This window comes from Hordeum vulgare, chromosome 2H (assembly GCF_904849725.1).
Source record: "Hordeum vulgare subsp. vulgare chromosome 2H, MorexV3_pseudomolecules_assembly, whole genome shotgun sequence".
In the NCBI taxonomy this organism is placed as follows: Eukaryota; Viridiplantae; Streptophyta; class Magnoliopsida; order Poales; family Poaceae; genus Hordeum; species Hordeum vulgare.
This window is the reverse complement of record NC_058519.1, coordinates 184,001,320-184,145,498: the sequence shown is the minus strand read 5'-3', so window position 1 is coordinate 184,145,498 and position 144,179 is coordinate 184,001,320. Positions and strand designations below refer to the sequence as shown.

Sequence of the window (144,179 nt, the reverse complement as noted above, 5' to 3'; positions counted from 1 at the left end):
CTCCCTCTCTCTCTCTCTCTCTCTCGCTCGCTCGCTCTCTCTCTCTCCCTCTCTCTCTATCCCTCTCTCTCTCTCCCTCTCTCTCTCTCAACAGGATCAGACCAGGATCTAGACGTTGGAGGGTCTAGACAGGATCAGGCCGAGGATGCCAACCAAACATGTTTTAAACCCAACTTAGATCATTGTTCTCTGAGTCAGACTATAAAACACGGGAGCTCGTATGCACCGCTCGCTAAGGCGAACAGCCGAGCAGACGCACAGGCACGAGTCCAACTGGGCCGGCCTATTAGTATAACACAGCTAAAATTCAGAGAAAGTGTGTGTTAGATAGGAGTTCCAGACGTTGGAGGGCCTAGACTAGGATCAGGCCCAGGATGCCAACCAAACAGGTTCTAAACCCAACATACATCGTTGTTCTTCGAGTCGGACCGTACAACATGGGAGCTCCTATGCGCCACTCGTAGCCGCGAAAAGCCGAGCACACGCGCAAGGACGACTCCAACTGGGCCGACCCATTAGTATAACACAACTAAAAATCTCTCTCTCTCTCTCTCTGTCTCTCTCTGTCGCTCTCTCTCTCTCTCCCTCTCTCTCTCCCTCTCTCTCTCCCTCTCTCTCTCTCCCTCTCTCTCTCTCTCGCTCGCTCTCTCTCTCCCTCTCTCTCTCCCTCTCTCTCTCCATCTCTCTCTCTCCCTCTCTCTCCCTCCCTCTCTCTCTCCGTCTCTCTCTCTCTCTCTCTCAGCAGAATCAGACCAGGATCTAGACGCTGGAGGGTCTAGACAGGATCAGGCCGAGGATGCCAACCAAACATGTTTTAAACCCAACTTAGACCGTTGTTCTCTGAGTCAGACTAAAAACACAAGGGAGCTCGTATGCATCGCTCGCTGCGGCGAACAGCCGAGCAGACGCACAGGCACGAGTCCAACTGGGCCGGCCCATTAGTATAACACAACTAAAATTCAGAAAAAGAGTGTGTTAGATAGGAGTTCCAGACGTTGGAGGGCCTAGACTAGGATCAGGTCCAGGATGCCAACCAAACAGGTTCTAAACCCAACTTACATCGTTGTTCTTCGAGTCGGACCGTAAAACATGGGAGCTCCTATACGCCACTTGTAGCGGCGAAAAGCCGAGCAGACGCGCACGGACGACTCCAACTGGGCCGACCCATTAGTATAACACAGCTAAATATCTCTCTCTCTCTCTCTCTCTCGCCCTCTCCCTCTCCCTCCCTCTCTCTCTCCCTCTCCCTCTCCCTCTCCTTCTCTCTCTCTCTCTCTCTCTCTCTCTCTCTCTCTCTCTCTCTCTCGCTCCCTCGCTCCCTCGCTCCCTCGCTCCCTCCCTCCCTCCTCTCTCTCTCTCTCTCTCTCTCTCTCTCTCTCTCTCTCTCTCTCTCTCTCTCTCTCTCTCCCCCCCCAGCAGGATCAGACCAGGATCTAGACGTTGGAGGGTCTAGACAGGATCAGGCCGAGGATGCCAACAAAACATGTTTTAAACCCAACTTAGATCGTTGTTCTCTGAGTCAGACTATAAACCACGGGAGCTCGTATGCACCGCTCGCTGTGTCGAACAGCCGAGCCGACGCACAGGCACGAGTCCAACTGGGCCGGCCCATTAGTAGAACACAGCTAAAATTCAGAAAAAGAGTGTGTTAGATAGGAGTTCCAGACGTTGGAGGGCCTAGACTAGGATCAGGCCCAGGATGCCAACCAAACAGATTCTAAACCCAACTTACATCGTTGTTCTTCGAGTCGGACCGTAAAACATGGGAGCTCCTATACGCCACTCGTAGCGGCGAAAAGCCGAGCAGACGCGCACGGACGACTCCAACTGGGCCGACCCATTAGTATAACACAGCTAAAAATCTCAACAAAGAGTGCTGGATGCGAGGATGGAACAAGGGACCTGTGTGTTGCCTTTGCTTGAGCCTTGCTAGTGCAATAGATAACCTTTCTTTGTTTACTATGGCTCGCGAGGCTAAACGTAATGTAGATCCGAACATTTTGTAAAATTTAAAACGCGACCATTATTCTGAACAAAATATTTTTTGAAATGATCAATTTTCAAATTTGAGAAGAAAATATAAAAATCTTGAACAATTATTGAATATGTGATCAATTTTTTGATAAACTGAACACATTTTTGAAAATCACGAACATTTTTGAATATGTGAACAATTTTTGTTAGAGGGATTTTTTTTCAAACTCTGAACAGAAATTTGGAAACAAAAATATTTGTGTAATCCATGAACCATTTTTAAAACATGAACGAATTTCGAATTAGTGAACAAAATTATAAAATTGTGAACAATTTTTGAATTGTGAACATAGTTTGAAACATGAACGAACATTTTTTGAATTGTGAACAAATTTTGAAACCGCAAACATTTTTCAAATTTTGGACAAATTTGGAAACACAAACGAATTTAAAATTAGTGAACAAAATAATAACATTGTGAACACTTCTGAGTTGTGAACAAACTTAGAAAGCGCGAATAATTTACAAATTGTAAAGAAATTTTCAAAAGATAAAACAGGTAACGTCCACACGCCCGCACGTCCGGTCTCCTACCCCACGGTACCGCATGCACGCGTGACAGTTAGCACGCCCCATCACCTCCGAACATGTCCGACCCCTCTTTCATGTTTGTTTAACTAAAGTTGCCATGGTTGCTGAACTCTAGTTGCCATGTCTGAACAACTATAGTTATCATGGTTGCTCAACTGCAGTTGCTATGTCTGAACAAACTACAGTTGCTATCTCAGGTCAAGTGCAGTTGTCATTTATGAACAACTGCAGCTGTTGCCATGTATGACCTACTGCAGTTGCCATCTCAGGTCAAGTGCAGCTGTTGTCATGTATAGCCTGGTCTATTATAGTTGCCATGATTTGAAAGCTTTAGGAATTACCACCGACTAACACTAGACAGTTGCCATATAACACTTGAAAAACAAGGCAAAAATAATATCTTTAAGGTCCTATATGCTTCTAAGTACACTAGGAAGTTGTCACGGAAACACTACAAAAAAGACATGGCAAAAAAAACATATCCGAGTAAGAGAGAGAGAGTTGTCATCCGCTTACAAGCATACTAGGCAGTTACCGTGTACGGCTTAAAAAACATGATAACTGAGAGTTTGGGGTGTGGGAGAGGAGACGGGGTGACGATCGTGTGGGCATGTGGACGTGAAACACACGTGTGGGCGAACTGATAAACGTCCACACACGAGCTCATCTGCGTGCATGACACAGGCGTGTGGGCGAACTTTTAAACGCCCACACACCAACCCGTCTACGTGCGTGAAACGAACGTGTGGGCAACCGGATGAAATGCCCACATAGGAGCCCAGTCTTACGTGACACAGAAAATCTGACAAAACTTATCAAGATTCGTGGAACCACAAACGTACGACAATCCATGCGTGTGGGCAGTTTGCGAACGCCCAAACGTGTGGGCATTATCTTTTCAGCTAAAAAATGACATTAGAAAAAGAGAAACAGAAATTTAGAACATTTTTATGAAAGCAAGATTTTTTTTTTGAATTTCAAGAATAACTTTTCAAACATAAACTTAGTTTTAAAAAATAACCTTAGAAAAAAAGAAATAGAAAAAAATAGAATCAGAAAAACGAAAAAAAGAGAAAAAACGGAATAAACGAGAAAAAAATCTCCTTAGGCCTTGCTCGGTTTTTTCAAAATTGAAGGGGTTTGAAAGGGATTGGGAGGGATTAAATCTCTTACAAGTCAAATTTCATCTCAATCTCCTCCATTCCTCTTCAATCCCCTCCTCGGTGGGATTAACCGAACAAGGCGTTAGAAGGTTCCACAACCGGGATCGAAGCACAATAGATGCGATGCCCGGCGCATCGCTTGATCCTACTCTCTGGGCGTTGCTCCGACAACTTGCCGCAGCGAGCGTCCAATAGGACCTCCCGTAAGACACCTCATCACAACTTTGGAAAGAAGTCCGAATCCGTATCCATTTTAGGTTGACGCCGCAATCGCCTATATATTTGGCTACAGAGCAGTCCCAGTTGCCCAACGCGATAGTGAGATCATCGGTTGACGCGATGAAGCACGCGAGGGATGAAGCATCAACGAGCAGAACGGCTAACAAACGGACGAGGAACCAACACGCCCCGGCGCCGCTGCCGCTGTTACCGGATGAGATCCTAACCGAGGTCTTCGCTCGCCTGCCAGCCAAGTCGGTCGGCCGCTTCCGCTGCTTGTCAAGATGCTGGAACACGACGCTCTCGTCGCGCTCCTTCGCGGACCTCCACCTGGAGAGAGCCAACAAGCATCAGTCCGGCCCACCGAGGCTGTTCTTCACGATGGCGCAGTACCATTTCTACTCGTGGCACCACGGCGGAGCGGTGGAGCAGCTGACCGGTGTCCTCCCTCTCCCGCGACTAGCGCCAGACTGCGCTGTCCAGGTGCTCACCAAGCCCTGCCATGGCCTCGTCCTCCTCCGACGCTGGCCTTTCCACGGGCACTACGTGTGCAACCCATCCACCGGCGCGCTCGTGCTTCTTCCCGACAGCGGTATACCGCACAACCTGATGGGGCATCGCGGAGGCACCGTGTCCTACGGCCTGGGTTACGTCTCAACTACCAAGGAACACAAGGTGGTACGGCTGTTCTACCGGACTCGACGAGATGTGTCCATCACGACTTGCGAGGTCTTGTCGCTTAACGCGTCCACGCACTGGCGGCCAGCCAACGGACGGCCCCCGTCGTGCACCTTGCGGGAAGAGTCCACCGCTGCCGTCTTCTTCAATGGATACCTGCACTTTGTTCAGCAGGAAGGTCGATGCACGATCATCACTTTCGACGTCCGCCATGAGGTTTTCAGCTCATTGTTGCCGCCGCTCGGCCTAGAGAATGCTCTGTTCCAGGTCGAGCTGACAGTACTGGATGGATGCTTGTGCCTTCACTATGGAGAAGATCCTCTCAAAGACGGCCATTACCTTATCTGGCGGCTCAAGTGCTACGATGGAGGCGGGCAATGGGAGCAGCTCTGTTGCATCCAACGACAAGCTTGGCCCGAGGCTCTGCTGCGGTCAAACTGTCTCTCTCCGCTTGAAATATACAGTGGGGATAACGGACACAAGAAGATTATGTTTGCTACAGCTGCGTCGACGGTGTTCATAGTGGACATTGAAGGTGGTGGTGGAAGAGAACCGGAGATTCTACTATCGGCGCCGCCGCCGTCGGTGAAGATGGATAAGGCCATCATGGATAGCTTCATTAAGCACAAACCCCCTTATACCGTTGGTCTATTGGAAGAGAGCCTCGTGTGCATCGGCCGCACCCACGAGGAAATTATCTTCTCGTCGCCGTCAACAAAGGCTTGGTCAGATATCCTCAAATGGTTGCCCACACGCTCTATTGTTGCATTCACGTGCGCGTGCAGAGATTGGCGCGCAATCATTGAAAGTAATCGATTCATGCGTTTGCATAACCTCCATGCTAACCTCGGCAAAAGCCCTAGGGTCATGCTTTTGGACGCCTTCTTTGGTGGGGGGTTGTACTCTCTCGAAGGTTGTGGAAGGGAGCTACCCAAACTGCATGCATACTTGTTTCACGGTAAACGGTCAAGAGCGGTTTGTTCCAAACCTTGTCACGGTCTTGTTGGAGGCAGCTGCATTAACATGATGGGCCATTCCTTGGATTTCATATGCAATCCTGCCACGGAGTACTACAAGTACTTGGATACATATGTCGGTGAAGAAGATGATTCTTTTCTAGCAGGCAGGTTCGGACTGGGATATGACTCAAAGACAAACAAGCATGTACATGTGCGTTTTGCCTACATGGAGAGGAACGTAAGCACTCGGGATTACCAGCTGCAATGCTACATCCAGTTCACAGATGCCGAAATATGGAGCGCAGTCGACACTCCACCAAGGCCGGTGGCTGACATGCAGCCCGCCTATGCCGACGGTAAGCTCTACTGGATGGTAGATCCTAATCTTGGAAAAGTTCCCTCAAGGTGTGAGATATTGGCCTTCGATGTCGGTACGAAGGAATTTGAGGTAATGCAAGGGCCATCTCAATGCAACCGCGACCAAATCACATCCATCGTCGAGCTCCAAGGACGCATTTGCATTCTATGTTCAGATAAGACCATGAACGCCATTGACATATGGAGCGCGGAAGACAACTTTTGGTCTGTGGGGTGCCGGATAGAGCTTGGGGACAACTCACCGGAGTTTTCCTCGGATGAGGCAACTTTATTGGATGTTGATCCCAAGGATTGTAAACTGCTTATCAGCACAAGCAAGGCGTTAGGGTATTACGACCATAGGACTGGTACATTGGAGACCATTCATTATCTTGAGGAGGGCGAACATGGTATGAGGTTCCTTCCAGTACTTTGCCACGAGAGCTTGATTTGTGACAATATTCGACATGTAGGGATAATAAAATTCTCTCTTAGTTCGTAAATATATATAGGTGATGTGTTCTGACACTGACACAATTTCTGATAGTCACTTTTCGTACATATGTGTTAGTAGGAAGTATGATTTATCATGACATTATTTAACACAGTTATAATTAAGATTCCAATAATGGTGTTTTGTAGTTTAAGATTTTAGTGAGAACATGGAATCAGTCAAACTATTTGTCGCTCATAATATGCCACAACTAGGGACTTGTAAGAAACTAACACTAGTGGGGACAGGGCCTATAGTCCTGGCCCGTAAGGGGCTTTAGTCCCGGTTCCCCAACCGGGACCAAAGGGGCGGGACTAAAGGCCTAACCTTTAGTCCCGGCCCTGTTCCAAGCCGGGACCAAAGGCGCTCCATGTGGGCACCTCAGAGCGCTCTCAGGGGCAGGCCCTTTAGTCCCGGGTCTTAACACAGACCGGGACTAAAGAGTTTCTGCAGATTTTGTTTATTTTAGGGTTTTAGGGTTTTAGGGTTTAGGTGTTCGGGAGATTAACGTGATGCCTTGTTTGGTGTTCGGGAATTAGTTTTCATATAATTCTAAATAGAAATAATTATGCATATATATATATATATATATATAAGATTAACTTATCTTACAAGCAAGCATATATATACAATTATATGGAGATCTGAATTATCGGGACTAGAGCCTGTCTATTCGATTACATTGACCAACATCAGTAATGACACCTAGCTACACTAAATCGTCCTTTGTCATCTATAGCTTCCGTCCTCAGAAAGGTCGCAAGCTCCTCTGCAACAGCAATCGCGCGTTGCTCTGGTAGGGACTTCTCCCTCATGGTCGTGTACTATATAAGAAGAGGAGATGAATATGAATATCAATCATGATAACAAAGAATGACGGGTAAAAATAGAGGTGTGAATGTTCATTGCTTACGTCGTATCTGTGATCCTTGTGCTCAGAGGTGAACGTGCGAATGGTCTCGCAAACATAGTATCCGCATAGATGCGTCCCCCGTGGCTGCTGGTCGCACTTTACGAGAATAGAATATATATAATCAAAATAATAATCTAGCATCATAAATGTATTGAAAATAGAAGTATATCATACTACTACTTACCTGAGCCGCTCTAAAGGTCAGCTTCTCAGGCTCGATACCGGGAGTCACGCACTTGAACCGCTTCCAAACCCTGCCCGACAAGGAAAATGATTTGCTAAGTTTTTCATTAATTGATATATCAGAAAATCATCGAAAGAGACCGACAGAGCGCAAGAATGATTGAAATTACCCTTGGAACATGTCCTGCATGCTTTGGAACTGTTCCAAGGGTCTCGATAATGGGTCGAAGGCATCAACTCTTCCCTTATCAATTTGAATGTCCAACAGAATCCAATGGAAGCTGCAATATATATATATATATATATATATATATATATATATATATATATATATATATATATATATGTCAGTAACTTATCAATTACACTTATAAGTGAATGGACAGAACAGAGTAAAGACCCTCACCTGAAGTTGTATGGAAACAGTATGTGGTCACAGAAATTTTGATCTGTTAGAAACCTTAGAAGGTTTGCCTCCGTCTCCTTGGGTTTATCAGTTAGCGTCGCTATATGTATTTTATCTGGGTCACTAAACCCAACATTTAGGATATTCCTATTTTTACAATCCAGAATCTTCATTCTGCATAATAGAGTACAAGTTATATGTAGACAATGAATTGAAATGACTAAACAAGTTATATGTAGACAACGAATTGAAAAACCTACACACAATAGCAACTCATAAGCGATTTGTCGAGGGCGTCGGCATTGTACATCTGGAAGAGTTCATCAAAGTTGATATGGATTTCTTCGGGGCGGCCGTAGTACTCCCGTGGGACACTCACCATGATCATCGTTCTCCCATTCTTTGATTCACTTAAGTACCATGTATGCAAGTAACGCATATTTGTTGGGAGATCATCTTTGCTGACCAAAGGCGCTCCCATGACAAACTGTGGCTTAGGGGCTACCACAGCCTTGGGTAACCTGTCGTCTTGGGAAGCCAGAACGTCTTCATCCGGGATACCCCATTCATCCGCCCACTTCTTTGCTAATTCCAAATCTTGCCCCTGCACCAGAGGGGGGACATTCTCGGGTAACACCCTGAGGGGTGGGATCGACTGTTTGGCCTGTTGTCCAAGCTGAGGAACGTCTCATCTTTTTTTCTTGTAGTTGAACTTGATTTTCTCCCACTTGCACTTGCACGTGATCTGCTCTTTTTCACTTCCTTCTGCAATCTGTGTGTAGAGTCATCAGGCTTATGGTGTAAGTCATACTGTGATGGAAGGTTCGTGAAGTATTTTGCATATGCTATTTGCTTCTCGGTGTATTCTGGGCGGGGCTCGGGTTCCTTCTTTTTCATCTACGCATCATGATGTTCCTTTGCTATCCTGGCGTTTTCCTCGGCGGTACGATCATAAGGTCTGATAGGAAGATTAGCATGAGGTACCTTTGGGAGGGGTGACAGTTTGCGCTTTGGGGAGCTCTGTCGCTTAGAAATCATCGACGGAGCGTTCTTGCTGGCACGCTTCTGCTTAGTATCCGGAGCGGGCGGCGGCGGAGACGGACGACCCAAGTCCGGCGGCGGTGATCGAGATGGACTCGTGTTGTGCTGGCCGTCGTCATGTGGAGGGCTTGGAGGTGATGGAGGTGTAGGTGACCTGCGACGACTCGGAGGCGGTGTTGTCCTTGGGGCCGAGCCTAGAAGCTTGTTGTAGTTCTTGTCCCATAGGATGACTCCACCCAGTACTTCTCCGAGTGTCCTCTCATCTTCGGGTCCAGCTATGTCGAGCTCCATATCATGAAACCCCACCATGATTTCATCCACCCCGACTTTAGCAAAGCCAGCTGGAATCTCACGTCCATGCGAGCGTGCATCAGGGCCAGAAGGTAAAGCTTGTCCGACGGCCACCTTTATGGATATGTTCTTGAATTTCTGATGGAGTCACCATGATGTTGACTCCTTGATTCCATCCACGGGGTAGCCGGGACCGCCCTCTATCATTCTTCGTGCATTGTCGGGCGGGGCCTTAGATTCAGCCACGCTGCTTTTCTGCTTAGATGGGGCACCGGTAATATCGAGTGCAGGATCTTCCTGGCGCGCTAGTCCTCTAAGCTCCTCAATCTGCTTCTGTTGCTCGCTAATCCTGGCAAGCAACTGGTTGAACTTGTCATTCTCCTCGTCCTGCTGTCGCTTCTTTGCTCTCGATCGGCTTCTGTAAGTGTCTTGGTCTGTGGCAAACCCAAGCCACCACGGGTAAGAAGGACCGAAGCCTCGCGTTCGTCCTCCATGTTCGTCATTGCCGAGGACCAGTGTGAGCAAATCTTTCTCTCTATCTGCAGTGAACTGTCTTTTTCCCTCCTTAATTTCTTTCACTATCTTTTTCCAATTCTCCCTGGGTATCCTAAGACCGTCACTGCAGATGAGGTCCCCTGTTTCTTCGTCGTACGAACCACCATGCGCAAGGAACCAATTTCTTGCTCTCAATTCCCACTCATCACTGAGTGGTTCAGGTATGATGCCTTTAGCTAGCAGATCTTGCTCTTTCTTATCCCACTTTGGGATGGCAGTCTCATAGCCCCCTGGCCCCAGCTTGTGGTGATATTTCTTCTTGTCGGCATTTTTCTTGTTCTTTTTTGATAATGCCTGGGCATCTTCTGACTCCTTGTACTCTTGAAATGCCTTCCATTGATTCGCCTGCTTGGCTAGATACCCCTTGAATACTGGCACTTTCTTTGTCTTCAGATAGTTTTTCCATAGCTTCTTCTTCCAGCTACGGAACAGTTCGGCCATCTTCTTTAGAGTCCACTGCTTGACTTTGGCCCTCAGTTTTTTGTGGCGTCTTCATTCTCAATTTCTGGCAGGTTGAAATGTGACATGAGAGCATTCCAAAGATTATCTTTGTACCTTTCGGCGACATAGTCACTATCGGCTGCCCCTTTGCGCTTGTTCCACTCTCGAACGCTGATCGGGACGTGATCCCTAACGAGAACTCCGCATTGCTTCTTGAATGTGTCAGCAACATTCTTAGGAAGCTTGGGTTCGCCCGTAGGCAATATCACCTCAAAGGTGTAATGCTTCCGTGCATCCAACTTTCTAGTCGGGCCTCGTTTCGTAGCTTTGCTCGATGTGGAGGCCTAAGAGGGAGAAACATTCGTCAAATGAATGTATATGTATACAATATAGAGCTATCTCCAATATTTTTCACATATTACAAGTGATTGTCGAACTTCATATGTATACCTCACCGGACTTTATTATTTCTCCACTGGCTTCTCCATCAGGGGAGCTATCACCTTCTCCGTCATTGGACTTATCTCCTGCCCCATCAGCTTCATCTTCGTGTCGGTCGACCTCCATTCCATATCCAGAGGGGCTTAGATATGACGACGGAGATTCAACTGGTTCAACGTCGGGGCCGTCTTTGATTATATCTTCGAGAAGTTCTTCCTCTTCGAGGTTCCTGATATGTGGATCCATAATTCTGCAAAAAACTGACATTTGATTAACTAATAAACTAACAAACTATATAAGAGGGGTTGGAAACTTCGAAGTGTCGTTTTATATAGGAGGACCTTTAGTCCCGGGTCTTGGCTAGAACCTAAACTCTAAAATATGTCTAACGGATTCTCTTAACCTTTAAGGATTTAACAAAATGGCGACATTCTAGATGTATAGAAAGTGATCCTATTTTTCCTGATCTCATCTACCCTTCTATATGTCACATTGTCTAGTGTCAAAGGACTTTGTTGAACTTTGTACCAAAAAAGAATTATTCTATCAGGAACTTCGTTCCAAAACAACTTTAGTCCCGGGTCGTGGCTCCACCCGGGACTCCTAGATTTCTGCATAGTATTCAAAGTAGGAGTACTTTTCCAATTTGAGCATTCAATAAGCAAAACCAAATCGTAAAATAAAGTAGTATTCAAATTAGCATGCATTCAATTATAAGCAAAACTACATCATCTCTTTTGTCCGTACATCATCGAATATTATCACTAATACTCCTCGAATACTATCATACATATAGCATCACTGATATAGCTAGAACCGTAGCGCCCGACGGGTATCGTCGCGGGCGGTGGACACCCAAAGAGAAGGAACCATCACAGGATCATAGCTCCAGTGAGATCCCTGAAGAACCTGCGAGGTATGCCCGAACCTGCCCTCCAATGCAACCATGTAGCGACGGACGTGCTCATCCTCCTCGCTGACACGGTGACGTACCACCTCTGCGGTGTCCGGAAGCCTCGGCACCGTCACTAGCCCACGCGACCGCCACCAAACAAGGATCGGGTCAACAACGGGCTGGCTCCTCACCAACCTACGCCCCCCGTAAGGTAGCACCTCCCAATACCAGCCGGGCGGAGCCCAGTCCCGGACATGGCCCCTCTGATCAAGCACGTGTCCTCGGCCGAGTCGACGACGAGGATGCAGGATATGCATCGTAAAATGAACTAAAAAAATAAACTAGTTCTATTAATATTCTTACTAAAAATAAACTAATTGTATATATAGTAAAATAAACTATTAACACTTAAGCATATACATGTCACGCCCAAGATGCGACCCTATCCTCAATTTGGCATGAAGGCCTTGTCAGGGATAGAAGCGCATCTCACCGTGTCGCAAGAATGGATATCGTTACAAGTACATGTACTGAAAAGAAGAGGTATATAATAGAATTGGCTTACACTCGCCACAAGCTACATCAGAGTCACAGCAGTACAATACATATTCATCAAGAGTAAGAGCAGGGTCCGACTACGGACGAAAACAAACGACAAAATAAGAACGACGTCCATCCTTGCTATCCCAGGCTGCCGGCCTGGAACCCATCCTAGATCGATGAAGTAGAAGAAGAAGAAGCAACTCCAAATGAACAATCAACGCGTTCGCATCGAGTAACCTTTACCTGTACCTGCAACTGGTGTTGTAGTAATCTGTGAGCCACAGGGGACTCAGCAATCTCATTTCCAAAGGTATCAAGACTAGCAAAGCTTAACGGGCGAGCCATGGTTAAGTGGTGAGGTTGCAGCAGCGACTAAGCACATATTTGGTGGCTAAACTTATGAGTACAAGAAATAAGAGGGGGAAGATCTACGCATAACGGACGTGAACTACGAATGATCAAATGAATGATCCTGAACACCTACCTACGTCAGGAATAACCCCACCGTGTCCTCGATCGGAGAAGAAACTCACGAAAGAGACAATCGCGGTTACGCACTTAGTTGGCATATTTTAATTAAGTTAACTTCAAGTTATCTAGAACCAGTGTTAAACAAAGCTTCCACGTTGCCACATAACCGCGGGCACGTCTTTCCGAAAAGATTTAACCCTACAGGGGTGCTCCAACTAGTCCATCACAAATTACCACAAGCCGCATAGAAATCCTCAATCACGAAGCTCGCGATCTCGTCGGATTCCCTAGTGGAAAACCTCAACTCTGAGATTACCCAAAGCATCACCGGAATCCCGATGCACAAGATATTTCGTCAAAGGTAAAACTAATCCAGCAAGGCCGCCCGACGTGTCGACGATCCCGATAGGAGTCACGTACCTCATTCTCAGGACACTAGGAGAACCAAACCTCGGGTTGCCCCGCGGTGGCCCCGTAGTCTGCCAATTTGGACCAACACTCATGAGGAGCACTGGCTCGGGGGTTGATTAAATTATCCTCGGGGTCCGGAAATTCCCTATGCAATTTTATTAGGTGTTTAGGCAAATGTAGTACCAAAGTTGGGCCTTGCCAGACCAGTCTTAATCTAGAACGAATTATCAAGGGGGTCCCCATAACAACCCGATCGTGTTAGGAGCGCTCGATTATGGAACATAACACCGGTAGCCGAAAACTAAGGGGGCAAAGGTGGAACAAAACACCAGGCTAGAAAGGCCGAGCCTTCCACCTTTTACCAAGTATATAGGTGCATTAAATTAAATAGCATTTAATATGGTGATATAACAAGGAACCCATGCTTTCACATGGAAGCATCTGCACCTGCAACTAGCAACGCTATCAACAGGGTTAAGCAAGCAGTAACATAGCCAATCAGTGGTTTGCTAGGTTGAACAGGTTGAAGGTTTTCATGGCATTGTTGAGAGGCTGATATATAACATGTGCTAGGCAACGAGACATAATCGATAGCAACGGTAAAACTAGCATGGCAATGATAGTAATGGTATCTGGGGAAATGATCATCTTGCCTGAGATCCCGCTTGGAAGAAGAATGCCTCCGTGAAGCAGACGAACCGACGTAGACGAACGTGTCCTCACAATCCGACACGCTGCGGAACTCTATCGAGACGAAGCAAACCGGAAACACAAATCAACACACGATATTCACCACACGATGCACAACACAAATGATGCATGAGCAGCTGAAAACATGCAAGTCACGGCATGACAATCCACACAATCAAACACTACACATTAAGTAAAGTTCAATATGCAACGAGTTGCATATTGACGAAGCTCCACGTTAATTATTTAGTTCACTCCGGTTATTTACACGGCAATATTAATGTTGTCAAACATGCAAGAGGTGAAGCGTAATTAAACTACTTATCTAGGCACTTTAAATGAGATCGGAAATGACATATAGCACCTCCGAGATGACCTCACAAGTTAATTTACAATTCTGTACAGATCTGAACTACTGCATTTAATTTGTTGTTAAACAGCAAAAACAAATAGGTTCACGTGATTCTACGCGTCATGTCAAGCAATCTACACATAAAGATCATCTCCAACGGATCTACGGATCAAAAGTTACAAGCACCGCAAGATATGATGGCATGAATGCAAAATATGTGCAACGGTGCCTACGAGCACTTCAACACATGCAACCAGCAAGAGAAAATGAAACTACACGAGATTCTAAGCAAGTTTCATATAGGACATGTTCAAAACGGAGCTACGGTTCAACAACTACGGGCAAAACAAGAAATCACTAAAAACTGCCAAAATCAGCCACATAGCACTTTCTACGCCCCACAACTACGGATACACAACTCCGATATGCTCAAGCAAGGCATGGCACGGAAGAGGGTAAGAAGCACTACTACAAGAAACTAACAACAACTAGCATGGCAGCAAGGATCACTAGGAAAAGAAGACACAAAATGGCATCTCACGCACTATTTCAGACTTAGTGAAAATTACACCTCATGAGGGTGCAGTTTTCGATCTGAAGGAATATTGACAGCAGCAAAACCTATAGCTACAAGACTCCAAAAGTCATGAAAATTTACAGCATGCTAGAGAAACACAAGGGGTACAACTAACTTCATTGGACCAACCTCAAAAGAGCTACAGATCAAAAGGCACAAGCAAGACAAGACAACAACAAAATAATAACAGATTCCAGACTTAGAAATATTTCAGCACCTCCATATCAGCACTATTTCTAGCAACTTGAGGGCAAGCAAAACACACCTAAACATGCATTTCTATTGCAACCAAAAATACCAGGGGTTAGTCTAAACGCCCAAGAACAATTCCCTAGTTGACAACTTAAGCAAACGGGGCACGGAATAAATCCTACGTAATAAAAAAGAGGGCAACATGGCAAAATATCTCGCGAACTAACTTCCTCAAAAGCTAAAACTAATTGCACAGAAAAATCCCTCTACCCCGAAAACATATAAAATATGTGGGGTTGCACAACAAAATAATACCACACGAAAAAGCGAGAAAATAACCTATACACGGGAAAATAAACTACCGGCAAACCCTACAAGCAAAAATACAAATGACCGCTCTAAAATACATGGAAAATTAGTTCCTAAAACATGGGCATTTCTATTACGGCATCCGAGCAATTCGGGCACGCACGAAAAATAACTACGACAATAAACCTATCAAGACAGCACACTAAACTAGACATAGACACGTTACACAACGTCAAATAAATATACAAATTGTGAAATCATGTTCTACTCGCAAAACTACGCCAAAACCATATAAAATATGCCTCGTTCCGACTTAGGGATAAAAAGTTACGGGCATTTTAATATCGTCATATTTCTGGAATTTATAATTAAATTCCGAAAATCTAAATAGCTAACGGGCCGTCACATGGGCGCAGAATACTATCCAGAGCACGGGGCAGGGAATAGAGTACAGGGGGCTCACCTTGGGGGGGGCTCTTGGGCCGGTCGGAGGCTGCAGCACACTGGGCCTCGTGGAGGAGGCAGACCGAGGCGGTCGTGGGCCGACTCGGGGGCGATGCGGGAGGCGGTCGAGGAGCGGTTGCCACCGCGGTGCTCGTCCCTCCTCGTCCAGATCCTGATCGGGACCGAGAGGAGGCGGCGGATGGCGCTGGAGCTCGCTGGCTGGCTCGATGCGCAGGGGAGAAGACCGGGACGGGCCGGCGGCTGGCCAGATCTGGCTCCTCCGGGAGGGGCGGCGCGGGAGCTGCCCGACCTGGACCCGACGGGGCAACGAGCGGGAGGAACGGGGCTCCCGGGAGGAGGACGGCCATGGCGGCGGGCTGGAGTTGCAGGCCACGGCGGCGGGGATGGCCGGTAGCGGCGGCTGCACGCCTGTGGGGGGGCACGGCTCCGGGGCGAGGCGGGGCTCCAGCCCGGCGGCGAGTGGGAGGACTCCGGCTCGGGCTGGCTCGGGCAGGAGGAGCAGCTCGGGAGGAGCGGGGCGGCCCGGATTTGGGCCCAGGCGGGCCTGGATCGGGCCTGGCGGGCCGGCGGCGCTGGTGGGACGAGAGGGCAGGTGGAGGCTGGCTAGGGTTTTGGGGGCACGGATTTTGAGGCAGGGAGAGAGGGTGGCTAAAAATGGTAGGGGGTTATCTATTTATAGAGAAAAGGGGGGCTAGGTTAACCGGAATTCCGTTCCGGATCCAACCGCAGGGTCGGATTCGACTTATACCAAACGCGGGATGGACGAGTGGCTGTGAAGAGTGGTTTACCGGAGACGAGAGGGAAAACGGGCGGCGCGGCAACGAGTTTTAAAACACCAACGAACGTCCGACGAATAACCGCACACGGTGCCGCTACGGTCGACCGTTCGGGTACCGGACGGTCTCCGATCGCGATGAAACTTGACACGCGACCTACCTATATTAAAATAAGACCGCACGTCAAATCTCAACCCAATCAGAGAAAGTTTTCAACACACTTTTAAAACAGGGTTTGACGACGCCGCGGTCGCGTGCATGTGGGAACGGGCTAAGAACGAACAACGACGAGAACCGGCAACTAACAACGGATGCAAGTTTCGAAAACTGGCGGCAATGGGATGTCGATGCAATGCTGATGATGCACATGATGCGATGATGATGCGACAAATGAAAATACCCACACGACGAAAACGGAAAGAAAGGGGAATCTTCTGGAACGTCGGTCTCGGGCTGTCACAACTCTCCTACACTATAAGAGGATCTTGCCCCGAGATCCAAGAATGAAAGGGGGAGAGGATGAGAAAGAACAAGAGGTAAAAACTTAGTCGCTTCTTTGAAAAACGAGTGAAAACAATGAACCTTGAAGGTTGCAAAGCGTTGAGGAATGATGTGAGCAAGAAGCAAGAATTCACGGAAAATTTCGGCAGCACTTCGGTAGGAAAATGGGACAAAAAATTCGATAAGATGAAAGAAATAGACAAAATTCATAACAAACAACTAAATAGAGCAAGGGAACACCATGATCTTGATAGAACAAGATGATAGACCCGAAAGAACAACACCACAATGCCTCCGGAACAATAGAATAGGAACTAACTCAAATGGAAGAAGAGAATGAAGAAAGAATGCCAACTATCATCACAATAGAATTGAAGAGCCTCCGGATAGAGAGTTGAGAGAGTAGTTGGAAAACCAACAACAAAAACAAGATACTAGTGGGCTTATGAAAATCATCTTAACAAATATGAGGTGATAACCAACCACTAAAAGAAACAAGGAATGATTGGGAGAAACAAGATATGAACAATTACTTAAACCAAGAGGATACATTGAGAACTTGGATTAATGACAAGCAACATGATAGCAACAATCCATAGGAAAAGCTTTAGGTGAAATCCAAACCAAGATAGCTCAATGAAGAAATCATGGGTTGCAAATATCTCATGACCATAGAATTGGTGGTTTTAATTATCTCATTCCTGAAAGGAAAACTCTTCGAGGCTCTTACATAACAAGAACGCTATAATACCAACTCAAAGGATAAAGGAAGAACAATTGCACATATAAATGCAAGAGAAAGGATACTTGAGGTTCTCCAACAAGAATCTTGAAGAACACTTCAGAATCGATTGAAACCTTGATGAACCACCATGAAGGACCTCCGTATACAAATGAATGATTGAACGATATGAAGGTAGAAAAGAATAAGATTATGACCTTGCCAAGATTTAGATGAAGCCTCACAAAGAGATACTTAAAGAACTTGGAACTCTGGAAAAGATAAGCACACGAGAAAAGAATTGAACCCATGAGCCACTCCGTAAGAAGAATTCAGATTACTATGAACAAGAATAAGAATTATATTATGCTTATCCTTCATCAAGTTTAATTGATGACAAGCAACAGATTAAGCATACAACTTATTCCTCTGAAAAGATTGAGGAGAGATATGAGCACAAACTAGAAGAATTGTTGCAAGAAACACCGGTGAGAATTGAAATGAACGAGGCAACAATGAATGAATGGAGATACAAGAGAATGAGGAGATCATGAGCCACCTGAGAGAAAACTTGAACAAGGCGCCGGGATAACCGGGAGACGAACGAAGAGGCAACAATTGAGAAGATTTAGAGAACGAAAGCTGAAAGCTGAGAACGACGAAGTCTTCTAAAAATGATGGCCTTCGGAGGAACGAGAAATAAAAACACCTCAGAAATGCACCGGATAGCAACAAAGGGATTACTCATGATTGGAACAATTAAGATGATGCCAGAAGGCTGAAACTATGAATCATGAAGAGAATGGACCAAGATTGAGAGAAACACACCTTCGAATTTGTAAGCTGAAAATGATGACAAGAACAACCCCAAGAATTAATGAGACACTCCGGAATAAAGAAGAATGAAATGTTGAGCCAATATGAGAATTAAATACGAATAGACCTTGGAGAAGGGATATGACTGATGAAATTCATACTTACGTCATAGTTGAAATAAATAGAGAACTCCGGGAAAATATTAAAGAGCCAAGTAAGATCCTGGGAAGAACCTGTGGGTTATGGGCCCACTCAAAGAAACCACCATTGAAACAATTGCTAGAACGAGAGATATTGCACCGGAATAAGAAAACTAGATGAGGTTAGCACCCCGAAATAATTAAAAGGATTGGAAATAAGAACCTCTGAGATAACTTCAGCACTCCGGATGGAATAGAGAGAAATGACAACAAGGAAGGCTCATGAGAATTCCAACATGGGAAAATTACAAGGATGAATAGGATATAATGAACACGGATAATTAAATTGAATTCACTGGTAAGGATGACACGAATGAACAAATGTGACACGAATCTCCTGATAATCTTCACAATGAATCACCGGATACGACACGGAATAAAACGTAGCTGAAGCAACAATGAAAAGAAAACTCTTGGATGAAAATTGAATCACTCATAAAAAAGGGCGGGAGGGCGGGGAAAACAAAGAGAATTTGGGACAGATGAGATGAACGTCGGAAAGAATTGAGAATGATCTGCAAAAACTGGAGACGATTGATTCACTGAAGAGAAGCACACCGATTGGAAAAGAGTTAACATGACAACTCCGGTAGACAAGAATTGACAAGAAAACTGATTAAGCAAAATGATTTGCATTCTCACATAAAAATATGAGAACACCTCTTAGAAAGATCTGAAATCACCAGTTGACGTCGAAGCAACTCGAATTACCACATTCAACAAAACAAAGGGTGAGGCTTATGAAACAAGCCAGAACAAACTCATGAGAAAGATTTCGTCCGATATTTTCGTGGACAGGAATCCACTAGATGTCGAACCCCAACCTAACATCATGTATTCGTTGGAAGATTGTCCTATAAGAAACTACTTGAATTCCCACCTAAGAATTCCTGAAATATCTGGTCATGCAATTTGGTACACGGATACAAGGAGTAATATCACACAACTCCTATACTAACCCGTCACCTGTATCACATCTGTCAACACACAACTAGAATCTCGGACCTTCATCTACAACAGACCCTCGTGATCACAACGATACAAGTATGGCAGTACTCCCGAACAATCTGCACCAGTACTGGGGACATCGGGGTTATCTCGCCACTACTAGTATTGAAGCAATTACGAACATCCTTTGTTCTGAGATACTAAGAAATCTGAATGCTAACGATGTGCTCGAGAATCCCGTGGAGCTCAACTCCCCTGAAACTTAAAGCATATAGGAGGCACCAAGACAGAATTCCGTCACATCGGCATCGTATAGATTCCAAAAATATCCGCGTGATCCTAATTTTTTTTTGAGTGGGAAGAGGAGTAGAGTAAATTATTACGTCAAGATTCCTCACCAGAGCATAGAAGAGGAGAAAAAAGAATCCTACTCTCTGATATATAACTAGACTCAAAGCAGTTTTTTACTAGACTCGACTCGGCCAAGTTCGATCAATCAAGGGGGCTCCTAGGTCGGTCCTTGCTCTGATACCAACTTGTCACGCCCAAGATGCGAACCTATCCTCAATTTCGCACGAAGGCCTCGTTAGGGATAGAAGCGCATCTCGCCGTGTCGCAAGAATGGATATCGTTACAAGTACATGTACTGAAAAGAAGAGGTATATAATAGAATTGGCTTACACTCGCCACAAGCTACATCAGCGTCACAACAGTACAATACATATTCATCAAGAGTAAGAGCAGGGTCCGACTACGGACGAAAACAAACGACAAAATAAGAACGACGTCCATCCTTGCTATCCCAGGCTGCCGGCCTGGAACCCATCCTAGATCGATGAAGTAGAAGAAGAAGAAGCAACTCCAAATGAACAATCAACGCGCTCGCATCGACTAACCTTTACCTGTACCTGCAACTGGTGTTGTAGTAATCTGTGAGCCACAGGGGACTCAGCAATCTCATTTCCAAAGGTATCAAGACTAGCAAAGCTTAATGGGCGAGGCATGGTTATGTGGTGAGGTTGCAGCAGCGGCTAAGCACATATTTGGTGGCTAAACTTACAAGTACAAGAAATAAGAGGGGGAAGATCTACGCATAACGGACGTGAACTACGAATGATCAAATGAATGATCCTGAACACCTACCTACGTTAGGCATAACCCCACCGTGTCCTCAATCGGAGAAGAAACTCACGAAAGAGACAGTCACGGTTACGCACTCAGTTGGCATATTTTAATTAAGTTAACTTCAAGTTATCTAGAACCAGTTTTAAACAAAGCTTCCACGTTGCCACATAACCGCGGGCACGGCTTTCCAAAAAGATTTAACCCTGCAGGGGTGCTCCAACTAGTCCATCACAAATTACCACAAGCCGCATAGAAATCCTCAATCACGAAGCTCGCGATCTCGTCGGATTCCCTAGTGGAAAACCTCAACTCTGAGATTACCCAAAGCATCACCGGAATCCCGATGCACAAGATATTTCGTCAAAGGTAAAACTAATCCAGCAAGGCCGCCCGACGTGTCGACGATCCCGATAGGAGTCGCGTACCTCGTTCTCAGGACACGACGGATGGGTCACACTAGGAGAACCAAACCTCGGGTTGCCCCGCGGTGGCCCCGTAGTCTGCCAATTTGGACCAACACTCATGAGGAGCACTGGCCCGGGGGTTGATTAAATTATCCTCGGGTCCGGAAAGTCCCTATGCAATTTTAATAGGTGTTTAGGCAAATGTAGTACCAAAGTTGGGCCTTGCGAGACCAGTCTTAATCTAAAACGAATTATCAAGGGGGTCCCCATAACAACCCCGATTGTGTTAGGAGCGCTCGATTATGGAACATAACACCGGTAGCCGAAAACTAAGGGGGCAAAGGTGGAACAAAACACCAGGCTAGAAAGGCCGAGCCTTCCACCTTTTACCAAGTATATAGGTGCATTAAATTAAATAGCATTTAATATGGTGATATAACAAGGAACCCAAGCTTTCACATGGAAGTATCTGCACCTGCAACTAGCAACGCTATCAACAGGGTTAAGCAAGCAGTAACATAGCCAATCAGTGGTTTGCTAGGTTGAACAGGTTGAAGGTTTTCATGGCATTGTTGAGAGGTTGATTGTCGGGACCCCGATCCTAAGCCATAGGAATCTAGCGTGTAACACATCGCATTCCTTTGCGGTCTCACGCACGGTTAACTCCACGGCTGCAACCTTACCTTAGCCGGGACCGTTTGCGTCTTTTGACTCACGTATGCAATAGTGTCGCTAGCATTCCAATGTCAAAGAACCTGGATCGACAAGTCTAGTCATAAACCAAAGTGGCAGTTCTGCACAAGGACAGGCATACATGACCCAACAAAGCAGGTGTCGGTCACCAGCGAGTGTAGACGAGTCGTAGCAAGCTACAAGGACTTCATTACATCGCGTGACATTTCCCCAAAGGGGACAGACACAACAGCTAAGAAGGACACATGCCGATCAACCAATGTGTTCGGAGCAGTAGCGAGCTACCAAGGCTCATTGGATCACAAAGGGGCATTTCCCTATAAGGAGTGCTACTAAAATTCACGACTAGGTAATCGAACCCCATACATGTCAAGTACGACACACGTACGCATGGCATACCAATATGTATAGATACATCGATGGCATCACAACATAACCATAAACATACAAGCTTTATTTAAGAGGCTCGGATGAGCCACACACATAATATTATATAGTAAGGGTCTCACGACCCATAATAGCAGTCATTCAGTTACAAGCCAGCGGAAGAGCTTAAAACTGTCTGAGTACAGACAGGTGCAACTAGAAGGCACATGGCCTGACTATACTACAGACCCAACCTAGGGCCAGATCATAGCAGGGACACCAGCTACTCGTCGTCATCGATGTCTATGAAGAACCCTCCATTAGTGTCATTAGCAACCTCTGCAACATTTATTAAGCAAACATGAGTACGAAGGTACTCAGCAAGACTTTAGGATAACTAACTAATCATGCAATGTATCAATAAGGTATGATGGGGTTTCATGCGAAAAGCCAGCATTTGACTCGTGGCTAGACAACTTGCATTTTTAAATAATTTTGACAACTTGATTTCTCGCACACGAGTGCACTAACACCACAACAATACTCCATCGTGGACTCATTCCGTCTCCATACAGAAATGTCGTCCACGACACTCACGCTTATCTTGACAATTTTATGAGTAGCCATTGAAGTTATCTATGAACAACATATGTCTCCAAGTAGTCCATATCCGCGGACGCGGCTATAAGAATAGATCATAACCCTCCAGGGGTGTACTTCATCACACACGCTCGCGCCACTTATCGCCATGTGCACGTCATGCACCTCGCCAACCTTCAAGCGGAAGCCCAGCGAGGGAGTCGGCCACGACCGTTAACCACATTAGTACCTAGTCCAGGTCTATCGCCTATCTGAGGGTAACCCGCACGGAAGTCCGACCGAGGTTTCCGCCACGGCCCCAAACGATGTGCGCAGGGTTCCCAAGCCCACCATCCGGGTTCCACTTGGTACACCGTGCCCCTACCTACCGCATCACAGCCCACCTCTCAGGTCAGCGCCATGCACGGCCTCCAGCATGACTATAAACACCAGAAACTACTTGCAACTCCTGGACCGAGTACTAAGCGATTAATAAGTCGAGCGGGGTCATATTTCAGGGCCCAGCATGTGGTAGTATCTCATCTTGGATTACATACACGGAACTCGGTTCCTAAGGACGGTTCCAATGAAACAACCCGCCATGTACTCCTACACAGCCTTTCACCGGTACCTTTACCAAATCAGGTTCAACACACAACCTTTGCTTACCGAACACATTCTCACAATTTTGTTCATCTCCAAGATGATAGACCATACACAACTCTAAGCATAGCATGCATAGCAGGATAAGACACATCATGGCTCAAGCAACTACCAGGTATGCTAGGTTGCAAGGTTCGGCTATTTACTGTGACAAGGATAGGTCATGCAAAGGAAGTGGGTTCCACGAACGTGGCAAAAGCATTTGAAGCATTTGATCCTAATGCAATAAGTAAGTGGAGGAGCAAGAACATGGGATTTATCGGGATGATCAAAATGGTTGCTTGCCTTGTTGCTGAGAGGAGTGACAATATCCGTCAGACGGATATTTGGTGGAATCCGGGGGAGCGGAGCCTACCGAAAGAATTGACAACAACCAATGTCAATCATATGCAATCAAGATGATGCATGAGCATGGCATGAGAATAAAAGATGGTAATTATTATGGCTAACATGTATTAGGTTTGAAGTTGATTTGAATCAAGTTCAAATACCACTTCAAACGAGGTATTCTCGGATACCATTTTAATTCATTCGACCTGATGCTCAGATCAACTTGATGTTAACATGCATGGGATGACATGTTAGGTTGTTGGTTTGCAATTATGAAAGTGTTTGATCATGTCATTTATAGTGAAATTTAAATATTTCCCAAATTTCATCTACAAAGTATTTATAAGAATTAACTTATTCATTAATCTACATGTTTGGGTTCTGTAAAAATTTCATACATGTTTAAAAATGACATATTCAGATTCCTTGAATTTTTCTGATACTTTTTCATATATAAATTATTTTCATTGGAGTTACAGATTAATTTCTATGAATTTTTGAAGTTTTAAACATTTCTGGAATTATTTTTATACTTGAAAACCCCTTTATTGCGTCAGACTAACATCAGCAGGTCAATTGACCTGATCAGGTCAAACCTGACAGGGGGGGACCCACTGGTCAGCGTCTCAGGGGCTAATCCCGGGCTGACCAGCCCCTAATTGGGTTTGACTTGGCCTTGGGCCCACTGTCAGTGAATGTTTAGGCTTTAAACTTCTGGGTTAGGTTGGCCGCGTCGGCCCCCACCGGAATATGGCCAGCGGCAACCACGGGCGCGGCGGAGGGCTCGCCGGAGAGAGCTAAAATGTGTTGTGGTGCTCGGAAAAGGATGCTGAGAGCAATGGAGTGATCTCGAGGCTCGACCTCATCCAGCGCTGGCCTCAGGGAGAGCTATAGGTGGCCGGAGTAAGCCGGCGACGAGCCGGGGCGGCTGCCGGAGTACGGGTTCGATGGTCCAGTGGCTAGGGGGCACGGATCCGAGGGGAAGGAGAGGGGGAAATGATCGCAGGCTCACGGGGGGTGCAGAGAAGGGCTTAGACGGCTCGGGGAAGGTTGTTACCGGCGTTTCACCGTCGATTTGCCGGCGACCGAAGGTAGAAGACGATGGCGTTGGGGACGTTGCAGAGCTCGGGGAGACTTCGGCCGTTGCAGAGAGAACCAGCTCGACGAGGCGAAGCTACTGGACTACTCGGAGGGGAGGTCCTGTGGCTAGAGGCGCGGCGGCTCGAGCTCGGGCTCTTGGCAATGGCGGCAGAAGGAGGGAGGAGAGATCCCGAGAGGAGGGGGAAACTGGAGCTGGGCAACGGATAGGGACGCGCTCGGGGTGGATATCCCCGTGATTGCCAGCGCGAGGCGGCGGCCAGGCAGGCGCACAGGTGCGTGGCCGCGCCGGAGTACGCGGCGGCCACCTCCTGCTGCCCACTGGCGGGGGAGGAAGACGACAGGAAGAGCTCGGCCGGGCCAGGTGAGTGTCAGGTAGTTTCTTTTCTCTTTTTTTCTATTTTGTTTCTGTTTTGCTATTTCATTGACTTACTATTTATTTCAGTTCCCAAATAGTTTGTAAAAACTATGTTGAACACCCCAGAATATTTGTTGGAATATTTCCAACCATTCCTAAAGTTTTCAACATTTTTGAAAGCTTAAAGTTTCTGATTTCAAATTTAAAACTTGAAACCAGTAGCTTTTGCATTTATTTAAAATGCCAAGAGTATAAAATAAATGGTTTCCTTTATTGCTTAGTTGTTTTCAAGAATTATCAGAAACATTGAACTTTTCTTGAGGCCATTTTAGGTTCATTGATTTTAACTAGCTTGGAATTTCCTTTAATTTGAAAACTGGCTAGGGTTTTAGAATTTTCCTTCACCACTAGCTTGCTTCTTGTTGAAAATTTCCTAGATGCAATGCAAAGAAAACATGAGCACAAAGCTAACTTGATTAAGGTGTCAGGGATGTGACACTGATATATAACATGTGGTAGGCAACGAGACATAACCGATAGCAACGGTAAAACTAGCATGGCAATGATACTAATGGTATCTGGGGAAATGATCATCTTGCCTGAGATCCCGCTTGGAAGAAGAATGCCTCCGTGAAGCAGACGAACCGACGTAGACGAACGGGTCCTAACAATCCGACACGCTGCGGAACTCTATCGAGACGAAGCAAACCGGAAACACAAATCAACACACGATATTCACCACACGATGCACAACACAAATGATGCATGAGCAGCTGAAAACATGCAAGTCACGGCATGACAATCCACACAATCAAACACTACACATTAAGTGAAGTTCAATATGCAACGAGTTGCATATTGATGAAGCTCCACGTTAATTATTTAGTTCACTCCGGTTATTTAAACGGCAATATTAATGTTGTCAAACATGCAAGAGGTGAAGCATAATTAAACTACTTATCTAGGCATTTTAAATGAGATCGGAAATGACATATAGCACCTCCGAGATGACCTCACAAGTTAATTTACAATTCTGTCCAGATCTGAACTACTGCATTTAATTTGTTATTAAACAGAGAAAACAAATAGGTTCACATGATTCTACACGTCATGTCAATCAATCTACACATAAAGATCATCTCCAACGGATCTACGGATCAAAAGTTACAAGCATCGCAGGATATGATGGCATGAATGCAAAACGTGTGCAACGGCGGCTATGAGCACTTCAACATATGCAACCAGCAAGAGAAAATGAAACTACACGAGATTCTAAGCAAGTTTCACATAGGACACGTTCGAAACGGAGCTACGGTTCAACAACTACGTGCAAAACAAGAAATCACTACAAACTGCCAAAATCAGCCACATAGCACTTTCTACGCCCCATAACTACGGATACACAACTCCGATATGCTCAAGCAAGGCATGGAACAGAAGAGGGCAAGAAGCACTACTACAAGCAACTAACAACAACTAGCATGGCAGCAAGGATCACTAGGAAAAGAAGACACAAAATGGCATCTCACGCACTATTTCAGACTTGGTGAAAATTACACCTCATGAGGGTGCAGTTTTCGATCTGAAGCAATATTGACAGCAGCAAAACCTATAGCTACAAGACTCCAAAAGGCATGAAAATTTACAGGATGCTAGAGAAACACAAGGGGTACAACTAAATCCATTGGACCAACCTCAACAGAGCTACAGATCAAAAGGCACAAGCGAGACAAGACAGCAACAAAATAATAACAGATTCCAGACTTAGAAATATTTCAGCACCTCCAAATCAGCACTATTTCTAGCAACTTGAGGGCAAGCAAAACACACCTAAACATGCATTTCTATTGCAACCAAAAATACCAGGGGCTAGTCTAAACACCCAAGAACAATTCCCTAGTTGACAACTTAAGCAAACGGGGCACAGAATAAATCCTACGTAATAAACAAGAGGGCAACATGGCAAAATATCTCGCGAACTAACTTCCTCAAAAGCTAAAACTAATTGCACATAAAAATACCGTGGATTTTTCTACCCTGAAAACATATAAAATATGTGGGGTTGCACAACAAAATAATACCACATGAAAAAGCGAGAAAATAACCTATACACGGGAAAATAAACTACCGGCAAACCCTACAAGCAAAAATACAAATGACCGCTCTAAAATACATGGAAAAATAGTTCCTAAAACATGGGCATTTCTATTACGGCATCCGAGCAATTCGGGCACGCACGAATAATAACTACGACAATAAACCTATCGAGACAGCTCACTAAACTAGACATACGACACATTACAGAATGTCAAATAAATATGCAAATTGTGAAATCGTGTTCTACTCGCAAAACTACCCCAAAAACCATAGGAAATACGCCTCGTTCGGACTTACGGATAAAAAGTTACGGGCATTTTAATATCGTCATATTTCTGGAATTTATAATTAAATTCCGAAAATCTAAATAGCTAACGGGTCGTCACATGGGCACAGAATACTATCCATCGCACGCGGCAGGGAATAGAGTACAGGGGGCTCACCTTGGGGGGGCCTCTTGGGCCGGCCGGAGGCTGCAGCACACTGGGCCTCGTGGAGGAGGCAGACCGAGGTGGTGGTGGGCCGACTCGGGGGCGATGCGGGAGGAGGCCGAGGAGCGGTTGCCACCGCGGTGCTCGTCCCTCCTCGTCCAGATCCCGATCGGGACCGAGAGGAGGCGGCGGTTGGCGCTGGAGCTCGCTGGCCGGCTCGATGCGCAGGGGAGAAGACCGGGACGGGCCGGCGGCTGGCCAGATCTTGCTCCTCCGGGAGGGGCGGCGCAGGAGCTTCCCGGCTTGGACCCGGCGGGGCAACGAGCGGGAGGAACGGGATTCCCGGGAGGAGGACGACCATGGCGGCGGGCTGGAGTTGCAGGCCACGGCGGCGGGGATGGTCGGTAGCGGCGGCTGCTGGCTGGTGGCGGGGCACGGCTCGGGGGCGAGGCGGGGCTCCATCCCGGCGGCGAGTGGGAGGACTCCGGCGAGGGCTGGCTCGGGCAGGAGGAGCAGCTCGGGAGGAGCGGGGCGGCTCGGATCTGGGCCCAGGCGGTCCTGGATGGGGCCTGGCGGGCCGGCGGCGCTGGGGGGACGAGAGAGAGCAGGTGGAGGCTGGATAGGGTTTCAGGGGCACGGATTTCGAGGCAGGGAGAGAGGGTGGCAAAAATGGTAGGGGGTTATCTATTTATAGAGAAAAGGGGGGCTAGGTTAACCGGAATTCCGTTCCGGATCCAACCGCGGGGTCGGATTCGACTTATACCGAACACGGGACGGACGAGTGGCTGTGAAGAGTGGTTTACCGGAGACAAGAGGGAAAACTGGCGGCGCGGCAACGAGTTTTAAAACACCAACGAACGTCCGACGAATAACCGCACACGGTGCCGCTACGGTCGACCGTTCGGGTACCAGACGGTCTCCGATCGCGACGAAACTTGACAGGCGGCCTACCTATATTAAAATAAGACCGCACGTCAAATCTCAACCCAATCAGAGGAAGTTTTCAACACACTTTTAAAACAGGGTTTGACGACGACGCGGTCGCGTGCATGTGGGAACGGGCTCAGAACGAACAACGACGAGAACCGGCAACTAACAACGGATGCAAGTTTCAGAAACTGGCGACAACGGGATGCCGATGCAATGCTGATGATGCACATGATGCGATGATGATGCGAAAAATGAAAATACCCACACGACGAAAACGGAAAGAAAGGGGAATCTTCTGGAACGTCGGTCTCGGGCTGTCACAATACAATAGCAAAATTAAGCAATAATCTAAGAAACACTAATTAAGCATCTATATACGTAGAAATGTCTACTTCTTCTTCCTCTTCTTCTTCTTCTTCTTCTTCTTCTTCTTCTTCTTTCTTATTTTCTTCTCCGCTTCTTCTTCAACTTCTCTTCTTCTACTTCTCTTCTTCTACTTCTCCTCTTCTTCTATTTTTCCTCTTAGTCTCCTCTCCTCCTCTTCTTATTCTCCTTTTTCTTCTTTACTTCTCCTCCTCTTCTTATTTTCCTTTTTCCTAATCTTATTTTCTTATTTTTGTTCATCTTTCTTCTTCTTGTAACCCCAACCTAATTCTAAATATTACTAACCCTAATAATCTAGCACAAACCTAATAACAATAGGAATTAAATGACAAAAAAAATCGTTTCTTCTTTTCTTCTCCTTTTTCTTCTTTTCTTCTCCTTTTTCTTCTTTTGTTCTCCTTTTTCTTCTTTTCTTCCCTTTTTCTTCTTTTCTTCTCCTTTTTCTTCTTTTCTTCTCCTTTTTCTTCTTTTCTTCTCCTTTTTCTTCTTTTCTTCCCTTTTTCTTCTTTTCTTCTCCTTTTTCTTATTTTCTTCTCCTTTTTCTTCTTTTCTTCTACCGGCCGGAGTGTTGGGGAGGAGGAGGCGGGGGGCTTACCGGCCGAAGTGGGAGGGGATGGCGTCGACGACGGCGAGGAGGACAGTAGGTGACGGCGAGGAGGACGGCGGCGGCGAGGAGGACGACGGCGACGGCGAGGAGGACGTCAGGCGGCGGCGAGGAGGACGGTGGGCAGCCTGGCGGCGTCGAGTTTGTCGGTACCGCGCCGGGCAGGAGAGTCCGAGGAAGAAGAACGAAATGGCAATTTGGGTTCGAAATTTCCAACTCCCGCTTATATAGTAGGAAATACAAATGACCGCTCTAAAATACATGGAAAATTAGTTCCTAAAACATGGGCATTTCTATTACGGCATCCGAGCAATTCGGGCACGCACGAAAAATAACTACGACAATAAACCTATCGAGACAGCACACTAAACTAGACATACGACACATTACACAATGTCAAATAAATATGCAAATTGTGAAATCGTGTTCTACTCGCAAAACTACCCCAAAAGCCATATAAAATACGCCTCGTTCGGACTTACGGATAAAAAGTTACGGGCATTTTAATATCGTCATATTTCTGGAATTTATAATTAAATTCCGAAAATCTAAATAGCTAACGGGTCGTCACATGGGCGCAGAATACTATCCATCGCACGCGGCAAGGAATAGAGTACAGGGGGCTCACCTTGGGGGGGCCTCTTGGGCCGGCCGGAGGCTGCAGCACACTGGGCCTCGTGGAGGAGGCAGACCGAGGTGGTGGTGGGCCAACTCGGGGGCGATGCGGGAGGCGGCCGAGGAGCGGTTGCCACCGCGGTGCTCGTCCCTCCTCGTCCAGATCCCGATCGGGACCGAGAGGAGGCGGCGGTTGGCGCTGGAGCTCGCTGGCCGGCTCGATGCGCAGGGGAGAAGACCGGGACGGGCCGGCGGCTGGCCAGATCTTGCTCCTCCGGGAGGGGCGGCGCAGGAGCTTCCCGGCTTGGACCCGGCGGGGCAACGAGCGGGAGGAACGGGATTCCCGGGAGGAGGACGACCATGGCGGCGGGCTGGAGTTGCAGGCCACGGCGGCGGGGATGGTCGGTAGCGGCGGCTGCTCGCTGGTGGCGGGGCACGGCTTGGGGGCGAGGCGGGACTCCAGCCCGGCGTCGAGTGGGAGGACTCCGGCGAGGGCTGGCTCGGGCAGGAGGAGCAGCTCGGGAGGAGCGGGGCAGCTCGGATCTGGGCCTAGGCGGTCCTGGATCGGGCCTGGCGGGGCGGCGGCGCTGGGGGGACGAGAGAGAGCAGGTGGAGGCTGGATAGGGTTTCGGGGGCACGGATTTCAAGGCAGGGAGAGAGGGTGGCTAAAAATGGTAGGGGTTATCTATTTATAGAGAAAAGGGGGGCTAGGTTAACCGGGATTCCGTTCCGGATCCAACCGCGGGGTCGGATTCGACTTATACCGAACACGGGACGGACGAGTGGTTGTGAAGAGTGGTTTACCGGAGACGAGAGGGAAAACGGGCGGCGCGGCAACGAGTTTTAAAACTCCAACGAACGTCCGACGAATAACCGCACACGGTGGCGCTACGGTCGACCGTTCGGGTACCAGACGGTCTCCGATCGCGACGAAACTTGACAGGCGGCCTACCTATATTAAAATAAGACCGCACGTCAAATCTCAACCCAATCAGAGAAAGTTTTCAACACACTTTTAAAACAGGGTTTGACGACGCCGCGGTCGCGTGCATGTGGGAACGGGCTCAGAACGAACAACGACGAGAACCGGCAACTAACAACGGATGCAAGTTTCGGAAACTGGCGGCAACGGGATGCCGATGCAATGCTGATGATGCACATGATGCGATGATGATGCGAAAAATGAAAATACCCACACGACGAAAACGGAAAGAAAGGGGAATCTTCTGGAACGTCGGTCTCGGGCTGTCACAATACAATAGCAAAATTAAGCAATAATCTAAGAAACACTAATTAAGCATCTATATACGTAGAAATGTCTTCTTCTTCTTCTTCTTCTTCTTCTTCTTCTTCTTATTCTTCTTCTTCTTCTTTCTTATTTTCTTCTCCGCTTCTTCTTCAACTTCTCTTCTTATACTTCTCCTCTTCTTCTATTTTTCCTCTTCTTCTCCTCTCCTCCTCTTCTTATTCTCCTTTTTCTTCTTTTCTTCTCCTCCTCTTCTTATTTTCCTTTTTCCTAATCTTATTTTCTTATTTGTGTTCATCTTTCTTCTTCTTGTAACCCCAACCTAATTCTAAATATTACTAACCCTAATAATCTAGCACAAACCTAATAACAATAGGAATTAAATGACAAATAAAATCGTTTCTTCTTTTCTTCTCCTTTTTCTTCTCTTCTTCTCCTTTTTCTTCTTTTGTTCTCCTGTTTCTTCTTTTCTTCCCTTTTTCTTCTTTTCTTCTCCTTTTTCTTCTTTTCTTCTCCTTTTTCTTCTTTTCTTCTCCTTTTTCTTCTTTTCTTCTCCTTGTTCTTCTTTTCTTCTACCGGCCGGAGTGTTGGGGAGGAGGGGGCGGGGGGCTTACCGGCCGAAGTGGGAGGGGATGGCGTCAACGACGGCGAGGAGGACGGTAGGCGACGGCGAGGAGGACGGCGGCGGCGAGGAGGACGACGGCGACGGCGAGGAGGACGTCAGGCGGCGGCGAGGAGGCCGGCGGGCAGCCTGGCGGCGTCGAGTTCGTCGGTGCCGCGCCGGGCAGGAGAGTCCGAGGAAGAAGAACGAAATGGCAATTTGGGTTCGAAATTTCCAACTCCCGCTTATATAGTAGGATCTTTGGTCCCGGTTCGGGGCTCGAACCGGGACTAAAGACACCCTTTAATCCCGGGTGGAGCCACGACCCGGTACTAAAGGCCCTTTTTCGGCAGACCAAAAGGCGGGAAGCACGGGCCTTTAGTCCCGGGTTGGGGCTCGAGCCGGGACTAAACACACCCTTTAGTCCCGGGTGGAGCCACGACCCGGGACTAAAGGCCCGTGCTCGGCAGGCAGCACGATACTAAAGCCCATCCGCTGGCTGCACGATAAGTTTAGTCCAACCTCGCCCAGCGAGGGGGACTAACACTAGTTTATAAGCCCCGTCGCAGCATCTCCATCGAGCTCCTATCTAAAGTAGGCTTACGGGCCTAAACTGACTGTAAATTTAAAAGTTGAAACTATATTTGAAATTATGGAGAAAATTAAACCTGAATTCAAAGTGAGGTCACTTTGAATTCAGATTTAAATTTCTCTATAAATGCTCATATAGTTTCAATTTTTTTCTATTTTCAAAATTAACTATTTTGTTATTTTCAATTAAAAACTATGTTTATTAAAATTCTTTTTTCATATTTGAGAATTTGACAAAACTATGATAACGAAAAGTGTTTGAAATTGAATAAATAATTCAAAACTATTTTCTATTTTCAAAATTAATTATTTTGACTATCCAAACTATTAACTATTTTGTTATTTTCAATTAAAAACTATGTTTATTAAAATTCTTTTTGCATATTTGAGAATTTGACAAAACTATGATAATGAAAAGTGTTTGAAATTGAATAAATAATTCAAAACTATTTCCTATTTTCAAAATTAATTATTTTGACTATCCAAACTATTAACTATTTTGTTATTTTCAATTAATAACTATGTTTATTAAAATTCTTTTTTCATATTTGAGAATTTGACAAAACTATGATAATGAAAAGTGTTTGAAATTGAATAAATAATTCAAAACTATTTTCTATTTTCAAAATTAATTATTTCGACTATCCAAACTATTAAATATTTTGTTTTTTTGAACTTATTTGAACTCCATACTTTTTGTGTGTTCAAAATGCACCATTCAAAGCCACATCACAAAATTTCAACAATTTCTGACTTCATTTGGTATATTTCGTGCATTTAGTTATTGTTTTTGAGCTAGTTGACCCTGAATTTGAAAAGCACTACAAATAAACTCTGAAAATGTTGAAAGTTGGCATGCTATCATAATTTCACCCACATAGCATTTGTTAAAAAGTTGAGAGGGCTACGACAAAAACTAGATGCACTTCTTGTACAAAACGGACAATATCTCTCGAAGTATCAGCGTTTCGAACGAGAACTCATCTCTTACAAAGGGATTTCATTTTTTTGAACTTATTTGAACTCCATACTTTTTGTGTGTTCAAAATGCACCATTCAAAGGCCCATCACAAAATTTCAACAATTTCTGACTTAATTTGGTATATTTCGTGCATTTACTTATTGTTTTTGAGCTAGTTGACCCTGAAATTGAAAAGCACTACAAATGAACTCTGAAAATGTTGAAAGTTGGCATGCTATCATAATTTCACCCACATAGCATGTGTTAAAATGTTGAGAGGGCTACGACAAAAACGGGATGCACTTCGTGCACGAAACGGACAATCTCTCTCGAAGTATGAGCGTTTCGAACGAGAACTCATCTCTTACAAAGGGATTTCATTTTTTTGAACTTATTTGAACTCCATACTTTTTGTGTGTTCAAAATGCACCATTCAAAGGCACATCACAAAACTTCAACAATTTCTGACTTCATTTGGTATTCTTCGTGCATTTACTTTTTTTTTTGAGCTAGTTGACCCTGAAATTGAAAAGCACTACAAATGAACTCTAAAAATGTTGAAAGTTGGCATGCTATCATTATTTCACCCACATAGCATGTGTTAAAAAGTTGAGAGGGCTACGACAAAAACTGGATGCACTTCGTTTACAAAACGGACAATCTCTCTCGAAGTATCAGCGTTTTGAACGAGAACTAATCTCTTACAAAAGGATTTCATTTTTTGAACTTATTTGAACTCCATACTTTTTGTTTGTTCAAAATGAACCATTCAAAGTCACATCACAAAACTTCAACAATTTCTGACTTCATTTGGTATTCTTCGTGCATTTACTTATTTTTTTTTGAGCTAGTTGACCCTGAAATTGAAAAGCACTACAAATGAACTCTGAAAATGTTGAAAGTTGGCATGCTATCATCATTTCACCCACATAGCATGTGTTAAAAAGTTGTGCGGGCTACGACAAAAACTGGATGCACTTCGTGTACGAAACGGAGAATCTCTCTCGAAGTATGAGCGTTTCGAACGAGAACTCATCTTTTACAAAGGGATTTCATTTTTTTGAACTTATTTGAACTCCATACTTTTTGTGTGTTCAAAATGCACCATTCAAAGGCACATCACAAAACTTCAACAATTTCTGACTTCATTTGGTATTCTTCGTACATTTACTTTTTTTTTGAGCTAGTTCACCCTGAAATTGAAAAGCACTACAAATGAACTCTGAAAATGTTGAAAGTTGGCATTCTATCATCATTTCACCCACATATCATGTGTTAAAAAGTTGAGAGGGCTACGACAAAAACTGGATGCACTTCGTGTACGAAACAGACAATCTCTCTCGAAGTATCAGGGTTTCGAACGAGAACTCATCTCTTACAAAGGGATTTCATTTTTTTGCACTTATTTGAACTCCATTCTTTTTGTGTGTTCAAAATGCACCATTCAAAGTCACATCACAAAATTTCAATAATTTCTGACTTCATTTGGTATTCTTCGTGCATTTACTTATTTTTGTTGAGCTAGTTGACCCTGCAATTGAAAAGCACAACAAATGAACTCTGAAAATGTTGAAAGTTGGCATGCTATCATCATTTCACCCACATAGCATGTGTTAAAAAGTTGAGAGGGCTACGACAAAAACTGGATGCACTTCGTGTACAAAACGGACAATCTCTCTCGAAGTATCAGCGTTTCGAACGAGAACTCATCTCTTACAAAGGGATTTCATTTTTTGAACTTATTTCAACTCCATACTTTTTGTTTGTTCAAAATGCACCATTAAAAGGCACATCAAAAAATTTCAACAATTTCTGACTTAATTTGGTATTCTTCGTGCATTTACTTATTTTTTTTGAGCTAGTTGACCCTGAAATTGAAAAGCACCACAAATGAACTCTGAAAATGTTGAAAGTTGGCATGGTATCATCATTTCGCCCACATAGCATGTGTTAAAAAGTTGAGAGGGCTACGAGAAAAACTGGATGCACTTCGTGTACAAAACGGACAATCTCTCTCGAAGTATCAGGGTTTCGAACGAGAACTCATCTCTTACAAAGGGATTTCATTTTTTTGAACTTATTTGAACTCCATAATTTTTGTGTGTTCAAAGTGCAACATTCAAAGGCACATCACAAAATTTCAACATTTTCTGACTTCATTTGGTATTCTTCGTGCATTTAGTTATTTTTTTGAGCTAGTTGACCCTGAAATTGAAAAGCACTACAAATGAACTCTCAAAATGTTGAAAGTTGGCATGCTATCATCATTTCACCCGAATAGCATGTGTTAAAAAGTTGAGAGGGCTACGACAAAAACTAGACGCACTTCTTGTACAAAACGGACAATATCTCTCGAAGTATCAGCGTTTCGAACGAGAACTCATCTCTTACAAAGGGATTTCATTTTTTTGAACTTATTTAAACTCCATACTTTTTGTGTGTTCAAAATGCACCATTCAAAGGCACATCACAAAATTTCAACAATTTCTGACTTAATTTGGTATATTTCGTGCATTTACTTATTGTTTTTGAGCTAGTTGACCCTGAAATTGAAAAGCACTACAAATGAACTCTGAAAATGTTGAAAGTTGGCATGCTATCAACATTTCACCCACATAGCATGTGTTAAAATGTTGAGAGGGCTACGACAAAAACTGGATGCACTTCGTGTACAAAACGGACAATCTCTCTCGAAGTATCAGCGTTTCGAACGATAACTCATCTCTTACAAAGGGATTTCATTTTTTTGAACTTATTTGAACTCCATACTTTTTGTGTGTTCAAAATGTACCATTCAAAGGCATATCACAAAATTTCAACAATTTCTGACTTCATTTGGTATTCTTCGTGCATTTACTTTTTTTTGAGCTAGTTGACCCTGAAATTGAAAAGCACCACAAATGAACTCTGAAAATGTTGAAAGTTGGCATGTTATCATCATTTCACCCACATAGAATGTGTTAAAAAGTTGAGAGGGCTACGACAAAAACTAGATGCACTTCTTGTACAAAACGGACAATCTCTCTCGAAGTATGAGCGTTTCGAACGAGAACTCATCTCTTACAAAGGGATTTCATTTTTTTGAACTTATTTGAACTCCATACTGTTTGTGTGTTCAAAATGCACCATTCAAAGGCACATCACAAAATTTCAACAATTTCTGACTTAATTTGGTATATTTCGTGCATTTACTTATTGTTTTTGAGCTAGTTGACCCTGAAATTGAAAAGCACTACAAATGAACTCTGAAAATGTTGAAAGTTGGCATGCTATCATCATTTCACCCACATAGCATGTGTTAAAAAGTTGAGAGGGCTACGACAAAAACTGGATGCACTTCGTGTACAAAACGGACAATCTCTCTCGAAGTATCAGCGTTTCGAACGATAACTCATCTCTTACAAAGGGATTTCATTTTTTTGAACTTATTTGAACTCCATACTTTTTGTGTGTTCAAAATGCACTATTCAAAGGCGCATCACAAAATTTCAACAATTTCTGACTTCATTTGGTATTCTTCGTGCATTTACTTATTGTTTTTGAGCTAGTTGACCCTGAAATTGAAAAGCACTACAAATGAACTCTGAAAATGTTGAAAGTTGGTATGCTATCATCATTTCACCCACATAGCATGTGTTAAAAAGTTGAGAGGGCTACGACAAAAACTGGATGCACTTCGTGTACAAAACGGACAATCTCTCTTGAAGTATCAGCGTTTCGAACGGGAACTCATCTCTTACAAAGGTTTATTAAAATTCTTTTTGCATATTTGAGAATTTGACAAAACTATGAAAATGAAAAGTGTTTGAAATTCAATAAATAATTCAAAACTAAAAGGTTTAGTACATTCCATACATGCATTACATAAAAGGTTTAATACATTATTACATTATTGCACCAATATTCCTATCTATTATTTCTGTTTTCTTCTCGGTCGTAGCCATGGAGAATCTCCATCATTCAGTAGGATGCTTGGGTCAGTTTTCACTTTGAAGGGCGGAATTTCATGAAACTTATTATAATCTCCTGACATGTCTGTCTTGTCATCTACTCCCACGATGTTTCTTTTCCCTGAAAGAACTATGTGGCGTTTTGGCTAATCGGACGATATCTTCTTTTGCTGATTTCTTTTTCTCGTTTTTGTAGACATGTCCTTCACATAGAAAACCTGAGCGACATCATTGGCTAGGACAAATGGTTCGTCCATGTACGCAAGATTGTTGAGATCCACTGTTGTCATGCCGTACTTTTGGTCTACAACTACCCCGCCTCGTGTCAACTTCACCCATTTGCACCGAAACAAAGGGATCTTAAAAGTAGGTCCATAGTTAAGTTCCCATATCTCCTCTATGTACCCGTAATATGTTTCCAAACAGTGCCCATTCTCGTCTGTTGCATCAAAGCAGACACCACTATTTTGGTTGGTGCTCTTTTTATCTTGGGCAACCGTGTAAAATGTATTCCCATTTATCTCATACCCTTGGAAAGTACATATAGTCGAAGATGGTGGCCTGGCCAAACAGTACAGCTGATCTCCAATGGTGTCGTCCTTCATGAGATGTGTCTGCAACCAACTGCCGAAAGTCTTCTCGTGTTCCCCTTTAATCCAAGAGTCAGCCTTCCCCGGGTTTTCGGAGCGTAGAATATTCTTGTGTCTCACGATATACGGAGCCACCACGGTAGAATTGTGTAGAACTGTGTAATGTGCTTGAGAGAAATAATGCCCGTCCATACATACTTTTGCTTTCCTTCCTAGTGTGCCTTTTCCTGTCAGCCTACCCTCATACCGAGATTCAGGAACACTAATCGGCTTAAGGTCAGGAAGAAAGTCCACATAAAACTCAATGACCTCCACTGTTCCATAGCCCTTGGAGATGCTTCCTTCTGGCCTAGCACAGTTACGAACATATTTCTTTAAGACTCCCATGAACCTCTCGAAGGGGAACATATTGTGTAGAAACACAGGACCGAGAATTCTAATCTCTTCGACTAGGTGAACTAGGAGGTGTGTCATTATATTGAAGAAGGATGGCGGGAACAACAACTCAAAGCTGACCAGACATTGGACCACATCAATCTGTAACCCTGATAGACTTTCTCGATCGATTACCTTCTGAGAAATTGCATTGAGGAATGCACATACCTTCACAATTGCCAGGCGAACATTTTCCGATAGAATTCCCCTCAATGCAACCGAAAGAAATTGCGTCATAAGCACGTGGCAGTCATGAGACTTTAGGTTTTGGAATTTTTTGTCTTTCATATTTACGATTCCCTTTATATTGGACGAGAAGCTAGTCGGGACCTTGATACTGAAAAGGACTTCAAAGAAGATTTCCTTCTCTTCCTTAGTAAGAGCGTAGCTGGCATGCCCTTGAAACTGCCCTGGATGCATGCCATGTCTTCCTTTATGACGTTCCTGGTCCTCCCGTGCTTCCGGTGTATCTTTTGACTTCCCATACAAGCCCGAGAAGCCTAGAATATTCACGCAGAGATTCTTCGTCAGGTGCATCACGTCGATTGCCGAGCGGACCTCATGGACTTCCCAGTAGGGTAGCTCCCAAAATATAGATTTCTTCTTCCACATGGGTACGCGCTTATCAGGGCCGTTAGGAACAGGTTGGCTGCCAGGACCCTTTTCCAAAGATTACTTTTAAATCTTTGACCATATCAAATACTTCAGCACCAGTACGGATGACAGGCTTCCCCCGGGGTTCTGCCTTGCCATTGAAATGCTTGCCTTTTTTCTTTAAGGGATGCTTGGGCGGAAGAAAACAACGATTGTACGGGTACACATTCTTCCTACATTTGTCCAGATATATACTTTATGTCTGATCCAAACAATGCGTGCATGCATTGTATCCCTTGTTTGACTGTCCTGAAATGTTACTAAGAGCAGGCCAATCATTGATGGTTACGAAAAGCAACGCTCGAAGGTCAAATTCCTCTTGTTTGTGCTCGTCCCACACACGTACACCTGGTTCGGCCCATAGCTGTAGAAGTTCATCAACTAATGGCCTTAGGTACACATCAATATCGTCGCCGGGTTGCTTTGGACCTTGGATAAGCACTGGCATCATAATGAACTTCCGCTTCATGCACAACCAAGGAGGAAGGTTGTAGATACATAGAGTAACAGGCCAGGTGTTGTGACTGCAACTCTGCTCCCGAAAAGGATTCATGCCATCTGTTATCAGACCTAACCATAAGTTCCTTGCGTCAGCTGCAAATCTCGGGAACTCTCTCTCGATTTTTCTCCACTGCCGACCATCAGCGGTGTGCCTCGACTTATCGTCTTTCATACGATCTTCCATGTGCCATCGCAACAACTTCGCATGATCTTTATTTCTGAACAGACATTTCAACCGTGGTATTATAGGAGCATACCACATCACCTTGGCAGGAACCCTCTTCCTGGGTGGCTCGCCCTCAATATCACCAGGGTCATCTTTCTGATCTTATACCGCAATGCAGTGCATACCGTGCATTTATCCATATTCTCGTACTTCTCACCGCGGTAGAGGATGCAGTCATTATGGCATGCATGTATCTTTTGCACGTCTAATCCTAGAGGGCAGACAAGCTTCTTTGCTTCGTACATGCTGGTGGGCAATTCGTTCTTTCTTGGAAGTATCTTCTTCATCAGTACCGGCAACTTTTCGAATGACGAGTCAGTCACACCGGTCTCTGCCTTCCACTTCAGCAATTCCAGTGTGCTACCCAGATTCTTCTGGCCATCTTCACAAGTTGGGTACAACAATTTGTTGTGGTCCTGTAACATCTGCTCGAACTGCAACCTCTCCTTTTCTGTGTCGCAACCTCGCCGTGCATCAGAAATGACCCGACCAAGATCATCAGCGGGCTCATCTGGTTCCCGTTCTTCATCTTGATCTTCTTCTTCATTGTCTTCCATTGCGGTATCAGCATACTCAGGGAACATAGATCGGTAGTTTTCATCATCGTTCTCTTCTTCTTCATCGTCGTCTTCCATCATAACCCCTCTTTCTGCGTGCTTGGTCCAAACATTATAGCCCGACATAAAACCGGACTGAAGCAGGTGGCTCTGAATGACTCTTGAGGAAGTGTAATCCTTCTTATTCCGACATTCAACACATGGCAAAACATATAGCCACCACCATGCTTGTTTGCATCAGCTGCATCTCGAAAAGAATGCACGCCTTCTGTGTAAGCGCTTGTGCGTCGATCATCGTACATCCATGGATGGCTCATCTGCGTTATACGACAGTATATCAAATACAATCACGATCCTAAAAATGAGTACCGCACGGTCTAAACGAGGAAATACAGTTGCTAACCTTTTAAAATAAGTAGAAATAAAGAGGAAGAGGTTTAAGCGTGGCTCGGGCATCTCATATCGTAGTTGTGTTCGGTGAACTCAAGCGGCATCGCTCTAACACACATTTCAACAAACACCTCTAGTGCATCAACAAAAATGGAGAGCTAGCACACACCCACACTCTTCCATCCAAGAAAAATGCAAGGAAGAGGGGAGAGGGGGGTGTGCTATATATAGGCAGAGGACTTCTCAAACCGGGACTAAAGGGCTACGCGGTGTGCAGCCCGCATGTGCGCCACCTTTAGTCCCGGTTTGAGACACAAACCGGGACTCAAGGCTCCATACGGGCCGGGACCAAAGCCTCGTGGGAGGCATTGCGATTTGGGGCGACGTGGCCGGGCCTTTAGTCCCGGCCCAGAGGGAGGCCGGGACTAAAGGGTCCAGGCCAAAGGCCCGTTTTCCACTAGTGTAAGGCTTCTCAAGCTAAGATACTTTCTTCCTTTAGATTGTTTTTCCTATGCGATATTGACCATTGGATATTATAGGCTAAGATCATTTCGAAAGTTGGATCGACCGTCAGATAAACTTTCATTTGCAAAGGTCAGATATTCGCGTGTTGAAGTGAGGTGGGATCGGGATTTCACCTCGCGACATATGGAGGGCAGATGCGTCATGCTGAAGAAGTCCCCTCGATCCACTCCATTCTGCCCCTCCCGCCATGAGAACGAACCCCGTGCTGCAACCATCTCCTTCACCAGCCGGCCGCCGCCTTGGCCATGCGCCCATGCCCTCCCGTTTTGCGTCCCCCGATGTCGTCACGGTGACCAGCGCATCCATGGTCAGTGATCTCTCACTTTACTAGGCCCATTTAGAGGAGAATACGAAGAGGCCAGAGGCAAGACCACGTATCTCTTTTCCTCTCTTCAAAGAAGCAAATCTCGATTTGGAGCACGGAATATTTGCAAGTAAATGCTTAAAGTTATCTGTTGTACTTTTATACCAATATAGTAACAACATGTGACATGAAAATCAAAAATGCATGGAGATAAAACATGGGATTCACCAGTACCAACCACATTAATGCTAGTTTCCAATCACAGATCGAGACAAGCTGTAAACATTGTTGATACTCCCTCCATCACAGTTTATAAGGCGTGCATGTGTAACTAAGTCGTTAATTTAATTTATATAAAATATATTGTTTAACATAAAAATTATATCATTAGAAAATAGAACATCTAAAGTTTCTAATGATAAATTTATTATAATATATGCCTCTTATTAAGTTGGTCAAATTGACGACCTAGATACACGTGCCGGACTTATAAACTGAAACGGAGGGAGTATAATGAAATTAAAAAATACACAATAATATATGATTACAATCTCTATCGACAGAAGGTTTGTTCTCTCTCAACAATGATGGTAAATCAACACTATGTTTTTTGGGGAAAAGGAGGTTAAACCCCCGGCCTCTGCATCAATCGATGCATGCAGCCATCTTTATTAATTATTTCATAAAGGTATAACAAGAGTATAAATCAATCCACCCAAAGCCACCACTCACTCCTACAAACTCGATAATGTGGAGTGCTATCACTCCATATATCTAAGATCGGTGTTGTCGCCAATCCATCCACATAATGCATCGGGAACGACAGCCGGTGCAGCACACTTAAAACGCACACCTCACGCACACGTTTTACAAGCCGTCATCATCATCGAACCACTGACCCATCTTTAGGAAAGAGATCCACATCATCCTTGTCAGTCCAAACATCCGTCGACGCCACCACGGCGCCCATCGGCGCCATCGCCCTGCACTCATCCGTCAAGATGCGAAGACTCTGGAAGATCTGTCGTGCGTAGCACCTGCCAACTAGGCATGACTCAGGTAGCACCTGTCGGCCAGGCATGATTTGACAGCTCCACCGAAATTCCGTGCAAAACGAAGCCGCTCCACCTCCTGCCTCAGTCTGCCAGCGCTGCTCCACAAACGATGCTCCCAAGAGAGAAACGGTACCGTAGTACTGCCATCGTCTGATCTGGAAGACCAGATCCTAGGGTTTCCCCCGAAGCCGTGCCCACCACCAGCAACCGTTTAGGACCCACACAGTGCCCACCACCACTCAGCCCTCAAGGCGACGCCTTCAGGAAGGTCACGACGTCAAGGACGCCGCCGCCGCCCACCCGAGTTAGGGTTTTCACCCGATAGGCAAGGAAGGGGAGCAGAGGAGCAGATGTATACCGACGACTTCAAAAAGAAAAACGGCGCCCTTCAGCGTCGTCGTCGGCGCGGCCGGCCTGGGCCAACCAAGGGGTTTCCCCCACTCCGAATCTCCTCCACCAACTTCAGCCGCAGGTAGGGCTCCGGCAACCACGGAGACACCACTAAGAATCCACAGGAGAGAGGCCCACATATCAGGATCGGAGGACAGTGGCCAGATCTGGCACCGCCGACCACCACAACAGCCACGCGACGGCTGACCACACGAGCTAGGGTTGTCCCACGGCCGGCCACACGAGGCATGCCGGCCACCAGGAGAGTTCCGCCGCTCACCACATGGCCCAGAGGTGTGCTCGGGACGACGCGTCGTTGCCCGCATCGCCACCTGCGCCCCCATGGGACGACCCCCCCACCGCGCGATGGGGAGCTGTCGGAGCGGGCCGTCCTCGCCCCTGCCTTTGGTAGACGGGCGTGGCCGGCACCGGCGGCGGCAGCGGCCGAGAGAGGGAGGAGATCGGCCGCCCGCTCGATCTAGGGTTGGGGCCTCCAAAGTCGCTCGCACGAGCGACCCGGGAGGCGGAGGAATGGTTCGCGACTTGTCACACCTGTACCAATCAACACTATGTAGGAATTTGAATCCAACAAAAGAGTTATTTCGTGGGAAGAAAAATGGTGACAAGCAATGACCTTCCAAGCTCCTTTTCGTGACTGCAGCTCTTGATATGCAACTTCACTCGTCATTGTTGGGTGGGCTAGGGTGACAAAAATGACTTATGTAGAAATCGAACCTTTCCCTCCATCGCATTCTTGGAAATTGGAAAATTAAGCGTTGATGGTAGGTACCGGCAGGGTGGGCTCCAATAGGTAGCTGGCATTTACCTCTTTGTGGTCTCCCTCCCTCTCTCGCTCTTCCCTCCCTCCCTCCCTCCCTCCTTCTCTCTGCTGCAATGTTGTTGAATTCTAAAATCTGGTATTCTATTATGTTTTAGACCTTTTCTGCTCTAATCCATGGAGCAAGTATATTGGCTTGGAGAAAGTTTGGCCATTTCCGTATGAAAGCATTAACATTTGTGTATTTGATGCTATATGGCTGTGTTGTATAGCTGCTATAGGCAGACATAGTCCTTCATTTCTTATGCAGTCGTTGGTACTGTGCATTAAAATTTACTTATATTAATCTGGTCTCCTTGTAGACCATCATACCGTTTCAGTGTGATGTTTATATTTTTAGTAAGAGAAGGTATTTTTTCACCCTTATGAGGTGTACCACGAGACCATTAAACTTTAGAAGATGTGATCCCTATAGTTTCATTCACACAGTACGTAAATTGTGTAAACCATATAGTATCGCTTTAGGTGGTTTATATTGTTGGTGGATCTCTTCTATAAATTTTGATTTGAACAAAAATAGTATCTTTGATAAACAAGTATGGGAAATCATGGCGATTTTGTTGAGCTTGGCGATTTTATTAAACATCTTATTATTTCGGGACCCTTTTTACTTAGGACCATTTTTCTTTAGGCACCACTTCATTGGCGATTTTGTTGAATTTGTTTGCTATTGTTTTTGGATTTACTATTCACCAGGTTATTGTCCACCAAACGGTCAAAGCCCGTTGACCGGACGTTAATGGCACAGAAGGGCATTTCTATAAGGGGACGTGACGAGAGAGGGTAAATTTGAGCAGGCTTTGAAACTAGGGGCAAATTTGAGTAGTAGGTTCGATTTATGGACACTGATGTAAAATACCCTTTTCTTTAATTTTCCCTCGGGGAGCTTGATGTGCTTACCTCTTTTGTATGACTATGCCATTTGTAGTTACATATTGAGTTTTTTCCTCTCTAGAAAAGATCTTGGTGATAGCTACATACGTTAGTATGATCTGAGTGTGCTCTTATTTATGCAGAACCTTGAGGCGACTTATTAGTATCAAGTGGTGCTTATGAAGTTGATTGACAAGGCACTGAAATGAAACCACTTATTAGCATGTTTGGTAGCTATGTATCCATAGTTCTCTCTCCGTTATTATGTTCCTGCTTTTATAACTCCCTCTCCAATATTCGTTCTTTTGGTATTGAACATCGCGCCGAGTGCGTGTAGCTTTGGTATTGAACTTGATGTGAAGTGGCTATCTTTTGTTGTTTTGTGAATGCACTAAACTAGATGCTGTTGGAAATATGCCCTAGAGGCAATGATAAAATAGTTATTATTATATTTCCTATTTCAAGATAATCCTTTATTATCCATGCTATGATTGTATTGAATGAAAACATAGATACATGTGTGGATACATAGACAAAACAATGTCCCTAGCAAGCCTCTAGTTGGCTAGCCAGTTGATCAAGGATAGTCAAGGTTTTCTGAATATATGCAAGTGTTGTCACTTGATAACTGGACCACATCATTAGGAGTATCATTTGATGGACTAGACCCAAACTATGAACGTAGCATGTGATCGTGTCATTTTGTTGCTATTGTTTTCTGCGTGTCAAGTATTTATTCCTATGACCATGAGATCATATAACTCACTGGCACTGAAGGAATACTTTGTGTGTATCAAACGTCGCAACGTAACTGGGTGACTATAAAGGTGCTCTACACGTATCTCCGAAGGTGTCCGTTGAGTTAGTATGGATCAAGACTGGGATTTGTCACTCCGTGTGATGGAGAGGTATCTTGGGGCCCACTCGGTAATACAACATCACAAACAAGCCTTGCAAGAAATGTGACTAAGTGTAAGTCACGTGATCTTGTATTACGGAACTAGTAAAGTGACTTGCTGGTAACGAGATTGAAATAGGTATGCGGATACCGACGATCGAATCTCGGGCAAGTAACATACCGAAGGACAAAGGGAATGACATATGGGATTATATGAATCCTTGGCACCGAGGTTCAACCGATAAAATCTTCGGAGAATATGTAGGATCGAATATGGGCATCCAGGTCCCGCTATTGGATATTGACCAAGGAGTGTCTCGGGTCATGTCTACATAGTTCTCGAACCCGCAGGGTCTGCACACTTAAGGTTCGATGATGTTTTAGTATAGTTGAGGTATATGTGTGGTTACCGAATGTTGTTCGGAGTCCCGTATGAGATCATGGACGTCACGAGGGTTTCAGGAATGGTCTGAAAACTAAGATTGATATATAGTATGGTCAATGACGTGATGTGATATATTGGATGTATGAGATGATCATGTTGTAATAGTTAATATCGACTTGCACGTCGATGCTACGACAACCGGCAGGAGCGATAGGGTTGTCTTTAAACTAAAGTTTGTGTTTGCAGATGCGTTTACTATATTGCTAGATCGTAGCTTTAGTAGTAATAGCATAGATAGCACGACAACCTCGATGGCAGCACGATGATGGAGATCATGGTGTGGCGCCGGTGACAAGAAGATCATGCCGGTGCTTTGGTGATGGAGATCAAGAAGCACAAGATGATGGCCAGATCATATCACTTATGAATTGCATGTGATGTTAATCCTTTTATGCACTTTATTTTGCTTAGAATGACGATAGCATTATAAGGTGATCTCTCACTAAAATTTAAAGATAAAATAGTGTTCTCCCCGACTGTGCACCGTTAGGACAGTTCGTCGTTTCGAGACACCACGTGATGATCTAGTGTAATAGACTCAACGTTCACATACAACGGGTGTAAAACAGTTGCACATGCGGAACACTCGGGTTAAACTAGATGAGCCTAGCATGTGCAGACATGGCCTCGGAACACATGATACCGAAAGGTCTAGCATGAATCGTATAGTTGATATGATTAGCGTAGAGATGCTTACCACTGAAACTATTCTCAACTCACGTGATGATTGGACTTGAGTTAGTGAATTTGGATCATGTACCACTCAAATGACTAGAGAGATGTACTTTTTGAGTGGGAGTTTATCAGTAATTGGATTAGTTAAACTCTAATTATCTTAAACATAGTCTAAGTCCACTTTGCAATATTTTTGTTGTAGATCAATGGCTCACGCAGTAGTCACCCTGAATTTTAATACGTTCCTAGAGAAAGCTAAGTTGAAAGATGATGGGAGCAACTTTGTAGTCTGGGCTCGTAATCTAAAGCTACTCCTGCAAGTTGGGAAGAAGGATTATGTCCTTAATGCTGCGTGATAATTCTCCATCGTATCTACTTTTTCGAACTCTTTTGCCCTTGTTTTGGACTATAATTTGCATGATTTGAATGGAACTAACCCGGACTGACGCTGTTTTCAGCAGAATTGCCATGGTGTTGTTTTTGCGCAGAAATAAAAGTTCTCGGAATGACCTGGAAACTTACGTGGCTTTTTTGTGGAATATATAAAAAGTACTGGCGCAATAATTACTTGAAGACATGGAGCCAGGAGCCCACAAGCCCAGGAGGCGCCCCCCTAGGGCACGCCTGCCAGGCTTGTGGGGCCCACGTAGCTCCGCAGCCTCCAATTCCAACTCTATAATGTCTCTCTCGCCCAGAAAAAATTAGGAGAGAACAGTTCATCGCGTTTCACGACATGGAGGCGCCGCCACCACCTGTTCTTCCTCAGGAGGGCAGATCTGGAGTCCGTTCTGGGCTCCGGAGAGGGGTAATCGATGTCGTCGTCATCACCAACCATCCTTCATCGCCAATTCCATGATGCTCTTCATCGTTCGTGAGTAATCTCATCGTAGGCTTGCTGGACGATGATGTGTTGGATGAAATCTATCATGTAATCGAGTTAGTTTTGATGGGGTTTGATCCCTAGTATCAACTATGTTCTAAGATTGATGTTGCTACTACTTTGCTATGCTTAATGCTTGTCACTAGGGCCTGAGTGCCATAATTTCAGATCTGAACCTATTATGTTTTCATCAATATATGTGTGTTCTTGATCCTATCTTGCAACTTGTAGTCACCTACTATTAGGGATGAAAACGGAGCAAAAACGGACGGAATTGAGTGCTCTCACATTTGTTTTCATATTGTTTTGCACAAGTGGAAACGAATACAGATACCCCGGAAATGAATACGGAAACAAATACTACCGGAAACAGACATGGAGCGAATACAAAACGGATACATAAATGGAAGTGGGCGTTGACCGGAACTTTAAAGCCCCTTGAATCATAGAGTAATACAGACAACAACAAGATTTAATGAATTGCTAACATGTCTACAAAATAATTTGATTATGTTAGCAACATATCCTAGTATTGTATTAGTACATGACAATTGTGTATAGGGTCTAGGTGAGTACATATATGGTAGTATAAGTTGGGCCTCAAATGATCCATTATGCTCATTGTGTCATTGTGTGTTATTTGATGGTTGGGCTACAAAGCAGCTGTAGGCCTATAGTAAAAATGGGAAATTCCATATTCACGAAAACGGAAAGTTCCATTTCCACATATTTTCCACCGAAAAACACTCTTTTGTTTTTGTTTCCGTTTTCACATTAAAAATTCCATTTCCATTTTCATTTTGCAAATTTCCATTTACGCTTTCATATTGCCTCCCCGTTTTCATTTTTCCTCCGGAAAAGCGGAAAGTTTCCACTCCATTTTCATCCCTACCTACTATGTGTTATGACCCGGCAACCCCGGAGTGACAATAGTCGGAACCACTCCCGGAGATGACCATAGTATGAGGAGTCCATGTATTCACTTTGTGCTAATGCTTTGTTCCGGTTCTCTATTAAAAGGACACCTTAATATCCCTTAATTTCCATTAGGACCCCGCTGCCATGGGAGGGATGGACAAAAGATGTCATGCAAGTTCTTTTCCATAAGCACATATTACTAAATACGTATTACATGCCTACATTACATTGACGAACTGGAGCTAGTTACATATCACCCTATGTTATAATTGTTACATGATGAATGTCATCCGACATAATTATCCATCACCGATCCAATGCCTACAAGATTTTCCTATACTGGTCCTTGCTAAGTTACTTTACCGCTACTGCTATCACACTTGCTACACAATTTACTACTGCTACTGTTACTGCTGCTACCGTTACTATCACACTACTTTGCTACTAAAACTTTGTTGCAGATACTAAGTCTTTCAGGTGTGGTTGAATTGACAACTAAACTGCTAATACCCGACAATATTCTTTGGCTCCCCTTGTGTTGAATCAATAAATTTGGGTTGAATACTCTACACTCGAAAACTGTTGCGATCCCCTATACTTGTGGGTTATCAAGACCTTTTTCTGGCGCCGTTGTCGGGGAGCATAGCTCTAATCCCTGAGTCACTATGGATTTATGTCTGTCTATCATTATGAGGAATCCGAGAGATCCAAATACTAAAGTGTTGCCCTCAACTACGAGGACAGGTAAGGAACTGCCATCTAGCTCTGCACTTGATTCACCTTCAGTTATGAGTAAATTTGCGACACCAGCACCTATTGGTAATTTTGATATGTCGGCTGTGCTTGATGATGCTACTTCTGCTATCGATGATGCTTATGATGATGCTTTGGTTGATAATGATATGCCACTAGGTGCATTTCTTGATGCACAAGTTGCTAGAGTTACTGCTGGATGTGATGATACTTCGGAAACTGATGAAATTATTGAAGTGGAACCTGCTGTCACACCTGTTAGACCTAGCTCTCCTAGATATGAATTTCCTCATATACCTAAGGGTTATGTTATGGAGGGAGAGGTAGCTAAAGACTTTCTTGCTTGTAGGGATAGCTATGATCTTGAGAATTTATTACGCAAGTGGAAAGAAAAATCTCTGAATGCTAGAATGAAATACGATCCTAAGTTTGCTACTTCACCCATCTTTGTTACTGAGAAGGATTATGAATTATCTATCGATCCTGAGTTAATCACTTTGGTTGAATCTGATCCTTTTCATGGTTATGAATCTGAAACGGTTGTAGCACATCTTACTAAACTGAATGATATAGCCACCCTATTCACGAATGAGGAAAAAACTTCTCCACTACTATATCCTTAAGTTGTTTCCTTTCTCACTAAAGGGTGATGCTAAAACTTGGTTTACTTCTCTTGCTCCTGGTTGTGTGTGTAGTCCCCAGGATATGATATACTACTTCTCTAAGAAATATTTTCCTGCCCATAAGAAACAAGCTGCCTTCCAGGATATATATAACTTTGTGCAAGTTGAAGAAGAGAGTCTCCCACAAGCTTGGGGGAGGCTTGTCCAGTTACTTAATGCTTTGCCTGATCACCCTCTTGAGAAAAATGAAACACTTGATATCTTTTATAATGGACTAAACGATGCTTCTAGGGACCACCTAGATAGTTGTGCTGGTTGTGTTTTCAGGGAAAGAACTGTGGAACAAGTTGAAATTATATTGAATAATATCTTGAGCAATGATAATGCTTGGACTATTCTCGAACCACCTCCGAAGACAACTCCGAAGAAAAGAGGTATTCTATTCCTCAGTCCTTAAGATATGCAAGAAGCCAAGAAATCTATGCAAGAGAAAGGTATTAAATCAGAAGATGTTAAGAATCTACCACCTATTGAAGAAATACATGGTTATTATAATCTGACACAGGTAGTAGAGGTAAATTCTCTTTGTAGATTCAATGAGAGTGATATTCCTTATGATAAACCTGCTAGCTTACGCTTAGATGAATTTGATAACTTCGTTGCCAAACAACAAAGTTTCAATGATTATGTTAGCAGACAATTGAGACAAAACGCTCGTATGATTAATCATATAAGTGCTTGTGTGGATAGAAATATCAATGATCTTAAGCTTGGGTAAACTTGCTTCTATGGTCACTACTCAAGTAGAACAAGTACTTAAGGCTCAGAATGACTTGCTTAATTAGTTGAATGACAATTCTGTTAGAGTTGTCACTAGAGGTGGTAGAATGACTCAGGAACCTTTGTATCCTGAGGGCCATCCTAAGAGAATTGAGCAATAATCTCAAGGAGTTAACACTGATGCACCTAGTCATACTGGCATTAGGAAGAAAAAGAAAGATGATAGGAACTTGCATGCTAGCAAACCTATTGCTGTTATACATGAGAATCCAAATGATGTCTCTGTTTCTGATGCCAAAACACAATCTGGTGATGAACATGAGCCTAGTGATAATATTGATAGTGGTATTCATGTTGATGCTCAACCTAGTAATGATAAGGATGTGGAGATTGAACCTGTTGTTGATCTTGATAACCCACAACCTAAGAACATGAGATATGCTAAGAATGATTTTATTGCTAGGAAGCATGGTAAAGAAACAGAACCATGGGTTCAGAAACCCACGCCCTTTCCTCCCAAACCATCCAAGAAAAAGGATGATGAGGATTTTGAGCGCTTTTGTTGAAATGATTTGACCTGTCATTTTGCAAATGCGTTTGACTGATATGCTTAAAATGTCTCCTTATGCTAAGTACATGAAAGATATTGTGACTAATAAAAGGAAGATACCTGAGGTTGAGATTTCCACCATGCTTGCGTACTACACTTTTAAGGGTGGGACTCCTAAGAAACTAGGTGATCCCGGAGTGCCCACTATACCTTGCTCCATTAAAGGAAATTATGTTAGAACTGCTTTACGTGATCTTGGTGCTGGTGTTAGTGTTATGCCTCTCTCTTTATATCGTAGACTTGAATTGGACAAGTTTACACCTACTGAAATTTCCTTGCAAATGGCCGACAAATCAACTGCTTTTCGTATCGGCATTTGCGAGGATGTGCCTGTTGTGGTTACAAACGTTACTATCTTAACAAACTTTGTTATTCTTGATATTCCCGAGGATGATGCCATGGCGGTCATCTTTGGAAGATCCTTTTTAAACACTACAGAGGCTGTGATTGATTGCAACAAAGGCAATGTCACTTTCCATGTTAATGGTAATGAGCACACGGTGCACTTTCCAAAGAAACAATATCGAGTTCATTGCATCAATGCTATTGGAAAAACTTCATCAATTCTTATTGGAGGCTTTGAATGCCCTATACCTACTGTCAAGATGAAGTATGATTTACTTGTTGGGGATATGCACATCCCCTATGACAGCCCGAGACCGACGCCCCAGAAGATTCCCCTTTTATTCCGTTTTCGTCATGTGGTTCGTTTGTCTGTCGCATTCATCATCGCATCATGCGCATCATCTGCATTGCATCTGTTGGAAATGTGCCCTAGAGGCAATAATAAAATGGGTATTATCATATTTCCTTGTTCATGATAATCGTCTATTGTTCATGCTATAATTGTATTAACAGGAAACAGTAATACATGTGTGAATAAATAGATCACAATGTGTCCCTAGCAAGCCTCTAGTTGGCTAGCTCGTTGGTCAATAGATGATCATGGTTTCCTGATCATGGGCATTAGATGTCATTGATAACGGGATCACATCATTGGGGGCATGATGTGATGGACAAGACCCAATCCTAAGCATAGCACTAGATCGTATTGTTCGTATGCTAAAGCTTTTCTAATGTCAAGTGTCTTTTCCTTCGACCGTGAGATTGTGCAACTCCCGGATACTGTAGGAGTGCTTTGGGTGTATCAAACGTCACAACGTAACTGGGTGACTATAAAGGTGCACTATGGGTATCTCTCAAAGTGTGTGTTGGGTTGGTACGAATCGAGATCGGGATTTGTCACTCCGTGTGACGGAGAGGTATCTCTCGGCCCACTCGGCAGAACATCATCATGAGCTCAATGTGACTAAGGAGTTAATCACACGATGAAGTGCTACGGAACGAGTAAAGAGACTTACCGGTAACGAGATTGAACAAGGTATAGGTATACCGACGATCGAATCTCGGGCAAGTTCTATACCAAGAGACAAAAGGAATCGTATACGGGATTGATTGAATCCTTGACATCGTGGTTCATCCGATGAGATCATCGTGGAGCAAGTGGGAGCCACCATGGGTATCCAGACCCTGCTGATGGTTATTGGCCGGAGAGGTGTCTCGGTCATGTCTGGCTGTCTTCCAAACCCGTAGGGTCTACACACTTAAGGTCCGATGACGCTAGGGTTATAGAGAATTGTTATACGAGGTTACCGAAAGTTGTTCGGAGTCCCGGATGAGATCCCTGACGTCACGAGGAGCTCCAAAATGGTCCGGAGGTAAAGATTGATATATAGGATGGATGGGTTTGGACATCGGAAGTGTTTCGGGCGTCACCGATAACGTACCGGGACCACCGGGACCACCGGAGGTGGCCCCGGGGGTCCACCAAAGGGGGGCAACGACCCCAAAAGGCTAGATGGGCCTAGTGCGGGAGGGAACCAGCCCCTAGGTGGGCTGGTGCGCCTCCCACACCTAGCCCAATGCGCAAGTGGTGGGGAGAGGGGGCAACCCTAGGCGCAGGTGGGCCTTAGGCCCACCAGGTGGTGCGCCACCCCCTCCCACCCTAGCCGCCGCACCCCTTTCCCATCTGGTGGCTGCCGCACCACCTAGGGGGAACCCTAGGGGTGGCGCACCCCCTCCCCCTCCTCCTATAAATAGAGAGGGGTTTTGGCCCTTTGGAGATAGACTTCTCCCTCTCCCTCGGCGCAGCCCTGCCCTTCTTTCTCCTCCTCTCTGCAGGTGCTTGACGAAGCCCTGCCGGGAGACCTCGTCTCTCCATCGACACCACGCCATCGTGCTGCTAGATTTCTTCCCCAACCTCTCCCTCCTCCTTGCTGGATCAAGGTGCGGGAGACGTCACCGGGCTGCACGTGTGTTGAAAGCGGAGGTGCCGTAGTTCGGCACTAGATCGGAATCACACCGCGATCTGAATCGCTGCGAGTACGACTCCATCAACCGTGTTCTAGCAATGCTTCCGCTTAGAGATCTTCAAAGGTACGAATATGCTCTTATCCCTCTCTCGTTGCTGGTCTCTCCATAGGAAGATCAGAATATCTGTCGGGACCCCGATCCTAAGCCATAGGAATCCAGCCTGTAACACATCGCATCCCTTTGCGGTCTCACGCACGGTTAACCCCAGGGCTGCAGCCTTACCTTAGCCGGGACCGTTTGCACCTTTTGACTCACGTATGCAATTGTGTCGCTAGTAGTCCAATGACAAAGAACCTGGATCGACATTTCTAGTCATAAACTAAAGTGGCAATTCCGCACAGGGACAGGCATATATGACCCAGCAAAGCAGGTGTCGGTCACCAGCGAATGTAGACGAGTCGTAGCCAGCTACAAGGACTCCATTACATCGCGTGACATTTCACCAAAGGGGACAGACATAGCAGCTAAGAAGGACACACGCCGGTCAACCAATGTGTCCGGAGCAATAGCGAGCTACCATGGCTCGTTGGATCACAAAGGGGCATTTCCCTGTAAGGAGTGCTACTAAAGTTTACGGCTAGGTAATCGAACCCCATACATATCAAGCATGACACACGTACGCATGGCATACCGATATGTATAGATACATGATGGCATCACAACATAACCATAAACATACAAGTTTTATTTAAAAGGCTCGAAAGAGCCACACACATAATATTACACGGTAAGGGTCTCACGACCCATCAAAGCAGTCATTCAGTTACAAGCCAGCGGAAGTGTTTAAAACTGTCTGAGTACAGACAGGAGAAACTAGAAGGCACATCGCCTTACTATACTACAGACCCAACCTAGGGCCAGATCGTAGCTGGGACACCAGCTACTCGTCGTCGCCGATGTCTATGAAGAACCCTCCATTAGGGTCATTAGCAACCTGTGCAACATTTATTAAGGAAACATGAGTACGGAGGTACTCAGCAATACTTTAGGATAACTATCTACTCATGCAATGTATCAATAAGGTATTGTGGGGTTTCATGCGGAAAGCCAGCATTTGACTTGTGGCTAGACATCTTGCATTTTTAAATAATTTTGACAACTTGATTCCTCGCACACGAGTCCACTAACAACACAACGATACTCCATCGTGGAATCATTCCGTCAACATACGGAAATTCCGTCCACGACACTCACGCTTATCTTGACAATTTTATGAGTAGCCATTGAAGTTATCTATGAACAACATATGTCTCCAAGTAGTCCATATCCGCGGACGTGGCTATCCGAATAGATCATAACCCTGCAGGGGTGTACTTCATCACACACGCTCTCGCCACTTATCGCCATGTGCACGTCATGCACCTCGGCAACCTTCAAGCGGAAGCCCAGCGAGGGAGTCGGCCACGACCGTTAACCACACTATTACCTGGTCCAGGTTTATCGCCTATCTGAGAGTAACCCATAGGGAAGTCCGGCCGAGGTTTCCGCCATGGCCTCAAACGATGTGCGCAGGGTTCCCAAGCCCACCATCCGGGTGCCACTTGGTACACCGTTCCACTACGTACCGCATCACAGCCCACCTCTCAGGTCAGCGCTATGCACGGCCTCCAGCATGACTATACACACCAGAAACTACTTGCAACTCCTGGACCGAGTACTAAGCGATTAATAAGTCGAGAGGGTCAATTAAGTATCCCAACGTGTGGTAATATCTAGCCTTGGATTACATACACGGAACTCAGTTCGTAAGGACGGTTCTAATGAAACAACCCGCCATGTACTCCTACACAGCCTTTCACCGGTACCTTTACCAAATCAGGTTCAACTCACAACCTTTACTTACTGAACACATTATCACAATTCTGTTCATCTCCAAGATGACAGACCATACACAACTCTAAGCATAGCATGCATAGCAGGATAAGGCACATCATGGCTCAAGCAACTACCAGGTATGCTAGGTTGCAAGGTTCAGCTATTTACTGTGACAAGGATAGGTTATGCAAAGGAAGTTGGTTCAAATAACGTGGCAAAAGCATTTGAAGAATTTGATCCTAATGCAATAAATAAGTGCAGGAGCGAGAACATGGGATTTATCGGAATGATCAACATGGTTGCTTGCCTTGTTGCTTAGAGGAGGGACGATATCCGTCAGACGGATATTCGGTGGAATCCGGGGGAGTGGAGCCTACCGAAAGGAATGACAACAATCAATAACAAACATATGCAACAAGATGATGCATGAGCATGGCATGAAGATGCAAAGTGGTATACTATTATATCTAACATTTATTAGGTTTGAAGTTGATTTGAATCAAATTCAAATATCACTTCAAATGAGGTATTCTCAAATACCATTTTAATTGATTCGACCTGATGCTCAGATCACTTGCTTTTAACATGCATGGTATGACATGTTAGGTTGCTGGTTTGTAATTTGGACAGTGTTTGATCATATCTTTCGAAGTGAAATTTAAATAATTTTCCAAATTCCATCTCGAAAGTATTTATGAAAGTTAACTTATTCATTAATCTACATGTTTGGGTTCAGTAACATTTTCAAACATGTTTGACAATGACATATTCAGATTCCTTGGATTTTCTGATACTTTTTCATATATAAATTATTTTCATTGGAGTTACGGACTAATTTCTATGATTTTTAGAAGTTTTGACATTTTTCTGGAATTCTTTTAAATCAGAAAACTCTTTACTGCATCAGCATGACATCAGCAGGTCCAGCTGGCCGTTGAAAGTCAAACCTGACCAGTGGGACCCACTGGTCAGTGACTCTGGTCAGTTTTAGATTAGAATTAATCTTAATTAGCTAATTAACCTCACTCGACCCACATGTCAGTGACTTATTAGATTATTTGATTTTATTTTTATTATTCCAGATTATCCAGAGGCTAGCCCCACACGTCAGTGGCTCAGGCCAGCTGAGATCCACCGGCGGCGAGGTCGTCCTGAGGCTACTGGTGGCCTCAGATGGACCAACCCTTCACCGGAGGGCTACCGGGGACGAGCTGCAGCGTCGGTCCTCATCGGGCTCCGATGGAACTAGGCCTAGAGGAGGGAATCGACGGGGAAAACTTAGGGGAAATCTGCGCAAGCTCACGGGGAGTGCAGAGGAGGGCTTAGACGGCTCGGGGAAGCACTGAGGGCAACGAATCGAGCAGAGCTCGTCGGCGGCCGAAGGTTTAATATGACGGTGCCGTGGGCGTTGCAGGGCTCGGGAGGCTTCGGCTTCTGCAGGGAGGACCAGCTCGTCGAGGCGGAGCTAATGGCACACTCGGGAGGAAGATCCTGTGGCTTGGGGCACGGGCAGCTCGAGCTCGAGGTCCTGTCATTGACGGTAGCGGGGATCTGAAGAACCGAGAGGAGAGGGGGGAGAAGGAGCACGGGAATGGATAGCTACGTGCTCGGGGAGGTTATCCCCGTGCTTGCCAGCGCGAAGCGGCAACCAGGCAGGCAGAGAGCTGCGTGGAGGCACGCAGCGTCGCGGCGGCCACCTCGTGCTCCTACTGGCAAGGAGGAAGACGTCAGCGCGTCTGGGCCTGGGCTGAGGTGAGCGATAGGTAATTCCTTCCTCTTTTTTTCTCTGTTTTGTTTCTGTTTTGCTAACTAATTGATTTACTATTCATTTCAGCTCCAAAATAGTTTGTAAAAACTATTTTGAACACACCAAAATATTTGTTGGAATATATCCAACCATTCCTGGAGTTTTCAACATTTTTGAAAACTTAAAGTTTTTGAACTCAAATTTTAAACATGAAACCAGTAGCTTTTTGCATTTATTTAAAATGCCAAAAGTGTTATGAAAATGGTTTTCTTCATTGCTTATTTACTTCCATGATTTATCAGAAAAGTTGAACTTTTCTTGAGGCCATTTTGAGTTCATTGATTTGAACAAGTTTATAATTCCTTTGAATTTGAGAAGTGGCTAGGGTTTTTGAGTGTTCCTTCACCACTTGCTTGTTCTTGTTGCAATTCTCTTGGATGCAATGCAAAGAAGATATGAGCACAATGCTAAACCTTGGTTAGGGTTCCAGGGATGTGACAATATCGTAGGAAATTTTTTGAATTTATGCTACGTTACCCAACAGTGGCATCCGAGCCAGGTTTGCTATGCGTAGATTCTATGCACGAGTAGAATACAAAAGTTGTGGGTGATGATTTGTCAATTTTCTTGCCGCTACTAGTCTTATTCTTTTCCGGCGGTATTGTGGGATGAAGCGGCCTGGACCGACTTTACACGTACGCTTGCGTGAGACTGGTTCCACCGACAGACATGCACACCGTGCATAAAGGTGGCTAGAGAGTGTCTGTCTCTCCTACTCTAGTCAGATTGGATTTGGTGAAAAGAGTCCTTATGAAGGGTAAATAACTTTGGCATATCATCGTTGTGGCTGTCACGTAGGTAAGAAGGCGTTCTTGCTAGAAACCCAAATCAGCCACGTAAAACTTGCAACAACAATTAGAGGACGTCTAACTTGTTTTTGCAGGGTTTGACATGTGATGTGATATGGCCAAATTTGTGATGTTGCATGTATGATGTATGAGATGATCATGTTATTGTAATAGGTTTCACGACTTGCATGTCGATGAGTATGAAAACCGGCAGGAGCCATAGGAGTTGTCTTAATTTATTGTATGAGATGCAACGCCATGTGCTTACTACTTTTACTTCATTGCTAACGGATAGCTATAGTAGTAGTGATAGTAGTAGTTGGCGTGACGACTTCATGGAGACACGATGATGGAGATCATGGTGTCACGCCGGTGATGATGATGATCATGCGATGCCTGAAGATGGAGATCGAAAGGGCAAAGATGATAATGGCCATATCATGTCACTATATGATTGCATTGTGATGTTTATCATGTTTTTCATCTTATTGCTTAGAACGACGGTAGCATAATAAGATGATCCCTCTTAAAATTTCGAGAACGTATTCCCCTAAGTGTGCACCATTGCGAAGGATCGTTGTCTCGAATCACCACGTGATGATCGGGTGTGATAGATTCTAACGTTCGCATACAACGGTTGTAAGCCAGATTTACACACGCGAAACACCTAGGTTGACTCGACGAGCTTAGCATGTGCAGACATGACCTCGAATACAAGAGACCAAAAGGTCGAACATGAGTCGTATGGTTGAATAGGATCAACATGAAGTTGCTCACCATGGTGACTAGTCCGTCTCACGTGATGACCGGACACGGGTTAGTCAACATGGATCATGTATCACTTAGATGACTAGTGGGATGTCGATTTAAGTGGGAGTTCCTACTTAATATGATTAGATGAACTTAATTGTCATGAACTTTGTCTAAAAGGTTTGTCTTTATAAATATTGTAGATGGCCAACGTCAACCTCAATTTCAACGCATTCCTAGAGAAAAACAAGCTGAAAGATGATGGTAGCAACTATGCGGACTAGGTTTGCAACTTGAAGCTCATCCTTGAAGCAGCTAAAAAGGCTTATGTCCTTGATGCGCCGCTAGGTGACCCTCCCGCTCCCACAGCAGCCGAGGACATTCTGAACGTCTGGCAAACGCGGAGTGATGACTACTCTCTGGTTAGGTGTGGCATGTTATACAGTTTAGAAACGGGGCTCCAAAGGCGTTTTGAGAACCACGGACCATATGAGATGTTCCAAGAGCTGAAGCTAGTTTTTCAAGCTCATGCCCGTGTCGAGATATATGATGTCTCCGACAAGTTCTTTAGCTGTAAGATGGAGGAGAACACTTCTGTCAGTGAGCACATACTCAAAATGTCTGGGTTACACGGTCGTCTGACTTCACTTGGAGTCGAACTTCCGGATGATGCTATAATTGACAAAATCCTCCAGTCTCTCCCACCAAGCTACAAACCTTTTGTGCTTAACTACAACATGCAAGGGATGGAGAAGACCATTCCCGAGTTGTACTCGATGCTCAAGTCTGCAGAAGTAGAAATCCAGAAAGAGCATCAAGTGTTGATGGTCAACAAGACCACTAGTTTCAAGAAGGGCAAGGGTAAGAAGAACTTCAAGAAAGACGGCAAAGCTGTTGCTGCGCCCGGTAAGCCAGATGCCGGGAAGAAGAAAAAGAATGAACCCAAGCCTGAGACTGAGTGCTTCTATTGCAAGGCAAAGGGTCACGGGAAGCGGAACTGCCCCAAATACTTAGCGGACAAGAAGGCCGGCAACGTTAAAGGTATATGTGATATACATGTTATTGATGTGTACCTTACCAGCGCTCGTAGTAGCTCCTGGGTATTTGATACCGGTGCTGTTGCTCACATTTGCAACTCAAAGCAGGAACTGCGGAATAAGCGGAGACTGGCCAAGGATGAGGTGACGATGCGCGTCGGGAATGGTTCAAAGGTCGATGTGATCGCCGTCGGCACGCTACCTCTACATCTACCGTCGGGATTAGTCTTAAACCTTAATAATTGTTATTTAATACCAGCTTTAAGCATGAACATTGTATCAGGGTCTTGCTTAATGCGAGACGGCTACTCATTTAAGTCAGAGAATAATGGTTGTTCTATTTATATGAGTGATATGTTTTATGGTCATGCTCCGCTGGTGAATGGTTTATTCTTGATGAATCTCGATCGTGATGTTACACATATTCATAGTGTGAGTACCAAAAGATGTAAAGTTGATAATGATAGTCCCACATACTTGTGGCACCGCCGCCTTGGTCATATCGGTGTTAAGCGCATGAAGAAGCTCCATACTGATGGACTATTAGAGTCTCTTGACTTTGAATCATTTGACACATGCGAACCGTGCCTCATGGGCAAGATGACTAAGACTCCATTCTCAGGAATAATGGAGAGAGAAACCGACTTATTGGAAATAATACATACTGATGTGTGTGGTCCAATGAACGTTGAAGCTCGCGGTGGCTATCATTATGTTCTCACTCTCACCGATGATTTGAGTAGGTATGGGTATATCTACTTGATGAAGCACAAATCTGAGACATTTGAAAGGTTCAAGGAATTTCAGAGTGAGGTCGAGAATCAACGTGATAGAAAATTGAAGTATCTACGACATGATCGTGGAGGAGAATATTTGAGTCACGAGTTTAGCACACACCTAAGGAAGTGTGGAATTGTTTCACAACTGACGCCGCCTGGCACACCACAACACAACGGAGTGTCTGAACGTCGTAATCGCACTTTATTAGATATGGTACGATCTATGATGTCTCTTACTGAGCTACCACTATCATTTTGGGGATACGCATTAGAAACTGCGGCATTCACATTAAATAGGGCACCGTCTAAATCCGTTGAGACGGCACCGTATGAACTATGGTTTGGCAAGAAACCTAAGTTGTCGTCTCTTAAAGTTTGGGGCTGCGATGCTTATGTGAAGAAACATCAACCAGAAAAGCTCGAACCCAAAGCGGAGAAATGCGTATTCATAGGATACCCTAAGGAAACTATTGGGTAGACCTTCTATCTTAGATCCGAAGGTAAAACCTTTGTTGCCAAGAACGGATCCTTTCTAGAGAAAGAGTTTCTCTCGAAAGAAGTAAGTGGGAGGAAGGTAGAACTTGATGAGGTAATTACACCCCCTCTCGAACAGGATAGTAGCGCGGCGCGGGAAGTTGTTCCTGTGGTGCCTACACCACTGAAGAGGATGTTAATGATGATGATCATGAAGCTTCGGATCAAGTTACTACTAAACCGCGAAGGTCCACAAGGACACGCTCCGCACCAGAGTGGTACGGCAACCCTGCGATGGAAATCATGTTGTTAGACAATGGTGAACCTTCAAACTATGAAGAAGAGATGGCGGGCCCGGATTCCAACAAATGGCTTGAAGCTATGAAATCCGAGATAGGATCCATGTAAGAGAACAAAGTATGGACTTTGGTGGACTTGCCCGATGACCGGCGAGCCATAGAAAATAAATGGATCTTCAAGAAGAAGACTGATGCAAACGGTAATGTAACCGTTTATAAAGCTCGACTTGTCGCAAAGGGTTATCGACAAATTCAAGGAGTTGACTACGAAGAGACTTTCTCTCCCGTAGCGAAGCTGAAATCAGTCTGAATCATGTTAGCGATTGCCGCCTTTTATGATTATGAAATTTGGAAAATGGACTTCAAAACAGCGTTCCTTAACGGGAACCTTAAGGAAGAGTTGTATATGATGCAACCAGAAGGTTTTGTCGACCCTAAGGGTGCTAACAAAGTGTGCAAGCTCCAGCGCTCCATCTATGGGCTGGTGCAAGCATCTCGGAGTTGGAACATTCGCTTTAATGAGGTGATTAAAGCGTTTAGGTTCATACAGGTTTAAGGAGAAGCCTGTCTGTACAAGAAAGTGAGTGGGAGCTCTGTAGCTTTCCTCATACTGTATGTGGATGACATATTATTGATGGGGAATAATATAGAGATGTTGGAGAGCATAAAGGCCTATTTGGACAAGAGTTTTTCAATGAAGGACCTTGGAGAAGCTGCATACATATTAGGCATCAAGATCTATAGAGATAGATCGAGACGCCTCATAGGTCTTTCGCAAAGCACATACCTTGACAAGATATTGAAGAAGTTCAATATGGAAAACTCAAAGAAAGGGTTCTTGCCAGTTTTGCGAGGTATGAGATTGAGTAAGACTCAGTCGCCGACCACGACAACAAATAGAGAGAAGATGAGTTTTGTCCCCTACGCTTCAGCCGTAGGCTCTCTTATGTATGCCATGCTGTGTACCAGACCTGATATAAAACTTGCCATAAGTTTGGTAGGGAGGTACCAAAGTGATCCCGGTATGGAAAACTGGACAGCGGTCAAGAATATCCTTAAGTACCTGAAAAGGACTAATGAAATGTTTCTCGTTTATGGAGGTGACGAAGAGCTCGTCGTAAATGGTTACGCCGATGCTAGCTTCGACATAGATCCGGATGACTCTAAGTCACTGACCGGATATTTATATGTTTTGAATGGTGGGGCAGTGAGCTGGTGCAGCAACAAGCAAGCAGTCGTGGCAACATCTACATGTGAAGCGGAGTACATAGCTGCTTCAGAAGCGGCTCATGAAGGAATTTGGTTGAAGGAGCTCATCACCGACCTTGGAGTGGTTCCAAGCGCGTCGGGTCCAATGACACTCTTCTGTGATAACACTGGGGCCATTGCCATAGCCAAGGAGCCCAGGTTTCACCGAAAGACGAAGCACATCAAACGCCGCTACAACACCATCCAGGACCATGTCCAGAGTGGAGTGATAGATATTTGTAAAGTACACACGGATCTGAATATTGCAGACCCGTTGACTAAACCTCTTCCACGAGCAAAACATGATCAACACCATAATACTATGGGTGTTCGATACATCACAATGTAACTAGATGATTGACTCTAGTGCAAGTGGGAGACTGTTGGAAATATGCCCTAGAGGCAATAATAAAATGGTTATTATCATATTTCCTTGTTCATGATAATTGTCTATTGTTCATGCTATAATTGTATTAGTAGGAAACAGTAATACATGTGTGAATAAATACATCACAATGTGTCCCTAGCAAGCCTCTAGTTGGCTAGCTCATTGGTCAATAGATGATGATGGTTTCCTGATCATGGGCATTAGATGTCATTGATAACGGGATCACATCATTGGGAGAATGATGTGATGAACAAGACCCAATCCTAAGCATAGCACTAGATCGTATTGTTCGTATGCCAAAGCTTTTCTAATGTCAAGTGTCTTTTCCTTCGATCGTGAGATTGTGCAACTCCCGGATACCGTTGGAGTGCTTTGCGTGTATCAAACGTCACAACGTAACTGGGTGACTATAAAGGTGCACTACGGGTATCTCTGAAAGTGTCTGTTGGGTTGGTACGAATCGAGATCGGGATTTGTCACTCCGTGTGACGGAGAGGTATCTCCGGGCCCACTCGGTAGAACATCATCATGAGCTCAATGTGACTAAGGAGTTAGTCACACGATGACGTGCTACGCAACGAGTAAAGAGACTTACCGGTAACGAGATTGAACAAGGAATAGGTATACCGACGATCGAATCTCGGGCAAGTTCTATACCGACAAACAAAAGGGAATCGTATACGGGATTGATTGAATCCTTGACATCGTGGTTCATCCGATGAGATCATCGTGGAGCATGTGGGAGCCACCATGGGTATCCAGACCCCGCTGATGGTTATTGGCCGGAGAGGTGTCTCGGTCAGGTGTGCCTGTCCTCCGAACCCGTAGGGTCTACACACTTAAGGTCCGATGACGCTAGGGTTATAGGGAATTGTTATACGAGGTTACCGAAAGTTGTTCGGAGTCCCGGATGAGATCCCGGACGTCACGAGGAGCTCCGGAATGGTCCGGAGGTAAAGATTGATATATAGGATGGATGGGTTTGGACACCGGAGGTGTTTCGGGCGTCACCGGTAACGTACCGGACCACCGGGACCACCGGAGGTGGCCCCGGGGGTCCACCGAAGGGGGCCAACGACCCCAAAAGGTAGATAGGCCTAGTGCGGGAGGGAACAAGCCCCTAGGTGGGATGGTGCGCCTCCCATACCCAGCCCAATGCACAAGTGGTGGGGAGAGGGGGCAACCCTAGGCGTAGGTGGGCCTTAGGCCCACCAGGTGGTGCGCCACCCCCTCCCACCCTAACCCCCGCTCCCCTTTCCCATCTGGTGGCTGCCGCACCACCTAGGGGGGAACCCTAGGGGTGGTGCACCCCCCTCCCCCCTCCTCCTATAAATAGAGAGGGGTTTTGGCCCTTGGGAGATAGACTTCTCCCTCTCCCACGGCGCAGCCCTACCCTTCTTTCTCCTCCTCTCTGCCGGTGCTTGGTGAAGCCCTGTTGGGAGACCTCGTCTCTCCATCGACACCACACCGTCGTGCTGCTGGAGTTCTTCCCCAACCTCTCCCTCCTCCTTGCTGGATCAAGGTGCGGGAGACGTCACCGGGCTGCACTTGTGTTGAACGCGGAGGTGCCGTAGTTCGGCACTCGATCGGAATCACACCGCGATCTGAATGGCTGCGAGTACGATTCCATCAACCCCGTTCTAGCAACGCTTCTGCTTAGCGATCTTCAAAGGTATGAAGATTCTCTTACCCCTCTCTCGTTGCTGGTCTCTCCATAGGAAGATCTGAATATCGTAGGAATTTTTTTTGAATTTATGCTACGTTACCCAACAGCATCGCCATCTCCGTTGCCGCCAGTTTTCAAACTTGCATCCGTTGTTAGTTGCCGGTTCTCGTTGTTGTTCGTTCTGAGTCCGTTCTCACAAGCACACGCCCGCAGCATCGTTCGAACCCTGTTTTAAAAGTGTGTTGAAAACTTTCTCTGATCGGGCTGAAACTAGGCATGCGGTCGTAATTAGTTATATCTAGGCCGCCTGTCGTATTTCGTCGCAAACAGAGTCCATCATGTACCCGGATGGTCGACCATAGCGGCACCATCTTCGGTTATTCGTCGGACGTCTGTCGGTGTTTGAAAATTCGTTGCCACGCCACCCATTCTCCCTATCGTCTCCGAATATCCACGCTACACGGCCATGTAACCGTTCCCGCGTTCGGAATCGTCCGAATCCGACCGCACGGTTGGATTCGGAACGAAATTTCACTAAACCTAGCCCCCCTTTGCCTATAAATAGGACCTCCCATGCTATTTTTAGGCAGCCCTCACTCTCTCCTCGAAATCCGTGCCTAACCTAACCCTAATCCCACTCTCTCTCTCCTCCCTCCCACCTCTGCGCAGCCGCCGGCCCACCCCAGCCCGCGCGAGGCCCTCCGGGCCCATCCGGCCGCCGCCGCCGCAACGCTCCAGCGCGCCTGCTCCCGAGGGAGACCCCCAGCTCCCGAGGCAGCAACCTCTCCCTGCCCGAGCAACCCTCGCCGGAGTTCCTCGCCGATCGCTGCCCCGCTTGCCGGAAGCTCCCCGGAGATCCCGAGCCGGTCGCCTCCCTGCTCCTCCTCGGTGTACCGCCGCAGCCAGCGCAGCTCCGGCCCCGTGCGCCTGCTCCCGCGACGAGCCCTGCCTCCCGCCGGCCGGATCCGGTCCGGGGAAGGGCTGCCTCGCCCCGCCTCGCCTGCTACCGGCGAGCTGTCGCCGCCGCCCCCCTTATAGCGCTCGGGAGCGAGCCGAGCTCAAGGAGGACGATGCTCCAGGCCAGCGCCACCAAATGCCTCACCCTTGGCCGGCTCCCCCGCCTCGGCCCAGCGCCAGGGCGCCCGAGGCCCAACGCCTCCCTCACCCGGAGCCCACCTCTAGCTTCGGCAGCCAGGGAGGCTGCCTTCCACACTGCCCTTCTAGCCCAAGAGGCCCCCCCGAGCTGAGATCTATCCCCCGCCCTAAGCACCGGTTAGTGTGATGCGCCCACTAGCTCGGCCCGATAGATTTATTAGAGTTTTCGAATTAGTGATTTCAGGAATTAGACGATTATTCTTTCGCCCGTAACTTTTATTCCGTTATTCGGATCGCGACATGTAGTATATGGTTTTCATGTAGTTTGTCGCGTAGAATGCGATTTCACAACTTGCATATTTGTTTGACGTAGATTAGCATGCCATATGCATAGGTTAACGTGCTATTTGTATAGGATATGTCCCGTATTTATTTTCCGCGCGAGTTCGAATTGCTCGGATGCCGTCGTATAAATTTCCATGTTTTAGCAACCTCTTTTCCATGTATTTTAGAGTAGTCGGTGGTACTTTTGCGTGTAGGGATTTTCCGCTAGATTATTTTCCGTGTTTGGATATTATCTCGCATTTACGTGTGGCATTATATTTGTTGCGCAACCCCACTTATTTTATATGTTTTCGGGGTAGAAAAATCCATTGGATTTTTCTGTGCAATTAGTTTTAGCATTAGAGCAAGTTAGTTCGCGCGATATTTTGCCGTGATGCCCTTTTGTTTACTTCGTAGGATTTATTTCGTGCTTCGTTTGATTAAGTTGTCAAGTAGGGAGTTGTTTTTTGATGTTTAGTCTAGCCCCTGGTATTTTTGGTTGCAATAGAAATGCATGTTTAGGTGTGGTTTGATTGCTCTCAAGGTGCTAGAAATAGTGCTGATTTGGAGGTGCTGAAATATTTCTAAGTCTGAAATCTGTTATATTTTGTTGTTGTCTTGTCTTGCTTGTATCTTGTTATCTGTCGCTCTTTTGAGGTTGGTCCAATGGAGTTAGTTGTAGCCCTTGTGTTTCTCTAGCATGCTGTGAATTTTCATGCCATTTGTAGTCCTGTAGCTATGAGTTTTCCTGCTGTCAATATGGCCTCAGATCGAAAACTGCACTTTCATGAGGTGTTATTTTACCTAGTGATCCATGATGCCATGTGTTTCTCTAGGTGCTGAAATATTTCTAAGTCTGAAATAGTGTGTGAGAAGCCATTCTGTGACTTCTTTCCCTAGTGATCCATGATGCCAAGCTAGTTGTTGATAGTTGTTTGTAGTAATGATTCTTGCCCTCTTTCGTGTCATGCCTTGCTTGAGTTTATCAGAGTTGTGTAGCCCGTAGTTGTGGGGCGTAGAAAATGCTATGTGGCTGGTTTTGGCAGATCATAGTGATTTCTTGTTTTGCTCGTAGTTTTTGATCCGTAGCTCCGATTTGATCGTGTCCTACATGAAACTTGCTTAGAATCTCGTGTAGATTCATTTTATCTTGCCGGTTGTATGTTTTGAAGTTCTCGTGACCGTCGTTGCACACATATTGCATTCATGCCATCATATCTAGCGGTGCTTGTATCTTTTGAACCGTAGCACCGTTGGAGAAGTTCTCTATGTGTAAATTGCTTGTCTCGACGCGTAGAATAATGTGAACCTATTTGTTTTGCTGTTTAACAACTAATTAAATGTCTTAGTTCAGATCTGGGCAGAATTGTAAATTAATATGTGAGGTCGTCTCAGAGGTGCTATATGTCATTTCCGACCTCATTGAAAATGCCTAGATAGGTAGATTAATTACGCTTCACCTCTTGCCATGTTTAGTCACATTCAATATTGTCGTGTACCTAATCTGGATAGAACTAAATAAATAAACGTGGAGTTTCGTCAATATGCAACTCGTTGCACATTGAACTTCACTTAATGTGTAGTGTTTATTTGTGTGAGTTGTCATGCCGTGACATGCATGTATTCAGCTGCTCATGCATCATTTGTGTTGTGCATCGTGTGGTGAATATTGTGTCTTGATGCTTGTTTCCAGTTTCCCCCGTCTTCATAGAGCTCCGCAAGCGTGTTGGATGTGAGGACCCGTTCGACTACGTCGGTTCGTCTGCTTCACGGAGACATTCTTCTTCCAAGCGGGAGCTCAGGCAAGATGACCATTTCCCCAGATACCATTACTATCATTGCCATGCTAGTTTTACCGTTTCTATCGATTATGTCTCGTTGCCTACCACCTGTTAAATATCAGCCTCTCAACAATGCCATGAAAACCTTCAACCACTTCAACCTAGCAAGCCACTGATTGGTTATGTTACTTCTTGCTTAAACCTGTGTTAGCGTCGCTAGTTGCAGGTGCAGTTGCTTCCATGTGATAACATGGTTTCCTTTTTATATCACCATATTAAATGCTATTTAATTTAATGCACCTATATACTTGGTAAAAGGTGGAAGGCTCGGCCTTTCTAGCCTGGTGTTTTGTTCCACCTTTGCCCCCTTAGTTTTCGGCTACCGGTGTTATGTTCCATAAATGAGCGATCCTAACACGATCGGGGTTGTTATGGGGACCCCCTTGATAATTCGTTTTAGATTAAAGCTGGTCTGGCAAGGCCCAACTTTGGTACTACATTTGCCTAATAACCTAATAATAATGCATAGGGACCCACCGGCACCCGCGGAGTAATTTAATCAACCCCCGGGACAGTGCTCCTCATGAGTGTTGGTCCCACCTAAGCGATGTCCGGCGCCCCTCTGGTCTCTCGGAGGTTTAGCCATCCCGACGTCTAGCTCATCCATCGTGTCCTGGGAACCAGATACGCGGCTCCTATCGGGATCGTCGACACGTCGGGCGGCCTTGCTGGAATAGTTTTACCTTTGATGAAATATCTTGTGCATCGGGGTTCCGGTGATGCTTTGGGTAATCTCAGAGTTGAGGTTTTCCACTAGGGAATCCGACGAGATCGCGAGCTTCGTGATTGAGGATTTCTATGCGGCTTGTGGTAATTTGTGATGGACTAGTTGGAGCACCCCTGTAGGGTTAAATCTTTTCGGAAAGCCGTGCCCGCGGTTATGTGGCAACGTGGAAGCTTTGTTTAACACCTCTTCTAGATAACTTGAAGTTAACTTAATTAAAATATGCCAATTGTATGCGTAACCGTGACTGTCTCTTTCGTGAGTTCCTTCTCTGATCGAGGACACGGTGGGGTTATGTCTAACGTAGGTAGGTGTTCAGGATCATTCATTTGATCATCAGTAGTTCATGTCCGTTATGCGTAGATCTCCCCCCTCTTATTTCTTGTACTGGTAAGTTAGCCACCAAATATATGCTTAGCCGTTGCTACAACCTCACCACTTAACCATACCTCACTCATTAAGCTTTGCTAGTCTTGATACCTTTGGAAATGAGATTGCTGAGTCCCCTGAGGCTCACAGATTACTACAACACCAGTTGCAGGTACAGATAAAGGTTACTTGACGCGAGCGCGTTGATTGTTCATTTGGAGTTGCTTCTTCTTCTTCTTATTCATCGGTCTAGGATGGGTTCCAGGCCGGCAGCCTGGGATAGCAAGGATGGACGTCGTTCTTCGTTTGTCGTTTGTTTTCGTCCGTAGTCGGACCCTGCTCTTTCTCTTGATGGTTATGTAATGTACTGATGTGACACTGATGTAGCTTGTGGCGAGTGTAAGCCAATTCTCTCTCTCTCTATATATATATATATATATCTTCTTTTCAGTACATGTACTTGTAACGATATCCATTATTGCGACACGATGAGATGCGCTTCTATCCCTGACGAGGCCTTCGTGCCAAATTGAGGATAGGGTCGCATCTTGGGCGTGACATCCCCGTTGAGGTAACTTAGTGATTATTCAAAAATTCTCCGGTTTTATGTGATTTGAAAAAAGTTTGTCAAGGAGACTTGATCAACCTCATTGACAGATTTCTTTTGATGACCATGAGATGGATGAATCTATAAGTCACAACCTTCTGTTCCCAACTTTTACTTTCTGTTGTTTAGAAGAAAAATAATAAATTTAGCTTTATTTTCCTGTTCTCTGCTTTTTTCCATTCCTTAGAAAAGTGACCCGAAAATAAAAGTTCTCCAAATGCCCTGAAATTCGAGTATGATTTTTTATGGAATATTTGAAAATTTCTGAGATAGAAAGCTAGTCAGGGGGATGCACCAGTGGGCCACAAGCCCAGGAGGCGCGGCCACCCCCCTAGCCGTGCTTGGCAGGCTTGTGGGCCCCACGTGCCCCCCTCCACCTATTCCGTTCCCATATCCTTAGTCTACCTCCAGAAAAAATCATTCCACAGCTCAAACCCGTTTTCTTGCTCTTTGTGCTGCATTTTTCGATCTCCTTGTGCAAAGCCCCATTCACCAAACTGTTTTGGGGAATTGTTCCTTGGTATGTGACTCCTCCATTGGTCCAATTAGTTTTTGTTCTAGTGCTTTATTCGTTGCATATTTTTGCTTCCTTGGTGACCCTGTTCTTGAGCTTTGCATGTTAATTTTAGTTGGTCCCAAGTAGTTTTGATGCATGATATGGCCTCTAGACACTTGTACGAGTAGTTGCTATGAGTTTTGTTGAGCCTTGTTCACTTTTCTTTTGAGTCACTAAAAATTTCAGAAAAAGAAGATGTTCTGGAAAAACTATCATGGTGGTTCCTCAAGCAAAAGGGGTCCCCATCTCGCGATTCGGGAGCCCGATCCTTATCAGCCGAGGAATGCACGGGTACAACCATGTGAATGGCCTTCCGATGAATTCATGATTGATGCAGGTTTCAAGGACGAGTTTCATACATTTTTTCACAATGTTGGGCTCGAAGAATTCATCTCCAATAAATGTGAACAATATACTACACTCACTGCGTCTTTTGTTTGTAGATTCAAATTTTTCAGTTGGCCGTGAGACATCCATACTGTTTGATCTTTATGATAAATCGTATACCATGGATTTAGAGGATTTTAATAGAAATTGCAAGATACCTGATTGGGGTAGTCCCAATGACCCTCCTAAATCTTCGGTTAGAGATTTTATTTCTAGTATAACTGTTGGAGAAACTGGAGATATTACGCAGGCTACCATGGGGAGCATTCATTTTCCTGCCTTACATTATTTTGCCCTCTTCATCGGTAGAAGCATTAATGGCAAGCTTGAGCATAGTCACCTCTGTGCACCTGACCTTAGTATTCTTAAGAGTGCAGTAACGAGTGATAGAAGTTTCAACATGGGAGCTATAATTGCGAGGAGGCTAAATAATAATGCTAACGAAGGGGATTTATTTGGTGGGATCTATGCCACTCGCATAGCAAATTTTCTTGGAATACCCATCCGCACAGGAGATCCCCCGCTCCATACAGCTTTCCTTGATCGCGCCGCTATGATACATTATCAGTTCCTTGAGAGGGATAATGAATCCCTCCTATACCGGTTAATATTTAACCGACAACGTGTTTTCCATATTACCATTCCTGCTCCTTCCTTCTTTGACTTTTAGGTAAAACCGAGATATTACATAACCAAAGGAGAGGCACAGGAGTATGAGAGGGAGGCGAAGGCTGCTCGCCTCCATGAGGCAGCTATTCAGGCGGTAGCTGCCGCGTTCCCGTACAACCCCCATTATGATTTTGGATATCGCCCAGATCAGCCATGGGAGTAGACCAACTTAGGCCAAAAGCCTAAGCTTGGCGGAGTACGTGTTTCTCACCGAATTTATATTCATGCTCACACATTCACTTTGATAGTCGGTGTTCACACTTTGCCATTGTATCATCCATGCTAGTTTATTTCTTTTTATCGCTTTCTTCTCGTGTGTTTGTTTAAAGTGAGAAAAACAAAAAAATAGCAGTAAGTTTACTTCCTCGCTTGTTTAGTGGTAATTAAAAATAAAACCCAAAAAGATTTCCCGTTCTTATTTTGCTTGTTGGGAGCTTTCCCGTGTAAATAGTTTTCTTTTTCTTTGGGTCAAGGTAGAAGACCATGATTAAAATGATTAGTGGCTCTCGTATACATTATTGTTTTTCCGTCAAAGAGCCATAATACTTTGTCTTCTCCTCTGAGTTCGCTTGCAGATTCCAGCTTAGTCCAATGCACGAACACTCTCATTATTATTCACATCATTCGGTCGTGCAAGTGAAAGGCAATAATGACGATATATGATGAAGTGACTGAGCCTGGAAAAGCTGGTATGAACTCGACCTATTTTGTCTTTGTAAATATGACTAGCTCATCATTCCTAATTCAGCATTGTTATGAGACAAACATGTTTGCAATGACAACTTAGAGATCGTAGTTTGTGATGCCATGCTTAATTAGCTAGGAGCTTATAATGGTTTGTCTTGGATGCCAACATGAATTTCAAGATGATTATGATGTAGTATGATAGGATGGTATCCTCCTTTGAATGATTCAAGTGGCTTGACTTGTCACATGTTCACGTATGTAGTTGAAACAAAATCAACATAGCCTCTATGATATTCATGTTTATGGTGATTTATATCCTACTGATGCTTGCACTCAACATTGGTTAATTTCAATGCATATTAATGACTGTTGTCGCTCTCTAGTTGGTCGCTTCCCAGTCTTTTGCTAGCCTTCACTTATACTAAGCGGGAATACTGCTTGTGCATCCACTTCCATAAACCCACAGTTGTTCCATATGCGTCCACCATACCTACCTATATGCGGTATCTACCTGCCGTTCCAAGTAAATTTGCATGTGCCACTCTCTAAACCTTCAAGTAATAGTCTATTTTGTATGCCCGAACCGCTCATGTGGTGACAAGGGGCGGTCAGTATCTTCCATGCTAGGCGTGTTATCCTCGATACCTGTTTATTCACTATCACTCACGAGAAAGGGGTCGGTAATCGGAATGCCCAGTTCCATGCTCAAATCGAAAATAAAATTGCAAACAAAACTCCCCTTGGATTGTTGTTGGTATGGACGGCACCCGAGGATTTGGCTAGTCGTGGAGTGTGATTGATCGGTGGTGGGGGAGTCAAAACTTTACTTTTCAGTTTGGGAACCGCCTATAATTTGTGTAGCATGGAAGATGGTGGAAACTCTTGGTCATCGCGTTGACAATTAAAGCATGCCACCCAAAATTATTTATCTCTGTTTTAAAAGCTTGAGCTCTGGCACCTCTGCAAATCAATGCTTCCCTCTGCGAAGGGCCTATCTACTTACATTTCTGTTGAGTCATCCTCTTCTTATTAAAAAGCACCAGTTAGAGAGCACCTCCATCATTTTTATGCTTTGCCATTAATTGATATTGAGTATGATTGTGACTGGATCTTCTTTGCCATGAGTTACAATGTTCAGTCAGCCGTTGGTCTTTGAAGGTGCTCTGCATTTATGTTTTGCAGTCTCAGAAAGGGCTAGCGAGATACCATCTGTTCATATTGTATTATGATTGTTTTGGTTGAAGTGTTGACGTTTGAAACTTATTATTATTGCTCGCTAGTTGATTATGCCGTTGAGATGAGTACACCATGAGACCGAAATGTTATTTCTTATGTGGTTAGCTTATGATCTTGCTGAAAAATACCAATATGAGTTAGACATAATTACAACAACAAGATCAAACAGAGTTCGTAAAAGTTTTTCTTTTGTCCCTTTCAGTCTGTCAACTGAATTGCTTGAGGACAAGCAGGGCTTTTAAGCTTGGGGGAGTTGATACGTCTCCATCGTATCTACTTTTCCAAACTCTTTTGCCCTTCTTTTGGACTCTAATTTACATGATTTGAATGGAACTAACCCGGACTGACGCTGTTTTCAGCAGAATTGCCATGGTGTTGTTTTTGCGCAGATATAAAAGTTCTCAGAATGACTTGGAAACTTACGAGGATTTTTTGTGGAATATATAAAAAATACCGGCGCAAGAAATACCTGAAGACACGGAGCCAGGAGCCCACAAGCCCAGGAGGCACGCCCCCCCTAGAGCGCGCCTCGCAGGCTTGTGGGGCACATGTAGCTCCGCAGCCTCCAATTCCAACTCTATAAAGTCTCTCTCGCCTAGAAAAAATTAGGACAGAAGAGTTCATCGTGTTTCACGACACGGAGCCGCCGCCACCACCTGTTCTTCCTCGGGAGGGCAGATCTGGAGTCCGTTCTGGGCTCCGAAGAGGGGAAATCGACGCTGTCGTCATCACCAACCATCCTTCATCGCCAATTCCATGATGCTCTTCATCGTTCGTGAGTAATCTCATTGTAGGTTTGCTGGACGGTGATGGGTTGGATGAGATCTATCATGTAATCGAGTTAGTTTTGATGGGGTTTGATCCCTAGTATCCACTATGTTCTAAGATTGATGTTGCTACTACTTTGCTATGCTTAATGCTTGTCACTAGGGCCCGAGTGCCATGATTTCAGAACTGAACCTATTATGTTTTCATCAATATATGTGTGTTCTTGATCCTATCTTGCATGTTGTAGTCACCTACTATGTGTTTTGACCCGGCAACCTCGGAGTGACAATAGCCGGAACCACTCCCGGAGATGACCATAGTATGAGGAGTTCATGTATTCACTTTGTGCTAATGTTTTGTTCCGGTTCTCTATTAAAAGGAGACCTTAATATCCCTTAGTTTCCATTAGGACCCCGCTGCCATGGGAGGGATGGACAAAAGATGTCATGCAAGTTCTTTTTCATAAGCATGTATGACTAAATACGGATTACATGCCTACATTACATTGACGAACTGGAGCTAGTTACATATCACCCTATGTTATAACTGTTACATGATGAATGTCATCCGACATAATTATCCATCACCGATCCAATGCCTGCGAGCTTTTCCTATACTTGTCCTTGCTAAGTTACTTACCGCTACTGTTGTCACACTTGCTATACAATTCACTACTGCTAATGTTACTTCTGCTACCGTTACTATCACACTACTTTGCTACTAAAACTTTGCTGCAGATACTAAGTCTTTCAGGTGTGGTTGAATTGACAACTCAACTCCTAATACTCGAGAATATTCTTTGGCTCCCCTTGTGAAGAATCAATAAATTTGGGTTGAATACTCTACCCTCAAAAACTGTTGCGATCCCCTATACTTGTGGGTTATCACTGTGGTAGGAGATGAACCACCCGCTACGCTAGCCAAGATGTGTTGAACGCTTGGTTAACACGTAAGGAGGACTACTCAGTAGTTCAATGTGCAGTCTTGTATGGCTTAGAGCCGGGACTTAAACGTCGCTTCGAGCGTCATGGAGCATATGAGATGTTCCAGGAGTTGAAGTTTATCTTTCAGAAGAATGCCCAGATCGTGAGGTATGAGACTTCCGATAAATTCTGTGCTTGCCAGATGGAGGAGAATTCTTCAGTCAGTGAACATGTGCTCAAAATGTCTGGGTACTCAAACCGTCTAGATGAGTTGGGGATTGAACCCCCGCAAGAGGCTATCACTGACAGAATTGTTCAATCACTGCCGCCTAGCTATAAGAGCTTTGTGTTGAACTATAACATTCAAGGGAAGAACAAGTCACCCGACGAGTTATTCGCGATGCTGAAAGTCGCAGAGTCAGAACTCCGGAAAGAGCATCAAGTGTTGATGGTCAATAAGACCACTGGTTTCAAGAGAAACGACAAAGGCAAGAAGTTTAACTCCAAGAAGAGCAGCAAGCCTGTTGCCAACTAACGAATAAACCAAGGTTGGACCAAAGCCTGAAACAGAGTGTTATTATTGCAAGGGACTGGGTCACTTGAAGCGCAACTGCCCCAAGTATTTGACTGATAAGAAGGCGGCCAAGGAAAAATCAGGTATATTTGATATACATGTTATTGATGTGTAGTTAACCAACTCTGGTAGTAGTGCCTGGGTATTCGATACCGGTTTTGTTGCTCATATTTGCAACTCGAAGCAGGAACTGCGGAATAAACGAAGGCTGTTGAAGGATGAAGTGACGATGCGCGTGGGAAATGGTTCCAAGGTTGATGCAATCGCCGTCGTCACAGTCTCACTTCAGTTACCATCAGGATTAGCTATGAACTTAACTAATTGTTATTTAGTGCCTGTGTTAAGCATGAACATTATATTTGGATCTTGTTTATTGCGAGATGGTTACTCGCTTACGTGAGAGAATAATGGTTGTTCAATTTCTATGAGTATTATCTTTTATGGTCATGCACCCAATGTGAGAGGATTGTTCATATTGAGTCTTGATAGCGATGATACACTTATACATAACATTGAGACCAAAAGATGTAGAGTTAACAATGATAGCGCCATGTTTTTGTGGCACTGCCACTTAGGTCATATTGGTATAAAGTGCATGAAGAAACTCCATTCCGATGGTCTTTTGGAGTCACTTGATTTCGAATCACTTGACATGTGTGAACCATGCCTTATGGGTAAGATGACTAAGACTCTATTCTCCGGAACAACGGAGCATGCTAGTGACTTGTTGGAAATCATACATACCGATGTGTGCGGTCCGATGAGTGTGGAGGCGCGTGGCGGATATTGTTATTTTCTCACCTTCACTAACGATTTGAGTAGGTATGGATATATCTACTTGATGAAGAACAATTCTAAAACATTTGAGAAGTTCAAGCAATTTCAGAGTGAAGTTGAAAATCATCATAACAAGAAGATCAAGTTCCTATGTTCTGATCGTGGGGGTGAATATCTGAGTTTTGAGTTTGGTGCTGACTTAAGACAATGTGGAATTGTTTCACAGTTGATACCGCCTGGAACACCACAACCTAATGGTGTGTCCGAACATCGTAATCGTACTTTGTTAGAAATGGTGCGATCTATGATGTCTCTTACCAATTTGCCATTATCGTTTTGGGGTTATGCATTAGAGACAGATGCATTCACTTTCAATAGGGCACCATCAAAATATGTTGAGACGACACCATACGCACTTTGGTATGGCAAAAGACCAAAATTGTCGTTTCTTAAAGTTTGGGGATGTGATGCTTATGTCAAAAAGCTTCAGCCTGAAAAGCTGGAACCCAAAGCGGAAAAGTGCGTCTTCATAGGTTACCCAAAGGAGACAGTTGGGTACACCTTCTATATCAAATCCGAGGGCAAAGTGTTTGTTGCTTAGAACGGAGCTTTTCTTGAGAAGGAGTTTCTCTCGAAGAATTGAGTGGGAGGAAGGTAGAACTTGATGAGGTTGTCGAACCTCTAAACCTCGAGATGGTGGCGCAGGGCAGGGGGAAACCTCTGTCGAAGCGACGCCGGTTGAGGAGGAAGTTAATGATGGTGATCATGAAACTTCGGATCAAGTTTCTATCAGACCTTGCAGGTCGACAAGATCACGTACTACTCCTGAGTGGTATGATAATCCTGTCTTATCAATCATGTTGTTAGACAACAATGAACCTGCAAATTATGAAGAAGCAATGGTGGGCCCTGATTCCAACAAATGGCTAGAGGCCGTGAAGTCCGAGATCGGATCTATGTATGAAAACAAAGTGTGGACTTTGAAAGTATTACCTGAAGGTCGCAAGGCTATTCAGAACAAATGGATCTTTAAGAAGAAGACGGACGTTGACGGTAATGTGACCGTTTATAAAGCTCGACTTGCGGCAAAGGGGTTTTCACAAGTTCAAGGAGTTGACTACTATGAGACATTCTCACAGATAGCGATGCTTAAGTCCGTCCAAATCATGTTAGCAAAATCTGCATTTTTCGATTATGAAATCTGGCAGATGGATGTTAAAACAGTGTTCCTTAACGGTTTCTGAAGGAAGAGTTGTATATGATGCAACCCGAAGGTTTTGTCGATCAAAAGAATGCTAACAAAGTATGCAAGCTCCAGCGATCCATTTATGGACTGGTGCAAGCATCTCGGGGTTGGAATAAGCGCTTTGATGAGGTGATCAAAGCATTTGGGTTTATACAAGTGGTTGGAGAATCTTGTATTTACAAGAAAGTGAGTGGGAGCTCTGTGGCGTTTCTAATATTATATGTGGATGACATATTGCTGATTGGAAACAACGTGGAGTTTTTGGAGAGCGTAAAGGATTACTTGAATAAAAGTTTCTCTATGAAGGACCTAGGAGAAGCTGCTTACATTCTAGGCATTAAGATCTATAGGGATGGATCGAGACGCCTGATAGGACTTTCACAAAGCACATACCTTGATATAGTTTTGAAGAAGTTCAAAATGGAACAGTCCAAGAAGGGGTTCTTGCGAGTGTTACAAGGTATAAAATTGAGTAAGATTGAGTGGCCAGCAACTGATGAAGATAGAGAGGAAATGAGTCCCGTCCCCTATGCTTCAGCCATAGGTTCTATCATGTATGCAATGTTGTGCACTAGACCAGACGTCAGCTTGGCCATAAGTATGGCAGGCAGGTTTGAAAGTAATCCAGGAGTGGATCACTGGACGACGGTCAGGAATATTCTGAACTACCTGAAAAGGACTAAGGAAATGTTTCTCGTTTATGGAGGTGACGAAGAGCTCGTCGTAAAGGGTTACGTCGACACAAGCTTTGACACTGATCCGGAAGACTCTAAGTCTCAAACCGGATACGTATTTATTCTTAATGGGGGTGTGGTAAGCTGGTGTAGTTCCAAGCAAAGCGTCATAACAGATTCTACATGTCAAGCGGAGTACATGGCTTCCTGAGAGGCAGCTAAAGAGGGTTTCTGGATGAAGCAGTTCATGACGAATCTTGGAGTTGTGCTGAGCGCACTAAATCCAATAACTCTGTTTTGTGACAACACTGGTGCCATTGCTTTAGCAAAGGAACCAAGGTTTCACAAAAAGACCAGGCATATCAAACGATGCTTCAACCTCATCCGTGACTACGTCGAAGGAGAGGACGTAAATATTTGCAAAGTGACCACGAATCTGAATGTAGCAGATCTGCTGACTAAACCTCTTCCACGGGCAAAACATGATCAACACCAGAACTGTATGGGTGTTAGATTTATTACAGTGTAAATCGCATGGCGATGTGAGGACTAGATTATTGACTCTAGTGCAAGTGGGAGACTGTTGGAAATATGCCCTAGAGGCAATGATAAAATAGTTATTATTATATTTCCTGTTTCAAGATAACCGTTTATTATCCATGATATAATTGTATTGAAAGAAAACATAGAGACATGTGTGGATACATAGACAAAACAATGTCCCTAGTAAGCCTCTAGTTTCCTAGCCAGTTGATCAAGGATAGTCAAGGTTTTCTCACTATATGAAAGTGTAGTCACTTGATAACTGGATCACATTATTAGGAGAATCATGTGATGAACTAGACCAAAACTATGAACGTAACATGTGATTGTGTCATTTTGTTGCTATTGTTTTCTGTGTGTCTCGTTATTTATTAATATGACCATGAGATCATATAACTCACTGGCACCGGAGCAATATCTTGTGTGTATCAAAGGTCACAATGTAACTGGGTGACTATAAAGGTGCTCTACAGGTATCTCCGAAGGTGTCCATTGAGTTAGTATGTATCAAGACTGGGATTTGTCACTCCGTGTGACGGAGAGGTATCTTGGGGCCCACTCGGTAATACAACATCACAAACAAGCCTTGCAAGCAATGCGACTAAGTGTAAGTCACGGGATCTTGCATTACGGAACGAGTAAAGAGACTTGCCGGTAACGAGATTGAAATAGGTATGCGGATACCGACGATCGAATCTCGGGCAACTAACATACAGAAGGACAAAGGGAATGACATACGTGATTATATGAATCCTTGGTACCGAGGTTGAACCGATAAGATCTTCGGAGAATATGTAGTATCCAATATGGGCATCCATGTCCCGCTACTGGATATTGACCGAGGAGTGTCTCGGGTCATGTCTACATAGTTCTCGAATCTGCACACTTAAGGTTCGATGATGTTTTACTATAGTTGAGTTATATGTGTGGTTACCAAATGTTGTTCGGAGTCCCGAATGAGATGACGGACGTCACGAGGGTTTCAAGAATGGTCTGGAAACAAAGATTGATATATAGGATGGTTTCATTTGGTCACCGAAAAGTTTCGAGCATTACCGGTAGTGTACCGGGAGTGACGAATAGGTTCCGGGTGTTCCCCGGGAGGTGCCCACCCACCCGGGAGTGAGCCTAGTAACCCCTAGGGTGGCGCACCAGCCCTTAGTGGGCTGGTGGAGCCAGCCCAAGTGGGTGATGGTGCCACAAGTAAAAAAACAAAGGAAAGGAAAAAAAGGAAAGAGGGAGGTGGGAAGGAAGAGGAGGACTCCTCCTTCCCAAACCGAATTGGAGAAGGAGTCCTCCTTTCCACTTTGTTCGGCGCACCCTTGGGGTTCTTGTTCCCCAAGGCTAGCCCCTCCCCACCTCCTATATATACTGGTGGTTTTAGGGTTTTTGAGACACAAGTTTGCAATGTGCAACTCAAACCTATTCTACATAGTTTTGCCTCTAGATCGGATTTCTGCGGAGCTCGGGCGGAGCCCTGCAGGAGTAGATCACCACCACCACCGGAGCAGCGTCACGCTGCCGGAGAACTCATCTACTTCTCCGTCTCTCTTGCCGGATCAAGAAGGTCGAGATCGTCATCGAGCTGTACGTGTGCTGAACGTGGAGGTGCCGTCCGTTCGGCGCTAGATCGGAACGGATCATGGGACGACGGTGATTTGAATCACGAAGCTGTACCACTACATCAACCGCTTTTCTTAACGCTTCCTTCTTAGCGATCTACAAGGGTACGTAGATCTAATCTCCTCTCGTAGATGGACATCACCATGATATGTCTTCGTGTGCGTAGGAATTTTTTTGTTTCCCATGCAACGTTCCCCAACAGATGCTATCTTATAATCTCATGTGATAACAAGCACCACTATGTCTTGCTCATGTCACAATTGAATGTTTTGTTATCATGTAAGAATGTGTATGTTAAATCCAGATTTCTACTAACGTATCATTCTCTTCTTGACCAAAATGTTTGGACCGGCACCCTCGCACCAAGGTACGATCCCGATCTAGTATAATAAGGAATCGCTACTGCTAACTAGTCGTGGCATCGTGGCCTAGTGTTTTTTGGGCGTCGTGGCCTAGTCGCGATGTCCATACAGACTTCTTTGATGTTTCCTAAATAGTACTCCTTTCGTTCCAAAATAAGTGTCTCAAACTTAGTACAACTTCATACTAGAACTAGTACAAAGTTAAGAAATATATTTCCCAAATGTTAATAAGTGCAGCTTCACTTTTTAGGTTTCACGAGCGCATGTGACCCAAACCAAAAAGAAACCCACACGCGACTAGTTCTTTCCTCCGGCACAATTAATTACTTTCCTTTCTTTTTTCAAAAAGCTATATCTTTTGAACCAAGTGTCAAAATTGAGATCCGTTTTCGCGGTTGGGTTTCTCGCGACGAATGCTTCAAAACTAGATCCCATACGAATATGTTTTGATAAGATTTTTTGGGCAACTTTTGTGTGCAACGGAGGCAACTCGAGTGCTATAGGGAAGCAACTCCTTTTTAGACAAGTAGACCTGCCTGTTAGATTTGTTTGTGTAAAAACGATAAAATCACACAAACATATGAGACGTCTTTATTGCTACATGCAATCAATTTCACTAGTCTATTTGTACCCGCGAAATTTTGCTAACATTATCCCAACTTGCCTTTCATGTTTGCTTAATTGCTTATCGTTGTTCATCACTTGCACACGGTTGAGCCTCAGTTGCCCACAAAGACTTTGAAATTGCCTAGTATGAATGTCTAGTTGTTTGCTATCGGTATTTAGTTGCCTACCATTGCTTCTCAGTTGCCTAACTTTGCAGATTAGTTACCTATAATATTATGAAGTTTCGTATAATTCTTTTTCATAATATTGTAGGCAACTAACTTACGAAGTTAGGCAATTGAGAAGCAATGGTAGGCAACTAATTACCAACGACATTCAATTAGGCATCAATAGTAGGCAATTTTATATTATCTGTAGGTAATTGAGGATCAGCCGTAGATAATTGATCATTAGAAATAGACAACTGAGCAACCACAATAAGCAAGTTGGGATAATGTTACAAAAATTCATAGGTACAGATAGTGCAGTGAAGTTGTTTGTATGTCATTGTTTTCTCAGACAGATACCATAGGGTGGCTAATCGTACGTGGTTGGGACCGAAAGGACTCCGCCGGGCTCTGGAAACGGGAATGAGAACGAGCGGTGTGGGACACACGAAGTACCCAGGTTCGGGGCCCTCTATGGGAGGTAACACCCCTAGTCCTGCTTGAGTTGGTTGATGATCCGGCTGGGGATACCATATGCTCCTTGAGTTGTATGCTGGACGAAGAAGGAGCTGGGAGCTCTCTTTTCGCCTCGTATGTGTGTGAGAGTGTGTGATCGGCCGACCCCTGCATGGGGGGGAGTGCAAGGCGGTTTTATAGGCCAACACCATGTCTTACAATAGGAATAGAAGGTACCAGGTGGGACCCGGTTGGCAGCCTCTGGAGCCGGCCAGGGGTCCCACCAGCCAGATAAGTCTTGTCGCAAGTGGGGGCCCGTAGGCTGTTGGGTTCCGCCTCTTGGGGAACGTAGTAATTTCAAAAAAATTACTACGTCATGCAAGGATCTATCTATGGAGAAACCAGCAACGAGCAAAGGAGTAGATTATCTTCATACCTTTGAAGATCGCTAAGCGGAAGCGTTGCTAGAACGCGGTTGATGGCGTCGTACTCGCAGTGATTCAGATCGCGGTGGATTCCGATATATGCACCGAACAACGGTGCCTTCGCGTTTAACACACGTGCAACCCGGTGACGTCTCTAATGCCTTGATCCAGCAAGGAGGAAGGAGAGGTTGAGGGAGAGCTCCGTCGGTGGAGCTGCGTGGTATTTCGACAGGGCTTCGTCAAGCACTACGGAGGACAAGGAGAAAGAGACATAGGGCTGCACCGAGGAGAGATCAAACTTGTGTCTCAAACAGGCCTAAAAACCCACATATATATAGGAGGAGAGGGAGGAGGGTGGCCACCCTTTAGGGTTTCCATCCCAAAGGGTGCGACAGCCCTAGATGGTGGAGAGGTGGCGCACCAACGTGGGCTTTGGGCCCAAGGCAGCCCCTCCACTTCTTGGGTTTGGCCCCTTAGCCCTGTGTTGTGCCTTGGGCTGATGGTGGTGGTGCACTAGATCACTTAGGGGCTGGTTCCCACGCACCTATTGACCCATGTAGCAATTTGGGGCTGGTGGCCCTTCCTGGTGGACCCCCGGAAGCCTTCCATTGGTCCCGGTACATTACCGGTGACGCTCGAAACATTTCCGGCGATCAAATCAGCACTTTCTATATATGAATCTTTACCTCGGACCATTCCGGAATTCCACGTGATGTTCGGGATCTCATCCGGGACTCCGAACAACCTTCAGTAACCACGTACACTATTCCCATATAACCCTAGCGTCATCTCACCCTGGGCGTTTGGGTACCCGAACCCGAATAGAACCGAATTACCCGAATTGTTGGATAATTCAGGTGTCGGGTAAGGGTTCGGTTCTCATTTCTTGACTATTCAATTTTCTGGTTAGGGTTCGGTTCTAGTGTGGAAAACCCGAAATACCCATACTACCCAAATTATTCATACTGTCCAAAAATTTCATGTTATTATTACACTAACTGGTTACCCATTCTAACTAAAATACCCATATTACCAAAAATACCCGTAATATTCGAGTTATTTATATCAAAAGTTAATGTATGCTCCGAATATTTTGGGTATTTTGGGTACCCAAATTACCCGAACCGGAATTTTGGGTAATTTGGGTTCGGGTATTTTTTGACACAAACAATTTTGGTTCCCATTTTCGAATACCCGAATTACCCATAAACCGAACTACCTGAACCGAAATAACCAACATACCCGAACACCCAGGCTGAGCGTCATCGAACCTTAAGTGTGTAGACCCTACGGATTCGGGAACCATGCAGACATGACCGAGACACCTCTCAGGTCAATAACCAACAGCGGGGTCTGGATATCCATGTTAGTTCCCACATGTTCCACGATGATCTCATCTGATGAACCACGATGTCGGGGATTCGATCAATCCCGTATGCAATTCCCTTTGTCTACCGATATGATACTTGCCCGAGATTCGATCGTCGGTATCCCTATACCTTGTTCAATCTCGTTACCGACAAGTCTCATTACTCGTTCCGTAACACATCATCCTATGGCTAAATCCTTAGTCACATTGAGCTCAGTATGATGGTGTATTACCAAGTGGGCCCAGAGATACCTTTCCGTCACACGGAGGTACAAATCCCAGTTTCGATTCGTACAACCCAACAGACACTTTCAGAGATACCTGTAGTGCACCTTTATAATCACCCAGTTATGTTGTGATGTTTGATAAACCCAAAGCACTCCTACGGTATCCAAGAGTTGCACAATCTCATGGTCTAAGGAAATGATACTTGACATTAGAAAAGCTTTAGCAGACGAACAACACGATTTAGTGCTATGCTTAGCATTGGGTCTTGTCCATCACATCATTCCCCAATGATGTGATCTCGTTATCAATGACATCCAATGTCCATGATCAGGAAACCTTGATCATCTACTGATCAACGAGCTAGCCAACTAGAGGCTCACTAGGGACACATTGTGATCTATATATTCACACATGTATTACGATTTCCAGTTAATACAATTATAGCATGAATAATAGACAATTATCATGAACAAGGAAATATAATAATAACCAATTTGTTATTGCCTCGAGGGCATGTTTCCAACACCGCCTAGCAGTAGGGACCGCCAGTCGGGCGCCACCACTGGTGCATGCTTGCTACGTAGTTGCGTGCGCCATGTTATGCACGTCGCCTTGCGTAGCCGGCTTCGGTCATCGTACGTCGGCAGCATTGTTACCCATGCCGGGGAAGGTAATGGAGTGGACTGAGGCGTGCTCGTCACTTTGCCGTTTCGGCTGGTCGCAGTTAGCGATGATTAGTGGCACGTCCCCTCCACTATAGACTTGCTTCAGTCTGGCCAGCGGTACCTGCAACATTGTAGCCGTACCTTTGGTTAGGATGCCCCTAACGTGGTTCGTTAGGGCAATGTGACTGGGGCTAACCCGCCGTCTAGCAAGGCGCACTTGAGCCGGACAAGCGTAACCGACCATGCATAGCCGGCCAAGGGCAGCCGGCTAGGCGCAGCCGTCCTACGAGGAGTCGGCGAGCCTGCATATGTTTTTCAAAGGGTGCTGGAAGAGTCCTTCTATTTAGCTTACCCCGGGGTTATCACCCTATGAGTAGTCCCCGAAGCAGGGGAGGCTCGCCGGCCTAGAGCGGCGGACCTTGCTGGCTTAATCTTCGATTCTTGCGTGGCGCGGGGTTGCAGCCGAACTCATTAGACGAGGTTGTCAATCCTTTCCAACGTAGATGTGGTCAATCCTTTCCAACGTAGCATGGCTGCGCTCATTAGACCAGGTGTAGTGTATCCCGTTGAGATATAACACTTTTAGATCTAGCCGATTCAGCTTGGAGCGGAAGCACGACATCATTCTTCTATTGATCGCAGTTTTCCTCTTGTCCTCCGAATTGGCGATTAGGTTAAAATCGCCAACCAACACCCATGGCCCCACATGCAGCTCCCTAATGTCCAGCAATTCGTGAGGGAACTCCACTTTGTTGGCGTCTAAGTGAGGTCCGTACACCCCCGAAATCCACCACTGCCCTGCCGAGCCCGAGGGCCTAACTGGCGTCGTCACCGTGTTATCTGTGTAATGCGGGTTGGAGAGCTTCACCGCCATAGGGTCCCAAGCGAATAAGATACCACCCCGGTGTCATTCGCCGGCAGATAATAAAAGTTTTCAAATTTATTTCCCAAGCACTGCACTACAATATCGGCGATCATACGCTCTAGTTTTGCTTCTTGGAGGCACACTACACTAGGATTAGCCGCCTTCTCTACTTGGTACACCACGTGCCACCGCCCCAACGCATTCAAGCCGCACACATTACACACCAAATTCTTGACCGGTTGTGACGTTGTGATGAGCCCACAGACAACCAGCCCAACACGTGCTTAGGATGCACCCGTCACCACTTGTTGCATCTCCACCAACCGCAACGCCGATGCCTCCCAACCAAACAGGGCCAGGATAGCTGCAATGTGCTCGTCCAAGAGCAGCGACTTGAATAACTGCATGTACATCCGCAGCGCGTCGTCCCCAATCATGCCCCATCATGTGCGAGACACAGTTTGCGGATTATGATTTGTTGCTGCTTGGTGTCCGAAGATGGTTGTCTTGACTTGACGATTCGCACACTCCTCCTGGGGGAGCCAACTGGCTGATACTTCCTCCTTGGGCGTCGCGCTTTGGAAGCCACCTGAATCGTCGTTAACGTCGGTAACAATGGGTCAACACCACTTCGGATTCCTTCACTAAAAGCAGCTGCCACCGCATAAGGAGAGGGGGTGGCACTTTGGTGGTTGTTCTTGCCTTGGACATGCCCACCCCTCACGTCTGCATGGTTCGCCGATAGCTGCATGGGGGGGCTGCCACTTGCGTATCCACATGCGGATTAGGAGAAGGGTTCTCCCCACCCATGCATGCCTCCTCCGAAAGGCTGATTTGTAGCTAGTCCACGCGGTCCATCTCACCCATCTCAGTCTCACGGAGTTCCGTGCCCGGCCCGACTAGTGAGCCTGGACACAACAACTCACTGCCCCCCGAGCTGTGTCGCTCATGTCCAGGACACATGCATGGGCCCGCAGTCTATCCAATCCTATCTAAGGGAAGACCTCCATCTCCCCAATAAGAACTAGGCCCTATGTCCTATCATCGGGGGCATCAACACGCCCCACCACGCTCTCGAAGCCACTCTGCGCTCACCACCGATTCAGACACACCCACTCTAGCGACCAGTCCAACCGCTCATCCCCGGGAGTGGTGATGGGGGCCCCATCGACCTGCAAGACGACAACGGTGCCAAGCATACCAAGTGCAACCCAACATCGCTTTCCGCAGGCGAAAGGCATCCCTCCTTCCGCGTCTCTGCCACATGTCATGCTGGTGTTAGGGAACGTAGCATGGGAAACAAAATTGTTTCCTATGCACACGCAACACCTATCCATGGTGATGATCACCTACGAGAGGGGAGAGTGAATATACATACCCTTGTAGATCGCTAAGAGGAAGCGTATATAACGCGGTTGATGTAGTGGAACGTCTTCGCGATTCAAATCGCAGCCCGTGTCGTGATCTCATCACGATCCGTCCCGCGATCTCATCACGATCCATCCCAATCTAGTGCCGAACGGACGACACCACCGTGTTCAGCACACGTACAGTTCGATGACGATCTCCGCCTTCTTGATCCATCAAGTGGGGCGGAGAGGTAGATGAGTTCTCCAGCATGGCGGCGTGGTGGTGGTGGTGAACTAATCCAGCAGGGCTTCGCCTAAGCACCGCCAAACTAGATTAGATGAGAAACAGATCTAGAGAGAAGTAGAGGGAGCACGTGGCAATTAGGGTCAGACCTCACCTCTAAAACCTCTAGTATATATAGGAGGAGGTGGGTAGAGGAGGCAGCCTTGGCCTCCACTCCAAGGAGGTTCGACCGAGCCAACAAGGGAGGAATCCACCTCCCACAAGGGAGGTGAGATCCTATTAGGACTCCTTCCTAATTTGGCCCTTTTTGCCTTTTTCCTTTACCCTTTTTGCATGGGCCCTTGAGAGAAACTTAGGCCAGCCTACCAGGGGCTGGTCCACCTCCTCTCATAGCGCGTGAGCTTCTTGGGTCGTCACACCCTTCCCGGTGCCACACGGCACCCTCCCGACACTCCCGGTACACTACCGATGAGCCCGAAACTTTTTCGGTGACCAAAACAGGACTTCCTATATATCAATCTTTACCTCCGGACCATTCTGGAGCTCCTCGTGACGTCCTGGATATTATCCAGGACCCCGAAAAACCTTCGGTCACCAACACCTATAACTCAACTATATCGAAATGTCATCGAACCTTAAGTGTGCAGACCCTCCGGGTTCGAGAACTATGCAGACATGACCTGAGACACTCCCCAATCAATAACCAATAGCGGGACCTGGATGTCCGTATTGACTCCTACATATTCTACGAAGATCTCTATCGGTTGAACCTCTATGTCAAGGATTCCGTTAATCCCGTATGTGTTCCCTTTGTCCTTTGGTATGTTACTTGCCCGAGATTCGATCGTCGGTATCTCCATACCTAGTTCAATCTCGTTACCAGCAAGTCTCTTTACTTGTTCTGTAATACAAGATCCCGTGACTAAATCTTTAGTCACATTTCTTGCAAGGCTTGTTTGTGATGTTGTATTACCGAGTTGGCCCTGAGATACCTCTCCGTCACACGGAGTGACAAATCCTAGTCATGATCCATGCCACCCCAACAGACACCTTCGGAGATACCTGTAGAGCACCATCATAGTCACCAGTAACATTGCGACATTTGATACGGAAAAGGTATTCCTCCGGTGTCCAGGAGTTGCATGATATCATGGTCATAGGAACAGATACATTGACATACAGAAAACAGTAGCAATAAACTGACATGATCATATGCTACGTTTATAGTTTGGGTCTTGTCAATCACATCATTCTCCTAATGATGTGATCCCATTATCAAGTGACAACACTTGTCTATGGTCAGGAAACCTTGATCATCTTTGATCAACGAGCTAGTCAACTAGAGGCTCACTAGGGACAGTGTGTTGTCTATGTATACACACATGTATTTGATATTCCAATCAATACAATTCTAGCATGGATAATTAACGATTATTATGAACCAGGAAATATAATAATAACCAATTTATTATTGCCTCTAGATCATATTTCCAACAGTCTCCCACTTGCACTAGAGTCAATACTCTAGTTCACATCACTATGTGATTGCAATGAATCTAACACCCATATAGTTCTGGGGTTCGATCATGTCTTGCTTGTGAGAGAGGTTTTTAGTCAACGGGTATGAACCTTTCGGATCGGTGTGTGCTTTTAAAATCTCTATGTCATCCTATAGATGGTGCTACCACACGCCATTTGGAACTATTCCAAATGACTGCTCCACTATATGAATTCGGTTTACTTCTTAAAGTCATCCGAATTAGTGTCAAAGCTTGCATCAACGTAACCCTTTATGACGTACTCTTTTATCACCTCCATAATCGAGGAATATTCCTTAGTCCACTAGTTACTAAGGATAACTTTGACCGCTGTTCAATGATTCAATCTTGGATCACTCTTTGTACCCCTTGACAGACTCATGGCAAGGCACACATCAGGTGTGGTACACAGCATGGAATTCTTTAGAGCCTACGGCTAAGCCATAGGGGACGACCTTTGTCCTTGCTCTTTCTTCTTCCCTGGTCGAGCTTTGAGTCTTACTCAAATTTACACCTTACAACACAGCCAAGAACTCCTTCTTTGCCGATCTATTTTGAACTCCTTCAAAACCTTGTCAAGGCATGCATTTCCTTGAAAGTTTTATTAAGCGTCTTAATATATCTCTATAGATATTGATGCTTAATGTTCAAGTAGCTTAATCCATGTTTTCCTGTGAAAAAACTCCTTTCAAACAACCCTTTCAAACATCCCTCCTTTCAACAATATGTCAACCACATATACTCATCCGAAATTCTATAGTGCTCCCACTCACTTACTTGGAAATACAAGTTTCTCATAAACTTTGTATAAACCCAAAAGCTTTGATCATCTCATCAAAGCGTATATTCCAACTCCGAGATGCTTGCACCAGTCCATAGAAGGATCCCTGGAGCTTGCATACTTGTTAGCATTCTCAGGATCGACAAAACCTTCTCGTTGTATCACATACAACCTTTCCTCAAGGAAATCATCGAAGAAACAATGTTTTGACATCCTATCTGCAATATTTCATAAATAATGTATCAACTGTTAACATAATTCCAACAGACTTTTAGCATCGCTACGAGTAAGAGAGTCTCATCATTGTCAACTCTTTGAACTTGTTGGAAACATCTCTACGACAAGTCGAGCCTTCTTAATGGTCTCTTTTCACCATCATCGTCTGTCTTCCTTTCAAAGATCCATCTGTACTTAACATTCTTACGACCATCAAGTAGTTCTTCCAAAGTCTACACTTTTTTTTCATACATGGATCATCTCTTGTATTTCATGGACTCCAGCCATTTGTGAGAGTCTAGGCCCACCATCATTTCTCCATAGCTCATAGGTTCATTGTTTTCGAACAACATGACCTCCAAGACAGGGTTTCCGTACCACTCTGGAGCAGTATGTGACCTTGCCGACCTACGAGGTTTGTAGTAACTTGATCCAAAGCTTCATGATCACTATCATCAGCTTCCACTTCAATTAGTGTAGGCACCATAATAACAACTTCCTGCGCCCTGCTACACACCGGTTGAAGTGATGGTTAAACAACCTCATTAAGTTACACCATCCTCCCACTCAATTCTTTCGAGAGAAATTATTTCTCGAGAAAGGACCCGTTTCCTAAAACAAACACTTTGCTTTTGGATCTGAGATAGGAGGTATACCCAACTATTTTGGGTATCCTATGAAGATGCATTTATCCGCTTTGGGTTCGAGCTTATTGGACTAAAATGTATTTACATAAGTGTCGCAGCCCCAAACTTTTAGGAAATGATAGCTTACGTTTCTCCAAGCCATAGTTCATACAGTGTCATCTCAATGGAATTATGTGGTGCCCTATTTAAAGGGAATGCAGTTGTCTCTAACGCCTAACCCAAAAACGATAGTGATAATTCGAAAAGATATATCATAATATGCACCATATCCAATAGGGCACGGCTATGATGTTCGGACACTCCATCCCACCATGGTGTTCCAGGTGGCATTAGTTGTGAAACAATTTCCACGTTGTCTTAATTGTGTACCAAGCTCGCAACTCAGATATTCATCTCTATGATCATATCGTAGAAATTTTATCCTCTTATCACGACGATCTTCACTCTGAAATAGCCCAAACTTTTCAATATTTCAGACTTGTGATTCATCAAGCAAATACTCCTGTATCTACTCAAATCGTCAGTGAAGTAAGAACATAACGATATCCACTGCGTGCCTCAACACTCACTGGACTGCACACATCAAAATGTATTACTTCCAAGAAGTTACTTTCTTGTTCCATCTCACTAAAAAACGAGGCCTTCAGTCATCTTGCCCATGTGTTATGATTTGCATGCCTCAAGTGATTCAAAATCAAGTGAGTTCAAATGATCCATCTGCATGGAGTTTCTTCATGCGTTTATACCAATAGGCATGGTTTGCATGTGTCAAAAAATTCAAAACGGATGTGTACAAAGATCCATCAGCATGGAGCTCCTTCATGCATTTTATACCAATATAACTCAAGCGGTAGTGCCACAAGTAAGTGGTACTATCATTACTACTTTGTATCTTTTTGGCATCAATATTATGAACATGTGTTTCACTACGATCGAGATTCAATAGACCATTGAAGGTATTTATTCAAGCAAATAGAATAACCATTATTCTCTTTAAATGAATAATTGTATTCCAATAAACATGATCTAATCATGTTCATGCTCAACGCAAACACAAAATAACAATTATTTAGGTTTAACACTAACTCTAATGATAGAGGGAGCGTGCGATGTTTGATCACATCAACCTTGGAAACACTTCCAACGCCTATCGTCACCTTGCCTAGAGCTAGTCTCTGTTTATTCGGTAGCTTTTATTTCGAGTTACTAACACTTAGAAACCGAACCGATATCTAATACCCTCGTGCTACTAGGAGTACTCGTAAAGTAAACATCAATATCATGTATATCGAATATACTTCTGTCAACTTTGCCAGCCTTGTCATCTACCAGGTATCTAGGGTAGTTTCTCTTCAGTCACTATTCCCCTCATTACAGAAGCACTTAGTCTCGGGTTTGGGTTCTACCTTGGGTCTCTTCGCTAGAGCAGCAACTGGTTTGCCGTTTCATGAAGTATCCCTTCTTGCCCCTGTCCTTCTTGAAACTAGTGGTTTACTAACCATCAACAATTGATGCTCCTTTTTGATTTCTACTTTCGCGGTGTCAAACATCACAAATAGCTCAACGATCATCATATCTATCCCAGAAATGTTATAGTTCATCACGAAGTTCTAGTAGCTTGGTGCAGTGACTTTGGAGAACCATTGATACGTCTCAAATGTATCTATAATTTTTGATGGTTTCAGGCTGTTATCTTGTCATCTTTAGATCTTTTGTTTACCTTTTATATCTTTTTTGGGACTAACTTATTAAATCAGTGCCAAGCGCCAGTTCCTGTTTTTTCTGTGTTTTTGACTCTTTTCAGATCTGATTTTGGAACGGAGTCCAAACGGAATAAAATCCCCAAAATAAATTTTTCCAGAATGGAAGAAGATCGGGAGGCTTGAGGGCCAAGGCAGTGGGCCCACAGGGCGCCCACAAGCCCTGTTGGCGCGGCCAGGGGGAGGCCGCGGCAACCAAGCTTGTGGCCCCCCTGGCGCTCCCCTGCCCTAGGTCTTTGGTCTATAAATTCCCTAAAAATCCAGAAAAAATCAGGGCATCCACGAAAACGCTTTTCCGTCGCCGCAAGCTTCCGTTTCCGCGAGATCTCATCTGGAGACCCTTCTGGGTGCCTTGCCGGAGGGGACTTTGGAGTTAGAGGGTTTCTACATCAACATCATCGCCTCTCCAATGACTCGTGAGTAGTTCACTTCAGACCTACGGGTCCGTAGTTAGTAGCTAGATGGCTTCTTCTCTCTCTTGGATCTTCAATACAAAGTTCTCCATGATCTTCATGGAGATCTATCCAATCTAATCCTCTTTGGCGGTGTGTTTGTCGAGATCCGATGAATTGTGGATTTGTGATCAGATTATCTATGAATTATACTTGAGTCTTTGCTGATTTCTTAAATGCATGATTTGATATCTTTGTAAGTCTCTCCGAGTCTTGGGTTTTGTTTGGCCAACTAGATCTATGATTCTTGCAATGGGAGAAGTGCTTGGTTTTGGGTTCACACCGTGTGGCGACCTTTCCGAGTGACAGAAGGGGCAGCAAGGCACGCATCGTGTTGTTGCCATCAAGGGTAACAAGATGGTCTTTTATCGTAGATATGAGATTGTCCATCTACATCATGTCATCTTGCTTAAGGCGTTACTCTATTCTTTTGGACTTAATACACTAGATGCATGATGGATAGCGGTCGACGTGTGGAGTAATAGTAGTAGATGCAGAAAGTATCGGTCTACTTGTTTCGGACGTGATGCCTATAGATATAATCATTGCCTTAGAGAATGTCATGACTCTGCGCGGTTCTATCAATTGCTCGACAGTAATTCGTTCACCCATCGTCTACTTGCTTTCATGAGAGAAGCCACTAGTGAACACTACGGCCCCCGGGTCTATTCACAACTATCGTTTCAACTTTCACTTTTACTTTGCTTGTTTACTTTGTTGCTTTCAGTTCTCACTTTGCAAACAATCTATAAGGGATTGACAACCCCTTCATAGCGTTGGGTGCAAGCTCTTTGTGTTTGTGCAGGTACTTGTGACTTGACGAGATCTTCCATTGGTTCGATACCTTGGTTCTCAGAGCTGAGGGATATACTTACCGCCGCTGTGCTACATCACCCTTTCCTATTCAAGGGAACACCAACGCAAGGCTCCAAGGCCGCGGGGAAATCCTTTGCATATTTGCCAAGGAAGTCCCTAAAGGCATTGGTGTCGCAGCAGGATTCCTGGCGCCGTACCAGGGAAGGTTTGTTGTCGTAGTAGCAGAAGGATTTCTGGCGCCGTTGCCGGGGAAGATCAAGTCAAGAATAGTCTCTCGCCAACGTGCTGATTTCTGGCGAGGGGAGGAGATCTATCCAAGTAGGTGTCACAAACTCATATCTTGCATTTACCTTTTTTGTCAGTTGCCTCTCGTTTTCCTCTCCCCCACTTCACATTTGCCGTTTTCATTTGCGTTTCTCCTTTGCCGTTTTCATTTGCCTTTTTGCCGTTTTCTTTTTCCCTTTGCCGGTTTTCTTGCTTGCTTGTGTGCTTGTTTGTTTGTTGAAGTCATCATGGCTGAAAACACCAAACTTTGTGACTTCTCGAGTACCAATAATAATGATTTTGTTAGTACTCCGATTGCTCCCGCCACTAGGGCGGAATCGAATTAAATCAACACAGCTTTGCTGAATCTTGTTATGAAAGAGCAATTCTCTGGCCTTCCTAGTGAAGATGCCGCATCCCATCTCAATACCTTCATTGAGCTTTCCAATATGCAAAAGAAAAGATATGTTGGACTCCGCCTCAGGTGGAACGTTCATGGAAATCACGTTAGGAGACGCTACAAAACTCCTAGACAATATCATGACCAACTACTCTCAGTGGCACACTGAAAGGTCACCTGCTAGCAAAAAGGTACATGCTATAGAAGGAATTAACTCGCTTAGTGCTAAGATGGACGAGTTAATGAATTTGGTTGCTAGTAGAAATGCTCCTTTAGATCATAATGACATGCCACTATGTTCCTTGATTGAGAGTAGCAACGCTAGTTTGGACGTTAACTTTGTTGGTAGGAACAATTTTGGCAACAACAATGCTTTTAGAGGAAACTATGTTCCTAGGCCTTTTCCTAGTAACTCCTCTAACAATTATGGCAATTCCCACAACAAAACTTATGGAAATCACACCAAATTACCCTCTGATTTAGAGAGTAATATCAAAGAGTTCATCAACTCTGAAAAGATTTTCAATGCGTCCATAGAGGAAAAACTACTGAAAATAGACGATTTGGCTAAGAGCGTTGATAGGATGTCTTGTGATATTGATGCTTTTAGAGTTAGATGTGCTCCTCCTGAGGTCAACTTGGATGAAACTTTGAAAGCTATGCGTGTCTCCATGAATGAGGCAAAGAAAGAACCGCCCAAATTCGCACTAGGCATGAATGGTTTAAAAGGGTGTGTTCTAGTGATGCAAATCACGAAGATCTTAAAGTGCTTGGTGTGACTCCTCTTGAATCTTTGTTTTCTCGTGTCAAACCTATTGATGAAGGGGCTGATATGAATCCACTTTGGTTGAAAAACGCCCCAATGATTCGGAGTTCACCTATCCTGATGATAAAGGTGTGGAGAGTGTAGTAGAAGAAATCAAAATTTTGGGTAGTAATGAAACTCCCTCTTTGGATTTCAAGGAATTCAATTATGATAGTTGCTCCTTGTTTGAATGCATTTCCTTGATGCAATCGAGTGCAAACTCACCACATGCTTATAGCCAAAGCAAAGCCTTTACCGCTCATATCGTAGATGCTATGATGAAATCTCTTGAAGAGAAACTCAAACTAGATGTCTCTATACCTAGAAAACTTCATGATGAGTGGGAACCTACTATCAAAATCAAAATAAAAAACTATGAATACAATGCTTTGTGTGATTTGGGTGCTAGTGTTGCCGCGATTCCAAAGTCTTTATGTGATATTCTTGGTTTTCATGAGATTGAAGAGTGTTCTCTTAATTTGCATCTTGCGGATTCTACTGTCAAGAAACCCATGGGAAGGATCGATGATGTTCTTATTGTTGCAAATAAGAACTATGTACCCGTGGCTTTCATTGTACTTGACATAGATTGCAATCCTTCATGTCCCATTATTCTTGGTAGACCTTTCCTAAGGACTATTGGTGCTATCATCGATATGAAGGAAGGGAATATTAGATTTCAATTTCCCCTAAAGAAGGGCATGGAGCATTTTCCTAGAAAGAAAATAAGATTGCCTTATGAATCTATGATGAGGGCTACTTATGGTTTGAGCACCAAAGATGACTATACGTGATTCTATCACCTTATACCTAGCTAAGGGCGTTAAACAATAGCGCTTGTTGGGAGGCAACCCAAGGAATCTATCCTTTTTCTTTCTGTTTTGTGTTTCCCACACTTCCATAATTCTGTTATGATTGTGTTTTTTGTGTTTCTTTTTGCGTTTGTGCCAAGCAAAACCGTTATGATTAGTCTTGGGGATGATCGTTTGGTCATGCTGGAAAAGACAGAAACTTTCTGCTCATGAAAATAAATTTCATTTTTTTCTGTAAGATATTTTGAGTTGATTATTTGTGCTGGTGATTGCTAAGCAAATTCTTCAGACTGTCGTAATTTTTCAGAATTTTTATGTAACATAAGTATATGAAGTATACAGATTGCTACAAACTGGTCTGCTATTAGCAGATTCTGTTTTTGTTGAGTTGGTTGCCTATTTTGATGAAACCATGGATAGTATCGGGGGGTATTAGCCATGGAAGATTGAAAATACAGTAACCCAACATCAACATAAGTAGAATTTAAGTTTGCTACAGTACCTAAGGAAGTGGTGGTTTGCTTTCTTATACTAATGTTATCACGAGTTTCTGTTTAAGTTTCGTGTTGTGAAGTTTTCAAGTTTTGGGTGAAGTTCTTATGGACAAAAATATAAAGAGTGGCTAGGGCTCAAGCTTGGGGATGCCCAAGCCAACCCAAGTGGATTCAAGGATGCCGTAAAAGCCTAAACTTGGGGATGCCCCGGGAAGGCATCCCCTCTTTCGTCTTCAATCCATCAGTAACGTTACTTGGGGCTATATTTTTATTCACCACATGTTATGTGCTTTGCTTGGAGTGTCTTGTATCGTAGGAGTATTTTATTTTTTTTGTGTCACAGTCATCCTTGCTGCACACCTAGAGAGAGATACATGCACTCTCTGTGATTTTGTCGAGCTTCACTTATATCCTTTGGTAGACAATCCAGCTCACATGTGCTTCACTTATATCTTTTGAGCTAGTTGATTTTGCTCTATGTGCTTCACTTATATCTTTTAGAGAACGGAGGTGCGTGGCTTGGTAGTTGATCTATGCTATGAAAGTAGTCTCAAAAGGGGTAGTTATCCAAAGGGATACGAAAACTTCCACCTTCATGTGCATTGAATAGTTAGAGAAGTTTGATTCATCTCAACTAGTTTTGAGTTGTGGTTATGGTCATATTGAAGTTATATTAGTAAGGTGTTGTGGATCTAGAAATACTTGTGTTGAAGTTTGTGATTCCCGTAGCATGCTATGTGATGAAGTCTGAGCATGATTAGTCTATTGATTGTCATCCTTTGTGTGGCGGTCGAGATCGCACGATGGTTTATACCTACCAACCCTTCCCCTAGGAGTATGCGTTGAATGCTTTGTTTCGATTACTACTAAAACTTTTGCAACAAGTATATGAGTTATTAATGACTAATGTTGAGTCCATGGTTTAGATGCACTTTCACCTTCCACCATCACTATCTTATTTAGTGCCGTGCAATTTTCACCGGTGCACAAAACCCACCATTAGCCTCCCTCAAAACAGCCACCATACCTACCTATTATGGCTTTTTCAAAGCCATTCCGAGATATATTGCCATGCAACTACCACCTTGACATGTGCCACCACGTCTCCATTGCCATTGCATGATTGTAAGATAGCTAGCATGATGTTTCCATTAATGTCTATGCCATGCTAGATCATTGTCACGGAACACTACCGAAGGCATTTCATATAGAGTCATCATTGCTCTAAGTTTTTAGTTGTAAGTGTGATGATCATCATTGATGGAGCATTGTCCCATGTGAGAAAATAAAAGAGGCCAAAGATGCCCACCAAAAAAAAGAGGCCAAAGAGCCCACCAAAAAAAATAATGAGAGAAAAAGAGAGAAGGGACAATGCTACCACCTTTCCACACTTGTGCATATTAAGCACCATGATCTTCATGATTGAGAGTCTCTCGTTTTGTCACCACCATTTAGCTAGTGGGAAATTTTGATTATATAACTTGGCTTGTATATTCCAATGATAGGCTTCATCAAATTTTCCTTAGGTCTACATGAGCAAGCAAGTTGGATGCACACCCACTAGTTTTCTTTATGAGCTTTCACATACTCTTAGCTCTAGCGCATCATTTGTATGGCAATCCCTACTCATTCACGTTGATATATATTAATGAGCATCTCCATAGCTCATTGATATGCCTAGTCAATGTGACCATCTTCTCCTTGTTTGTCTTGCAACCTCCACCAAACTCCACACCACTTATAGTGGTAAAACCATGGCTCACGCTCATGTATTGCGTGAGAGTTGAAAAAGTTTGAGAAAGTAAAGGTGTGAAAACAATTACATGGCCAATACCGGGGTTGTGTATGATTTAAATTCGTTGTGCAATGATGATAGAGCATAGCCAGACTATATGATTTTGTAGGGATAACTTTCTTTTGGCCTTGTTATTTTGAAAGTTCATGATTACCTTGCTAGTTTGCTTGAATTATTATTGTCTCCACGTCAATAGCAAACTATTGTTTTGAATCTAATGGATCTGAACATTCACGTCTCATAATTGGAGTTACAAAGGACATCTATGCTAGGTAGCATGAAAGCATCAAAATTCATTCTTTATCACTTCCCTACTCGAGGACGAGTAGGAGTTAAGCTTGGGGATGCTTGATACGTCTCAAACGTATGTATAACTTTTGATGGTTTCATGTTGTTATCTTGTCATCTTTAGATGTTTTGTTTACCTTTTATATATTTTCTGGGACTAACTTATTAATTCAGTGCCAAGCGCCAGTTCCTGTTTTTCTGTGTTTTTGACTCTTTTCAGATCTGATTTTGGAACGGAGTCCAAATGGAATAGAATCCCAGAAATAATTTTTTCCAGAACGGAAGAAGATCGGGAGGCTTAAGGGCCAAGGCAGTGGGCCCACAGGGAGCCCACAAGCCCTGTTGCCGCGGCCAGGGGGGAGGCCGCGGCAACCAAGCTTGTGCCCCCCTGGCGTTCCCCTGCCCTAGGTCTTTGGCCTATAAATTCCCTAAAAATCCAGAAAAAATTAGGGCATCCACGAAAACACTTCTCCGCCGCCGCAAGCTTCCGTTCCCGTGAGATCTCATCTGGAGACCCTTCCCGGTGCCCTGCCGGAGGGGACTTTGGAGTTGGAGGGTTTCTACATCAACATCATCGCCTCTCCAATGACTCGTGAGTAGTCCACTTCAGACCTACGGGTCCGTAGTTAGTAGCTAGATGGCATCTTCTCTCTCTTGGATCTGCAATACAAAGTTCTCCATGATCTTCATGGAGATCTATCCGATGTAATCCTATTTGGCGGTGTGTTTGTCGATATGCAATGAATTGTGGATTTGTCATCAGATTATCTATGAATTATATTTGAGTCTTTGTTGATTTCTTATATGCATGACTTGATATCCTTGTAAGTCTCTCCGAGTCTTGGGTTTTGTTTGGCCAACTAGATATATGATTCTTGCAATGGGAGAAGTGCTTAGTTTTGGGTTCATACCGTGTGGTGACCTTTCCCAGTGACAGAAGGGCCAGCAAGGCACGCATCGTGTTGTTGCCATCAAGGGTAACAAGATGGGATTTTATCGTAGAGATGAGATTGTCCATCTACATCATGTCATCTTGCTTAAGGCGTTACTCTGTTCTTTTGGACTTAATACACTAGATGTATGATGGATAGCGGTCGACGTGTGGAGTAACAGTAGTAGATGCAGAAAGTATCGGTCTACTTGTTTTGGACGTGATTCCTATAGATATAATCATTGGCTTAGATAACGTCACGACTTTGCGCGGTTCTATCAATTGCTCGACAGTAATTCGTTCACCCACCGTCTACTTGCTTTGATGAGATAAGCCACTAGTGAACACTACGGCCCCCGGGTCTATTCACAACTATCATTTCAACTTTCACTTTTACTTTGCTTGTTTACTTTGTTGCTTTCAGTTCTCACTTTGCAAACAATCTATAAGGGATTGACAACCCCTTCATAGCGTTGGGTGTAAGCTCTTTGTGTTTGTGCAGGTACTTGTAACTTGACGAGATCTTCCATTGGTTCGATACCTTGGTTCTCAAAACCGAGGGAAATACTTACCGCCGTTGTGCTACATCACCCTTTCCTCTTCAAGGGAACACCAACGCAAGGCTCCAAGGCCGCGGGGAAATCCTTTGCATATTTTCCAAGGAAGTCCCTAAAGGCGTAGCCATAGCAGCAGGATTCCTGGCGCCGTACCAGGGAAGTTCTGTTGTCGCAGTAGCAACCATCACTATCTCATTTTGAAGATAAACTCCCACTCGATTCAAGGGATTGTAGCACTGAGACAATCTGAGCACATGCTCAATGATTGACCTTTTCTCCCTTACTTTGTAGACAAAGAATCTTGTCGGAGGTCTCATACCTCTCAACAAGGGCACAATCATGAAATCACAATTTCACCTCTTGGAACATCTCATATGTTCTGTGGCGTTCAAAACGTCTCTGGCGCCTCAAATCTAAGCCGTTTAAGCATTGTAGTCATCAAAAACGTGTATGTCATATGTTCGCAACATCCACAGATGATGCTCGAGGTTCAGCACACCGAGTGCTGCATTAAGGACACAAGCCTTCTGGGCAGCAATGAGGACAATCCTCAGTTTACGGACCCAGTCCGCATAATTTCTACTATCATCTTTCAACTAAATTTTCTCTAGGATCATATCAAAAACAGTAGAGCTATAGTGCAAGCTACATAATTTGCAAAGACCTTTTGACTATGTTCATGATAGTTGAGTTTAGCTAATCATATTACTAATAACTTCCACTCAAATAGAAATCCCTCGAGTCATTCGAGTGACGCATGATCCAAATTCACTAACTCAAGTCCGACCATCACGTGAGTTGAGTATAGTTTCAGTGGTGAACATCTCCATGTTGATCATATCAACTATATGATTCATGCTTGACCTTTTGGTCTCTTGTGTTCCGAGGCCATGTCTGTACATGCAAGGCTCGTCAAGTTTAACCCGAGTGTTACGTGTGTGCAACTGTTTTGCGCCCGTTGTATGTGAACGTTGAGTCTATCACACTCGATCATCACGTGGTGTCTTGAAACGACGAACTGTCACAACGGTGCACAGTCGGGCGGAACACAATTTTATCTTGAAATTTTAGTGAGGGATCACCTTATAATGCTACCGTCGTTCTAAGCTGCATAAAAGGATTAACATCACATGAAAATCATAAGTGACATGATATGGCCATGAACTTGTGCTTCTTGATCTCCATCACCAAAGCACCGGCATGATCTCCATCATCACCGGTGCCGCACCATGATCTCCATCATCATGATTTCCATCATCGCGCCGACATCGAGGTTGTTGCGATATATATGCTATTACTACTAAAGCTACAACCTAGCGATATAGTAAAAGCATCTGCAAGCACAAATGTTAGTTTAAAGACAAACCTATGGCTACTGCCGGTTGCCGTAGCATCGACGTGCAAGTCGATATTTAACTATTACAACATGATCATCTCATAGATCCAATATATCATATCATGTCTTTGGCCATATCACATCACATGCATACCCTGCAAATACAAGTTAGACGTCCTTTAATTTGTTTTTGCATGTTTTACGTGGCTGCTATGGGTATATAGTATGATCGCATCTTACTTACGCAAAGCCACAATGATGATATGCAATTTTCTATTTAACCTTCTCCAAGGACCGCCTCGGTCAAATCCGATTCAACTAAAGTTGAAGAAACAGGCATCCGCCAGTCATCTTTATGCAACAAGTTGCATGTGAGACGATGAAACCGGTCTCTCGTAAGCGTATGAGTAAAGTTGGTCCGGGCCGCCTCAATCCAACAATACCGCCGAATCAACAAAAGACTAAGGAGGGCAGCAAATTGAACATCAATGCCCACAAAATCTTTTGTGTTCTACTCGAGATATCATCTACGCATGAACCTGGCTCATGATGCCACTGTTGGGGAACGTAGCATGGGATACAAAAAGTTTTCCTACGCCCACGCAATACCTATCCATGTTGATGATCATCTACGAGACGGGAGAGTGAATCTACATATCCTTGTAGATCGCTAGGCGAAAGTGTATATAACGCGGTTGATGTAGTGGAACGTCTTCGCGATTCAAATCGCAGCCCGTCCCGCGATCTCATCACGATACATCCCGCGATCCCATCACGATCCATCCCGATCCATCCCGATCTAGTCCCGAACGGACGACACCTCCGCGTTCAACACACGTACAACTCGATGACGATATCCTCCTTCTTGATCCAGCAAGAGGGGCGGAGAGGTAGATGATTCTCCAGCACGGCGGCGTGGTGGTGGTGGTGGTGAACTAATCCAGTAGGGCTTCGCCTAAGCACCGTCGAACTAGCTTACAGGAGAAACAAATCTAGAGAGAAGTAGAGGGAGGACGTGGAAATTAGGGTTAGCCCTCACCTCTAAAACCTCTAGTTTATATAGGAGGAGAAGGGGAGAGGAGGCAGCCTTGGCCTCCACTCCAAGGAGGTGGCCTAGCCAACAAGGGAGGAATCCACCTCCCACAAGGGAGGTGGAATCCTATTAGGACTCCTTCCTAATTTGGCTTCTTTTCCTTTTCCTTTATCCTTTTTGCATGGGCCCTTGAGAGAGACTTAGGCCAGCCCACTAGGGACTGGTCCACCTCCTCTCATAGCCCATGAGCCTCTTGGGTCGTCACACTCCTCCCGGTGGCCCCCCGGCACCCTCCCGGCATTCTCGGTACACTATCGATGAACCCGACACCTTTCTGGTGACTTCCTATATATCAATCTTTACCTCTGGACCATTCCGGAGCTCCTCATGACGTCCTGGATCTCACACGAGACTCCGAACAACATTTGGTCATGAACACCTATAACTCAACTATACCGAAACGTCACCGAACCTTAAGTGTGCAGACCCTGCGGGCTCGAGAACTATGCAGACATGACCTGAGACACTCCCCGGTCAATAACCAATAGCGGGACGTGGATGTCCATATTGACTCCTACATATTCTATGAATATCTCTATCGGTTGAACCTCTATGTCAAGGATTTAGTTAATCTCGTATGCGTTCCCTTTGTCCTTTGGTATGTTACTTGCCCGAGATTCGATCGTCGGTATCTCCATACCTAGTTCAATATCGTTACCAACTATTCTCTTTTCTCGTTCAGTAATACAAGATCCCGTGACTAACTCTTTAGTCACATTGCTTGCAAGGCTTGTTTGTGATGTTGTATTACCGAGTGGGCCCCGAGATACCTCTCCATCACACGAAGTGACAAATCCCAGTCTTGATCCATGCCAACCCAATAGACACCTTCGGAGATACATGTAGAGCACCTTTATAGTCACCAGTAATGTTGCGATGTTCGATACAGAAGGTATTCCTACGGTGTCCGGGAGTTGCATGATCTCATGGTCATAGGAATTCATATATTGACATATGCAGAAAATAGTAGCAATAAACTGACACGATCATATGCTACGTTTATAGTTTGGGTCTTGTCCATCACATCATTCTCCTAATGACGTGATCCCGTTATCAAGTGACAACTCATGTCTATGGTCAGGAAACCTTGACCATCTTTGATCAACGAGCTAGTCAACTAGAGGCTCACTAGGGACAGTGTGTTGTCTATGTATCCACATATGTATTTGAGTTTCCAATCAATACAATTCTAGCATGGATAATAAACGATTATTATGAACAAGGAAATATAATAATAATCAATTTATTATTACCTCTAGGGCATATTTCCAACTGCTCGGACATGCTCCTCTACACTTTCCGCAACCGGCAGCCCATTCGAGCGGCCCCCACCTGCCACTGTCGTAGTCCGTGCCAACAGAGGGTCTGACGAAGGCGACGCGACCAACCCTGAGGTTTGAATCCTCTGATGCTTCGCCGGAGGCGCCGAGGCCATCGAAGAGCAGGCTGAGCCCGCCGGTGTGTGGCCGGAGCTCCTCCGGGTAGCCCCCTCTGCCATGAACGACCCGCCGGAACCATGGAGACTACCGCCCCATCCCCTTGGGGCGGCGAGGGAGGCGACGGCCGGCCAACAGCCGCAGGCGGCTCACATCCAGCAGAGGCGCCTCCAGGATCGAGATAGAGATCAAGTAGCTCAGAACCTATGACATGCGCGGGGTAGGCATATCTCCGGTCATCGCGCCCGCCCATAGCGAACGGCTGGGCTCCTCCACGAACAGCAGCTCGCTACTCGGAATCTGTCTGATGTCATCAGTGCGGAGCCACACCGAGGAATCCGCCATATCATTCTACCCCGGCAACGAAGCCGCCGCCTTTGAGGATGACGCTTACTACCTGCTGACTCCACGCATGGCCCGAGACACCTCGCAGCGAGAGGGGCACCGACAGTGGCAGGTTCACCGTGGTCGCTTGCACTTGACGGAGCCAGGGGCACAGAGAAAGCTCGAAGGAAGGCGAGCCTGCACGACCAACCCGAACCATCCGTTCCTTGATCTCAACATCTCGGCAAAGCACAAGGATATCCTATGGGTAGAACGCTTGTATAGACAAACTTCGCATGCAACACCGTCGCCGCCGAGGCCAGTTCCACCTGCAGGCGGATGCCAGTTACCATGACCAGCACCGCCAAGCCAGCTCCAACTCGACAGTGTAGAGGTCCGGCGCTGCCTCGAGGAAGCACACCTCACCGAGGCCCTCGTACAGCGGCAGCGTTCCCACCCCAACCTTCTCGACCACCGGAACAGAGAACGAGGGTCCGATGCCGCTTCCAATAGAGGACGGAGTGCGCACCACGTGGTTCCGTAGGCGGACTGCGCCAGGGGCGGAGGGCAAGGCAGAAGCAGTTGCACACACATGGACGGCGGCTGCGCGTGAGGGCCTGGCGGGGAAGAGAGGGCCAGGGCATCCGGCTCAGCGACCCTGCGACAGATGGCAGGGGGAGGACGAAGCTGCTCCACCAGCGATGGGCTACGAGGGCGCGTGCAGCCACGCGAGGAGTTCCCCTCCCCGCGGCACCAAACGCAACACTTAGGGTTTGAACATTCCACCGAGATGTGGCCCTTGCGCCATAGTTGTAGCACCACAAGAACAGCTCCGCCGGTAGTCGCGAGTCGGGCGGCGGGCGAGAGGTCACATCAGCATGCCATTGCAGATACGTATGTTACACGTGCACGTTTACTAGTATCAGAAAAAACATTTACTAGATATATACCTATTAGCCCCAGCCTAACCATGTTTTATCCAAAAAAATAACCTTCCTAGCTGGGCCAAGCCTGGGCCTATAGCCCCAGTTGCCCTAGGCCCAATTCCGCCCCCGAGCAGGTCCATGACCGAGACTCCATCGCTGTCATCCGGACTCACATTCCCATCCTTGTCTAACCACTAGTAGAAAAAGGCCCATTTGTCCCGGTTTCAGAGGCTCATTAGACCCGGTTCTGAAACCGGCACTAAAGGATCGGGACTCAAGCCCAAAACCTTTAGTCCCGGTTTTCTTGAGACCGGGACAAAAGTGTCTCCATGTGGACGCTGCGGGGAGCCCAGGCAAGAGGAACTTTAGTCCCGGCTTGTCACACCAATCGGGACCAAATGGAATCCACATGTCAACATCTGGCCGAAGTTGGGTTTTTTTTGAATTAGGGGGGGGGGGGGGGTGGGGGGTTGGGGTTTTGGAGGGTTAATTTAGTGGTTTCATATTGTGTTAGCTAGATAATAGAGAGAAGTGTCCTCTCTTTCTCCGTTCGTGGGCGACGCTAGCTACTATACATATAGAAAGAACTTGACGCTAGCTAATAAGAAAAATGAAGGAAACCATTTACAATCCCTAACATCTTTTACAATATATATAACATATTTTACAATCCCTAACATCATTTACCGAAGATCGAATCACAAATTCACATAGTATTCTCCGTCTTTAGATATGACATGGTCAAGAAAGAATCCCGCCAATTCGTCTTGAATTGCTCATATCCGATCATGTGTTAGGACTTCATCCCGCATCTGCCAGAGGGGGGTCAATACATGCATATATATGAATAAAACTAAACATAATTTATGGTAATATATAAAATAAAATTATGAATATTATTTACGTACTTGATATTGTTTCTCAGATATGCCCCCCTGCTCAGAGGTCGAGAGGCGAATTAGCTCGCATACATAGAATGCACATAACTCAGTCCCACTGTCTTGGTACAAGCACTTTACGAGAATAGAGTTCAATCAATTATGTAATGATGTATTGAGGAAAATTTGAATCAATTAGAGATGCGCGAAACTATCCAGTACTACTTACTTTGGGGTGCGTAAATTGCAACTCTTTTTTTAGACCGGGAACCTCATTGGTGAACTTCTTCCAAATCCTGCCAGGCAAAGAAAATGACTACTTGATATTAGAAAATTAACGAAAGTTGCATGCCGATATGGACCCGGTATTGAGTGAACTTACTTCTTGAGCATTGTAGTCATGTACTCAGAATAATCGGGATCTTTACGTCTCGAGTTTAAGACGGTTACTTTTGCCCCGTCAAGCTTAATGGATAGCAGAATATAGTGGTAACTGGGCACGCACATATAACTCATCAATTACATTATACTTAACGTCGAGTAAAGCGAAACCGAGTATACAGATAAGACAGCAACACTCACCTACAGTTGTAAGGAAAGAGTATTTCCCTTTTGTATTGATTTACAAGGAACGACTTTAGCAAGTTGTCCTCAGTATCTTTGGGTTCGTGTCGTACTGACCATTCATTTACAGAATATGGGCTAACGAATCCAACGTCGAAGATCCCTGCTTTTTTAATTCGACGATTTTCAATCTGCATAATATATATAGTGAGGATAATTATATATATACATGCAATGAACGAGCTGAGCTAGAGACTTAACTATAGAAGTAATTAATACTTACAAACAGTAGGAAGTCACAATTTATTGGTCGAGGGCCAGTTGATTGTACAATTGAAACAACTCCATAAATTGAACACAAATCACTTGAGCTCCAATGAATTCGTGCTCTCGTTTCACTTCCATATAGATAGTGTCTCTCCGAGAATCCAGGGAGGTATTCATTTACCACTCATGCAATTTGTGCATTATAGGTGTTAAAGGAGGATGACCAGGTTTGGCGAGAGGCTTCCTGTGTCAGTATTCATATGTTTCTTTTGTTACCTCTACCCTTTAAAAAATTACATCACCCCCAAGTAATCACCAGGATTGGTACCGGGCACCATCCCCGGAGGTTTACCAACGATATCGCTAGACACCTTGAGCGGGGGGCACGATTGCTTCTCCTGTTGGCCGAGCTGGGGAATTGTTTTCCCGCTTCTTCATTTTGCGAGCCTTGCATCACTGCGAGCCGCCAGAGCAGCAGTCTTACGCTTGAGAGAAGGAGGAGGAGGAGGAGGACGATGAGTGCCATGATCACTCGTCGTCGTCATCGTCGGAGGAGGAGGCGGACTGCCCCGATCACTTGCCGGAGGAGGAGGATGAGTGCCCTGATCACTTGCCGGAGGAGGAGGAAGAGTGCCCTGATCACTCGCCAGAGGAGGAGGAGGAGGCGGAGTGCCCTAATCACTCGCCGGAGGAGGAGGAGGAGGCGGAGTGCCCTGATCACTCGCCGGAGGAGGAGGAGGCGGAGTGCACTGACTCGCCGGAGGCGTCCAGTTTGGAAGCTTGATGTACTCCTTCTGCCATATACATGTACTCCTCACAGCATGAACCGGCTTATTCTCCCCTTCACCTATAGGGTGGTCAAGCTTGAGCTCCTCAAATCCCTCCATTACTTCATCCACCATCACAACAGCAAAGCCATGTGGAATCGGAAGGCAGTGAAAAGTTCCGTTGGGTTCAGGAGGTGGAACACAGCCGATAGCAGCCTTGAAAGTGAGGTTCTGACATTTCATCATAAGCTCGCAATGTTGAGCCTCCGTGATAGTGTCCACGTGGTAGATAGGAGCCGTGAAGTCAGGCTGAACGAGCTCCGTGGAAGACACGCTGCTTCACCGCTCAGATGTCGGGGTAGCTTCTGGGGTAGCTCGCTGTCTCTCAAGTTCCTATAGCTTTTCTAGTCTTGCATTGATCTTCTGCATGTCGCTCAGCTCCGCTTTCCTCTTTCTCTCTCGGCTTCTGTAATCGCTCGCGTTGGGAAACCCAACCTTCCATGGAACGGAGCCTGGTGTCCCTCGTGTTCGTCCAGGGTGCTCAGGATTCCCTAGGGCCTCAGTCAACTCGTCCTTCTCTCTGTCGGAAATGAACGTCCCTTCCTGCTCCACGGTGATACACTTCTGAAGCTTGTTGATGGGTATTGCAAGTTGCTCGTTCGTCCAACGACACTTCCCTTTTCTAGGGTCCAAAGTTCCCCCAACCCCGAAGAACCAAGTCCTTGAACGGTCTGGCCAGTTCAATGTGTGTGGTTCGACCCCTTTAGCAATCAGGTCATTCCCAGCTTTGTTCCACAACGGACGAGCTTTGAGGTAGCCACCTGACCCTGTGTGATGGTGATGCTGCTTCTTTGCAATATTTTTCTTGTCTGTCTCTGACATTTGCTTACTCTTGTCCGATGTCTGGTAGGCCACAAATGCGGGCGAGTGATCTCTCATCTTCTCAAATCGGCCGATGAATTCTGGAGTCTCCCCTTTGTCGACAAACTTTGCTTTCAACTCTTTCCTCCACCTCCTGAATAGATCAACCATCTTCTTAAGAGCACATGCCTTGACCAGTGGCTCTATAACTGGCTTATTTGGATCCTCCTCTGGCGGTAGGGTGAAATTTGCCTTCAGCGCGGTCCAAAGATCATCTTTCTGCCTATCGGCGACATAATCACCTTCTGGGACGTCGTCGCCCTTAGGCTTATTCCATTGCTTGATGCTGATCGGGATGTTGTCCCTAACAATAGCTCCGTAGCGAGTAGAAAATGCGTACTTGTTCCGCTTGGGTTGAATCAGTAGGCCATCGTCATGGATTTCTGTGATCGTGAACTTTTCATCCTTGCGCAATCTTCTCTTCGTGCCTCATCTCGTAACCGAAGTTTGGCTCTATCCGGACTTTGCAACAGCTCCCTCCTCCGTTCGGGCACGAGAGCCGTCATCATGGTTTGCTTCTTCCTCCGACATTCGGTCATCGGAGCCATCATGGTCATGTCCTTCCTTCTCCATTGTTCGATCACCGAAGCCGTCATCCTCTCCTTCCAGACCATCGGTGTCGTTGAGATAATAATCAACCTCAACTCCGTCGCGTATTATCTCACCCAACAACTGTTTTTGTTCCAAGTTTCTTGGATCCATACTTTCTGCAAATACTACAACATGTCAATTAATATACAAACATGATTGTTCGACGTCCGGACCGCCTCTCTCATGAATGTCAAACAACGGATTCCATACAAAAAACGTTCAAGAACTTTACACGCTACATATCATTTGACCGCGTGGAATCGTGTGTGTATCAGGTGGGTTTAGCTGGCACGATGCTCTTTGCTTGTCACGTTCGGGGAACCGGATTACAGGCCGGGCGACTCCAAAGATGTGGTGATAGTGTGTGCGCCGTGCTACGTAGCTAGCATGCACTCGTGTGCGTCGCTGTTGCATTCGGGGCGCCACATTCTGGTGACCATGTTCGCGAATTCCTTCTATTATTATCTGGATGAAAAGCGATTCATTTTCCTTTTTTACACAGAAATTTCTATTCATTGAGGCGAATTGTTGCCTTTACTTGTTGCAAACTATCTATTATCCTCAAACAGTCTTGCTAAGTCTGAGTCGATTAATACTTCGTTAAGTCGCAATTGATGATATATCCGCGAAATCTTACGTTAAGATCCATGCGGTTTTTTTTCTTTAATTTTTTCTCTTACATGTTATATCACCTGATTAAGACGGTGGGGACGGGAGCAGGCTCCGAGTGGTGATGGGTGATGACGATGGGCTTGAGGTGGCGCGGGTGACGATGACGACGCGCTCGGGGAGGAGGCGCGGGGCGGCGACGATAGGATCGGGGCGGCGACGACGGGCTCGGGGGCGACAGCTATGGCGATGGGCTCAGGGCCGACGACGACGGTGATGGGCTCGGGGCGACGATGATGGCGATAGGCTTTGTGCGACGATGGGCTCGGGGGCAACGGCGACGGCGATGGGCTCGGGGCAACGACGACGACGGGCACGTGACGACGTCGGTGGCAACGGGCTCTGGGGCGACGGCGACGACGATGGGCTTGGGGCCAAGCCGGGCTTGAGGGCGACGACGATGATGGGCTCGTGGAGGACGCGCGAGCCGGTGATACGTCTCCAACGTATCTATAATTTTTTATGGTTCCATGCTATTATCTTGTCAACTTTTGATGTTTTCTATGCATGATTATGCTATTTTCTATCTTTTTTGGCACTAAGCTATTAACTCCGTGCCAAGTGTCAGTTCCTGTTTTTCTGTCTTTTTGACCCTTTTCAGAGACGAATATTAAACGGAGTCCAAACGGAATAAAACCTTCGGAAAGATTTTTTCCGTCACAAAAGATACGCAGGGAACTTGAGAACCAAAGCAAAGGACTTTGGGGGAGGCCACAAGCCCCTTAGCCGCGTCCTAGGTGGGGCGCCTACTAGGCTTGTGGGCCCCCCGTGGCTCCTTTGCCCTACTTCTTCCGCCTATAAATTCCCTAAAAATCCAAAACTGCCAGAGAGAACCACGAAAATACTTTTCCGCCGCCGCAAGCTTCTGTCTCCGCAAGATCCTATCTGGGGCACGTTCTGGTGCCCTGTCGGAGAGGGGATTCGGACACGGAGGGCTTCTTCATGAACACCATTGCGTCTCCGATGATGCGTGAGTAGTTCACCACAAACTTCGGGTCTATAGCTAGTAGCTAGATGGCTTCTTCTCTCTCTTGGATCTTCAATACAAAGTTCTCCATGATCTTCATGGAGATCTATCCGATGTAACCTTCTTTTGCGGTGTGTTTGTCGAGATCCGATGAATTGTGGGTTTATGATTAGGTTATTTATGAATATTATTTGAGTTTCCTCTGATCTCTTATATGCATGATTTCGTATCCTTGTAATTCTCTTCGAATTGTGGGTTTCATTTGGCCAACTTGATCTATAATTCTTGCAATGGGAGAAGTGCTTGGTTTTGGGTTCATACCGTCCGGTGTCCTCACCCAGTGACAGAAGGGGTAGCGAGGCACGCATCATGTTGTTGCCATCAAGGGTAAAAAGATGGGGTTTATATCTATTGCATGAATTTATCCCTCTACATCATGTCATCCTGCTGAAGGCGTTACTCTGTTTGTTATGAACTCAATACACCAGATGCATGCTGGATAGCGGTCGATGTGTGGAGTAATAATAGTAGATGCAGACAGTATCGGTCTACTTGTCTCGGACGTGATGCCTATATGTATGATCATTGCCTTAGATATCGTCATGACTTTGCGCGGTTCTATCACTTGCTCGATAGTAATTCGTTCACCCACCGTAATACTTGCTATCATGAGAGAAGCCTCTAGTGAACACTATGGCCCCCGGGTCTACTTCACATCATATTTTCAGTTCTACACTTTTACTTTGTTGCACTTTCCACCTTCATATCTCACCTTGCAATTAATCGTAAAGGGATTGACAACCCCTTTATAGCGTTGGGTGCAAATTTGTTTGTTTTTGCGCAGGTACATTGGTGACTTGTCTTGGTACTCCTACTGGATTGATACCTTGGTTCTCAAACTAAGGGAAATACTTACTGCTAGTGTGCTGCATCACCCTTTCCTATTCAAGGGAAAAACCAATGCAAGCTCAAGAGGTAGCAAGAATAATTTCTGGCGCCGTTGCCGGGGAGGAGGATCAAGTCAAGAATAGTCTCCCGTCAACGTGCCAATTTCTTTTGCCGTTGCCGGGGAGTATCAAGTCAAGAATAGTCTCCCTTCACCGTGTCAATTTATGGCATCAGAGACTGTTCTAAGAGAAGCTTATCCAAGTAACCTTCGCAAACTCATCTCTTGCATTTACTTTTTTGCCTTTTGCGTCTCCTTTTCCTCTCCCCCACTTCTGAAAAACAAAAATTTACAAAAATATTTTCCTTTGTCGTTCGCCTTTTTCTTTCGCTTGATTTCTGTTCGTTTGTGTGCTTGTCTGCTTGCTGAAGTCACCATGAGTGAAAACACCAAGTTGTGTGACTTCTCGAATACTAATAATAATGATTTTATTAGTACTCTGATTGCTCCCGCCACTAGTGCGGAATCATATGAAATCAATGCTGCTTTGCTGAATCTTGTTATGAAAGAGCAATTCTCCGGCCTTCCTAGTGAAGATGCCGCATCCCATCTTAATACCTTCATTGAGTTATGAGATATGCAAAAGAAGAAAGATGAGGATAATTATGTGATTAAATTGAAGCTATTACCGTTCTCATTACGAGATCGAGCAAAAACTTGGTATTCATCTTTATCCAAAAATAGTATTGATTCTTCGAACAAGTGTAAAGATGCTTATATTTCGAAGTATATTCCACCGGCTAAGATTATCTCTCTCCGTAATGATATCATGAATTTTAAGCAACTAGATCATGAACATGTTGCACAATCTTGGGAGAGAATGAAATTGATGATTAGAAATTGTCCCGCTCATGGCGTGAGTCTTTGGATGATTATACAAATCTTCTATGCTGGTTTGAATTTTGCTTCTAGAAATATCTTGGATTCTGCCTCCGGTGGAACTTTCATGGAAATCACATTAGGAGAAGCCACAAAACTCCTAGACAATATCATGACAAACTATTCTCAATGGCACACTGAAAGGTCACCTACTAGTAAAAAAGTGCATGCTATAGAAGAAATTAACTCATTGAGTGCTAAGATGGACGAGTTAATGAAATTGTTTGCTAGTAAAGGTGCTCCTCTAGATCCAAATGATATGCCTTTGTCCTCCTTGATTGAGAATAGCAATGAGAGCTTGGATGTTAATTTTGTTGGTAGGAATAATTTTGGCAACAACAATGCTTATAGAGGTAACTTTATTCCTAGGCCTTGTCCTAGTAATCCCTCTAATAACTTTGGCAATTCCTACAACAATGCTCATGGAAATTACAATAAATCACCCTATGATCTTGTGAGTAATATTAAAGAGTTTATCAACTCGCAAAAGATTTTCAATGCATCCATAGAAGAAAAACTGCTCAAAATTGATGACTTGGCTAGGACCATTGATAGAATGTCTCTTGATATTGATGCTTTCAAATTGAGATATGCTCCTCCCAAGATTAATATGGATGAAACTTTGAAAGCTATGCGTGTTTCCATGAATGAGAGTAAAGAAAGAACCTCCCAAATTTGTGCTAGACATGAATGGCTTAAAAAGGCGTGTTCTCGTGATGAGAATCACGAAGATCTTAAAGTGCTTGGTGTGACTCCCATTGAATCCTTGTTTTCTAATGTCAAACCTAATGATGATGGGGCTTTACATGAATCCACTTTGGTTGAAAAACGCCCCAATGATTCGGAGTCTATCTACCTTGATGCTAAAAGCACTGAAAGTGGAGTAGAGGATATCAAAACTTTGAGTAGTGATGAAATTACTACTTTGGATTTCAAGAAATTCAATTATGATAGTTGCTCTTTTATTGAATGTATTTCCTTGATAGAATCCATGCTAAACTCTCCACATGCTTATAGCCAAAATAAATCCTTTACCGATCATATCGTTGGTGCTATGATGAAATCTCTGGAAGTGAAACATGAGTTGGAAGTATCTATTCCTAGAAAACTTCAGGATGAGTGGGAACCTACTATCAAAATCAAGATTAAAAACTATGAATGCAATGCTTTCTGTGATTTGGATGCTAGTGTTTCCGCTATTAAAAAGTCTTTATGTGATGTTCTAGGCTTCAACGAGATTGATGAGTGTTCTCTTGATTTGCACCTTGCGGATTCTACTGTTAATAAACCTATGGGAAGGATCAATGATGTTCTTATTATTGCAAATAGGAACTATATACCCATGGATTTCATTGTGCTTGATATTGATTGCAATCCGACATGTCCCATCATTCTTGGTAGACCTTTCCTTAGGACTATTGGTGCTATCATCGATATGAAGGAAGGGAACATTAGATTTCAATTTCCATTAAAGAAGGGCATGGAACACTTTCCTAGAAAGAAAATAAGAATTCCTTATGAATCCATGATGAGGGCTACTTATGGTTTGAGCACCAAAGACGACGATACTTGATTCTATCGCCTTGCCCCTAGCTAAGGGCGTTAAACAATAGCGCTTATTGGGAGGCATCCCAATGAATTTTTATTCGCTTTTTTGCTTTCTGTTTTGTTGTGTCCATACCATCATAATACTGTTATGATTGTGTTTTTTGTGTTTATTTTTGTGTTTGTGCCAAGTAAAACCTTTATGACTAGTTTTGGTGATGGTTGTTTGATCTTGCTGAAAAAGACAGAAACTTTGCGCTCACGAAATTATTTTTCATTCCTATCTAGAAAGAGCTTTTAATTGATTATTTTTGTTGCTGGTTGATATGCCAATTTCCCTAATTGTGTAATTGTTCAGAATTTTTGAGATACCAGAAGTATACGAAGTATATAGATTGCTACAGACTGGTCTGTTTTTGACAAATTCTGTTTTTGTTGTGTTGATTGCTTATTTTGATGAAAATATGGATAGTATCGGGGGGTATTAGCTATGGGAAAGTTAGAATACAGTTCTATAACACCAATATAAATAGAAATCAAGTTTAGTACAGTACCTAAAGAGGTGGTGGTTTGTTTTCTTATGCTATTGATATCACGAGTTTCTGTTTAAGTTTTGTGTTGTGAAGTTTTCATGTTTTGGGTGATGTTCTCATGGACAATGGGATAAAGAGTGGAAAGAGCTCAAGCTTGGGGATGCCCAAGGCATCCCAAGACAAATTCAAGGACACCAAAAAGCCTAAGCTTGGGGATGGCCCGGGAAGGCATCCCCTTTTTCGTCTTCAATCCATCGGTAATGTTACTTGGAGCTATATTTTTATTCACCACATGATATGTGTTTTTCTTGGAGCGTCGTGTACTATAGGAGTCTTTTTTTGTTGTGTCACAATCATCCTTACTGCACACCTTTTTGAGAGAGACATGCACTTATCATGAATTTGCTAGAATACTCATTGAGCTTCACTTATATCTTTTGAGTTAGGCAATTTAGCTCGCATGTGCTTCACTTATATGTTTTGTGCTAGATAACTTTGCTCTAGTTATTCACTTAGATCTTTTTAGAGCATGGCGGTGTCATATTTTGGAGAAAAAAACTCTCGATCTTCACTTATATCTTTTTGAGAGTGCTCTCTCTGAGTAACTTGGTAGTTGGCGTGTGCCATGAAAGAGTCCTAAAGATGTTAGGAATCCAAAGAGGATATAATAAAACTTCCATATTCATGTGCATTGATTAGTAAAGAGAAGTTTGATTCCTCTCAATTAGTTTTGAGACATGGATTTTTTGATATTAGAGTCATGTTAGTAGGGTGTTGTGAATCTAGAAATACTTGTGTTGAGGTTAGTGATTCCCGTAGCATGCAAGTATGGTGAACCGCTATGTTAGGAAGTCGGTGCATAATTGATTTATTCATTGTCATCCTTTGTGTTGCGGTCGGGATCGCGTGATGGTTAACACCTACCAACCCTTCCCCTAGGAGTATGCGTTTAGCACTTTGTTTTAGTTACTAATAAAACTTTCGCAATAAGCATATGAGTTCTTCATGACTAATGTGAGTCGATGGTATAGATGCACTTTCACCTTCCACCATTGCTAGCTTCTCTAGTGCCGCGCAACTTTCGTCGGTACACAAACCCACCATATACCTTCCTCAAAACAGCCACCATACCTACCTACTATGGCATTTTCATAGCCATTACGAGATATATTGCCATACAACTCCCACCGTTCCGTCTCATGACTTGTGTCGTCACTTTCATATTGCCATTGCATGATCGTAAGATAGCTAGCGAGATGTTTCACCGTCATACGCTAAGCTAGATCGTTGCACATCCCAGTACACTGCCGGAGGCATTTCCTACAGAGTCATCATTGCTCTAAGTATTGAGTTGTGAGTAAATAAAAGTGTGATGATCATCACTATTAGAGCATTGTCCCATGTGAGAAAAACAAAAAGAGGCCAAAGATGCCCACCGAAAAAAGAAGAAAAACACGCCAAAGAGCCCAAACAAAAAACAAAACGAAGAATAAAAGAGAGAAAAAGAGAGAAGGGACAATACTACTATCTTTTTCCACACTTGTGCTTCACAATAGCACCATGTTATTCATGATTGAGAGTCTCTTGTTTTGACACTTCCATATACTAGTGGGAATTTTCATTATATAACTTGGCTTGTATATTCCAATGATGGGCTTCCTCAAAATTGCCTTAGGTCTTCGTGAGCAAGCAAGTTGGGTGCACACCCACTAGTTTTCCTTTTGAGCTTTCACACACTTATAGCTCTAAGTGCATCCGTTGCATGGTAATCCCTACTCACAACCTCCACCACACTCTATTCCACCTATAGTGCTATATCCATGGCTCACTCTCATGTATTGCGTGAGAGTTGAAAAAGTTTGAGAAATTAAGAGTGCGAAAACAATTACTTGGCCAATACCGGGGTTGTGCATGATTTAAATTCGTTGTGTGGGGATGATGGAGCATAGCGAGACTATATGATTTTGTAGGGATAACTTTCTTTGTCCTTGTTATTTCAAAAGTTCATGATCACTTTGCTAGTATGCTTGAAGTATTATTATTTTCATGTCAATAGCAAACTATTGTTTTGAATCTTACGGATCTGAACATTCATGTCACAAGAAAGAAGTTACAAAGGACAAATATGTTAGGTAATATTCCACATCAAAAATTCAGTCCTTATCACTTCCCTACTCGAGGACGAGCAGGAGTTAAGCTTGGGGATGCTTGATAAGTCTCCAACGTATCTATAATTTTTTATGGTTCCATGCTATTATCTTGTCAACTTTGGATGTTTTGTATGCATGATTATGCTATTTTCTATCTTTTTTGGGACTAACCTATTAACTCAGTGCCAAGTGCCAGTTCCTGTTTTTTCTATGTTTTTGACTCTTCGGAAAGATTTTTTCCGTAATAGAAGATACGCAGGGAACTTGAGAACCAAGGCAAAGGACTCCGGGGGAGGCCACAAGCCCCCTAGCCGCGGCCTTGGGGGGCGCCTACCAGCCTTGTGGGCCACCCGTGGCTCCTTTGCCCTACTTCTTCCGCCTATAAATTCCCTAAAAATCAAAAACTGTCAAATAGAGCCACGAAAATACTTTTCCTCCGCCGCAAGCTTTTGTCTCCGCAAGATCCCATCTGGGTCACGTTCTGATGCCCTGCCGGAGGGGGATTCGGACACGGACGGCTTCTTCATCAACACCATTGCCTCTCCGATGATGCGTGAGTAGTTGACCACAGACCTTCGTGTCTATAGCTAGTAGCTAGATGGCTTCTTCTCTCTCTTGGATCTTCAGTACAAAGTTCTCCATGATCTTCATGGAGATCTATCCGATGTAACCTTCTTTTGCGGTGTGTTTGTCGAGATCCGATGGATTTTGGATTTATGATCATATTATCTGTGAATATTATTGAGTTTCCTCTGATCTCTTATATGCATGATTTCGTATCCTTGTAATTCTCTTTGAGTTGTGGGTTTTGTTTGGCCAACTTGATCTATAATTCTTGCAATGGGAGAAGTGCTTGGTTTTGGGTTCATACCGTGCGGTGTCCTCACTAAGTGACAGAAGGGGTAGCGAGGCACGCATCATGTTGTTGCCATCAAGGGTAAAAGGATGGGGTTTATATCTATTGCATGAATTTATCTCTCTACATCATGTCATCTTGCTTAAGGCGTTACTCTGTTTGTTATGAACTCAATACATTAGATGCATGCTGGATAGCGGTCGATGTGTGGAGTAATAGTAGTAGATGCAGACAGTATCGGTCTACTTGTCTCGGACATGATGCCTATATGTATGATCATTGATTTAGATATCGTGATGACTTTGCGCGGTTCTATCAATTGCTCGACAATAATTCTTTCACCCACCGTAATACTTGCTATCATGAGAGAAGCCTCTAGTGTGCACTATGGCCCCCGGGTCTACTTCACATCATATTTTCAGCTCTACACTTTTTCGTTGGGTGCAAGTTTGTTTGTTTTTGCGCAGGTACATTGGTGCCTTGTCTTGGTACTCCTACTGGATTGATACCTTGGTTCTCAAAGTGAGGGAAATACATACTGCTATTGTGCTGCATCAACCTTTCCTCCTCAAGGGAAAAACCAACACAAGCTCAAGAGGTAGGAGCCGGCGGCGACGGGCCCCTCTCAAATGCAGGAGAGAAGAGACCGGGGGAAAATGGGAGTTGGTGGAAATTTCGACAAGTCCCGCTATATATACGAACACCTTTGGTTCCGGTTGGTGGCTCCAACCGGAACCAATGCCAACCTTTCTCCCGGGTTGGTGGCTCCAACCGGGACTAAAGGTCAATTTTCATCAGCCCAAAAGGGCGGGAAGAAGAGACCTTTAGTACCGGTTGGTGGGTCCAACCGGGACGAAAGGGTGGCATTGGTTCCGGTTGGTGCCACCAATCGGGACTACAAATCAAGTTTCATCAGCCCAAAAGGGCGGGATGAAGATACCTTTAGTTCTGGTTGTTGGCTCCAACCAGGATGAAAGCTAGGTATTGGTCGTGGTTGGAGCCACCAACCGGGACCAAAGTGTGGTGCTGGCCGGGCCAAACTTTTAGTCCCATCTCGCTAGCCGAGAGAACTCGCGAGTGGTTTATAAGCGCTGATGCACACACCCTGTTGAGCACCTCTGAACTGCAGGCTTCTGGGCCTAATCTGTCATTGCGTGTGGGCCTATTGGGCCTTGTGCGGGCCTGAATCGTGGCCCAACTAGCTGGTTGGGTTTCTAGTCGTATTCACGACGTGGTGGCCTAGTAGGTGGCATTTAAAAAAAATCTATTTTTTTGTTTTGTTTTTTTTACCTTTTTACTTTATTTTGTTCCTACTAACTATTTTTAGTGATTCTTTTTGCTTTTAGGTCACATTTTTTTTTTCAAAATGCATCATTCAAAGCCACATCAACAATTTTCAACAATTTCTCACTTCATTTGGTATTTTCAATGCATTTACTGCCTTTTTGAGCTAAATGACCATGAAATTATAAAGCACTACAAATGAACTCTGAAAAGGTTGAAAGTTGGCATGATATCATCATTTCACGCACATAACATGTGCTAAAAAGTTGAGAGGGTTACGACAAAAACTGGATGCACTTCGTGTACAAAACGGACAATCTCTTTCAAAGTATTAGTGTTTCATACGAGAACTCATCTGTTACAAAGGGTTTTCATTTTTAGGAACTTATTTGAAGTCTAGACTTTTGTGTGTGTTCAAAATGCACCATTCGAAGCCACATCATCAATTTTCAACAATTTGTGACTGCATTTGGTATTTTTAATGCATTTACTGCTTTTTTTGAGGTAACTGACCATGAAATTGAAAATCATTTTAAATGAACTCTAAAAAGGTTGAAAGTTGGCATGGTATCATCATTTCACCCCACATATCATGTGCTAAAAAGTTGAGAGGGTTACGACAAAAACTGGATGCACTTCGTGTACAAAACGGACAATCTCTTTCGAAATATGAGGGTTTCATTCCGAAACTCATCTGTTACAAACGGATTTCATTTTTATAAACTTATATGAAGTCCAGACTTTTTGTGTGTTCAAAATGCACCATTCATAGACACATCATAAATTTTCAACAATTTATGACTTCAGTTGGTATTTTTAATGCATTTACTCCTTTTTTGAGCTAAATAACCATGAAATTGAAAAGTACTACAAATGAACTCTGAAAAGGTTGAAAGTTGGCATGGTATCATCATTCCACCCACATAGCATGTGGTAAAAAGTTGAGAGGGTTACGGCAAAAAGTTGATGCACTTCGGGTACAAAACGGACAATCTCTTTCGAAGTATCAGGGTTTCATACGAAAACTCACCTGTTATAAAGGGGTTTCATTTTTATGAACTTATTTGAAGTCCAAACTTTTTGTGTGTTCAAAATGCACCATTGAAATCCACGTCATCAATTTTCAACAATTTCTGACTTCATTTGGTATTTTTAATGCATTAACTGCTTTTTGAGCTAAATGACCATGAAATTGAAAAGCACTACAAATGAACTCTGAAAAGGTTGAAAGTTGGCATGATATCATCATTTCACCCACATAGCATGTGCTAAAAAGTTTATAGGGTTACAGCAAAAACTAGATGCACTTCGTGTAGAAAACGGACAATCTCTTTTGAAGTATCAGGGTTTCATACAAAAACTCATCTGTTACAAAGGGATTTCATTTTTATGAACTTTTTAGCACATGGATACGAAAACTCATTTGTTACAAAGGGTTTCATACGATACAAAAGGCATTTCGTTTCTTCACTTTTTCTTTGCTTGTGTTCTTTGCTTATTGCACCGTAACCATGGATAATCTTCATCGTTTAACACGGTGCTTTGGTCAGCCTTGACATTGAAGGGAGGAATTTCATGAAACTTTTCATAATCTTCAGACATGTCTGTCTTGCCCTCCAGTCCCACGATGTCTCTTTTTCCTGAAAGAACTATGTGGTGCTTTGGCTCATCGTATGATGTATTCACTGCCTTATATTTTCTTTTTCTCAGTTTGGTAGACATGTCCATCACATAGAAAACCTGCGCCACATCATTGGCTAGGATGAATGGTTCGTCTGTGTAGCAAAGATTGTTTAGATCCACCTTGGCATTCCGTACTGTGCGTCTACCTGTACCCTGCCTCCTGACAGATTGACCCATTTGCACTAAAACAAAGGGACCTTGAAATCATGTCCATAGTCAAGTTCCCATATGTCCACTATGTAACCATAGTATGTGTCCTTTTTCCCATTCTCGTCTGTCGCATCAAAGCGGACACCGCTGTTTTGGTTGGTGCTCTTTTGATCTTGGGCGATCGTGTAAAATGTATTCCCATTTATCTCGTACCCTTGGTAAGTTAATACAGTCGAAGATGGTGCCCTGGCCAATGAGTACAACTCATCAGAAACAATGTTGTTACCTATGAGACGTTTTTGCAACCAACTGCCAAAAGTCCTGATGTGTTCATATGTAATCCCGTCGTCACACTGCTCCGGATGTTTGGAGCGTAGAATATTCTTGTGTTCATCGACATACGGGGTCACCAAGGTAGAATTCCGTAGAACTATGTAGTGTGCTTGAGACCGAGAATGCCCGTCCGTACACATTATTGACTGTGCTCCTAGTGTGCCTTTTCCAGTCAGTCTCGCCTCATACCGCGATTGAGGGAGACCAATCTTCTTAAGGTCAGGAATGAAGTCAACACAAAACCCAATGACATCCTGTGTTTGATGGCCCTTGGAGATACTTCCTTCTAGCCTAGCGCTGTTACGGACATATTTCTTTAAGACTGCCATGAACCTCTCAAAGGGGAACATATTGTGTAGAAATATAGGGCCCAGAACGACAATCTCGTCGACTAGATGAACTTGGACGTGCGTCATGATATTGAAGAAGGATGGTGGGAACACTAGCTCGAAACTAACAAGGCATCGCACCAAATCACTCCTTAACCTTGACAGGATTTCTGGATTGACCACCTTATGAGAGATTGCATTGAGGAATGCACATACCTTCACAATGGCTAATTGAACGTTTTCCGTTAAAAGGCCCCTCAATGCAACCGGAAGCAGTTGCGTCATAATCACGTGGCAGTCATGAGACTTTAGGTTCTGGACCTTTTTCTCTGCCATATTTATTATTCCCTTTATATTCGACGAGAAGCCAGAGGGGACCTTCATACTGAGAAGGCATTAGAAGAACATTTCCTTCTCTTCTTTGGTAGGAGCGTAGCTGGGAGGACCTTGCAACTCTGACAACAGACCTTCCCTGGCCACGGCGCCAGGAATCCTGCTGCTACGGCTACGCCTTTAGGGACTTCCTTGGCAAATATGCAAAGGATTTCCCCGCGCCCTTGGAGCCTTGCGTTGGTGTTCCCTTGAAGAGGAAAGGGTGATGTATCACAGCGGCGGTAAGTATTTCCCTCAGTTTGAGAACCAAGGTATCGATCCAGTGGGAGGATCTCGTAAAGTCACAAGTACCTGCACAAACACGAAGAGCTTGCACCCAACACTATGAAGGGGTTGTCAATCCATTATAGATTGTTTGCAAAGTGAGAACTAAAAGCAAAAAAGCAAACAAAGCAAAGTAAAGGTGAAAGTGTAGACGATAGTTGTGAATAGACCCGGGGGCGTAGTGTTCACTAGTGGCTTCTCTCATGAAAGCAAGTAGACGGTGGGTGAACGAATTACTGTGGAGCAATTGATAGAACCACACAAAGTCGTGACGTTATCTATGGCAATGATTATATCTATAGGCATCACGTCCAAAACAAGTAGACCGATACTTTCTGCATCTACTACTATTACTCCACACGTCGACCGCTATCCAGCATGCATCTAGTGTATTAAGTTATGCATCTAGTCTATTAACGCCTTAAGCAAGATGACAGGATGTAGATGAACAATCTCAAATTTATGATGAAAGCCCATCTTGTTACCCTTGATGGCAACAACATGATGCGTGCCTTGCTGCCCCTTCTACCACTGGGAAAGGTCACCACACGGTATGAACCCAAAAGCAAGCACTTCTCCCATTGCAAGAATCATAGATCTAGTTGGCAAAACAAAACCCAAGACTCGGAGAGACTTACAAGGATATCAAATCATGGATATAAGAAATCAGCAAAGACTCAAATGTAATTCATAGATAATCTGATCACAAATCCACAATTCATCGGATCCCTATAAAATCATATAGTCTGGCTATGCTCTATCATCCTTGCACAACTAATTTAAATCATGCACAACCTCGGTATTGGCCAAGTAATTGTTTTCACACCTTTACTTTCTCAAAGCTTTTTAACTCTCACGCAATACATGAGCATGAGCCATGGTTTTAGCACTATAAGTGGAATGGAGTGTGGTGGAGGTTGCAAGGCAAACCAGGAGAAGATAGTCACATTGACTAGGCATATCAATGAGCTATGGAGATGCTCATCAATAGATATCAACGTGAATGAGTAGGGATTGCCATACAAATGATGCACTAGAGCTAAGAGTACATGAAAGCTCTTAAAGAAAACTAGTGGGTGTGCATCCAACTTGCTTGCTCATGAAGACCTAAGGCAATTTTGAGAAAGCCTATCATTGGAATATAGAAGCCAAGTTATATAATGAAAATTTCCCACTTGCTATATGGTGGTGACAAAACGAGAGACTCTCAATCATGAAGATCATGGTGCTTAATAAGCACAAGTGTCGAAGGATAGTAGCATTGTCCCTTCTCTCTTTTTCTCTCATTTTTTTGGTGGGCATCTTTGGACTCTTTTATTTCCTCACATGGGACAATGCTCCATCAATGATGATCATCACACTTACAACTCAAAAGTTAGAGCAATGATGACTCTATATTGAATGCCTTCAGTAGTGTACCGTGACAATGATCTAGCATGGCATAGACATCAACGGAAACATCATGCTAGCTATCTTATGATCATGAAATGGCAATGTAGATGTGGTGGCACATGTCATGGTGGTAGTTGTATGGCAATATATCTCGAAATAGCTTTGAAAAAGCCATAGTAGGTAGGTATGGTGGCTGTTTTGAGGGAGGCTATATGGTGGGTTTTGTGAACCCGCGAAAGTTGCACGGCACTAAAGAAGATAGTGATGGTGGAAGGTGAAAGTGCATCTAACCCATGGACTCAACATTAGTCATGAAGAACTCATATACTTGTTGCAAAACTTTTAGTAGTAATCGAAACAAAGCATTCAACGCTTATATACACCTAGGGGAAGGGTTGGTAGGTATAAACCATCGCGCGATCCCGACCGCCACACAAAGGATGACAATCGATAGACTAATCATGCTCAGACTTCATTACATAGCGGTTCACCATACGTGCATGCTACGGGAATCACTAACTTCAACACAAGTATTTATAGATCCACAACACCTTACTAGTATAACTTCAATATTACCACAACCACAACTCAAAACTAATTGAGATGAATCAAACTTCTCCAACTACTCAATGCACATGAAGGTGGAAGTTTTCATATCCCTTTGGATAACTACCCCTTTTGAGACTACTATCATAGCATAGATGAACTACCAAGCCACGCACCGCTGTGCTCTAAAAGATAGAAGTGAAGCACATAAAGCAAAATCAACTAGCTCAAAAGATATAAGTGAAGCACATGTGAGCTAAATTGTCTAACCAAAGGATATAAGTGAAGCTCAACAAAATCACGGTGAGTGCATGTCTCTCTCTCTCTAGGTGTGCAGCAAGTAAGATTGTGTCACAACAAAAATAAAAGACTCCTACGATACAAGACGCTCCAAGCAAAACACATAACATGTGGTGAATAAAAATATAGCCCCAAGTAACGTTACCGATGGATTGAAGACGAAAGAGGGGATGCCTTCCCGGGGCATCCCCAAGCTTAGGCTTTTACGGCATCCTTGAATCAACTTGGGGTTCCTTGGGCATCCCCAAGCTTGAGCTCTTGCCACTCTTTGTCTTTTTGTCCATAAGAACTTCACCCAAAACTTGAAAACTTCACAACACGAAACTTAAACAGAAACTCGTGATAACATTAGTATAAGAAAGCAAACCACCACTTCCTTAGGTACTGTAGCAAACTTAAATTCTACTTATGTTGATGTTGGGTTACTGTATTTTCAATCTTCCATGGCTAATACCCCCGATGCTATCCATAGTTTCATCAAAATAAGCAACCAACTCAACAAAAACAGAATCTGTTTACAGCAGACCAGTCTGTAGCAATCTGTATGCTTCGTATACTTCTGTTACTTCAAAAATTCTAAAAAATTACGACAGTCCGAAGAATTTGCGTAGAAATCAGAAGAAAAAGGAATCAACTCAAAATATCTTACAGAAACAAAATGAAAATTGTTTTCGTGAGCAGAAAGTTTCTGTCTTTTTCAGCATGACCAAATGATCATCCCCAAGACTAATCATAACGGTTTTGCTTGGCACAAACGCAAAAAGAAACACAAAAAACACAATCATAACAGAATTATGAAAGTGTGGAAAACACAAAACAGAAAGAAAAAGATAAATTCATTGGGTTGCCTCCCAACAAGCGCTATTGTTTAACGCCCTTAGCTAGGCAAAAGGTGATGGAATCACGTATAGTCATCTTTGGTGCTCAAACCATAAGTAGCCCTCATCATAGATTCATAAGGAAATCTTATTTTCTTTCTAGGAAAATGCTCCATGCCCTTCTTTAGAGGAAATTGAAATCTAATATTCCCTTCCTTCATATCGATGATAGCACCAATAGTCCTTAGGAAAGGTCTACCAAGAATAATGGGACATGAAGGATTGCAATCTATGTCAAGTACAATGAAATCCACGGGTACATAGTTCTTATTTGCAACAATAAGAACATCATCGATCCCCCGCATGGGTTTCTTGACAGTAGAATCCGCAAGATGCAAATTAAGAGAACACTCTTCAATCTCATGAAAACTAAGAATATCACATAAAGACTTTGGAATCGCGGAAACACTAGCACCCAAACCACACAAAGCATTGCATTCATAGTTTTTGATCTTGATTTTGATAGTAGGTTCCCACTCATCATGAAGTTTTCTAGGTATAGAGACTTCTTATTCGAGCTTCTCTTCAAGCAATTTCATCATAGCATCTACGATATGTGTGGCAAAGGCTTTGCTTTGGCTATAAGCATGTGGAGAGTTTGCAATGGATTGCATCAAGAAAATGCATTCAAACAAGGAGCAACTATCATAATTGAATTCCTCAAAATCCAAAGTGGGAGTTTCATTACTACCCAAAATTTTGATTTCCTCTACTCCACTCTCCACACCTTTATCATCAAGATAGGTGGGCTCTGAATCATTGGGGCATTTTTCAACCAAAGTGGATTCATTTTGCAGCCCCTTCATCAATAGGTTTGACACGCGAAAACAAAGATTCAAGAGGAGTCACTCCAAGCACTTTAAGATCTTCGTGATTTGCATCACTAGAACGCACCCTTTTAAACCATTCATGCCTAGCGCGAATTTGGGCGGTTCTTTCTTTGCTCTCATTCATGGAGACACGCATAGCTTTTAAAGTTTCATCCAAGTTGACCTTGGGAGGAGCACATCTAACTTTCAAAGCATCAATATCACAAGACATACTATCAACGCTCTTAGCCAAATCGTCTATTTTGAGTAGTTTTTCCTCTATGGACGCGTTGAAAATGTTTTGAGAGTTGATGAACTCTTTGATATTACTCTCTAAGTCAGAGGGTAATTTGTTATGATTTCCATAAGTGTTGTTGTAGGAATTGCCATAATTGTTAGAGGAGTTACTAGGAAAATGCCTAGGAACATAGTTTCCTCTAAAAGCATTGTTGTTGCCAAAATTGTTCCTACCAACAAAATTAACTTCCAAACTAGCGTTTCTACTCTCAATCAAGGAAGATAGTGGCATGTCATTAGGATCTAAAGGAGAATTTCTACTAGCAACCAAATTCATCAACTCGTCCATCATAGCACTAAGCGAGTTAATTTCTTCTATAGCTTGTACCTTTTTGCTAGCAGGTGACATTTCAGTGTGCCACTGAGAGTAGTTGGTCATGATATTGTCTAGGAGTTTTGTAGCGTCTCCTAACGTGATTTCCATGAACGTTCCACCTGAGGCGGAGTCCAAGATATTGCGAGAAGCAAAGTTCAAACCAGCGTAAAAGATTTGTATAATAATCCACAAACTCAAGGCATGAGCAGGACAATTTCTAATCATTAACTTCATCCTCTCCCAAGATTGTGCAACGTGTTCATGATCAAGTTGCTTGAAATTCATGATATCATTACATAGAGAGATAATCTTAGCCGGCAGAAAATACTTGGATATGTAAGCATCTTTGCACTTATCCCAAGAATCGATACTATTTTTAGGAAAAGAAGAAAACCAAGTTTTGCGCGATCTCGCAACGAGAAAGGAAAAAGCTTCAACTTAATCACGTCATTATCCACATCTCTTTTCTTTTGCATATCGCAAAGTTCAATGATGGTATTGAGATCGGATGCGGCATCTTCACTAGGAAGGCCAGAGAATTGCTCTTTCATAACAAGATTCAGCAAGGCAGCGTTGATTTCATAAGATTCCGCACTAGCGGCGGGAGCAATCGGAGTACTAATAAAATCATTATTATTGGTACTCGAGAAGTCGCAAAGTTTGGTGTTTTCATCCATGATGACTTCAACAAACCAACAAGAACACAAGCAAGCACGAAAATTGGCAAAGGAAAACGGCAAAAGGCAAAAGAAAACGGCAAAGGAGAAAGGCAAAAAGGCAAAAGAAAACGGCAAGGCAGAATGGCAAATGAAAATGGCAAATGTGAAGTGGGGGAGAGGAAAACGAGAGGCAACTGGCAAAAAAGGTAAATGCAAGAGATGAGTTTGTGACACCTACTTGGATAGATCTTGACTTGATCTCTCCTCCCCAACAACGGTGCCAGAAATCCTTCTGCTACTGCGACAACAGACCTTCCCTGGCCACGGCGTCAGGAATCCTGCTGCTACGGCTACGCCTTTAGGGACTTCCTTGGCAAATATGCAAAGGATTTCCCCACGGCCTTGGATCCTTGCGTTGGTGTTCCCTTGAAGAGGAAAGGGTGATGTAGCACAACGGCGGTAAGTATTTCCCTCAGTTTGAGAACCAAGGTATCGATCTAGTGGGAGGATCTCGTCAAGTCACAAGTACCTGCCCAAACACAAAGAGCTTGCACCCAACGCTATGAAGGGGTTGGTAATCCCTTATAGATTGTTTGTAAAGTGAGAACTGAAAGCAAAAAGTAAACAAAGCAAAGTAAAGGTGAAAGTGTAGACGATAGTTGTGAATAGACCCGGGGGCCGTAGTGTTCACTAGTGGCTTCTCTCATGAAAGAAAGTAGACACTGGGTGAACGAATTACTGTCGAGCAATTGATAGAACCGCGCAAAGTCGTGACGTTATCTATGGCAATGATTATATCTATAGTCATCACGTCCAAAACAAGTACACCGATACTTTTTGCATCTACTACTATTACTTCACACGTCGACCGCTATCCAGCATGCATTTAGTGTATTAAGTTCAAAAGAACAGTGTATCGCCTTAAGCAAGATGACATGATTTAGATGAACAATCTCAAATTTATGATGAAAGCCCATCTTGTTACCCTTGATGGCAACAACACGATGCGTGCCTTGCTGCCCCTTCTGTCACTGGGAAAGGTCACCGCATGGTATGAACCCAAAACCAAGCACTTCTCCCATTGCAAGAATCATAGATCTAGTTGGCCAAACAAAACCCAAGACTCGGAGAGACTTACAAGGATATCAAATCATGCATATAAGAAATCAGCAAAGATTCAAATATAATTCATAGATAATCTGATCACAAATCCACAATTCATCGGATCTCGACAAACACACCGCCAAAGAGGATTACATCGGATAGATCTCCATGAAGATCATGGAGAACTTTGTATTGAAGATCCAAGAGAGAGAAGAAACCATGTAGCTACTAACTACGGACCCGTAGGTGTGAAGTGGACTACTCATGAGTTGTTGGAGAGGCGATGATGTTGATGTAGAAGCCCTCCAACTCTAAAGTCCCCTCCGGCAGGGCACCGGTAAGGGTCTCCACATGAGATCTCGCGGAAACGGAAGCTTCCGGCGGCGGAAAAGTGTCTTCGTGAATGCCCTAATTTTTTCTGCGATTTTAGGGAATTCATAGGCCAAAGAGCTAGGGCAGGGGAGCGCCAGGGAGGCCACAAGCCTGGGTGCCGCGAGCCCCCCTGGCCGCGGCAACAGGGCTTGTGGCCTCCCTGTGGGCCCCCTGCCTTGGCCCTCAAGCCCCCCGATCTTCTTCTGTTCTGGAAAAAAATATTTTGGGGATTTTATTCCGTTGGGACTCCGTTCCAAAATCAGATCTGAAAAGAGTCAAAAACACAGAAAAAGCAGGAACTGACACTTGGCACTGAATTAATAAGTTAGTCCCAAAAAAGATATAAAAGGTATGTAAAACATCCAATGTTGACAAGATAACAACATGAAACCATCAAAAATTATAGATACGTTTGAGACGTATCAGACCTTCATACTGCTTCAGATGCATGCCGTGTTTTTCATGCACACGTTGATGTTCCTGCTTTGCCTCCCGTGTATCATTTGTCTTCCCACAGACTCCCAAGAAGCGTAGCAAGTTCATGCAAAGATTCTTCGTTATGTGCATCACGCCGATTGAAGAGCGAACCTCTAGGTCTTTCTAATATGGTAGGTCCCAAAATACAGACTTCTTCTTCCACATGGGTGCGTGTCCCGCATCGTCATTCCGAACAGATAGTCCGCCAGGACCCTTTACAAACATTACTTGTAAATCATTGACCATATCAAGTATGTGATCACTAGTACGGAGGGCGGGCTTCTTATGGTGATCTGCCTCACCTTTGAAATGCTTTCCTTTCTTTCGACATTGATGGTTGGTCGGAAGAAATTGACGATGCCCCAGGTACACATTCTTCCTGCATTTGTCCAAATATATATTGTCGGTGTCATCTAAACAGTGTGTGCATGCATTGTATCCCTTATTTGTTTGTCCTGAAAGGTTATTGAGAGCAGGCCAGTCGTTGATGGTTACAAACAACAACGCCTGTAGGTCAAATTCCTCCTATTCGTTCTCATCCCACACACGTACACCATTTCCATTCCATAGATGTAAAAGTTCATCAACTAATGGCCTCAGGTACACATCAATGTCATTGCCGGGTTGCCTAGGGCCTTGGATGAGCACTGGCATCATAATGAACTTCCGCTTCATGCACAACCAAGGAGGAAGATTATACATACATAGAGTCACATGCCATGTGCTATGCTTGCTGCTCTACTCCCCAAAAGGATTAACGCAATCTGCACTTAAACCAAACCATATGTTCGTTGGGTCACGTGTAAAGGCGCTCCACTTTCTCTCGATCTTTCTCCACCGCGACCCGTCAGCGGGTGCTCTCAACTTCCCATCTTTCTTACGGTCTTTTATGTCCCATTGCATCAACTCGGCATGCTTTTTGTTTCTGAACAGAAGTTTCAACCGTGGTATTATAGGAGCATACCACATCACGTTGTCAGGAACCATCTTCCCGGTGCGCTAGACCTCAACATCATCAGGGTCATCTCTTCTGATCTTATACTGCAATGTGCCTCATACCGGGCATGCGTTCAAATCCTCGTACGCACCGCGATAGAGGATGCAGTCATTAGGGCATGCATGTATCTTCTGCACCTCCAATCCTAGAGGGCATAGAACCTTCTTTGCTTCATACGTACTGCCGGGCAATTCGTTATCCTTTGGAAGCTTCTTCTTCATTATTTTCAGTAGCGAACTAAATTCCTTGTCAGATACACCAGTGTCTGCCTTCCATTGCAACAATTCCAGTGTGGTACCGAGCTTTGTGTTGTCATCTTCGCAACTTGGGTACAACCCTTTTTTGTGATCCTCTAACATGCGATCGAACTTCAACTTCTCCCTTTCGCTTTCGCATTCTCTATGTGAATCAACAATGACCCGACGAAGATCATCATCGGGCACATCGTCTGGTCCCTATTGATCTTCAGCTTCCCCCATTGCAGCATCACCGTATTCAGGGGGCGAGTAGTTGTCATCATCCTCTTCTTCTACGTTGTCTTCCATCATAACCCCTCTTTGTCCGTGCTTGGTCCAAACATTATAGTGTGGCATAAAACCCTTTTGAAGCAGGTGGAAGTGAAGGGTTTTATAGTCGGCAAAAGCCTTCGTATTCCCACAGACAGTACATGGACAATGCGTAAAACCATTTTGCTTGTTTGCCTCAGCCGCTACGAGGAAATTATGCAGGACCTTAATATACTCTGAGGTGCGTCGGTCACCGTACATCCATTGCCGATTCATCTACGTCCATTATATAATAAAGTGTATTAAAAACCATTACAACATATCATGAATAGAAAAGTGACCAACTTAATAGAAATTCATCATCACATTAAAGACAAAGTAAGTGTTCAAAATAAATACATAACGTTCATACATAGTTCTTATTATTGAACAACATATAGCTCTCTAGAGCATCTAATTAGAACATACATTGAAACTGTAAAATTTAAATGCAACAACAGATGCGATCATAACCGCAACTAAGGTACCAATTGATCCAACGGCATAATGATACCAAGCCTCAGTATGAATGACATATTTTCTAATCTTTCTAATCTTCAAGCGCATTGCATTCATCTTGATCTTGTGATCGTCACACACATCGGCAACATCCAACTCCAATATCATCTTCTCCTCTTCAACTCTTTGTAATTTTTCTTTCAAGTAATTGTTTTATTTTTCGACCAAATTTAACTTCCTGGCAAGAATTTATATGTCGGTTCGAATTTCTGGTTCACATACCTCCTAGATTAAAAAATCTTTGTCACGTTGGTCGGCATAAGTGTCATAAACACTAAATAAAACAAATAGTTATGGAAGATAATATATACCACATCCGAATCATAGACAGGACGAGGACCGACGGAGGCGGATACCAAAACCATCGCACAATATAATAACAGCCAATAATAAAAGCAAGAAAATTACATAAGTATCTATCTAAATCATACAAGTAAGAACTTTTTTCTTTTAGAAAAAAGATGGGAAGAAGAGACTAACCACGGTGGTGTCGGCGCCGAGGTGGGCGCGGGCGAACAACGATGGTGAGGACGAGGACGGGATAGGGCGGACCACCAAAGCTAAACAAAATTTGAGGAAAATGGAGCTTGGAGAAGGAGATTCGAGAGGAGAAAGCTTAAGTGTGGCTCGGGCATTTCATCGAACATCTCATGTGCATAGGAGGTGAGCTAGAGCACCACAAAGCTCTCCCACGGCCGGCCAAAAAAATAGAGCAATGCACTGCTCTGCTCGCGGGCAGGGGGTATATATATGTCAACCATTTGTCCCGGTTTGTGGCTGGAACCGAGACTAGAGTTCAACATTTGGTCCCGGTTCCAGCCATAAACGAGGACTAATTGTTGTTGGCCATGAGCGAGTCATGGTGGTCCCGTTTCATTTATGAAACCGGGACCAAAGGGATCATACGAACCAGGACCAATGGACTACGAGGCCCGGCCGGCGCCCTAGCCTGACGAACCGGGACCAATGCCCCATGGGTCCCGGTTCATGAATGAACCGGGACTAATGAGATTTCATCAAGTGGACTAAAACCCTCTTTTCTACTAGTGAACCTTTCTCCTCAAATCTTTCTGAATCGAAACAAAAAGCAAATTTATATTCTTGAAAAATAAAAAAGAAACAACCAAAGCTGAACGTATAGGAGATTAGTATATTCCCTTATTAATCCCCTTACACAACGAACTCTCTTACACAACACGTACATAGATGGAATATTCCGCAACACATACTGTTCTATACCCAGCTTAGCTAGAGCTGATGAATTTGTTCTTCATCTATAGAGTAACCTTACAGAATAATCTATATATACTGATATGTAGCAACCACATAATCTTTCTAATTATTACTATCATGCTATATATATATATCGCGAGCTCTACTTCAAATATATGCGCATAGACGTCGTGCCGTACGCCCATCAGTTGTAGCTGGTGTTGGTCGACGTAGATACATTGGCCGATGGCGGGCACGGCGGCTTCGGCTTCGGCTTCGGCTTCGGGTTAGTCTTCGGCGGAGGCTTCCGCTTTGGCTTTGGCTTCGTCTTCGGTGCATTAGGAGGACACGGCCGCTTCGGCAGCGGCTTCGGTGGGGTTGGCTTCGGTGGCATGGGCGATGGCGGCGGCATGGGTTTCGGTGGCATGGGTGACGGTGGCGGCATGGGCTTCGGTGGAGCGGGCTTTGGAGGTGTGGGCTTTGGTGGCGTCGGCTTCGGCTTTGGTGGCTTCGGCTTCGGCTTAGGTTTGGGACCCGGGCTTGGGTGTTTGTGGTAGCATTTGTGCCCGCATGATTTGTAGCAATGCGCCTGTTTATCTGTAAATCAAAGGCATGTCAGATGGAGTCGTGCTTATATATACGGGTAATTAAGAAAGGTGCATGTTGCTTCTTTGGACGGTGGTACGTACGTGGTGGCATGTTGAGGCAGCTCTCGGAGATGCACATCTTGTAGCACACCGGCGGCAGCCTCTTGTAGCAGTCCACGATGCACGACTTCTTGCACCTAAAGTATTTCTCCCAGTCGCCACGGCCACCATCGTTGTCATCATCGTCGTCATCGTCGTCGTCGTCATCATCATCATCGTCATAGTCATCGTCGTCGTCGTCCTTATCATCTTTATCATCGTCATCGTCTTCGTCTTTATCATCCTTATCGTCGTCATCATCATCGTCTTTGTCGTTCTTATCATCGTTGTCGTCATCTTTGTCATCGTCGTCGTCCTTGTCCTCGTAGCCATCAGCGAGGTGGGCGGCTGCACCATCGGTGGAGGGTACTATTGCTGCAGTACCATCGGTAGAGTTGACGGGGATGGAGGCCGCTGCTGCACCATCGTCGACCGTCGTGTGGACGGCGGGCTGAGTGCGGTTGGCGGAGAGGACGGCGGCATCACGATAGCCGTCGCATTTGTGCATACAGGAAGAGTAGCACCGCCAGCAATGGGCACCCTTAATGAGTTGGGGATCGGCTGCTCCCGCCGCGGCGAAGAGCGACGCCATGGCCAGGAGGACGGCGATCTTGGCCGCCGCCATGAGGATCATGCTTCTCCGGTGAAATGTGTGGAAATGGAGATCGATGGTGTGGCTGCATATAAGAAAAGGTGGTACATATAGGCAGATGGAGTGTACATGTTCTCGCAGATCGAGTGCACGGGACATACAAACTGAATCAGTTGGCGCGCGACCTGGAGATGCAGCACGCGTCCGGCAACTGCGTACCTCCATGCTTAATTTGCTCGCTCCAGCTTCTCATGCGTCGCGCATGAATGCATTTGGTAAATTTGTCCGACCGACAACTTAGTTAGTTCTGCGGTAATTTCCTAGTTAGGCATCAGCCACACGTTTTGCACAGCTCCATCATCCCTAAACTATGCTCTTGTCCTCTCACCCCTAGGTCCAGCAACTCGGGTGTGATTGCATTAACCAAATGATTATAGAGAAATGACCTTCTGTACGTCACAACAGATATTTTCAATCGTTTGTGTGGTTTCTGTGTCGGTGCCTCTGCATGTGCGCGCGTGTGCATGTGCGTGTGCGTCGGGTGGGGTGGGGGGGGGGGGGGGCTTAGTTGAATACTCCTAAGATGTTTTTCCCTACTCCCGTATCATTTTTCCACCGTCGCCTCCATCCTCCTCTCATCGCCACCGGCGGGATTTGCCGGGCAAAGTCCGTGCGGCTCGGCGACGACGGGTCCTCTGCCTTCTCTCACACAGAATTGGGCGGCCCGGTCCGCTCTTCTTTGCGGGAGCTCGCGGCGGCGCGGGGTGGCTGCGCCCGGGGGGGGGGGGGGGTGGCTGCATCTGACGGGCTGACGCGGCGGTGCGGGAAGGCTGTAGAGGCGGAACCAAGATTTCTCAAAGCCTAGGGCTAAAACTAACTGACTAAATATAACGTCAAATAGCACGGACATTAATGTGTGTTATAAGTGTGCCAAAAAATCATAAGCAAAACGTAATAAAATTCATTATTACCACGAAAGGAAATTTCATAAAAAAATAGTTTAATGAAATGCATCATTGCAAACATGGTTTGGTACCATTTAGTGACGACTTGCTTAATTCAATACCATTGTTTCTTCATCAGTGGAAGGACCTCGATCTGCCAACATAAATTCAAGTATTTATAATCAAGACATTGGATATAGACTAAATCAATTGTTCATATGATATTTTGCAAAAAAGAGAGTACATGTTATACCATTTACACGAAGTCCACGAGGTAGTAGCCCCATGCGTTTCCTCATTTTTTGATAGCACTGTATAATCTTAATATCATCAATGCTTACAAATACATCACACTCAATATAGCACACCAAACGGTGATTCATCCATTCATCATTCATCTTGTTTCGCAAATCAGTTTTGACAATGCTCATAGCCGAGAAAGCTCTTTCTACGGTTGCCATTTGCTCCTTGAGAGATGCATCTCGAGCCTCATTAACAAGGACAACAAAAATTTTATCCCCAAGATCTTTCACAATTACTTTGGTCGTCTCTTTTCCACAAGCTCTGCATAAATGCTTTTGTATTTGTGCATATGTCAACAAATGATTTCCAGGAGCGCAATCTAGCAACTTAACGGCATTCGAATCCTTTTTTTATACCACTGCACCATCTCTCAGAAATTTCCCTTATTGTTTGAGTTAGCAGACTCATCGTGTCCACGAAAAGCAAGAGCTTGCAATAAAAGAAACCTCACGACACCTAACATGATAGTTAGACGACCCAAGTACTCTTCCTCCTTCTTCTTGTCTGAATCGGCCCATACTTGTTCCTCATATTGCCTCGGGTTTTGAAAAGCTTGACATTGCCTTCTTGCTCTATTATGAGCACTGTTAACATTACCAACATGAGTATTAGAAGATGCAATAGCATTTTTCCATTTACTAAAGCCTTTCTTTGTATATGCTTCTATTCCATAGTTTTCAGCTCTTGGTTGCTTAAAGAGAAAACAATGAAAACAGAAGGCAGCCTTTTTAGCAACACTATATTCCAACCAATCATCTGATTTGTACCACTCTTCACGAAAGTCTCTCATCTACTTCCCAATTCTTTCCTATTCATAAACATGGCCTGTTGGTCGACATGCTCCCATGGCCAAATACTCTCTTCTTGCGGCATCCCTATTCATAAACTGGGAAAAAATTTAGATGCAGATTACATATTACTTGTGGCTTGTGCGACTGTGCGGACATGTGATACAATGCTCGTTGGCCTGGGTTGTGTGTGCAGACAGCAAACATATGACGATTAGATGGATGCAGTGTTGGGGAACGACGCATGGGAAACAAAAAATTTACTACACGCACGAAGACCTATCATGGTGATGTCCATCTACGAGAGGGGATGTGTGATCTACGTACCCTTGTAGACCGTACAACAGAGGCGTTAGTGAACGCGGTTGATGTAGTGGAACGTCCTCACGTCCCTCGATCCGCCCTGTGAACCGTCCCGCGATCAGTCCCACGATCTAGCGCCGAACGGACGGCACCTCCGCGTTCAGCACACGTACAGCTCAACGATGATCTCGGCCTTCTTGATCCAGCAAGAGAGACAGAGAGGTAGAAGAGTTCTCCGGCAGCGTGACGGCGCTCCGGAGGTTGGTGATGATCTCGTCTCGGCAAGGCTCCGCCCGAGCTCCGCAGAAACGCGATCTAGAGGTAAAACCGTGGAGATATGTGGTCGGGCTGCCGTGGCAAAGTTGTGTCAAATCAGCCCTAAAACCTCCGTATATATAGGTGGGAGAGGGGGGGCCTTGCCTTGGGGCTCAAGCGGCCCCAAGGGGGTCGGCCGAGCCAAGGGGGGAAGGTCTCCCCTTCCAAACCGAATCCAACTTGGTTTGGAACGTGGAGTCCTTCTTCCCTTTCCCACCTCCTCTTTTTTTTTCTCTTTGATTTTCTTCCTATGGTGCATAGGGCCTTCTTGGGCTGTCCCACCAGCGCACTAAGGGCTGGTGCGCCACCCCCAAGGCCTATGGGCTTCCCCGGGGTGGGTTTCCCCCCCCCCTCCGTTGAACACCCGGAACCCATTCGTCATTCCCGGTACATTCCTGGTAACTCCGAAAACCTTCCGGTAATCAAATGATGTCATCCTATATATCAATCTTCATTTCCGGACCATTCCGGAAACCCTCGTGACGTCCGTGATCTCATCCGGGACTCCGAACAACATTCGGTAACCAACCATATAACTCAAATACGCATAAAACAACGTCGAACCTTAAGTGTGCAGACCCTGCGGTTTCGAGAACTATGTAGACATGACCCGAGAGACTCCTCGGTCAATATCCAATAGTGGGACCTGGATGCCCATATTGGATCCTACATATTCTACGAAGATCTTATCGTTTGAATCTCAGTGCCAAGGATTCATATAATCCCGTATGTCATTCCCTTTGTCCTTTGGTATGTTACTTGCCCGAGATTCGATCGTCAGTATCCGCATACCTATTTCAATCTCGTTTACCGGCAAGTCTCTTTACTCGTTCCGTAATACAAGATCCCGCAACTTACACTAAGTCACATTGCTTGCAAGGCTTGTGTGTGATGTTGTATTACCGAGTGGGCCCCGAGATACCTCTCCGTCACACGGAGTGACAAATCCCAGTCTCGATCCATACTAACTCAACTAACACCTTCGGAGATACTTGTAGAGCATCTTTATAGTCACCCAGTTACGTTGCGACGTTTGATACACACAAAGCATTCCTCCGGTGTCAGTGAGTTATATGATCTCATGGTCATAGGAACAAATACTTGACAGCAGAAAACAGTAGCAACAAAATGACACGATCAACATGCTACGTCTATTAGTTTGGGTCTAGTCCATCACGTGATTCTCCTAATGACGTGATCCAGTTATCAAGCAACAACACCTTGTTAATAATCAGAAGACCCTGACTATCTTTGATCAACTGGCTAGCCAACTAGAGGCTTGCTAGGGACAGTGTTTTGTCTATGTATCCACACATGTATATAAGTCTTCATTCAATACAATTATAGCATGGATAATAAACGATTATCATGAACTAAGAAATATAATAATAACTAATTTATTATTGCCTCTAGGGCATATTTCCAACAGTCTCCCACTTGCACTAGAGTCAATAATCTAGTTCACATCACCATGTGATTCCAACGAATCCAACACCCATATAGTTATGGGGTCTGATCACGTCTTGCTCATGAGAGAGGTTTTAGTCAACGGTTCTGAAATTTTCAGATCCGTGTGTTCTTTACAAATCTTTATGTCATCTTATAGATGCTGCTACTATGTGCTATTCGGAAATACTCCAAATATCTACTCTACTATACGAATCCGTTTCACTACTCATAGTTATTCGGATTAGTGTCAAAGCTTACATCGACGTAACCCTTTACGACGAACTCTTTAACCACCTCCATAATCGAGAAAAATTCCTTAGTCCATCAGTTACTAAGGATAAATTTTTACCGCTGCTAGTGATTCAATCATGGATCACTCTCTGTACCTCTCAACAGACTTGCTGCAAGGCACACGTCAGGTACGGTACTCAGCATGGCATACTTTAGAGTCTACGGCTAAGGCATAGAAGACGACCTTCGTCTATTCTCTTTATTCTGCCGTGGTCGGGTTTTGAGTCTTACTCAAATTCACACCTTACAATGCAACCAAGAACTCCTTCTTTGCTGATCTATTTTGAACTCCTTCAAAACATACCAAGTCATGCATCTTGTTGAAACTTCCATTAAGCGCTTTCGATCTATCTCCATAGATCTTTGATGCTCAACGTTCAAGTAGCTCAATCCAGGTATTCCTTTAAAAACTCCTTTCAAACAACCTTGTATGCTTTACAGAAATTCTACATTACTTCTGATCCACAATATGTCAACCACATATACTTATCAGAAATTCTATAGTGCTCCCACTCACTTCTTTGGAAATACAAGTTTCTCATAAACCTTGTACAAACCCAAAATCCTTGATCATCTCATCAAAGTGTATATTCCAACTCCGAGATGCTTGCACCAGTCCATTTAAGGATCGCCGGAGCTTGCATACTTGCTAGTATCTTTAGGATCGACAAAACCTCATGGTTGTATCTCATACAATGTTTTCTCAAGGAAACCGTCGAGGAAACAATGTTTTGACATCCTACATGAAATATTTCATAAATAATGCAGCAACTACTAACATAATTCTAAAAGACTTTTAGCATCGCTACGAGTGAGAAAGTCTCATCACAGTCAACTGTTTGATCTTTTCGGAAACATCTTTGTGACAAGTCGAGCTTTTCTTAATAGTGACTTATCACTATCATCGTCTGTCTTCCTTTTAAAGATCCATCTTTACTCAATAGTCCTATGACCATCAAGTAGTTCTTCCAAAGTCTACACCTTGTTTTCATACATGGATCCTCTCTCGGATTTCATGGCTTCCAGCCATTTGTCGGAATCTGGGCCCACCATTGCTTTCTCCATAACTCATAGGTTCACTGTTGCTCAACAACATGATCTCCAAGACAGGGTTACCGTACCACTCTGTAGTAGTACGCGACCTTGTCAACCTACGAGGCTTGTAGTAACTTGATCCGATGCTCGATGATCACCATCATCAGCTTTCACTTCAATTGGTGTAGGCGCCATAGGAACAACTTCCTGCGCCCTGCTACACACTGGTCGAAGTGATGGTTCAATAACCTCATCAAGATTACCACCGTCCCACTCAATTCTTTCGAGAGAAACCTTTCCTCGAGAAAGGATCCGTTTCCAGAAACAAACACTTTGCTTTCGGATCTGAGATAGGAGGTGTACCCAACTGTTTTGGATATCCTATGAAGATGCATTTATCCGCTTTGGGTTCGAGCTTATCAGACTGGAACTTTTTCACATAAGTGTCGAAACCCCAAACTTTCAAGAAACGACAGTTTAGATTTCTCTAAACCTCAGTCTATACTGAGTCATCTCAACGGAAATACGTGGTGCCCTATTTAAAGTGAATGCGGTTGTCTCTAATGCTTAACCCATAAACGATAGTGGTAATTCGATAAGAGACATCATAGCATGCACCATACCAAATAGTGTGTGGCTATGACGTTCAGACACATCATCACACTATGATGTTCTAGGTGGCATGAACCGCGAAACAATTTCCACATTGTCTTAACTGCGTACCGAAACTCGTAACTCAGATATTCATTTCTATGATCATATCGTAGACAGTTTATCCTCTTGTTACGATGAACTTCACTCTGAAACATAATTGAACTTTTCAATATTTTAGACTTGTGATTCATTAAGCAAATACTCTAGTATCTACTCAAATCGTCATTGAAGTAAGAACATAATGATATCCACTGCGTGCCTCAGCACCCATTGGACTGCATACATCAAAATGTATCACTTCCAACAAGTTACTATCTTATTTCATCTCAATGAAAACAAGGCCTTGCTCATGTGGTATGATTTGCATGTTACTAGTGATTCAAAATCAAGTGAGTATAAAGATCCATCAGCATGGAGCCTCTTCATGCAATTTATACCAACATGACTCAAGCGGCAGTGCCACAAGTAAGTGGTACTATCATCATTACCTCGTATCTTTTGGCACCAATATCATGAACATGTGTAACACTACGATCGAGATTCAATAAACCATTGAAGGTGATTATTCAAGAAAATAGAGTAACCATTATTCTCTTTAAATGAATAATCGTATTGCAATAAACATGATCCAATCATGTTCATGCTTAACGCAAGCACCAAATAACAATTATTTAGGTTTAACACCAATCCCGATGGTAGAGGGAGCGTGCGACGTTTGATCATATCAACCTTGGAAACACTTCGAACACGTATCGTCACCTCGCCTTTAGCTAGTCTCCTTTATGACGTAGCTTTCATTTCATGTTACTAATCACTTAGCAACCGAACCGGTATCCAATACCCTCATGCTACTAGGAGTACTAGTAAAGTACACATCAACATCATGTATATCAAATATACTTCTTTCGACTTTTGCCAGCCTTCTTATCTACCAAGTATCTAGAGTTGCTCCGCCTCAGTGACTGTTCCCCTCATTATAGAAGTACTTAGTCTCGGGTTTGGGTTTGATCTTGGGTCTCTTCATTAGTGCAGCAACTGTTTTTCCGTTTCACGAAGTATCCCTTCTAGCCCTTGCCTTTCTTGAAACTTAGTGGTTTTACAAACCATCAACTATTGATGCTCCTTCTTGATTTCTACTTTCGCAGTGTCAAACATCGTGAATCGCTCAAGGATCATTGTATCTATCCTTGATATGTTATAGTTCATCACGAAGCTCTCACAGCTTGGTGGTAGTGACTTTGGAGAACCATCACTATCTCATCTGGAAGATTAACTCCCACTTGATTCAAGTGATTGTCCTACTCAGACAAACTGAGCACACGCTCAACGATTGAGCTTTTCTCCTTTACTTTGTGGACAAAGAATCTTGTCGGAGGTCTCGTACCTCTCAACAAGGGCACGAGCAGGAAATCACAATTTCATCTCTTTAGAACATCACTTATGTTCCGTGACGTTTCAAAACGTCTTCGGTGCCTTGCTTCTAAGGCATTAAGTATTTTGCACTGAACTATCGTGTAGTCATCAGAAACGTGTATGTTGGATGTTCACAGCATCCACTGACAACGCTCGAGGTGCAGCACACCGAGTGGTGCATTAAGGACATAAGCCTTCCGCGCAGCAACGAGGACAATCCTCTTCAAAGTTTGCTACTATCAACTTTCAACTAAATTTTCTCTAGGAACATATAAAAATAGTAGAGCTATAGCGCAAGCTACATCGCAATTCGCAAAGACCATTAGACTATGTTCATGACAATTAGTTCAATTAATCATATTACTTAAGAACTCCCACTCAAAAAGTACATCTCTCTAGTCATTTGAGTGGTACATGATCCAAATCCACTATCTCAAGTCCGATCATCACGTGAGTCGAGAATAGTTTCAGTGGTAAGCATCTCTATGCTAATCATATCAACTATACGATTCATGCTCGACCTTTCGGTCTCATGTGTTCCGAGGCCATGTCTGCACATGCTAGGCTCGTCAAGCTTAACCCGAGTGTTCTGCGTGTGCAACTGTTTTGCACCCGTTGTATGTGAACGTTGAGTCTATCACACCCGATCATCATGTGGTGTCTCGAAATGAAGAACTATCGCAACGGTGCACAGTCGGGGAGAACACAATTTCGTCTTGAAATTTTAGTGAGAGATCACCTCATAATGCTACCGTCGTTCTAAGAAAGATAAGGTGCAAAAAGGATTAACATCACATGCAATTCATAAGTGACATGATATGGCCAACATCATGCGCTTCTTGATCTCCATGACCAAAGCACCGGCACGATCTTCTTGTCACCGGCGTCACACCATGATCTCCATCATCATGATCTCCATCAACGTGTCGCCATCGGGGTTGTCGTGCTACTCATGCTATTACTACTAAAGCTACGTCCTAGCAATATAGTAAACGCATCTGCAAGCACAAACGTTAGTTTAAAGACAACCCTATGGCTACTGCCGGTTGCCGTACCATCGACGTGCAAGTCGATATTAACTATTACAACATGATCATCTCATACATCCAATATATCACATCAGATCGTTGGCCATATCACATCACAAGCATACCCTGCAAAAACAAGTTAGACGTCCTCTAATTTTGTTGTTGCATGTTTTACGTGGTGACCATGGGTATCTAGTAGGATCGCATCTTACTTACGCAAACACCACAACGGAGATATATGAGTTGCTATTTAACCTCATCCAAGGACCTCCTCGGTCAAATCTGATTCAACTAAAGTTGGAGAAACTGACACCCGCCAGTCATCTTTGAGCAACGGAGTTACTCGTAGCGATGAAACCAGTCTCTCGTAAGCATACGAGTAATGTCGGTCCGAGCCACTTCGATCGAACAATACCGCGGAATCAAGAAAAGACTAAGGAGGGCAGCAAAACGCACATCACCGCCCACAAAAACTTTTGTGTTCTACTCGAGAAGACATCTACGCATGAACCTAGCTCATGATGCCACTGTTGGGGAACGTCGCATGGGAAACAAAAAAATTCCTACGCACACGAAGACCTATCATGGTGATGTCCATCTACGAGAGGTAGAAGAGTTCTCCGGCAGCATGACGACGCTCCGGAGGTTGGTGATGATCTCGTGTCGGCAGGGCTCCGCCCGAGCTCCGCAGAAACGCGATCAGAGGTAAAACCGTGGAGATATGTGGTCGGGCTGCCGTGGCAAAGTTGTGTCAAATCAGCCCTAAAACCTCCGTATATATAGGTGTGAGAGGGGGGGCCTTGCCTTGGGCCTCAAGAGGCCCCAAGGGAGTCGGCCGAGCCAAGGGGGGAAGGTCTCCCCTTCCAAACCGGATCCAACTTGGTTTGGAAGGTGGAGTCCTTCTTCCCTTTCCCACCTCCTCCTTTTTTTTCTTTTCTCTTTGATTTTCTTCCTATGGCGCATAGGGCCTTCTTGGGCTTTCCCACCAGCCCACTAAGGGCTGGTGCGCCACCCCCAAGGCCTATGGGCTTCCCCGGGGTGGGTTCCCCCCCCCCCCGGTTAACACCCGGAAACCATTCGTCATTCCCGGTACATTCCCGGTAACTCCGAAAACCTTCAGGTAATCAAATGAGGTCATCCTATATATCAATCTTCATTTCCGGACCATTCCGGAAACCCTCGTGATGTCCGTGATCTCATCCGGGACTCGGAACAATATTCTGTAACCAACCATATAACTCAAATACGCATAAAACAACGTCGAACCTTAAGTGTGCAGACCCTGCGGGTTCGAGAACTATGTAGACATGACCCGAGAGACTCCTCGGTCAATATCCAATAGCGGGACCTGGATGCCCATATTGGATCCTACATATTCTATGAAGATCTTATCGTTTGAACCTCAGTGCCAGGGATTTATATAATCTCGTATGTCATTCCCTTTGTCCTTTGGTATGTTACTTGCCCGAGATTCGATCGTCAGTATCCGCATACCTATTTCAATCTCGTTTACCGGAAAGTCTCTTTACTCATTCCGTAATACAAGATCCCGCAACGTACACTAAGTCACATTGCTTGCAAGGCTTGTGTGTGATGTTGTATTACCGAGTGGGCCCCGAGATAACTCTCCGTCACACGGAGTGACAAATCCCAGTCTCGATCCATACTAACTCAACTAACACCTTCGGAGATACCTGTAGAGCATCTTTATAGTCACCCAGTTACGTTGCGACGTTTGATACACACAAAGCATTCCTCCGGTGTCAGTGAGTTATATGATCTCATGGTCATAGGAACAAAGACTTGACACGCAGAAAACAGTAGCTACAAAATGACACGATCAACATGCTACGTCTATTAGTTTGGGTCTAGTCCATCACGTGATTCTCCTAATGACGTGATCTAGTTATCAAGCAACAACACCTTGTTCATAATCAGAAGACCCTGACTATCTTTGATCAACTGGCTAGCCAACTAGAGGCTTGCTAGGGACAGTGTTTTGTCTATGTATCCA

The 144,179-nt window shown here is 44.5% G+C and overlaps 1 protein-coding gene across 1 annotated transcript; it reads right to left on the bottom strand.

The window, feature by feature from the left end:
* Positions 1-132,294: 132,294 nt before the first annotated feature.
* On the bottom strand, positions 132,295-133,716 carry LOC123429891 (WW domain-binding protein 11-like). The gene is made up of 2 exons (XM_045113867.1): positions 133,054-133,716; positions 132,295-132,961 (listed from the first exon to the last, which is right to left on the bottom strand). The coding sequence occupies exons 1-2, from the start codon at positions 133,682-133,684 to the stop codon at positions 132,570-132,572; spliced, it is 1,023 nt and encodes a 340-aa protein (XP_044969802.1). The 5' UTR covers positions 133,685-133,716; the 3' UTR covers positions 132,295-132,569.
* Between the last annotated feature and the right edge of the window lie 10,463 nt (positions 133,717-144,179).

Bases quoted from the DNA above. Each gene is read 5' to 3' on its own strand.
- LOC123429891 (XM_045113867.1), bottom strand. From the start codon at position 133,684: ATGATCCTCATGGCGGCGGCCAAGATCGCCGTCCTCCTGGCCATGGCG. The intron at 132,962-133,053 runs GTACGTACCACC...TTTGATTTACAG, and splicing joins CTGCCTCAACATGCCACCAC to ATAAACAGGCGCATTGCTAC.